Source organism: Mercenaria mercenaria, chromosome 5, assembly GCF_021730395.1.
Source record: "Mercenaria mercenaria strain notata chromosome 5, MADL_Memer_1, whole genome shotgun sequence".
NCBI classification, from domain to species: Eukaryota; Metazoa; Mollusca; class Bivalvia; order Venerida; family Veneridae; genus Mercenaria; species Mercenaria mercenaria.
Genome location: NC_069365.1, coordinates 30,993,680 through 31,111,982, shown reverse-complemented (window position 1 = coordinate 31,111,982; position 118,303 = coordinate 30,993,680). Strand labels below are relative to the sequence as shown.

General features: G+C 34.2%; 6 protein-coding genes across 6 annotated transcripts; 1 reads left to right on the top strand and 5 right to left on the bottom strand.

The window, feature by feature from the left end:
• Window positions 1–5,120: 5,120 nt before the first annotated feature.
• LOC123558288 (trichohyalin-like) lies at window positions 5,121–24,796 on the bottom strand. Its single transcript, XM_053543082.1, has 8 exons — window positions 24,544–24,796; window positions 23,091–23,283; window positions 22,405–22,865; window positions 20,869–21,067; window positions 16,581–16,661; window positions 14,803–14,901; window positions 12,690–12,794; window positions 5,121–7,047 (listed from the first exon to the last, which is right to left on the bottom strand). The coding sequence occupies exons 1-8, from the start codon at window positions 24,552–24,554 to the stop codon at window positions 6,274–6,276; spliced, it is 1,923 nt and encodes a 640-aa protein (XP_053399057.1). The 5' UTR covers window positions 24,555–24,796; the 3' UTR covers window positions 5,121–6,273.
• Window positions 24,797–29,755: 4,959 nt separating this feature from the next.
• On the bottom strand, window positions 29,756–36,681 carry LOC123558886 (uncharacterized). Its single transcript, XM_045350730.2, has 6 exons — window positions 36,163–36,681; window positions 34,976–35,071; window positions 32,212–32,419; window positions 31,606–31,683; window positions 31,325–31,411; window positions 29,756–30,977 (listed from the first exon to the last, which is right to left on the bottom strand). The coding sequence occupies exons 1-6, from the start codon at window positions 36,303–36,305 to the stop codon at window positions 30,636–30,638; spliced, it is 954 nt and encodes a 317-aa protein (XP_045206665.1). The 5' UTR covers window positions 36,306–36,681; the 3' UTR covers window positions 29,756–30,635.
• An 8,652-nt stretch (window positions 36,682–45,333) lies between these two features.
• LOC123558885 (uncharacterized) lies at window positions 45,334–50,188 on the bottom strand. The gene is made up of 5 exons (XM_045350729.2): window positions 49,305–50,188; window positions 47,089–47,902; window positions 46,592–46,666; window positions 46,108–46,182; window positions 45,334–45,923 (listed from the first exon to the last, which is right to left on the bottom strand). Exons 1-5 carry the CDS (start codon window positions 49,937–49,939, stop codon window positions 45,627–45,629), a joined length of 1,896 nt encoding a protein of 631 aa, XP_045206664.1. The 5' UTR covers window positions 49,940–50,188; the 3' UTR covers window positions 45,334–45,626.
• A 7,967-nt stretch (window positions 50,189–58,155) lies between these two features.
• LOC123530812 (uncharacterized) lies at window positions 58,156–69,555 on the bottom strand. The gene is made up of 9 exons (XM_053543081.1): window positions 69,497–69,555; window positions 68,904–69,294; window positions 67,814–67,912; window positions 64,830–64,892; window positions 64,456–64,551; window positions 63,492–63,693; window positions 62,448–62,525; window positions 62,054–62,140; window positions 58,156–61,659 (listed from the first exon to the last, which is right to left on the bottom strand). Exons 2-9 carry the CDS (start codon window positions 69,290–69,292, stop codon window positions 60,892–60,894), a joined length of 1,782 nt encoding a protein of 593 aa, XP_053399056.1. The 5' UTR covers window positions 69,293–69,294; window positions 69,497–69,555; the 3' UTR covers window positions 58,156–60,891.
• Window positions 69,556–85,310: 15,755 nt separating this feature from the next.
• On the bottom strand, window positions 85,311–88,988 carry LOC123532519 (streptavidin-V2-like). The gene is made up of 4 exons (XM_053543076.1): window positions 88,860–88,988; window positions 88,047–88,152; window positions 86,847–87,245; window positions 85,311–85,413 (listed from the first exon to the last, which is right to left on the bottom strand). The coding sequence occupies exons 2-3, from the start codon at window positions 88,141–88,143 to the stop codon at window positions 86,851–86,853; spliced, it is 492 nt and encodes a 163-aa protein (XP_053399051.1). The 5' UTR covers window positions 88,144–88,152; window positions 88,860–88,988; the 3' UTR covers window positions 85,311–85,413; window positions 86,847–86,850.
• A 3,224-nt stretch (window positions 88,989–92,212) lies between these two features.
• Window positions 92,213–95,730, top strand: LOC128556955 (streptavidin-V2-like). Its single transcript, XM_053543078.1, has 3 exons — window positions 92,213–92,253; window positions 93,174–93,285; window positions 94,273–95,730. The coding sequence occupies exons 2-3, from the start codon at window positions 93,189–93,191 to the stop codon at window positions 94,665–94,667; spliced, it is 492 nt and encodes a 163-aa protein (XP_053399053.1). The 5' UTR covers window positions 92,213–92,253; window positions 93,174–93,188; the 3' UTR covers window positions 94,668–95,730.
• Window positions 95,731–118,303: the final 22,573 nt, after the last annotated feature.

Genomic DNA, 118,303 nt, shown 5'->3' with positions numbered 1-118,303 from the left:
AATTCTGCTTAAGGTGGAATGCGCCTCAAATTATTTTGACGCTGTACAAAATTCAGGATATATGCGATTGAGCTGTGGTTTTACATTGTCACCATATTGTTCGTGATTTTGCTATTGTGTAACAAACATGGCCCCTGACGTCACTTTTCGTGCAACGCCGAGTTCCGAGTGTTTTCAGCGTTTTTCCTTTCCTGTGTTTCCTGTGCTCTGAATGTCATATAAATGAAAAATACAAAATAATGTTCATTTTGCACACAGAAAATACTACTGAATGGTATAAAATTCAGTGAAATGAAATTGACGCTTGGGACGTCAGTGAAGATTTTGTGACGTCAGAACGGAAAAAATCACATCAAGTTTTGCTAAAATAAATTCTTTAAAATCCAGATTATTAAAAATCGGCTCGATGAAAAACGTAAAATTTTAGTATGTTGTTCCGCAATATGTGTACGTCTAGTAGACACATAAACACTTAGGAGTCACCGACTTCAATTTTTCGCAATATAACATAACTTTACCCTCACCCCCATATGGTTTGAGGCTATATGACGTTAGAGTAAAAAAGAATGTGTTTCAGCTTACACAACTCACGTTCGTGTTAAAAACGAAATGTATTTATTATAAGAAACTTTCACGATATATTCGATCTCAACTTCAGATGCCATGGACTAGTGAAAAGAAACACCATTGATTTATTTATTTATTTTGTTGGATTTAACGTCACACCGACACATGATAGGTCATATGGCGACTTTCCAGCTTTAATGGTGGAAGAAGACCCCAGGTGCCCCTCCGTGCATTATTTCATCACGAGCGGGCACCTGGGTAGAACCACCGATCTTCCATAAGCCAGCTGGATGGCTTCCTCACATGAAGAATTCAACGCCACGAGTGAGGCTCGAACCCACATCGATGAGGGGCAAGTGATTTGAAGTCAGCGACCTTAACCACTCGGCCACGGAGGCCCCCGAAACACCATTGACAAAATGCATATCTTGTACAATTGTCTGTAAGTATTTGACCTGGCACTCATTAATCTTCACTAATATTTTCGGACGTTTTCGTTACTTTACGCAATATTGTATCCTGAAAAGATCTATGATTACACAAATTACCTTTATAGTTAACCGTCTGACTTCCACGCACGTTACCAAGGGTAAAAATTACCGCAGACCATTTTTTTTTAATTCAGTATAATGTAGTGTTACCGTATTTGCTTTTAATCTTACAATGTCTTTTGCAACGATTTTCACGAATTTTAATTGTTTTTTCTTGTAGTATCTATTTTCGGGAGTAATTTGTCTTTTTATCTAAGATACATTTAAAGATTTTTATTCGACACTTGCTACAAAATATCTTGAATACAAGCATATTTCTTTCAATAAATGAATCATATAACATAAATAGATAAGTGTATTAATTTTCCGTCCTTTAAAATTTGGAGATAAAATTTGAAAAAAATGATGTTAGACCGAGGACTACAATCCACAACTTCGAGATTGATGGCTAATCGTTTTTTCCCCGCAACCACTTGCATATGCGATATTTTTTTTAAATCATAAAGAATACTTACGCAGTAGTTATTTCTCTATTGAGGGCAAGGCCAATACTTATGGACAATATATCCACTTTTTACTATCCATTTGTTATTCCTATTGATGGTTTCAAAATGCAGGTTCAAAGCTTGAAAAATAGACGTCTTTTCTGTTACTTACCTTCTCAGTCTAATACATATGAAGGTTTGTCTGATTTTACCAGAAATATTTATTGACGCATGTCGGACTGTTGCTCCATTCACATGTATAATCAGTACGAAAACTGTATACCAGATCCTATATCTGATATGAAATTAATATTTTACACGAATTAATTTATTGTGAATCATGAAACAAATTCTACCAATTTAGACAGCAATCCCCACATCTCATTCGTGCGAGATTACGAGTTGAGAGAAGAGTCTGTTCTATATGCATAATGCTGAGCAACTGATATCATTTTTTATATCCTTGGTAAACGCCCAGCGATCAAAGTTCCGACCTTACGCACGAGAAAGACAAAGAGACAAAGACAGTGAGGTCATAGTAAGGCAGAGTAGCTAGTCCAGCGAACAGGTACATTCATGAGTATTCTAACCTGTGGGATATACGAAGGTGGAATACATCTTATATCAGCAAAACGTATATACAATAGTGTTGTACTTCCAAAAGCTTTGTATGGAACTGAGCTCTGGTCTTGTCTCACCAAAAATGATTTGTATAAACTAGAAATTTCTCACAGGTTCTGTATAAAATTTATACAAGGGCTTCCTAGATCAACAAACAATGATGTATCTCTATACCTATTTGGGTTTTTACCAATCGAGGCTGAGATAGATAAAAGAAAATTAACATTTTTATGTAAATTGTGTATGTTACACTCACAGTCAGTTATAAAAATTGTGTTTGTAAACCGCCTTATAGCATATTTAAACAAACCTAGCATGACTACGGGATTCATACCAGATATTTGTCGTTTGTGTAAGAAATATAATCTGATGTCAGTTTTAAATACTTTTGTTACAACGGGTATTATTCCATCGAATATATACATGGAAGAGAATGGTCAAAAGTAATATACAAATCGTTTTTGCAGCATGAAATTTTTAAGCATGTTGAGTCTAGTATTAGTCTACAAAACTTTTTAATAATTCACGACATATCTCGTCGTAACATTTGTATACAGTGGTATTTATCTGCTACTGATAGAACTCTATTGAAGTATATGCAAGTTTCTGTAAAAATAATTGGCGCACTTTTGTCCAAGCCTTACAATGCTATTTGCTACAAATGTTATAAATCGACGGACAATCTAGTGAAACATCTTTTGCTTTTTTGTTCAGTAAACAGCGCCAGCAGAGAGCAACTTTGGTCAACACTTCTAAATAAATTTGGCATAAATCTACAGATGCAGCCAGATAAACAATTGTTTCATATGTTATCTGGCATGTCTAGCTTTTTGCCCAACACAGAATCAATAGAATGTTTACTAATAGTCAGTAAAGCATTCTGGTTTATGTAATGGTTTGATCACCTCTTTAAGTTATATTAAACAAAAGTGCATCCAAGTACATTGAGAGTAACTGTCTCCAGCAGTCTGAATAATCAACATTAGTGTTATACGTGAATCTCATAAACATTGAGAATTTTCTGTCATTTCCTTTGTCATTCCCTATCAACTTGTGTTTCGTTTCGGCAAGTTGTAGGACACGTGACATCTCAATAACCCTTTGAAAACTATAATAGCTTGTTGTTGTTCTTTGTTTCTTTTTAATAATTTGTCTAATATAATAGAAATTGACGTTTGTATGTGATGTAACGTTTGCTACATACTGTGTCAATATGTGTTCTGTTTTTGTATATAATGCTATGTATATTGTATATATTTATGTGCTATACTCTCCCTATGAGGAGGCAATAAAGATATCTATCTGTCTTCTTATTACAATCAAGCACAACTGCTAGTCTTATGCAAATAATTTATTTCATAGCGGGAACCTTCTGATCAAATGCAGTTACAACCTCTCAGTAATCAATACTAGAAAATATTTCATAAAACCCTCACCAGTTGCAGCTTTCAGATTTAATAAGTACGGAAAAAGTAAAAGCCATATCTGTTTCTTCGGATGCCCCGGATATAGATGTAGAAATTGTAGTTTCGTGTTCACAGTCTGAACACACTGTGAACACGTGAATTTGAATAATTATACATTGTAAGTCATATCAAGGAATCAACACACATAATACATGTTGATTAACCAATGATCAAAAGTCTTCTTCGATAATATCCTTAGATGTGAAATATAATGTCGTTTACGTAATTTACACCCTTTATGAAATATCCCATTAAGATATTTCATATCTACAATTCTTCTTTTCGGGACCAGGTTCGTAATCACCTGAATGCTATTACTAATTTTTTTTTAAAAAATCGACTTTTTTAACACTTTCTTAGCAAATCTCACCACATGTCTCTCAATACTTTCATGTAGATTCATTTCATCAATTCATTCCGAATTTACCGTAAATACATGCAGCTTTGCATACGTTTTAGATTATTTTGTTAAGAAAATGACTATTAAACGTGTCATTTCTTAATGGGGTAGTGGTAAATTATCGTCAAATATTGAAAATTAAAAGTCGGTGACCCCTAAATAATTATGTATCTACCAGGCGTACATACACTGCGAAACAACATACAAAAATTTTACGTTTTTTTTATCGAGTCGATTTTTTTATAAAATGGATTTTAAGGCAAAATTTGTGACAAACTTGGTGTGAGTTTTTCCGTTCTGACGTCACAATATCGTCTCTGACGTCCTAAGCGTAAATCTGAATTCGCTGAATTTTATACCATTGAGTAGTATTATGTCGAAATCACCCGGAACTGGGCTTTACACGAAAAGTGACGTCAGGGGCCATGTTTGTGACACAATAGTAAAAAAACACGAACAATATGGCGACAAAGTAAAACCGAAGCTCAATCACATATATCTTGAATTTTGTATAGTATAAATTTCAGGACGAAATCCGGCAAAAATATTTGGGGCGCATTCCATCTTAATTGTGCTAGGGATGTGAGAAGTGTTGCATATTTCGTTGTCCCTCATGAACAGACTCAGTCAAACGAGTCTGCTATCAAGTTGTCTGGTTGCTTTTTATGCTTCCAAGGGATCTTTTTACATCATTTCAACAATGTTTAAGTGCCATGTGGCGTCTTTAATATGTATCCCAGTACTTGGATTCAGTGTTGTTTTTTCTTTGTTGATATAAGTTTCTAAAATTTTTTTAAAATTTGCAGGTGCTCCCCATGGGAAATGTAAATGTCTACAAAAGCATGTTTTGTCATTCGTTATGCCTTATTGTGTACATTAAGGGGTATAACAGTTTCCCACCCGTTACAAGTTGGCATTATAAATTAGGATATTTCAAATGATGACAGTACGAGCGATGCCTTATTGTGTACATTAAGGGGTATAACAGTTTCCCACACGATACAAGTTGGCATTATAAATTATGATATTTCAGATGATGACAGTACGAGCGATAGAGTATTTAGAGCTGAATTATAACATAATACATGTCGGAAATGACTAACATATATTTCTGTTTTAATGTTTGAGTTAAATAGCCAACTAATACTGGTTCATTCAGATAAATACACCAAAGAAATACAAATTGCAAATACATGTATACAGTAATCAATCTAAACCGTATGCGTTTAAATCAATCGATAATTCACAAATGTAATTTACACATGTATATGAAATACTGGTCGACAAAATTATAGAATGCTGAAACAAATGTCTCTTTAATTACTATCTAATCCCTATCATCAGAGAGTCAGTGATACTATATAGATTATTAATAAATGTAGTAACGAAATTATGATAGAGGTATACTTTCTTGTAATCATCGAGAAATATTTGTTAATAACAGTTCTAACACAACTAGCAACTACTACATGACCATATAGCAAAAAAAAATATATGATGTTTAAAATTAAATTTTACCTCTTACGATTGTAAAATAAGAGAAACAACATTTATCACATGTTTGACGTCGCGGGAGTGTAATAAAGCCATTAAATAAAAATGATAATACACTAGTGTAATAAAGCTTTGACGTCGGCGTCATTTATAGTATAGGAGACGTTGGTCAAATTGATTTGTTTATATGGAAAAAGAAAGTAGAAGTTCTGATATTTCGACAGGAAAGGCTAACATGTGATAAAAAGAATATTACATTTGTGACTTTGCACATTGATCTTATTAAACTCGTTGAATAAAATTGATAAAATGATCGGCAGAGCCTCGCATTTTATTATTTTATTCAACGAGTTTAATAAATTCAATATGGAAAGACACTCATGTAATATCCTCTATGTATTCCATTATAAGGATACGAATTATTCCAGCTCAAAACCGTAGTAAAATAATAAAGCGTAGAATCGACTTATATGCGGGCCATAATTACACTTTGCTCTTCGAAAAGAAGCGATAAAATGCAGTTTAAAGCGAAATAAACCTGTTTGCTTACTAACCTTTACAAATGTAAATACAGTTTTCATTGAAGTTTCAATTTCAGATCCGTATAACGTGTAAAGTAGGAAAACAAAATACCATTTAATTAAATGATTTGTCTTTGGCAGGAATAACAAAAGTTCATGTTTATATTCATTGTTAGTCAAATGTACAAGAGAAATGTAACTATACAGACAACGTCATTCTACTTTAAGTTAGTGCCTCCAAGCAGGCCTATTATCACAACGATGCTGGTCTGTATGTTTTTGTACGGGACGTGACTTTGCAGAGGAGGTCGTTTGATAAGAGGGAGTATAATGCTTATTATATACGTGATAATTAGATCCAAATCTTGTACTTTCTGGTCTATGATGGACAGATTTAGATCTGTATTTTGTTGATTCATGTGTGTAGTCTGGAGTACTAGAGTCGTAGTCTTGAATAACCGGTTGGTAGTTACGCGTATCTGAATGATAGGTTCTAGTGTCTAATTCGTAACCGAAATGTTTCGATCTGTTATCTCGGGTAGATTGGTCGTAAATCTGGTTTCGTAAGTCGTTCTGCAGTTTAACTGTATCGTATCCTTGAATGTCCGATTCTGTACCTCCGTAACTTGGCTTAGACTCGAAAGTGTAACTTGTCTTTGTCCCGTAATTACCATAACCTCTGACACCTGTTTCATATTTCCAGTCTTCTTTGTATTCTTGATCATTCGGTAAGTATTCATCATATTGTTTTAGGTCTCTTCCATCATCACGAAGTTCTGTTTTTCTACCAGAAGGCGGAGCAGATTTTGACCGACGAATTGAGTCTTGAAGGCCTTGAGCTACACCTTTGCATAGCACTGGACCATTTGCATGAAGCAAAAGAGCAGGCCATACAACGTATGCAACCGTATTTCCATTTTTCGTGTATGCTTTATATACATCAGTATCAAATGTATCTCCTCTATAGACATCTGGTCCAAATACAACAGGTGGGTCCTGAATCTGCAAATAATTAACATGATGGGTTTACCAAATCGCAAATTTATAGTATCAACGACATTGTGACCTGCTCAAAACACACACACACACACACACACACACACACGCGCGCGCGCGCGCACACGTACGCAAAAACATAAATATATAGATACATTATGTTAAACATTTGGATTGTATTTCACATATAAATATGACCCGGCAGAAAAAAATTCCGTATTGCACCTATTATATTTATGTTGCCGGATTACTTTCACTGAATATACATGAGATGGCATAGTTGTATAATACTGCGCACAAAACATCACTCACTTCATTTTAACATCAACAAACATTTAAGATATCGTTCGATTACAAAATTGAATAACAAAAAAGCGAATGTATATAATAAAAGTGTCATTGTAACAGTAACTACTTTCATTGAATATACATGAGCTGGCACAGTTGTATAAATACTGTGCAAAAAAGAGAAAAAACATCACTCATTTCATTTTAACATCAACAAACATTTAAGATTTCATCCGATTACAAATAACAAAAAGGCAAAGGTATATAAACAAGAGCACCGCAATGCGGAGCAATATACGCCCAAAGGCATGACCTTTGACCCCTAAGTGTGACCTTGATGTGAGCCATCCGAAACATGTACTCTGCAAGTCATTTCGTGTGGTGAACATTTGTGCCAATTTTCTTTAAAATCCTTCAAGCTGTTCAAGAGTTACAGAGCGGACACGAAACAAACTCATATGACCTTTGACCCCTAAGTGTGAACTTGACCTAGAAGCGAGCCATCCAGAACATGTGCTCTGCACATCGTCTCGGTGTGGTGAACATTTGTGTCAAGTTTTTTTTCGAAATCCTTCAAGGTGTTCAAAAGTTACAGAGCGGATACGAAATTGCTAACGGACAGACAGACGGACATCGGCGTCGTAACATAATACATCCCTTCGGGCGTATAAAGATCATGTCTCTTTGATCTGGCAAATGAAAAAAAAAACAGATTCCAATGCTGTACATGTATGCAAGTAGTTAAAGGGACATAATGACATTGTTTATAATGTGTATATATTAACCTGAACTGTATTAATTTCTTGTTATTTTCTATTTTCTGTAAATGTAAACTAAAGAGATTGGTCATATACATGTATTTGAAAATTTGGTTAATACAATTATAAATAGTTATTGTATGATAATGCGGTGAATATCCAAGTTTATGGACCTAACCAAAGTGATATTCAGACTAGCCAATAGGTGGAGGTGAATACCACCTGTCAGGTCCATATTTGGATATTCATTGATATACTGTAAAATCATTTAATTTCGTGGGCATGAAATTTCGTGGTTTTTGTCAAAACGGCAATTTCATGGGGATATGAATTCGTGGATTTCAACTTTGAACATAAAATGAATGGGAATTTTACACGTTCGTTGGGATCAAATTTCGTGGATTGACTCAAACACGAAAATGAATCCCCCACGAATATTAATGATTTCACAGTAATCATACAGTGTTTTATTTTATGACTACACTTAAAAAGTGCAGTGTGGTTAATATCTCCTTTAGATTGTTCATTAGAAAAAATGTTTACAGTCAATACACAAATTTAACGAAATGCGAAAAGGCTGCTGATTTGATCATGCATTTATGGAAACCGGATATGACTGGTTGGTGTTTGACACCAATTCTATACTTAGTATAGCGCAAGTATCAGAGTAGCTCATTCAAGCTTGTTTATAAATAAGAATATCACTTCTTGTGGTGAATATCACTTTAATGGACCACCAAACTGACAATGAGGTAAGCGGAATTTCCGAATCATAAAATAGAAAGCTTAATTGACTCAGTTTTTTTATTATCTCCCTTTATGGCCTTGACTGTTTTTGTGCAATATTGAAAGTAGTGCTCTTCTAACCATATAATTATGTATATTCCCTATTTGAACAACTGCTTTATCAGTTTTTAATATAAGATTAAAAACATTATGGAACTTAAAATTAATCTAAGAAACCACACTGCTGCTTGCTATCTCAAAGGAAACATTATCACTAGCTTGAACTTCTAATCAAATACACCATTACAATATGGCAAAGTGAAACTCTGAAATACCAAACCCTGAATACCAGTACAATGCTCATAAATATATATATACATAACTACATATCAACACAAGAGCGCCGCCAAGCGGGGCAATATACGCCCGAAGGCTTACATCATAGGATGGGAGCAAAATTTTAAGAACTTGACTGTTGTAGCCCCAAAGGACTGGAACAACAAAAGGAAAACTTCAAAAAACAAATCTAAGTCCACAGAAAAAATATTCAAAGTCTACAAAAAAATCCTTATCAGGTACAGGTATGTAAAAATATACCTTAAAATTGGAGGTACCATCCATGTTGTACCACAGAAAAGTGGTCTCGGTTTTTCCCTACGGCCAATAATAAAGAAGTTTCAAAATAAGCTATTTATAGTAACATAAAAGGGAAGTAATTAAAAAAAAATTATTGTAAGTACAAAAAAGAGATCTGCCAAATAAAAACAAGAACACTGCAATGCAGAGCAATATACACAAAGCAAAGTTCATATATGACCTTTGACCCTTAAGTGTGACCTTGACCTTGAAGCGAGTCATCCGGAACATGCGCTCTGCATATCGTTACAATGTGGTAAACATTTCTGCCAAGTTTCTTTGAAATCCTTCCAGCAGTTCAAGAGTTACAGAACGGACATGAAACAAACTGATATGACTTTTGACCCCTAAGTGTGACCTTGAAGCAAGTCATCCGGAACATGCGTTCTGCACGTCGTCTTAGTGTGGTGAACATTTTTGTCAAGTTTCTTTGAAATCCTTCAAGGGGTTCAAGAGTTACAGAGCGGACACTAAACAAACTGATATGACCTTTGACTCCTAAGTGTGACCTTGACCTTGACCTTGACCTTGAAGCGAGACATCCAAAACATGCGCTCTGCACATCGTGGTGTGTAAAGTTTCCTTGAAATCCTTCAAGGGGTTAAAGAGTTACAGAGCGGACACGAAATTGCTAACGGACAGACGGACGGACGGGCGGACAGACGGACACCAGCGTCATAACATAATACGTCCCTTCGGGCGTATAAAAAGGGTCATTACAACAGTAGCTAGACCTTGGATTTTGTATTCGGCCCTCGTGGAATTTGCGCCTCGTGAGATCCGATCTGACAATATCCACTCGAGCCGAATAAAGCATCCCAGACCAAGCTACTGTTATAATAACCCTATTATATATACCACGGTAGAGCTTAACTTTTTAGAAAAGTTTCCTATTTTCGTATATGGTCGGTAGTATCTTTCACTCAGTCGATACTGAAATTATGACGTGGTAATGCTTTTATTAAACTAAAGTGAAAGCTTGTTGCTAAATTTTTAAAACTAACCCGTACAGGTTAAAAAAATATCACAGGAAAGCTTGAAAAACATAAGACCATATTAGAAGGGGTGTGTATTTAAACATACTACGTGTCAATATATATCACTATTGGCACGTAATTGACTGAGTCTTGAACTGGAAGTGAAATATTCAGCGCTTTGGATATGTATATGTAGTTGTCTGAGTAAAATGTTTTACAATGTGGAAATAAAGCATGTTTTGATTTATTCAAGAGAATGATTTTTTTACGCAGATAATTAAGAGTTATTTCATTGTTATTTTTATAAGAAAATATGAAAGTCAATAAACATTATCGAAGTTAACATCATTATGGCTGCCGTATTGTTTCGTTTAAGTGTTTCAGGGGCGGATGAATTTTCAAATCCGTAAACTACTGAAGAATTGGATAAAAATATATTCTCAAAAGATGAATAAAGTGACTACAGAGGAAAGAATAAGATAAGTGTCACAGGTTTTTACTTATTTCATTCAGTTACTGTATGCCGTAAAAGGAGACTGATAGTGGTGCTTTTTAATCGCCAAGGGAGTGAGTGAGTTAGATTTTACGGCGAACCGACATAGAAAGGCCATATATCGCCAAAAAATCGCCAAGGGAAGCAATCGCCAAGGGAAGCATTATTTCTTCACTTTAAATAAATATATTTTATATCTTTGTAAAGAGAAAAGAATTACAAACACTTCAATAGCATAATAAATATTGTGCGTTCATTGTAATGAAAACAATATTTGTTCAGTTTTTTCCTTCTTTGATTCTATTGGAAAATTTCAACTAGATAAAAATATCGATATCGCCCAGTCAGGCGTTTTCTAGGGGGATAATTTTACCAATAAGACGGCGAACTTGCCTAATTGTTGATCATGATATGAATATATTAATTATTGCTTCAGAAACTTGTCAACATTTACGAAATAAGAGATGATGGCATATGTTGTTCTAGATATAATGAGTTTCATGATAAATAGAATAACAGACAACTGTCTTCTGATATCAATATTACCAAGCTCGGCAGATATGATCTGAAAGGGTTCCAGCCCATATCAACCTCGACACGATAACATTGATATCAAAAGACAGTAGCCTGTTATTCTCTAATTAAACAATACGGACAATTTTTAAAGGTCAATACTTAAGGTCGATAGCGTGCTGATTTCGTTTTACATCATTGTTTTATTTAGAACGTCATTACACTATGCGATACCTATACAACTCTTGTACGCTCTGTTGATTATCATGTTCTCACTGTCACCTGATGTTTGCAAGATGCTCGCTTAAGGCCGGGGATTCCGTTTTATTATAATCCGGAAAACCCTTATCAGAAATGGTAGACGAATGTTTTTGTTTTTGATTTATTTAGGAAAATAACGACTTTAGAACATCAAGTATGCAACATAAAGGTGAATATAGGTAAACTTTTAATTTTATAAATTCTCACACCACATTGTGTAGGTTAGTCGCCTTAATACCACGGGAGTATCATATTCTAGTACTGTAAAATGATTAATTTTGTGATATGGAAATTTCTGCGATTTTTGCGATTTGAAAATATTCGCAAAATTATCTTGAACAACGCATAAATTCAAGCTAAATAAAACTTCAGGTAGGATAATTGTTGTGTATATACACGTTTCTACATGCTTTCAGTTAGTACTATATGTGAGTTATATGATCTTTTTCAGTTAATCATTGTTATAGATTTTTTTTCTGCACATTAACAAATTTTAAACTGATCTTTTATTTGAGTAGATTTTCCAATCTTTAGAAAACAAATATCAGATGTGTTGACAGGTCCTTTGCTTGTATCATACAAGACAGGAACTAGTGAACTGGTGGTAAAATGCGATTAAACCGATTTTACAATAGCTACTATTAAGAAAAACTGATATCGTACCTTTTTTACAAGATATATATTTCCGCATATAAACGTTGTTTAGTAAGCATTTGCAATTTTTGTGACGCAAATTTTGCACATATACAGTATTCTTTTATTTTACTTTATTTTATTTGCTATAGATCGTTGACTTGTGAGAACTGTATTTGAGAAAGACAAGTTAACCGTTTCAGTGATTTTTATTGTTTTAATATCAATTTCATAGTCTGTTCTTGACCTTCTGAGTGTAGAATTAACTTATAATTCCAAGTGTTAAACAAGCTGGAAAAGGATAGAGACGTACATTTTGAGTGATCATCCGCTATTATGTAGAACAAATAAATAATTACTCACGGCCATCATCCAGCATACATTAAAGCATGCTTCAAGATATTCTGGAACCAATTTCGCCTGTGTAGCTGTTGATGTAAAGGAGCCTCTTAATTCCTCTCGATACTTCTGAAAATTCGAAGACGAAAAAAAGAAACGATGAAACAAAGCAATTTGCTTTACAGATGCATATTGTGCTTATTTTTTCTTTTTTAAGATTAAGCAAAGCTATTCTACTCAATACGGCGTCGGAGTCACACCTAGGTCAAGTTTTTTCTACCAGTCCACATTTTGACAAAGTCTTTTTAGGTAAAGCTTTGAAACTTTGAACACGTGTGTACTCCACCGTATCCAGTTTTAGGCAAAAAACTGAATTACTGGCCCTTTTAGCTGACAAGTCTTGATTAAGTTTTTCGTACAAGTTCATATTTTATGTAAAGTGTTTGATATAATAATATGGCTTTGAAACTTTTATCACTTCTTTATTATAACAGTCTCTATCTGTAGGCAAAAGTACATAACCATTATTTTGGCTAAATTGAGGGCCCCTTTTGGATTTGGAAATTGGTACATTTTCGTACAAGTCCACGTTTTGTCAAAACTATTTGACATGTCGCTTAAAAACTTAGGACACTTGTTTATCATCATGGTTTCCATCTGTAGGCATGAGTACACAATTATGTCAACTATTCTGGCTGAATTATGACCCTTTTTTGGATTTGGAAATTAGAACAATTTTCGTACAAGTCCACGTTTTGTCAAAACTATTTAACATGTGGCTTTGAAACTTTAAACACTTGTTTATCATCATGATTTCCATCGGTAGGCAAGAGTACATAACTCTGTCAACTATTTTGGCTAATTTATGGCCCTTTTTGCATTTGGAAATCAGTTATATTTTTCATTTCCAGTGCATATTTTGCCTAACCTGTTTATTATATGGCTTCGAAACTTTGACCAATTGTTTTTCTGTCATAATATACATATCTAGGCAAGACAACATAACTAAGACATGGACTTTAGCTCAGTTATGGCCCTTTTTGACATAGAAATTAGTTAAGTTGTGGATACGTTTTCATATTCTGTTTAACCAGTTTGATATAACTTTTATGGCTTTAACATTGAACACTTGCTTACCATCGTGGTCACACATTGCCATATAGCGCAAGACAAATACAGGTGCATTGTTTATCTTATCTATATTTTGTTCTTTTGTCTGAAAATCTCTGGTAATATTTTGACCGCATACTTCCATCAATGCTTTGAATAGTCGAGCGCGCGTTCAACAGACAGACAAGTAAATGTAGTCTGGCTCTCTGACTGCATGGTTATTTTCTCTATATATACTGCAAGGATTTTTAACGTAAATCTTAAGCATTAAAACAGCACAATTTTATTTTATAGCTAAAATCTATGTTCGGAGTTGGGGGCAATAAAGATATCAATATAGATACAACCTGATGATTCAGAGTTACTTCCACTGTTAATGAAGAACACTTATATATGAGAAATATGACAGAACAAACATAGGGACGACAGTCCGTCTACTTTTCAAGCAAAGGATTAGACGTTTTTGTTTCTGTATACACTTAGATAGGTAGTCATAACATGTGTGGAGATCTGTCTGATCAACGTGGATTTATCTATCTGATCAACGCGGACTTAAAAAAATACAAAACAATACAAACATACTTGCACAACTAAATTAAAATTATACACTGATATTTATAAGGAGAGCTCTTAGAAGCAAAGGCAAAGTGACAGTGATAGTTTGATCCAGTCTGGTTGTGTTATTTCCTTGTAATTATGGCGACCAGAACTAAAGTAGAAAGGAAGCAATGATAAAAGATTCCTACCAAAAGTGTTTAGATAATGTAAGTCAAAACATATGGTTTCCAATTTTCAACTTAATCTGTACTGATATATTTAATTCGATTTGATGAAAATTTTAGGCTTATTTGAACCCCCCCCCCCCCCCAGTCTGCTCCTTGAAAAAAAACCAGTACTGGTGTCACACGAGATGTAGTCGTGTCCCAAGAAGAGCTCGAACCAAGGACCCCGTATTGACCGTGATAGGGTTTATATATGCACCAACGTAGCGTTTATTTGATCTCCAGGGAAAAAAGACGTCAAGTACCTTGTAAAGTTGTTTCCCTGAGAATTCTGCTAAGGATTTCCTGCTGTCTTTCAATTGCTTGTTTACATGTGCTGGTATTGCACTGCTGATATTGCGCTCCTGAAAATTTAATTAACATTTAGCACTTTAAATTTAATATTTGATATGTCATTTATTTTAGGAATTTACCTCAATATTTCACAGCAACAACGAAAGAAAAACGAACAGGAAACTATTGATGTATTTCTTAAGAAGGCTTTGAAACTTATTAAAAAAATATATGAGATTTTGTTACTTGAACTAGTTTTTCCATTCAAAATTATAAAGCGTTTATAACGGAGTACCGAAGATATACTCCCAGAGTAATAAAGCTTTATATAAACGGTCGTTAACTACGAAAATTCCTCCGCGGTGTATAAATCAGGATTATAGGATTTTTTTGTTATTGCGGAGGCAAGCCGGGTTCGAATTCCGGCTAGGACATTGTGTTTTTAATTAGCACTTTTTAAAGTAGTTTAGACCAAAAAACCTCATGTATAATATGACCAAACTTTTAAGGAAGATCTTTCATAGCCAAGATCTGGAGTCTAGTACCTTTACAGAAAAAAATTGCAGTGGTATCCACAGACTAATGTGAGAAGATCTTCCCAAATGGATCATGACGATATTATTCATGGATTTCAGATAGTAATGCCTTATCTAATATTGCGCCGCCACTTTGAATTATTCAACAAAGTTTACAGTCCAACGACGTGTACAGGAAAACATCGAAATTTATAGTATATCCCAGAGTGTAAATGTTAACAAAAAAGTATGTATTAGATAACTATAAAAATTCAATCGATTCACTACAGATAAAACCAGAAATTAGCAAAAAAAACTTAGAAGAAAGAAACAACGTCCTTTTAACTCTGGAATGTTTACGAAGAAGGAAGATGCCGTTTCCCGATTGGTTAAACGGTATCACGTCATAGAAGGGACTCCCTAATTGCCTTTTACCGTAGTACATACATTAACATAATTCAGAATAGGACTCATTCGCCCAAATGTACAACAATGACATAAAAATTTATCTACCTAAAACATTTGGGGCAACTATAATAATAAGCTACAAAATATTTGTACTATCATTCTGAAGTGGTTTAAATCTTTACAATAATATTAACCGGATTCCGTGACAAGATTTCTAACAAATTGCAATTATGTGAATGTTGTTTACAAACTCGCATTGCTTCTATTTAAAGGCAGTTTTCCAGTTGTACTGTGTAAAATTATGAAAAGTTTTTTTTAAAGTATTTATGAAATCGGGGCTCAGTTATTTAAAAGTTTGAGATACACTGATTCTATCTAGCGGAACAGTTAGTTGAGGCCAAATTTGGCAGTTTTTAAATCAAACAACGATCGAATCTCTTTAATATAAGTCTGTGACCTGCTCCATCTGATCTAATTTTGTTTCACTTGTTTTTATTTTGCGTTTTGTAAAGTCTTTGTATAGAAGGTTGTTTTGTTTAGTATATATTTACATGGACTGATTTATGATTTACATCATTTCTTTATTGTTAGTGTTCGATTAACCTACCTTGTGGTCAAACTATCATGTAACGTATGAAAGTCGTTGGGAATAGGTCTGAGGGTGTGCGTACACTCAACAACTGGTGTTTATGCCACTGACTTTTCAAAGTTAGTATCCGGCTCAGTTCTGATATATGTTTGTTTTGTATTAGTTTATCTGTTCATTTCCCTTTGTCTATGTAATTTTGTTCGTAACAGATATCATTTGTTATTGAAAGAGTACGTACCGAATTCGATTCATGAAGCAGAGCGTTTTGAATGTGCTTCATCTGCTTTTCTGCCTCTCGGTCACAGAATCTTTTCGTTTCCTGAAAAATACATGTAAAAATATACAATAGAAATAGTGGAAACTCCACAGGTCGTTCAACATGACAAAAACGAAAATGTTGCAGGCTCGGTATTATTGAGCCTGTTCATGGACGTTAGTGGAAATGCATACTACCGTCCACGCCCTCTAGCTCCGGGTTGGGCAGAACTCAACATTTACACATGCTAAAAGTACAGAAAGCAATTTAGGACATCCGCAGCGCATCATACGGCACATGGAACCTTCAATGATGCACGTGTTGTGACGTGTAATTCCCTGAAAAGCGGCGTATGGTCCGCAGATAAAATAATGGGTTAGCCCCAAACGAGACAACAAAGGGCAGGACTAAACAAACTTGAATTTGAAACAGGGATCTGAGGTTATGGAGAAAAATAACATCAGACACGGTTAGACTGAGTCTGTTCATGAGAGTAATCAAATGTGCAACACCCCTCAATCCCCTAAGAACCAGCTTACGCGTAACCGTTTTATCCATACACACTGATCCCAAAGGACAAAAAAAATATAACAACACCTGGAGTCTCTTTCCAGGCATCACACATCACTTGAAGACTGCTATAACTATGACTAGTTGAAAAATGTACAAGAAACGGTTTGATCGAGTCTGTTGATAAAAGGTAATGAAATGTGCAGCAGCCCTCATGACCCTAGCACTAGCTTAAGTGGAACACTATTATTCATCAATATGAATTTACTCAATGATCCTAAAGAAAATGAAACAACACAGAGTTCATCTTAAAGCCGCAATACATCACATTAAGATTGCTGTTGCGATACAAAATGAAATATATAAGAGGATCTATAGAGGCATAGAACGAAGCTAAGCAAAAATATCATAGCAGCATATTCGGTTCATTAGAGTTGTGCTACTCCTCACGTCCCCTAGCACCTGTCTTATTCAGAAACAAGCTAAATGAAATCATGCACTTATAATTTATTTGACAAATCTGTTAAACACATAGAAGGAAGTAAAATCACTCATCAAGTGAGTATTAACAGTGTATTTATTTGCTTCTTTTAAGATGGTTATTATGTTAAGCGTGTGTTTGTGGGTGGGGTGGAGAAATTTGGGCTTTTGCGCTCTACACAGCGTCGTATCACCACCTACCTATATTTCAAAGTATTACTCTGAATAGTTTATCAACTATTTTAACACGAAATGTGTGACAGACACATTTGGGCCCAGTTTGAGACCTTAACCTTTGACCTATCAACCAGGTTTATGCCCTCTGCTTCATCTACCTATATGTCAAGTCTGAAGTCAATACTTCAAGTTATGCTCCGGAATTAAATATTATGTCAGATTGACCTAACGCCCAAGCTTTTACACACTGCAGGACATTATCTCAACACCTGTAGTTCTATCTCAGTTTCAAGTCCATTTTTTAAGCTATACTCCGGACAAGAAATATGATGCAAGATTTTACCTTGATTTGTGACTTAAATCTTTGACATACCGAACCGGTTCTTGTATTATGCATATACATGTAGTCTTAATACCGCCTACTTCTATGCAAAGATAAAAGCCGATGCTTCGAATGGTTTATCACGCACAGACACACGGACGGACGCACGCGCCACCAAGTAGTACGTTTGATTTCCGAAATTTGTATGAACATTCGAAACATGTCTGAAGTGAACAAGAAAACTGCTGTACTAACACAACTCAGATATATTTGGTAATACCATTAATCATGAAATTGCAATAACACAGTTTGATCGGACTATTCATAATATAGTGCATTACGACCTCTACGTCGAGGCTCTGACGAGTTACCGAGTGAACAATTATTTTAAAATTACGTCTCCCTAGATACGGATATTCCCATCCGCCCTTACAACCAGTGTTGCATGTCACAATTAACAGTAGATATAAAATCAAAGGAAATGACTTTCTTTATTATAGCACTATTTTCTTTGCAGTAGCACTTTTAAACATTCCATGGGATATTATTGTAAGAGAATGGGGAAGACGTTTCAAAAGCAAACAAAACAATTATTATTTTTATCCGGTTGTACGTAAAAAATACAAAAATACTTCGCGAAATCACTTTAGAAGTGTTGTTTGTAATACGTGATTTACAGCACGAGAGTCATATTACCAATAATTATTTATAAGTGGATAGAATTTTCCAACACCAGTGAAAATTTCGGAAATACTCGTCCAGTATTTTGGTTCGGTTTAACGCCAGACCGATACAGTTATTGGTCGATGGTGACTTTCTAGCTTCTCATGGGTGGAGGAAGACCCATATGCCCCAAATATTCTCGACACAGATGGTAAGATGGGTAGAACCACCGATCTTTCCGAAGGTCCGAAGGAAAAACGTCTTTTTACGAGTACAGTAATGAGTCCTATAGCAAGCGTGTGCATACGCTGAAAATAAAGTTTTAGTTTGGGCAAGCGTTTTGAAGCTCAAAAACAATGACTGAAGTAAAGGATTTATGTTCATGAGATGTCAGATACACAACTAAACAGATAGCTTTGTACAACATCGCAAAGCATATGAAAGGCAGAGGGTTTAAATGAGATAATACACGAATATTTGTGTTTTAACGTTAAAACGTCTGTAGAAGCCCACGAGAATGTTGGTGACTGAGACCGAAGGTCGAGGTCACGAACATATCCCAAGGGATTCGACAAATACACAAAACAAACGTGTATTGTGGTTATTATTGCTTATTAACACGACACGACGACTAAAGATATTGTTTTTATACGTGATGACTTTACAATTGCAGTAAGATTTTTAATTCCCATTCCAACAAGCATAACATTACCAAATATTTTGCATATTTTGGTAACCAATAAAACAATTTCAAGAATGATAACTTTACATTCGAGTTATTTTGTGTACGAACACATTTTGAGTCGGATGAGTCAGAACGTAGTGTATAGCTCTCAAGAGTTATATGAATTCTACGAGAAACTAGATAAAAAGATACCGACTTATACCAATGATCCCTGCCATTCAATACATTCACGGTTATCAACAAAAATTGAACGGAACTAATGCTTAAACAAATGGGTGGGGTAAACAAAAGGAGAAACAAGTACAATGCACTAACAGTTTTGGAGGCAGTGCGTTTTGGATTGGTAACTGATACAACAAAACATAGCAAATAATTACTAAGGATTAGATTGCATGTATAATACTACAAGAATGGTTATTATAGGTAACAGACACACATACCTTTCCGTCCCTGGAAAATATTTCAAAACTAAAAGTCGTGTATTAACAGCACGTGCATTTCCTTGTTTGCATACACCTTTTCTCCCTTAATACACTTTTTCACCCTTAATAATGGGCGGATAAAGTAAAAACGGTAGTTTTTATGCAAGAATATACTTTTTTAAGTTTCGTTAAATGTGACTTGACAGACATGCTGGACATCTAGCCAAGACATGATAGTAGTGTGCTGATAATTCCAGCAAAATTAAGGCAACTGTTTGTGAATGTTAATGTTAAAGCTCTATATAATCAAGCCGTTGTAGATGACATACAGTAGTCAAAAATTCGTAAAATGTTTCGGATTAAGTACTGACTAAAGAATTTAACGGTGATTACATTGTCTGTATGTACATTTAACTTTTTTTAACAAATATGGATCACATGTGTGTTTCCTGGCTTGTATTTCTATTACATTAACAAAATGATTATCTGTTTTGCCTGTATGGAGTAGCACCTCTTCCCGTACTTATAATGTATGATAAGTCTAAGATTTATTAACAAAGTTCGTCCTATAAGATTTTCATCAGTTTTAAAAGCGTTTCATTGTGTTACGCACGGCAAATTCCAAATGAAAGAAATAGAAATTGTGTGGTTTCTTTTGTTGTTGTTTCTTTAAATGAAATTAACTGTCACCCGTTTTTCACACAAAAAGTCACTGTTCAGTCAACGAAAGATATTTTTTACATCTGACACTGAAACAAACAAGTATTTCCCCCTTATAATATTTTGATGAAATTGCCCTATTCCCGTGCATGGTTGTACAACAAACGCATCATATAAGTGGTCTGCATGTTCATGCCATTTCGTATATATCTCTATTTCCTAGCTGATCAATAAAATGATAATTATAATCTTGATATGTATGCTAGAATGAATCGGTATTACAACCTTCTCGAATTGTAAAGTAATATTAACAGAAACTATCATATTATATTAAAACTATAGCAAACATACCATCAGAATACTGAATAACACAGATACTGTTTTTTCTTCGTCATATTTGTCCTCGGCAATAACTTCAAACGCATCTGTCCATTCGTTATCGTAGATTTCTTGAAAACGTTCCGCAAGCTTTGTTGGACGGTTTTTATCACTCAGATCAGCAATGTTAGGATTATTGTCAGTTAGTTTTGCTCCCATTGATTCGCTAAGCCTAGAATAAAAATAAATATATCTAGCTCTCTTCTCACTTGGGCAGTTAATGAAAATATCATTTATACAATACTTAATTTTATCTCGCCTCCTACAAGATTCTTGCATTTCTATTGGTTAACAGACGTCACGTGGAGACAGGATATATTCCATATCCTGCTAGTACATTACAGGTATGAATTTTGATTTAAAAAAATGACTGCCGCATCGCTAGGGTAATTAAAACAAGTCAGATTATAAGCTCAAGCTATAAATATCATTTCCGAGATAAGAAAATTTAGTGTTTTCTTGCCGCTTTTATTTTTCCTATCTAATTTAGGTTCGTGAAGCGAGTAGAAATTATATAGAAGAACAGTAACTCTGTATGGCACGGCCGCGATTGAACTTGACTGTTGACAGGCTGAAATGTTGTTTTAGTAAAATCATCGAAAAGCAAAGGAATTAACACATTTGTAAGACAGCAGTTTGTTGTAGGATCATTTAATCTACCTGCAAGATAAAGGAATTAACAGGAAACGGGACTAAAGCGGAAGTTTTAAAACATTTCTGATGGTTTTCCGAAAGGATGGAACGTAAACGTTTTTCAAAACCAGTTCATAACCTGTATAAATGAGCTTCTGTGTTTTGTGATTCTGTCAAAATACAGTTCATTTTTCATTTTACGGCTGGTGTTAATCAACTATAATCAAAGCATGAAACCAGGGAAGATTTCAGGATTCCAGTCTGCACTGTAAGTAGTTTTATAAAAATTGTGTCAATTAGTACAGCGAGGATGTAAAAGGTAGTCGGCAAGATAAAATCTTTACACTGCTTGTTGGTACTCAGTTGTTTTAGAATGTCTTCACATTGCTTAGCTATTGAAACTGGAAGGTATAGTGGTATAGCTAGGGATCAAAGAATATGTCAAAATTGTAATTTAAATGTTATAGAATCTGAGTATCATGTGTTATTGACTTGTCCTAAATATAAAAACTTACGTTCAAAATATTTGCCAAAAACATCGTGGCCAAATCTGAAAATGTTTGACAATTTCTTGTCATCTGCTAAGAAAAAAGTCCAATGGAATATATGTAAATATTTGAAGGAAATTTATTTGTTAAGGGTTTGAAATCTTGATTACAAATTATTTATACGCATGATTTGAAAGAACTGTATACTGTTCTTTAGCCAAAGGCATATATATGTCGATTATGCTAATAAATGTTGTTGTTGTTGTTGTTGTTGGTGACAGGATACGGGATATGACAGCGTATATTCCGTATCCTGTCACCAACAAGCAGTGTATTAACTAATACTATCTGTTAGACTGATAGAGGTAATATTTACTAACGTACTAACCTTGTTTTGGTATGTTCTAGTTCATCCTTGGTGTTCTTAAGCTCTTCTTTTGTTTTCTTAAGCTGTTTTTCTAGGTTATCATATTTCCCAGACGACGTGTTGGCAATGGCACGTTCTTCGTAACGTTTTAAGAGTTCCGCTTTAGCTTTTCTTTCCTCTTTTTCTAGAGTTTGTATTTCATTTTTCTGTTGATCAATGGTCTTTTGATATGCTCTAAGAGATTCAGCGTTTGTTTTCTTTTCTTCTTGATATTTCTTTTCGGCCTCCTCTCGAGCTCGTTTCTCGTCTTCAGCTTGCTTTTCAAACTCATTTATCTTCCTTTGAAGTGTTTTTATATTTGCGTCTGCTTCGTTTTGCAATTTTGTGGAAGCTTCAAATTTGAGTCTTTCATTTTCGTCCTGAAGAGCTTTGTTTCTGTTCATTAATAAGGAGATCTCATTTTCTTTTGTTTGAAAATCGCTCTGAAAGTAAAACATGTTGGTATTCATACATGGTGATTACATTTTATTTCTACTGTGAAATCAAAATACCATATATTATACATGTACTGTGATATGTTGTATTTTGTTTCGTTCCATGTGATTCTAGAAGTTTTTACTGAATTCTACTTTATCAAAATTTCTTGTAGATTTATCATAGCAAACTGAACTTTTTTCTTGAAAACATTGATTTTAAAACCGCTATACTTCTTCGTTATCCAAATCCTTCCATAAAGAAGTTGTTAATTCCTGGACATCTGTCGAAAGTAGTCCCAGCAGCTTTCTCAGGCGAATTTCTTTGTTTTTTCGAATATCGGTTCTAGATTTGGAAGAAGTCATATCAGGCAAAGACTTATATCCCTCGCTGTAGTCCGAGCTCCAGTGCTGTTCTCTTTTGTATCTTTAATAAAACAAAATGAAACTCATTTTTGTTTGTCACATTTTGTGATATCAAAAGATACCTTAGAGGTGAGAATATTTTGCATAAAATATACTACAGGGCTTGAGACAGAAGCAAAACCTTGATAAACGGAAATGAATGTGTGTAACAGCTACACCTGGCATACAACAGATTGTATATATAAAGAGATGCATTATCAAGTCTACTTTTCCAAAATACAGATAATGAGGTTTCAAGATGAAATAAAAAAGGAACTGCATTTGTATAATTTAACCTATGAGTGTCTAGGGTTATAATTCGCCCACTGACCCATTTGTTTTATATTGTGTTACATTCATTTTTATTACACATTTTAAATGATTTGTCTATTTTTTAGCCTTATCATTAAAAATATGAAGTAATTTAGATTTAAGGACATTTAACTGACGAAAGTAAAAACTTCGGTTTGATCACTAATACAGGCAAAGGAAAATATAACGTCACAGACATCTACCTATCATTTGCAGCAGCTATATAGCATACCAAAATGTTTCAAAATGTACCTGCTGTTGAATTCGCGACGGGCTATAGATTACTTGCATTGTTGTTTTAAGGGTCGTGTGCTAGATCTAGCATTCAATAAAAAACTGGCGAGTATAAACATTTTCTGTCAGTATTCACAAAATAATGTTTAAGAAAAGTAGGAGCAAAGTTCACACATTTTTTTTTTATCTCTTGATGAAGAATACTTTCAGGTGACAAAATTAACAATTCAGCCAGGAACTGGCTAATGAAATATTTCACAAAACTATTTTAGCGGAATGTAAATATACTATTGCAAAGGTCAATTATAACTGATTAGATCTGTATCCAGCCCGCCCGATTAGCACAATATGGAGAGCGGAAATCTACGGGTCGCAGGGTCGTAACTTCAATCCCCGGGCTACGTTCTCGGGATGATTTGATAAAAGAGATTGTGTCTGAAATCATTCATCCTCCACCTCTGATGCATGTGTGAAAGTTAGCAGTTACTTGCGGAGAACAGGGTTGTACTGGTACATAATCCTGGAACACAAGTTAGGTTAACTGCTAGCCGTTACATATTATTGACTAAAATACTGATGAAAAACAGTCCTAAATCCAAAACAAATAAATAAATCTCTATCCGCTCATATCATTTAATCTACAACTAACGATTATTTCTGATAAACACCAAAACATCCAAAGTATCTCTAGAAGGTTTTGACGGTTATAAGGTAGACACAGTTAATATTCACTTACCGGCCTGACATCACTTCCAATTTTCTGTAATAAAGAAATTTCGAAATTTAATCCATGTTTAACCGTTCTGGTATATACCTAAATAAGTCAGTTTAATAGTACTTTTATAACATCCTCTAATATAAGATTAACTAAATAACAGCTTCTTTTCCCGCATTAATTCAAATGAATGAAATAAACAACTTTCGGTTTAGTGTATTTTATGTTGAAAAAAACCGCGGTAACCAGGTACAAGCTTTAACATATCTTTCAGTAATCAATTGCGCGGTAGTCGTTAAACACGGTATATTCGATAATGTTCGTAGGTTTTCGTAGAAGAAAAATGACTTCCTTGTTAAGGAAAATATTGACTATTAGTGCAAACAAAGAGTTTTATAATAAAGATAATTAAAAGTTGGCTTAGTTTCATTCCATAGGTAATCGATCGATACGATTTACCACACCGTGTTTTATAAGGTATAAGCCTATAATACCGTGTTCACACTAGCAGATCGGTTTTTTTATCTGGTACTAATTGGCTATAATTGGTATTCGACATTCAAAAACCAATCAAAATATAATTTAGTTTGCGTCCGCACTAGGCAAAGAAATGTGGTTTTAATATATACATGCAATGTTGGTAGTAAACAAATATTTTGCAATAAGCAAAAACGGTTACAAAGGCTGACAGAAACAAGAACGTTCATCAATGTTTAAACTTCTGTGTTCATCCAAGAATTTCTGTTCATTCCATCTATAGTTCATTTTGAGCATCAGCATGACTCAATATCGCAATTTAACATTTTTGTTTCATCAACACTCCAATTACTTTTGCCAGCCATAGCATAAATTGTTTGATACAAAAGAGAAACACGTGGTATTCTTCCGCCAAAAGGTAAGATCTGGGGATTTGGGATTGTTAAACCAGTTTTAACTCACATTTGCGTTCACACTTGTAAAAATGATGTAGAATTACTTTTTAATATAGTATTAAAACTACCGCCTGACAGAGGTAGTTTTAATGCTATATTACAGAACCCACTTGACTTTTACCTAATTTACGTTTTACACCACATACAGTGTGGACGCAAACGAGTTTAAAAAATAAACCCAAGTTAATTAAGGATTAAAAACGTAGTCTGAACGCAGTATAAGGTATTGAATCGTTAACTTGAATAATTGAACTTTAACTGAGACGTTTACATGTCAGATAAAGTTTGACATATAATAACTCTAGCATAGTATTATCATGATTATGTCTGAAGTTTTAATTGCTTTAATTTCACTCTGTTAAAATGTTAATATCAGATGATTGTGGAAGTATTGTTAACCTTTAACGTGTTTCCCTTTTATGATTGTCATCGAATTTTGTTTGTATGGTTTTCAATTGTTTACATTCACTGTATATATAATTTTTATAGTAAGAAAAATGGCTTTATTTTCGTTTAAACAGCATTGGTTTAATGATATCAAGAACGACTCTTCCCTCGCCTCTGGCGTACTTCATAATATTCCCTTTGACGCGTAATTATTTTGGCATAGAAAGTACCATTTTTGGCTCGAGATAAAGGTACGTCTTATAAAGATATAAAGATGCAAACGAGAATTTTTCTCTTATCTTTCTCGTAACTCTCTCATAAAATTCTCGTAAATCTGACAGATGTCTTATGAAAATTATTTTACAATCTAGTTACGATATCGTAAGTTTCTACATAATTTTCTCGTATTTCTGAACTGAAAAAAGGGTTATCGTAAAATTGCGATATTGATAAGATGGCTCTGAAGTCCGTATCCCGGACGAGCCCAATCTTAAGACTTTTGGCCGTAACAAATCAAAGAGCATAGCATTTCATAACGAAAATTCACAACTGACAGTGGTGGGAAGTTGAACTCGGGTCACTAGGGTGCTAGTCCACTGCTCTATCCGCAAAGAGCCGAAGAGTCGACTCCCTGACACGGTAGTCAGAGATTGGTTTTAAACGTGCAGGCCGTAACAAAAACTTATATTTAGGTAGAGAATATAGAATTTACTTCTTAACTGGTTATTTTATGTCTGAGGCTCAGAAATATTTGACTTAGAACGAACCGTTATATCCACGAGTATGTGGACTATTTTTGCCTAGTTTGTTGCAAAATTTATAAATTTTATCTCTCGGATGAGACTTTTTGTCATCCAGTACTTCTTTTGATCGTGTACAATCTATTGAGACTTCGGTAACATGCATATGAATCAAACTGTTGTTGTGAACATTAATCTTTGGAATTATATTTTTCAATTGCAAGGGCGTGGCTCCAGTGAAAATATATGGTGTGATTAGTTGTGATAGTTGTTCATTTATCTTTTGCTTAACAGGTGCGTGATATTTAACTTTTAAGAATATGCAACTGATGATGTATACTTTACTGCATGTTGTAAGCTGAGGAAAAACCGTTGAATAACCAGAGGGCATTAACTCATTGAAAAATCACATGTGTGATTGATAAAAACATGAAAACAATGTGCCAATCTCTTCTTTGGAGTGAAGTCTCTTATGAGGTTATGACTTCCAGTCAGTGGTTGCTGAGAAATCTGGACGAGAAATGGTACTATACTGTACTGATGTTAAAAATCAGTCAGTGAAAAACTTATTAAACACGAAAATAGAGACAATATGCGCGTCTGCTGTTGGTCATAGAGCTTTCTATGAAATCGACGCTGAATTCCAACTAGTGGTTGCTGAGAAATTCTCTGTACAAGAATTAATGGACTTGCGGACAGTTGGTCAGGCGGACGGACAATAAGCAACTGTATGTTTCCCCTTCCGAGCCATATGATAGAGGAGTCATAAAATAACCATTTCTTCACATTTTTTATGCTCTTCATTGAAATACTTGAAACATACTACATTTACATAATCATACATCATTTTTATATGTCTGTGTATACTTTCGACAAATTGATATATTTGGTCGCTCAAATCCTTGTTCATTTTTTGTATAGTTTTATTCGGACCTTTCTTCAAGTGATCATCACCATTTCCATCATGTCATTTTGCCACAAAGGCTACTAATACTTCTACTCCTACTACTAATAGCTATTAAAAAGTGAGTGTACACTCCGGACTGGCTAGATCTTTTTATCAACTACTGCAGTAAGGTGAAAGTCATGAACATTTGTTTGCTTCTTGGGGTTTATATTTTCTCTCTTCTACACTACCATGTGTTCTGTACATTATACAAAATAAAATGATATTCGAGGTCCAATCACTATTATACAATTACGGCTACCGAACACACAACACAGTTTGTTTTCTTTCAAGTTACTGTTCAATGGAATCAGTGTTTGATATTCCGATATATTTTCATTAGCAGATGACTATTCTAACACGACCAGCGAATAACCTACATACATTTAGAGTAAAATGAATCTCCAGTTATTATGCAATAAACCACTCGCGTGCAATGACGTCATCCGATGCAGGTGCGTAGCACGATCGTAAAAAGTAGTTACCATATTTTTCTAACAATGTTGATACTAGTATGTCGTGTTAGAATTGAAATACGGCCTTCGTGATATATTCTTACGCATAAGTACTCAAAACACGGGTTATTCTACGATAAACCACATCAGGGAACCTATTATTTCTTAATTAATATCTATAACGAAATGCAACCAATTTTCAAAATGAAAAAAAACAACAAAAAACAAAAAAAAAAAAAAAAAAAAACAATTAGATTTCAGTAAGCGTTTGACTATAAGTTTGCCAAAACTTGGTATCTGTATTGATTTGTGTTTGATCAACAATGCAAGAATGTATAGACTTTTATGACTAAAGTAGATAAATGTCGTTAGAGCACAAAATATATGATTTTGATTTATTGAAAATCAGTTATGATGTATGCCAAGTATTATTAGTTATATACCATTGGCAGCATGCCAAAGATATTTGTTAATGTTAGTATATAGTGCAAAATGTATAAAATGTATTTCTTAAGCTTTGGATGTCCACAACACAATTTTCAATGACAGCATTTTTCTAAATTTCTGGCGAAAAGCCGTGGAATTATAATACAGGCCAAACTAAGAAAATAAGCGTCAACATAAGCACTCCTTGCAAGAAACGAGAAAGTTTTTGACGTTTTCTTCTAAGTCTATTAATGCCCTTTTTGTCTTTATATCAATCACGTCATTTGTCTTTGCTATCTAATAAAACATTCAGTATTAAATGAACGTAATATTTAGACACATTTTGATTTCAAAAGTCGTTTATAAATGATTATCAATGACATGACCGTAGTAAAAGTTCGGCTCGCAAGCTCTCTTGATCAATCAAATGTCTTGTGATAAATGAAATTTAGATCTTAAAAGTTGTATATAGTAGTATTTTCACAATTTGTAAGACAATTGTATATTGTAATGACAAAATTTAATGGGATTAAAAACACGCTATTCGACATGAAGCATATAAGACTAGATTAAACACATTCCTGATATCATCACTTACACCACTACAAAATTTACAAGCAATTTTGAGAAAGAAAATACCAAGATATGTTACATATACAGACACATGCCTTTAAACAACTATATGTATACTGATACTGTAACAAGACATTATCTGCTCAATGTTGATTATGCTTGATATGATTAGTTCATATTATATTGTCATAAATTCGAAAATAAGTCATTTGACTTCTTGATCCATATTATTTCATATGTATTGTACATCAAAGGCTTAGTAAATGTATGTAATCTTGTGTTATATATATGAACTTTTACATTTTTATTTTTCAAATATTCTAACTTTAATTATGTACAAGACAGTAAATGGTTAGTGTTGTAAATGTTACATTGCGTTTTTTTTGTGCTAAATCAAATACTGGATAGTGTTACTTCATATCTGCATTAGTAACTCTTATCCTGCAAAATTTTTGTTATAATGAACGTGTCCATCTTTCAATTTGGACAATAGTATTAACTGTTAAAAGGGGTGCATACCAAAAGTTACTGACTGAATGGCGAACAGTGCTGATTTTGTTAATGACTGAATGGCGAACTAAGCAGATCTTTGTCGGACCATACGGATGTGCAGGTTGATCATGATCTACACTGGCCAAAAAGCCAGAATCAACCGTGTTCAGTACGATAAGGGTTAAGGTAGTTCTGTACGTTTAAAATATTGTTCTTCAATGTAAAATACTATCGAACAATATATTGTATCCGAAGGAAATTTAGCCAATAACAAAGATAGGGTCGTATGCCTGATTATATTTTAGACCGATATAAAAATCTATCACTTTTCACAATGGACATCTATGGGAAGATCCCATATTTGAAGACATTTTCGTTTTCAAAACAAAAGACGACAATGTAGAGTTTGATGATATTTTCCTCATTGTTCGTTTACTTAATTTTAATTATATGGCAAAGATATGTAGGTCCATATGCTTAATTTTATATTTCGCCAAACATCAGTTTGAGTCCTTACATTTATTTGATGCTATCATTTTTAATTAATTTACATCTAAACTAGTCTATTGTCAAAAGAAAACTTATGAAGGACAGAAGTGCTGACTCTTAACACTATATAAACTCGATATAATAAATTCCTAGCTAGTACCAAACTTTCTTCATGATAGCTACATGTACCACACATTATTCTAGGTGTTTCGATCAAATGACAGTTCTCCGTCACTTCTAATCAGATGCGTAGAACTGACTTAAATGATGCAGTATTATGATGCGTTAGGATAAAATGCTGATAAAATATAAAAATATTGAATATACCGTATCTGCTTAACAAATTTTCAGAGTAGATATGTGAACATATTGTATATTGCATATTGAAACCTTACTATAAATCCCAATGTTCAAGATCGAGGGTTCAACGCAATAAGGGCGTATCTACATATAATAACTATAGGTAGATACGCCTTTATTGCGTTGAACCCTCGAGATGCGTTCTCCCTCATTTAGTTTTAATACAAGACAACTCTATAAAGTCAGCATTTGTATTTGACTCTATATTTATCCTGTTTGGATACTGATTAATATGCGTTCATATCATCTGATGGACATCATCAGTATGCACACTGGTGTACACTTTGCGAGTGGTAAATTACCTACAAAAGTTTCAAAAATGTGTAACAAAGACATCTGTTCCTGGGCTAGTATTTGCATCAGAGTCAGGATCACTCTTTTTTCCCTGTGCAATACCTTTGCACAGTATATTTCCTCTTTCATGTAGATATAATACAGGCCAAACTATGTAATCGATAGCTGTTCCAGACTGTGTATAATGTTTGTATCTATCTGTATCTAGTCCTGCATCATGCCGGTGCGTCTCGACATCTATATACACGGGAGGATCCTGAATGGCCATAAGCCAACACAATGTTATGCATTTGTCGATGTAATTTGCAATGAAACACGTATCCTTCTCTGTGATTATACTTTGTAATGAAGGTTTCACCTCCTGAAGAATATAATATGTAAGCATACTTAAACAGTGTTTTATAAAGATATTTTGCAAAGTGTAGAACAATGCAAGTTCAAGTCGAGAAAAATGAATCAATGCCTTGCATTTCCACCAACACATTGATATGTATTTTGCCATTTCTTGTTAACAAATTTACCCACTAGACATAAGATGATTCACATAGTAGTGCTTACTATATATATTTCTCAATTTATTTGTTGAAATGTTGTTAGTGTGTTAGATATGTTCTTACACATATATATCACTCTATACATGATAAAATACAGTACAATACAAAATGTAATAAGAAGTTAAATGTATGTTAAATATTAAACCATTCCTACCTCCCTAAGTTTAGTAATCGTATAGCTGTAATTCTTTTTTCTGTCATCTTTCACTGCCTTCAGAACTACTTTGGAAGGAACTTCCATCTGTAAAAGAATGTTTACATTATAGATCGCGCTACCTTTGTGCAAGTTTGTCATTGTGTCTTCTTTTCTTTATTAGGTAAAGGGGGCTAACTCATCCAAGCTTTGCTGTTATAATCATATCAGCGATTTACTCCTTTAAAATATAATTTTTATATCAGTAGGACAAGTTTATAATATTTATTTAACGAATTTACCCCGTTAAAAGATGATAGCGCTTTTGTCAATTCCTGAAGACTCTTCTTTGACCTTTCATAACATTCTGAATAGATTGTCTGTAAAGACACAATGATCATACAGTTAACAGAGCAACAATATTAAGACTATGAAATAATTAGACAAATCCAACAAACATTTGCACAATTGAACATCTCTTGTATCAACAAGTTCATCAGCATGTTTAAATTTTGCTTCTTTACAGAGAGTCCCTCAAATTTTAAATAATAAAAAAAAGCTAATGGTTTGTGTTTATATATATATCAACCATGTAAGCTGATGTTTAGATATAATGTTATGTTCACCAAATGACGCATCATATAACATCCGTCTTTTATAAAACTAAAAAAGAAAATTTCAACAAGTTTATAACCATACAGTTAGCTCACTGTTCCGTATATCTGGTATCACACATGTCCATATATAAGTATATAAACATAAATACCTGGTAGGATTATTATTCTTGCCATTGTGTGATCACTAGTACTATATCTTAACAAAAAATGCTGTAAAATTTAGCAGTTAATGTTTTATCAATAATCTCGGCAAGTCTAGCAAAAATTAAAACTAATTCTCATACCACTTACCGTCAGCACATCAAGCAGGAGCTTGCATGACTCTTCTTCATGTTTGTTTCCTTTCTCCGTTTTCGTAAGTGCATCAAATGCATCGGTCCACTCATTATCATATAACTCTGAATATTGCTCTGATAATTTTGTTGGACGGTTCATGTCGCTCAGATCTGCTATGTTTGGATTATCGTCAGTAAGTTTTGCGCTTGCTGTTGCACTTAATCTGTTTAAATAAAGATATCTAGGTTTACTTTTTATTTTTATTGCCTGATAACTATACTTATTTGGTTTTCACTTTGACATGTTTTTAACAGATAATTAGGGTGAAGATGGCTTGGAGTATCATTCTAATGTTTTATATTGTTTTTAGAGATTAAAATGCGCTTAAAATAGAAACTGTAGTTGAAAGATATAGTAGAAGGGCTGCTTTAAAACACAGGTACATTTTAATTATATGCAAGAATAGAGGTAGAATAGAGGAAGGGTGGTGGTGTAAATGGAATGAAAAAGTACAAAGATATATATTCAGAAAGAAAGTCAGGCTTTAAAAAAACGTAACCTCCATAGAGCATAAACCACAGGAGGGTAAGCTTGGTTGCACCACACAAAATACACGCACACACACGCGCGCAAATACACATATATACACACAGAAGCACACTCGAGCACGATTAGAAAAACAAACAACAGATAATTAGGACGAAACGAACAAACAAAATAAACACAATGGGAATCGCTCAGAGACGACCGGTGGCAAAAACATCAGGTGGGAGAATGTATGGTAGGTACATTACCTCAGTCGAAGTAAGGAGAAGGGATGTTGAAGGAGGTGGTGGATCGGGATAATATGGTATGTAATTCTATCAACATTCAAAACAATATAATACGAAATGACAATAAAATAAAGCAACCTGAAAAATGGTGAACCGATTTTGAACGGTCAGTAACCTATATAACAAAAAACGGCGGGGGAGACGGGGTTGGGGCAGTGGAGAGTATTGGGAAGGGGGGGGGGGGGAAGCAAACGCGTTTAGGGCAAGCCAACTTGCACTTACCCTAATGTTTACACTTTAAACAAGATTTCAAGTCAACAAATGATATTTTTGGACTCTGTTAGAAGCCAAGGAATGTCATAGCAGTATTTGATGAGTAAGATATTTGTTTATTCATGAAATAATTACCATGTATATGCAGGCTTACTTTGTCCGTTAGGTCAGTGAATTAGAAATCTATAAGCCTAAAAAACTTCCTTTTCCGGTCATCTAACCGACCCTTAAAGAGCAGTTGTCTGTTTAAGAAGAGAATTTATTTACAAAACAAAAAAAAATGTATTTTGCATGAAATGTGTGCTCCATTTACAACTTTGTACCATTAATTCGCTGTTACAGAAGTACAACGCACTATTTAAGTGTTTTTATTTTTAGCAGCATGTAAATAAACTTTCCTAAGCATATAACCTTTTATAACAAAATATGTATGACCTTCAATATCTAGTTGCAATTTTTGCGCCGAGGCTTAGTTGAAAGAAACATGATCGTGTTGTGGTGACTCCTGGTTGCATAAGTAGTAAAAGTCTTTATTTGTGAATTTCATGTTTAACTTAGATTACTACATTTTTCTAAATGTTGTTTTATATACCTAGTTTAACATTTTGTACTTTGTTTTATGATCCTTGATTTTTTTCCGATTATAATTTGTTAAATACCATTCTCGATTGCACATATTCTTATTTCATTTTGAACTAAAGGTCGCTGACTTTGAATCATTCACCTTTCATCGATGTGGGTTCGACCCTCAATCAGGGTGTCGAGTTTTTCATGTGAGGAAGCCAGCTGGCTAACGGAAGGTCGGTGGTTCTACCCAAGTGCACGCCTGTGATTAACCAATGCACAGAGGGGCACCACCATCAAAGCTTTAAGTCGCCATTTGACCTGTTATTATGTTGGTGCGACGCTAAACCCATCAAAACATTACAAATATTCTTATAACTGACAGTACCGGTAGATTCAATGATGAATGTCTGTGAAGTCATTATATTGCACATACGTTAATGACTGTACAATTCTAAATACTTTGTCTTGAGTTTCTATAATTTGGCTTCACATATAAAGTGAAGTAATTCATATAAAACTGCAGTAAAACCTATTTAGGGAACCTATTAAGGGAAACTTTCGTCTTTTGAAATACCAGAAGAAAGCCATTTTCATAAAACAGTTCATTATATATGTATATTGTGTCCTTAGATATTTTATCATGTTTATTTTCTGAAAGACTATATTTCTCTTTGTGAAAAATGTTGAATCTGAAATAACTGATATGATTTATATTCGAAGTGAAAAAATTTAACATAGCTAAGAATGAACAAATACGAAGCCCTCGGAATTAAACCCACGCAAAAATCGAAAAACAGGCAGGGAACGGAATACAATACCGCTCGTTCATCTGAAACCTGTACATATATAAACGCCTTAAAACTGTGATACCTATTACATAATAACTATACTGGCTACTAATTCGGAGCAGTTCCTTAGATCCGACGTGTTTTTTTTTCTGTGAAATATTTAACCAACACGTCCAGTTGTTTTTACTGGAAGTTGAGTTTGTTGATGCGACAACCACTGGACGAATTTAGTATGCAACACTGAATTGATTATTACTTAGTAAATAAAAAAGGAAATTGAAAATTTAACATACGAGTCACGGTAAAAAACGGTAAGAAATAATACATTTGTAAATTCAAACCAATGAAATTAGTTTAAAACAAACAAACTCTACTCACCTTGTAAGAAGCTCATTATTTTTGCCTTTAAGGCTGTCGATTTCCTCTTTAAGTTTGTTTATTTCTGAATCACGCCAGTCTATGTCTTTTTTATATCTACAATAGGAATTTGATACGAACACTACATAGCATGTAATTCAGTAATCTACAAAACTTATACACATTTTAAGAAAATGAGTGTATATTATTTGCTAAAATATGCGTTATTGAAATATAAGTGACTCAAAATAATTCTGTAGGTCCTACGGGATGTATTTTGGAAGAAATAATGTCGAAATGAGAAAAGAGGTGTCATATGTGTCGGAACGCTTTTAAAGTTTGGGTTGATAAGAGGGAGAAGGTTTACTTGCAATACTTTCAAAATGTTACAAAAAAACTAAATGTTCTTTCCGGCTGAAAGTTACTACAACAATACTACTGTAACAGTATACTACCAGACTCGATATCATCTTTAATGTACAGTCTTATTCCCCCAACAACACCCTCTCCCCCAACCCTATGACAATGAAGCTTTGGGGCACAAAACTCGGGAGGGGTGGCAATATGTATATGGTATATGAACCATTGAGCTAGAGGTCATTGCCTTCAACAGGATCATTGTCTTGTTTTGATAAATGTTTGAGAAATGACATACAAAAATCGATTTATACATTTAAAATTTATAGAACGGAAAAGAAAAATGACTCTTCTACAGGCTTGGTTCCTTCGAACAGTACATTTCTTGTTATAGTTCAAATATTTGTGTCTCTTAGTTCAAACACGGATTGTAATTGGCTGACGCTGTGTATCCTTATGGTCAACATAGTTGTCCTTATATACATATGTGTTACTAAATCTATAACGAGAAAGAAAGTACAATCAATTGATTAATACCTTCAATCTCGATTGAAGATCTTGTAACTGCTGCTGAGTTAATATATCATTCTCAGCCCTTCTAAGATCATATATTTCCCGCCTACAAATACAATACTAGTGAAACAAGGTCTCCATTAAACATATATGTGTACTTATTTATACTATATTATGATATATATGCACATATATTTGAATTTAAACAATGCTTAATTACATGAATAAACTGTTGTTAACTTAACACTTTTATTAATTATTCTTTCAAAGCATTGTGTTGCTTCAACATCTGTCAAATAAATATTGTAATAAACTAAATAGGATAAAACAAGTTTTACTCTCTGGGCTGGTTTGTTCCGTTGGTGGAATTCTGGGGCTTCGGCTGTTGGGTAACGGTTTGTTCATCTTTAATACCACTCGTAATAAACGTCTCTGTATCTTTCACAGATGAACAACAACTTTCGCAACAGTTGTTTGACATATTTCACTTAAATCAATTATGTCTGAGTTGTAATTTGTCGAATAAATTATGGTTTATCATATGTAACCTTAATTAATTTTGATTGTATACTGACGTCCATGAGTGTAGATTTGTTACATTCCGCGTTATCACATAGCTAAATAATTCGCTTAAAATAGACAGCCCACAAGGCACACACTTCGAATGTATTTCTTCATTAAATCATTAGCCTAGTTTTGCTTTATCACCAGTCGTTTACATAGATTACATCCTATATACAAATAAACATATATTTTATCCGATATTTCTAAAATTATCCACTTTAAAGCTAAACAGTACATGTCATTAAAATTCATTTCCACGAAAAACGTATTAACCAGGAAGTATTTCATTTAAATACCCGATATAAGTCTGCATTGCGTCCCTTGTAATGTAAACTGTTACTTGATCAGGTAACCGTATCTCACCTAATAAATGTAAAGGTAGCAGGGTGCATTTAGATTCGAAAATTTTGGGCACGGCCATGCTTACATGTAGCGAGTCGTTATATTGCACTTCCCTAATGAGCAGAGTCAGGGTGGCGATTTTATAGATTATGCGTATGTTTTGTGCTTTCAGTTAATGACAAGATCAGGACTCACATAGACAAGAATACAGAAAGTTATCAAAACGAACGTTTTACACCAGCCGTTAAAAATAACATGCCAAAATCATCGATTTTGCACTTTTTGAATAGCCTGCAATGATCCAGTTGCAGGAACAATGTCCAACTTTATTTTATTTTATTTTATTGCTAACTGATGAAATACTGTGTTTTATCAGTGAGATATAATCCATATCACTTACTAGATATCACTCACTGTTTTACGGATGTACTTGTACAGTAAGTATGAATTTTAAATTATTTTCTTAACCAAGGATGAAAATTGTAGCCACACTTTGTTTTTATAGTTTATTTCTCGATTCAAATTATTTTACTTAATGTGAATTTCATATCGTTATGCAGCAAGAAGTAAAATAAAATGGAACTTTATGTCGTGCGTATCTGTAACGTTACAGCATGTCTGACGTAATATTCGTTACGCACGTCTGTTTCCCGCACTACTACTATTAAAACTAGTTGCAAAGTGCATAATTAGCATAAAATAAAAAGAAAATTTGTTTGCTTTTTCGTGAATATGGAATATATCTCACCTCAAAGTGAGAAAATATTCACATTTTCACTTGCGCTCACTTCTCGGTGAGATATATTCCATATTCGAGCAAAATAAACAAGTATCCTCTATTTTTGCATTTCTCAATTTAATAGTCCCTACTGAATTACAGGATATTAATGAAATGTGGGCCCATCCATCTCGTTCATCTCGTTTTTTTTCCACAAAACAGCAAAAATGTTCCTGAGTAACAATCAACAAGCATGGCACCCTTCTATGATCTTAGTTTCCCGCGCCAAGGTGATTCATCGATTCATACAAAGCTAGCAGCAGTTAGTTTTACAACTTACATCAGAATTTTACATGTATCAGCTGTTTAAATTTTCTACAGAATTACCAGTTATCTCTCACTTTAATTTACAGACATCCAAAATCACGAAATTCTAATTGTTACAAATATTTACAGGGGCCAAAATTCGAAGTATGCCCTGCTTCCAAAATATACAGTATAAAATGTACGCACACTGGATAACCCGCTGAACAAAAAGAAAAAAAAAAAAAAACGCGGGAAAAATAACCCCGCTGAAATAGATATTTCCATTTATTTCCATTGATACGAAGCGAATTCTTGCAAATCAACTTGACAGTTTTTTATGGCATGGACATGGCTTACACTTACAAATTTTGGGTTGAAAACGATCGTTATCTTTCTAGAAATTCCCTGACAATGTCTTCAGTCTGAAAAATCGAACAAAATCCAAAGTTTTGCACAAATGTTTTTGTTCAAAACAATCTGTGAAAACTATAATCTTGTTTAACAGACATGTCCTTTCGGAGCACCTCTGTAAATCTCCGGGTTCTTTCTGAAAAAAATTATATTAGCCCTCTAAACAGGTATAGGCGAGAAAAAAAGGACTGTCGAAAACGGCCGCTTGTGCTGACGCTGAACTCGACTGTTAACATTTATAGCCTTTCCATTAACTCCGATGATTCTGAATACCTTTGTATGTAAACAAGTATTTTGGCAGTCGTTCCACGAAAACGTGATGAATTTAAAAAAATGCACTTTAATTTCAAGAGCCTTAGTGAAAAATGGTTATATTCTGTAACACCCTCCCTGAATTTTAACCTAATACACGCGTTCTTGCCATTTTTTGCCATGCTTTCTTGCTGGGCTTACAGTCATACAGTCACATCGACAAAATTCAGGACATATTGTGACTGATCCAGCTTTCGAAGGATAAGGAAAACCCATTTAGGTGACCTTCCGGGCTACTATTAAAAGTGTTTGTAAGTGCAAATGATTGCTTCTGGTTGTCAGTCCTTTAAATACTAGTATTGTTTGAAGAATTCAGCATTTAATCTATGTCTTTAGTAAATCTAGCAACATGTAGCTTTAATCAACATATTTCAGTGTATCGGAACTCTTTACTGCTTGTTTATACGATTTATACGTCACAAGAGTTCTCTCCTTATGTGCAGTGCACGTATTTGCTCTTTCTGTCAACAAGATATTGTGATGTTCAACTCTAGGTATTGTAGATCTACGTTGTTTCACATATATAATATCATCTGGTATAAAAAATATATATGTTTTACGCTTACATGGTATTATTGTATGCTACCAGAATACATAGACTGTTAGTATATTCAGGTATACTAAGATTCACGGATTCATGTGGCTCAGTTGTTAAGTGATACTAAGCTAGACTGTCAATGCGAAGGTCCGTAGTTCAAAACTTAGTAGCGGTTTCTGGGATATCTTAGATATTCCAAAGTGTCCCACAGTCAATTAGAGGCCAAGTACCGGTTCTGCACACGAAGAAAGTGTGCTTTATAGTGAGCTTAGAGAGTTTGGATATCGTACCCGAATCCCGTTCCACTAAATATGTCTCTGCAACTTATCTGCACCTGTCAGGATTTACAAGTATAATGATGATGGTTGTAAAATTGTGAGTATTAATCTTGAGACCTCTTCAAATGGTTCTGGTAATCATATGATAGCCACTGGATGGCTAGCCTTATCGTACACGCGGGTAAAATCGCTCGAGTCATGTAACATTTTTACTTGTTATTTTCTTGTTACTTGATAAATTTTAATAACATAAATTTCAAATATTTCATCAAGATTCCAGTTTATACGTTAGCTACACATATGGCCCTTGAAAAGCATTTGAGCGTATTGAATGAAAAAAGTATAAATTAAGAATATCTGACGAACGCTTTGTGGCGTGGAAAGCACCCATTTTCCTGTCATCGACGCTTGTTATTTCATTTCAATCTGTCAGGTAATAAGGAAATCAGAAGCAAAATTGTAACCTTCATCGAGTAAACACGATATCGAAAAATCCCCTGGGTTTACAACCCTGATCCGGCTATCACACTTTCCTAAGAATTCTATAAATTCTGGTCAGGGGTATTCTCAACCTCAACCTCACATCTATACATGATCCATAAACAAAGCAGTATTGAATTGATTTTGAAATTAGAATTCATGTATAACGCGAACAAGATATTAAACCCATAATATCATTGCCTAGTAACTTTTAAACAGCTATTTAATACTGATTAAGAACATGAAAAGACCATATAAAACCAAGTGAAATTCCCATGCAATACAAAGTCAGATATCAAATAAAACCTTCAAAAGGATTAGGTATGAAAATAAAGATTCTGCTATACAACACTATATCATAAACATTAATCCCAAATACAACCTTGGCCTTCCTGAGTCTTACTGTGGTAATCGTTTGAGTAAATAATAATATACATTTATTTCAATATACATGTACAATACTATGTAAAATATTACGCACCAGACACGAATCGTTGCTAAGAGGCCGGAGCCGAATGTACGAACTTCATGTTCAAGCAAGAGTGCTGGCTCTTGTATGTCCAAGATCATTTGCTAAAGTAAACGTTTGTGTAACATATTTCAAAATCTCTCAAGGAATAATGAAATAAAAAAGTGGAAAACCACAGGTCGCCAAACACAACGTAAACGAAATGAAGTCATACTCCGGACATGAAATATTGATTTATAAACCTTTGGAATAACGTGAATATACATGTAGTTGAAAACCGGTCTATGCATGTAGAAATTACCAGTCCGACACAAAATACTTATATAAAGCCATATGTAACAGATTTTGAATCCTGCATGTGATAAGCGACCTTTGTGTGTGGGACTTACATATACGTTTAATACTTGAAAGTCGATCCATGCATGTTCAGTCACAGCCCGTACAAGACACTGCAGGCAGACGAAAGGACGGACGAAACTAAGCAAACTTTTAGCCGCTAAACCAAAAAGGACAATGATAATGAAACCAACCAGAATTATTCGTCATTGCAATAAGGACCATACAAGGTTTACTGACTGCAAGTAAACACCTTTACACAAATGAGAGAAGAAAGACTTTGTAAAACACAGACAGATTAAATGGAAACAAAATATACATGGAGAAGAGACACAGTGGGGCATATAATGGTTTTTAAACTTGCATACACCTGTATTCTCGATAGCCAATAGCTGACTTCAACGACTGCCTTTTGCAAATTCTTTTTCGACAGACATACTTTTTTCACCCATACCTGTTTAACGGCTAATATAGTTTTTCACAAAGATTGTAGAACCCGGAAATTTCATGCGACACATCTGTTTAACCAGATGATAAAAGTTTTCACAGACTGTTCATGAACAAAGACATCTGCGCAACTCCGGATTTTTGTTCGATTTTTTTTTTCAAACTGAAGAAATTGTTAGGAAATTTCTTAAAACATAACAGTCGTTATCAGCCCAGAATTTGTAAATGTAAGCCATGTCCATTCCTTAACAATACTGTCAAGTTGATTTGCATAAATTGGCTTCGTATCAATAGAAATAAATGAAAATCTTTACCTACCTAATTAAAGAGGGGGTACTTTTCCAGTGCGTAATTTTTTTGTCCAGCGAGCGTGAGGATAGCCGGTTATCCATTGTGGTACGGATGTGCTTAATAACGTTTTTACGTCTGTTTACGACAAATATAAATATTTAACGTATGTTGTAAAACAACAAAAGTAAAGAAATTGAGGGCAGTATTTGTAAAAACAAAACTATGCGAAGGCTTTAGTAGTACCATCATTTAGATTAGCTTGGTTACATTCTGAAGAAACATTTATTTGTCTTTAATACTTGTAAAAGCGTTATGAGCTGCGGTAATGTACATTCAAAATATCAAACACATCTTCAGGTATGAAGCTAAGTAGGGAAATAAACGTTGTATGTTCTGATAAAGTTTCCGGAAACAATACCGGTATATGGGGCAATCTTATCAATATCGAAACTTAACGAGACCCCTGCGAGATATATTCTCGTAAATTTAGATTTACAAGAATATTTACGAATCTCGAAAAACATCTAACCAACATTCTTGAAAATCCGCATATCGCACTCATCGTAACTGGTTATACACAGTGACGCAGTCTATATTTCTTTCCATCTATTGATAAAAATGTTGCTAATTTTCAGTCATACCACTTTACGGAAGTTTTTCTCCGTCATTTTAACAAAGACAGGTAAGGTAAATGCACTTACGTGCTTGGTAATGTATACTCGATTGCACTCCATCGCGATATTTTGGCAAAACAAGTTCATTTTCACGAAATTCACCTACAAATAAAAATCTCACCTGTTTTTCTGAGAAATGTATACTACCGGAAGCACAGTATATGATTTCAAGCGGAGCCCATTTGGAAATACATATGTTGATTCCCCCTACGTGAATCCCCTAACTAAATATCTGTTTTACAATCCTGAAAGACGCATCATGTGAACTTTATTTTCATTTTCAGAAAATAATGTTTATTTTAGACAGAAATGTTAACTGAAAATGATACAAGTCAAGACATTTAAAAACTGATTGCCGAATTACGTAACGATGGAGAAGGGTCTCTGTAATGGACACGATCTATGCTTATACCATGGATGACTTTGAATAAAAAGTTATGCATGTACCATGAAAAGAATGTATAAAAGTATGTACACTTATTAAAAAGGTCTGAGACCTGGATGTTGATATAGGTCACGGCAGATCGTACACGCAGACGGAATGTTAGACCTTGAAGAAATATCCATACTTTTAACTATGTATGCATTCTTTAAACCCGCTTTGTAAGAAATAAAGAAAATATCGATCGTGTAAAAAAAGTCAAGAATATAGACCTTGAACAAAACTTGAGACAATTGTCTGTCATCTGGGGAAACCACGGGGATCAGGACAGGTCTCAGATTAACAGAACGCATAATTAGGTCACTGTCTTTAAAAACAAATTTGTAACATTTATTTGGATATTCGCATAGCTATTCAGTTTTTCTGACATTCTTCTGGAGTAAATGTTATCTTTGACAAACAATGTATATTTGACGGGTAAGTTGAATTCATGTACACTACAAATAAAAAACAGGTGCGTTATCAGATATTTTTCGAAGTATTCCGTATTGCAAGTTTTTTAACAAATGTACAAATAAACAGTTATATGTACATAAAAAAGGTTTAAAAGTAAGGATAGATTTACTGGAAGCAATGAGCATAGCAAACTCAACCAGAGCCATACGTTGCACGGCAGGCCCAAAACAAGTAAAAACGGGTTGTATTCACAGTGCCAAATGTTCGCGATTGTTTAAGAGTTTTAAATTCATGGTGTCTTAATATCGCGGAAACCTCTTTGACCGCGTATTATAAAATTTGGTTGTAAACAACAGAAAGGGTGGTCACACTTCCTAGATATACAGATAATAATGAATACGCAAGTTTTGAGGTAGATTGAAAACGAGAGTAGATACCCATAATAGATGATATCCTTTGCGAACAGCGGAATCGGTCTCACTGAACTGTCGACTTAAGAAAGTATTGTTCTAGATGTTTCCTTTCTAAAATTTAAATATTTTTATGAATGTATAGAAAGCAATTTTGAATATCTCTGAATTGATTTTTTAAAAAATACAATCAACTTCTCAATTCAAACCGAGAGATAGGGCATGAAATTGGCCCAGTTTGGTGACATACTTTGCATTTGTTATAAGAATAACACCAAGTAACAACATGTAACATTAAGTAACATATAAAGACATTTTAGTAGGGTTTAGTAGCATGCGTAACATTTTGACTACAATTAGTTGCCTCTTCTCAGTAAACTAGGTGGTGAATGTTCCCCCCCAGTCCACCCCCTCTCCCGCTCCCGCACAAACTGACACAATGCATTGCAATTTGACACAAAAAGTAAAGTAACACTAAACAAAGTCAATAATGTTGATGTTAGTAAGTTTGAATATGAGTTGTCTTCCTTATTCGCGGTAACAAAAAAACTGCGGTGTTTAGATGTCGCTCTGTCAATGTTGACCGCAAATATAGCGAAAATGTAACCTTCGCGAATATAACCCGCTTTACAGTATATGCAAGATACAAAAATGGGGATGGGGTAGTGAAAGTGGCGGGGGTCATGGGGGAGAGTAAAAAGAAAAGATGAATATTTAACTTGGAAAGGCGAACCCTAAACAAGAAATATCTTTAAAAAAGATGGTCGGCGTGATGTAACTGAAGCACAAGTTATATAAGGGCAGAAACCTGTATTTTAAATCTTTTGGCAATGTTGAAAGGGGCCTCTGTGAAGTTTTGTATAAATGAGGACAGTAGTTCTGAAGAAGACTATGTTTAGAAATTGTGGAGGGACACACGACGGACACCAAACAATCACAAAAGCTCACATTGAGCCTTTGGTGCTTAAAAGATGGTAACAGTAAGCAAACAATATTGAATCACGTTCTATACTTTATTTCTGGAATTGTTGGAAGCAACATGAACCCTTACCCTACTTCAGCTTATTATCAAATTTGTCTATCATTCAGAATATGTACAGTACAGTTTTCACCGGAAAGATTGATTTAAAATTTAGAGTCTAAAATTTAACAGTATCGGACATGTTGTTGCAGGTTAGTAATGATTTGCACTGGTTAGAAATTGTTGCTGCAATGCAGGGTAAGTGTTAATGACTGTATAAAACAAATAACAAAACTTAAGGAAAGGAAACTTAACAAAACAGAAATAACTTAACAAGAAAACTTAACAAAACAGAAATATGTCCGGATGAGCAGATGAATATTTGGTTACGCACACCTGTTCAAGTGGTACGCACACAACCCTATGGTGCTGTACTTATAAAGGTTATAGATGACGAACGCGTTGTCATTTCACTCGGTGTCACACATGACTCAGTGTAAAGCATTTTCAGCCGTTCCTCCAATCAGCGCCACTCTTACAAAATCTCTCATTATGGCTGAAAATACCGAGAATACCTTACCAAGCAATCCGATGGGTACATTATTCAGGCGGCATAAGGTCATACGAGGTCATAAAATCGTGCTTAATACGGCACGCCGAAAAAACACACTCCCCTAGACCACAAACTATAGCAGTGTAAGCATGAACGATACAGGGATAATAGGTGACAAAGTCACCAGCTGGATGTTACCGCCCTTATATGGTATGTAACTAACCTCACTCATAGTTAAAAGAAGAAGGAGGCGTGAAGGTAGGAAGCAGGGAGGTAGAGAAAGAAAAGTAACACCACCAACTTGCAACATGAAGACAATATACACAACAAAAATAGAATTTCCTCAATCTTCGGATATTGAAGGACAATCATCTATGAAACAAAAATATGCAATAAAAATCATAGTTCACCAATATGGAAAAAGAATTATCTGCATTTGAAAATGTTATTTAACCAAAAAATGCCTTTTTCAAGGGCAGATAACTCTTTCAGTACCAGTGACCTATGATTTTTATTGCATATTTTTGTTTCTTAGATGATTGTCTTTCAATATCCGAAGTTCGAAGAACCTTATTATTGGGAAAGAATTCGCCCATCTCATATACAGGGAATGCAGTGCATGTCCTTAAGGGCACGATTAAGCAAGTTGCATCTAATACCAGTTGTGATAGATGATATGATAGTTTGTTGTACATGCATACATATGTAGCAATATTATACTCCTGTTGTACAATGACCCATAACTGCTGTCTTTAGGTGGTTGTATGATAACACAACTGTTATAAATCTAACATATATACTGTAACAATGATTATACCTGAAATGATAGTTACACTTTCACACATATATCTGTCAATTTGTAGCGTATTGTAATCTAAATACAGCTGTCTTGCTTCATTACTTGTACAATTCCTTTGTTAACAATTGTGCCATTATCTTCCAAATACAAGACAGGCCAAACTATGTAGTCAATAGAGTTTCCCTGTGCCCGGTAAGCTTTGTATCGGCTTGCATCGAAATGTTCTCCATGACGATTTATGTTCGTATCGATACAGAACTGCGGTTCTTGGTTTACCATAAGAAAACATACTCCTGCACATCTAATGATAAATTGAGTAATAAGTAAACGTTCTTCTTTCGGTAGGGTTTCTTGAAAAGAATGCATGACTTCCTAAAATAACAGAAATAAAAGTTTGAGATTAATAAGAAAATAAGATATTTTCAAAAATGAAAAAAAAACTATATCTACATGTATAGTATAATAATCTTTAAAAAACCCAAAGAATTTAATGTGCTTCAAAGACACTGTTAAGGCTACGTTATACATTTCGTATTTAACTGACATGTTATTTTACCCTTGTTATTTCTTTCATAAGATAAGTAGGTTGCTTCCTCCTCTCATCTTGCAAGGTTGTAGCAATTTCCTCAGTCTAAAGTGAATATTAAACACATTTCAATCAACACTAATGACATAAAGACAAAAGATAATATTTAACTTATTTGACCATTTCAATACATGAAACATATAGTTATTATGCATAAATGTTTTTATTCAAAAGTCTTTATATATATTCCAATATTAAACCAGGAGGAAAAAGTACATGCTGTGTAAAAATACATGTAAAATGTTACACGACATGACTGCGCGTCAAACAAAACAATTTACTGCATCCATTATAACCCTGTTCTGTTATTTTAGAAACTGATTGCTTGTAGTAGAACAATATTTTAAAGACCATAGTAAACGGGTAGTGACAAACATGTTTGCTTTCTAATACGGAAGTAGATATTTTGGAGGCAACATTAAAATACAAAAGTGTTTATGTATAAATATCTTACCTTATTCTTTGAGGATATCGACGTATTCGATTTTGGATTGATCTGAACCTTTTCCTTGCACATCAAATATATAGTCTGAAAATGTTAGTGCATTGTGTTTTAGCATATTTCATTTCAAATGATAAATACATTTCAAAAGCTATGTTCGTCAAATATAATAAAATTTACCGCTATCACTATTACTAGAGCTATTTATCATACAGTTAAAGGAACTCAACATACAAAAGGCTTACGAAGCTGCATTGTTTTAATTTTATAAGTTTAATGCAACAAGGTGGGCTCAACAGCCCAATGAGCAACCAATGGAAATTATGAGAAAACGCTTAAGGTGTCGCTTATTATATGGAAGTCATTAAATATGTGAATGTATAAATCGAATAATACTGTCCGTCGTACTTTTTTCAGGTATAGACATGCTATATTAGATCAACGCATTAAATTCTTGTTTGAGAAATGATTGAAATTGAATTATTTGTTGTATGCTCTAGTAGACTCACAGTTAATACTCGTAGGAGAAGCTCACACGCTTGCTGTTCTGTTTTATTTCCTTTGTCTGCGTGAACAAGGGTATTGATACCATCTGCCCATTCCTTATTGTACAGTTCTAAAAACTGTGTTGATATTTTAATAGACCTGTTTACTGATTCATGTCGTCGATTCGATAAGAACAAATCTCCATTTCTTTTCAGCTGATATGAATGTTGTAATTTTGGTGAACGCCGTTCATGCCTCATTGCTTCGTTGGTCGCGTTTTCGGCATAGTCCGTCGCCATGTTAGATCTTTCATTTTCTTCGTTCTTAGTATGCTCTTCATTTTTTAAGGAATGTTCTGCGTACTTCCAAGTACGAGTAAGTTGTTCATTTATTTTTCCGACAACCCCGTAATGCTGAGTCGGTAATTCACATTGCCAAACATAATTTGAGTAAGTATCTTTTGCTTGCGCTTGGAATCGGCTCATTGCAGTATCGTCTCCATTCATTAGTTGGTATTGTTTATTCTGAACCTGGTTACAGCAATTGTGTACTTTTGTGTTCCATTGAGGTCCATAGGTAAACTTTCGTTCTTTATTTTGCACAGAGGGTCTATCAGAATTCCAGCTGGTCGCCTCATTGATCCAGTTGGCTGTTTTATAGTTTCTATTTGTTTCTTCAGTTGAAAAGTTCGCCATTTCGTATTGACAGTGTTGTGCTATCTCTGATTGTAAAAGAAGTGTATTCTGCGATCGGATTTCGGCTCTTGATGTATTACTTAAGACAGAGCTGTTTGAGCGTTTATTTAATTGTTTTGTGATGTCTTGGATGTCTGAAAATCTGATAAAGGAAAGAATAATGTTCAATTGTCTAACAAAATGAGTGAGCAGATGATTGCAAAGAAAATCTGTAATAAGATCCTTTGGAAGCAAAGAATGCAACCAAAAAGAATAATAGCAGACTTGGTTTGATTGAGTCTGTTCATGACAGGTAGTGAAACGTGCAACACCTCTCACGCCCCCTAGCACCGGCTTAAGCGAAACTGTATTACACGCAGTAATTGTTTTCGAACAACAGGAGTGCCGTTTATTTAATGCCCATTAAATTTCAAGTTTAAATGACACCATACATTACACTTGATCTGACAGTTTCAAAACATTCCGTGATAATTCGCCAAACTGAACCTAATGATTCAACATTTCAGCTAGTATTATTATATGACAAATGACAAACGTTTGTCCTCTATAACTATATTGCTCAACGTGTTTCGTGTGATATTCGTAATATCGCTCGCCATGGGATTCCTTTAACCCGATTTTTCCAGTATCGATTTTACTGCAAGTTTTTAAGTGAAACAAGAAGTAGATGCAATTTAAATTTTTAACACTGATTAATCTGTTCAACACAAGACATTTGTTATTAGCATTCTCAATATAAAAAAAACCCCGAAAATTATATAAAACCCCTCTACACAATATATGAAGCGAAATACCGCCCTAGTCTTTCCACTTAGCTCAATAGGCAAAGTGCAGAACTACGGAACGAGGGGTCGTGAGTTCGGATGAGGTGCATTTTCTCCAAGATGATTTTATAAAAGACCATTTGTCCTTAGCCTTTGATTCATGTGGGAAAATTGGCAGTTACTTGCGTTGAACAGGTTTGTACTGGAACTGAATCCAGGAACACTGGATAGGTTAACTGCCCGCCGTTAAATAACTGGAATACTGAGGCGTACAGAAAGTGTTTGTTTCCGGTATCCCGACCTACCCTGAATTTTTGGCCAGACCCTAAATGTTTTTATTGCCTTGGAGAATTTGTTTTTCTCAACGTTTTAACAAAACCATTTTATGCTTTAAACATGATCAGTGATGTTAGAAATCAACTTACTGATGCTCTAAAGGCATAACCCCTTTATTTGTATTTTTTTGACACAAAAAAAATTTCCGAAAAGTCTCCGTTGATAAAAAAAATTCAAAAACAAAGACTTCCGACCTACCCTATTTTTTTGAGCATGTTACCGGAAACAAAGAATTTTTTTAGGCCCGATGAAAAACGGCGTTAAACCCAAAATAAATAAATAAACAAACAAACAAAATCCGCCCTACAAAGGAAAATATGTTTTTTTACATCATTTTGGCAGATAAACTTAAATCTTCAAAGCAATTACCTCCACATCAGAATAGTTTTGCTCTAAACAACACGGAGTGTAAATGATATTATATTAGATCGTGTAACGACATACCTCTTGTCATACATCGGAGCTGACAGGGATCTTACATCATGGTCGTAATGAAATTTGTTGTGTAAATGAAGACATTTATAGCAGAAATATCTCCCAAACTTGCTGCAAGTTAAACAGATATGTGTTGCTTGTTCTGCGACGCTGTTACTAGCACACAATGCACACATATCATGTAAGCGATCACAATATTGTTCTGTACATTGCTCAGTGTTGCCTACATCAGCTGTAACTAGGATACCTTGATCCATTGAGGTATATTGAGTACCACCTTTCGTACCACTTGAAACAGTTTCACTGTCTGTCAAATGAGCACTTCTGACAGTTTCATAAATCTTACTATCATTCGTTGACAAATTGCCCTTCACACTTAACACTTTCGCGTATGACTTATCATCAGAAATAGAACTACTTATTTTGTTATTATGACTCTTCTTACTTGTTACACACCTTATTGTTTCATACAAAGTTGCATCGTTATTGGTTACAGATGTGTCTGTACTACATATCCCAGGAACTTCATCATATGTTGGTGTCTTTAACATTGAACGATCCGATTTAGATTTACTACGAGATCCATACGTTTTCGATTTGTTTATTGAAGTCGGTTTCCTTTCCTGGCAAACAAGACCTCCCATAGTTCTTGTCGTGAAAATTTACAATTGTTCTCCAAGTTGCTTAAAGCGATTATTTTCTTACATCATTAACTACATATGACTTGAAATGCATTGTTGCTTTTTGAAAAAGAAATCTAGACACTACATGTTTATTTTTTATTACTTGATAAATTCTACTGGAACATATGGCGAATTATAGAAGATCCAAAATGATTATACTTAGTTTTAATTAATGTATGTCTATATTATTGTACAAATCGCATGTTAATCTTCCAAACTACACTTATTTCAAAATGGACTTTGTCTAGAGATTTTGCTTATTTGACTTCATGCAATTATGTTATGAAATATGATCGCATTATCGGTAATTAACACAAGCACCAAATGGTAATAACTGATCTGAAAAGTTTTGAAATACAAAAATGGCGGTGAAAGACAATTGTCAAATATAAACCGCTATTCATTTCATTGAAAATGATTAACCCCAATATAATCTAAAATTTTGATATAATTGTAATATTGAATAATGTAATATGTCATGCTTGCAATTATTGAATCATATCAGAAGTAAATGATAGTACGTTTTAATCTCACGGTTAAACTACTTTGAAAAGCACTCAATAAATCATACCGCCTAGTTACATACAAAACAGCTTCTACAGCGAAAAAAAAAAAAAACAACACTAAATAAAATCCCCCTTCGTTGACCACATTGGTTTAGTATAAATAAGTATTATCGACCAATAATAATTAAATAAATTCTGGCAAAGTCGTGAAACTACGGTGGTTCGTTTAGGACATATGTATTTTTTTAAGATTAAATTATCTCGTGCGCACGACATCTTATCTTAAGCGATCAACATATTATCTTGAGTGATCAACATATTATCTTGAGCGATCAACATCTTATTTTGAGCGATCAACATCTTATCTTGAGCGATCAACATCTTATCTTGAGCGATCAACATCTTATCTCGAGCGATCAACATATCATCTCGAGCGATCAACATCTTATCTTTAGCGATCAACATCTTATATCGTGCGCACGACATCTTATATTGAGCTATCAACATCTTATCTCGTGTGCACGACATCTTATCTCGACCGATCAACATCTTATCTCGAGCGATCAACATATCATCTTGAGCGATCAACATATTATCTTGAGCGATCAACATTTTATCTCGAGCGATCAATATATTATCTCGAGCGATCAACATCTTATCTCGTGCGCACGACATCTTATCTAGAGCGATCAACATATTATCTTGAGCGATCAACATCTTATCTTGAGCGATCAACATCGTATCTTGTGCGAACGACATCTTATCTCGAGCGATCAACATATCATCTTGAGCGATCAACATATTATCTTGAGCGATCAATATCTTATTTTGAACGAACAACATATTATCTTGAGCGATCAACATATTATCTTGGGCGTTCAACATCTTATCTTGAGCGATCAACATCTTATCTTGAGCGATCAACATATTATCTTGAGCGGTCAACATTTTATGTTGAGCGTTCAACATATTATCTTGAGCGATCAACGTCTTATTTCGTGCGCCTGACATCTTATCTTGAGCGATCAACATCTTATCTTGTGCGCACGACATCTTATCATGTGCGATCAACACCTTATCTCGAGCGCACTACATCTTGTTTATATACATTAAGGCCTTTGTGTGTGTTTTTAGGTCATCAGGAAAACATACGGACAAGTTGTTAATTAGGGTCCCGCCTATTCCGATGTTAATTAAACTTCCCACAAGTACATGTACAACTTTATCACACCATTTGGAAGAGCAGTGCATATAACTGGTTATCCTATCTTCAAAATCAAATGAACATAACCAATGATGCATTCTGCATGTTTGGATAGCAACAAATTTCAGTTCGACTGATAAATTCGCGCAGAAAAGTTGCATGCATGAATTAAGGGAAAACAAGGAAATTCTTTAAATTATGGGCGAAGCCTACATACCAATTTTTTGTCAAGGTCTTAAATTTATTTCTTTGCGTCATCACTGATTTTTTGCTGCCCTTTTTTTTTTTATCAGTTTGCGTATTTAAATCTATAACCTTGCAAACATGTGAAATCGGATCAAAATCAAAACGGCGGCAGCCGTATGTTTTAACTTATGATCTTAATTCACACAGAGGTCCTTAATATATATTAATAAGATTACCGTGACGTGCGCTCGAGAAAAATTGTTGATCACTCGGGATAATATGTTGATGGATCAAGATTATATGTTGATCGCTCAAAAAAATTCGTTGATCGCTCGAGATAAAATGTTGATCTCAAGAATAGATGTCGTGCGCACGAGATAAGATGTTGATCGCTCGAAATAAGATCGCTCAAGATAAGATGTTGATCGCTCAAGATAATATGTTGATCGCTCGAGATAAAATGCTGGTCGCTCAAGAAAAGATGTCGTGAGCACGAGATAAGATGTTGATCGCTCAAGGTAAGATGTTGATCGCTCAAAGTAAGATGTTGATCGCTCAAGATAATATGTTGATCGCTCGAAATAAGATGTTGATCGCTCAAGATATTATGTTGATCGCTCAAGATAATATGTCGATCGCTCAAGTTACTATGTTGATCGCTCGAGATAATATGTTGATCGCTCAAGATAAGATGTTTATCGCTCAAGATAATATGTCGTGCGCACGAGATAAGATGTTGATCGCTCGAAAAGAAAGTCGTTATCGCTCAAGATAAGATGTTGATCCCTCAAGATAATATGTTGATCGCTCGAGATTAGATGTTGATCTCTCAAGAAAAGATGTCGTGCGCACGAGATAAGATGTTGATCGCTCGAAATAAGATCGCTCAAGGTAAGACGTTGATCGCTCAAGATAATATGTTGATTGCTCGAGATAAAATGTTGATCGCTCAAAAAAAGATGTCGTGCGCACGAGATAAGATGTTGATCGCTCAAGATAAGATGTTGATCGCTCGAAATAAGATGTTGATCGCTAAAGATAATATGTTGATCGCTCGAAATAAGATGTTGATGGCTCAAGATAATATGTTGATCGCTCAAGATACTATGTTGATCGCTCGAGATAATATGTTGATCGCTCAAGATAAGATGTTTATCGCTCAAGATAATATGTCGTGCGCACGAGATAAGATGTTGATCGCTCGAGAAAAAAGTCGCTATCGCTCAAGATAAGATGTTGATCCCTCAAGATAATATGTTGAGCGCTCGAGATAAGATGTTGATCTCTCAAGAAAAGATGTCGTGCGCACGAGATAAGATGTTGATCGCTCGAAATAAGATCGCTCAAGGTAAGACGTTGATCGCTCAAGATAATATGTTGATTGCTCGAGATAAAATGTTGATCGCTCAAAAAAAGATGTCGTGCTTACGAGATAAGATGTTGATCGCTCAAGATAAGATGTTGATCGCTCGAAATAAGATGTTGATCGCTAAAGATAATATGTTGATCGCTCGAAAAAAGATGTTGATCGCTCAAGATAATATGTTGATCGCTCAAGATACTATGTTGATCGCTCGAGATAATATGTTGATCGCTCAAGATAAGATGGCATGCGAACGAGATAAGATGTTAATCGCTCGAGATAAGATGTTGATCGCTCAAGATAATATGTTGATCGCTTGAAATAAAATGTTGATCGCTCAAGATAATATGTTGATCGCTGAAGGTAATATGATGATCGCTCGATATAAGATGTTGATCGCTCAAGATAATATGTTAATCGCTCAAGATAAGATGTTTATCGCTCAAGATAATATGTTGATCGCTCGAGATAAGCTGTTGATCGCTCAAGATAATATGTTGATCGCTCGTGATAAGATGTTGATTGCTCAAGATAATATGTTGATCGCTTAAGATAAGATGCTGATCGCTCGATATAAGATGTTGATCGCTCAAGATAATATGTTAATCGCTCAAGATAAGATGTTTATCGCTCAAGATAATATGTTGATCGCTCGAGGTAAGATGTTGATCGCTCGAGATAAGATGTCGTGCGCACGAGGTAAGATGTAGATCGCTCGAGATAATATGTTGATCGCTCGAGATAAGATGTTGATCGCTCAAGATAAGATTTCGTGCGCACGAGATAAGATGTTGATCGCTCAAGATAAGATGTCGTGCTCTCGAGATAAATTAATCATAAAAAAATAATTGTATGTAGTAAACATATTACCGTATGTAATATTTCATTTTCAATGAAACCAAGTTTGTTTAGCTGCTTTATATGCTTCCGTAGGATCTTCGCAATTATGTTTTATTAATATGTAGTATACGTTGAATAAAAGGAGTACACTTGTTTTCTTTTAAAGATGCAAAATAAAGACAAATGAATAGACATAAATTTTAAAAAAAGACTACACATTTTGAAATATATTACTATTATTAACATTACGATAGCCGTCCAATATACGCTTGAAATCAACACATGTACAGAGAAACGAATGATTGTTTTTTTATTTTCTTAGACTGACATAGGTGGTCATTTTGTCCTACTTTCGTGTTTATCGCTTTTCCGTAATCGGTCGGAAATTCTTCGGGATCACGTGATTTTAAAACGAATGTCCGTTTAAAGAGGTACAACAAAATAACTGTATTCTTTTGTATTTCCATGATGGTAATTATACACGCTTTGCATGAAGAAAATAAATGAGAAATAACAAGTATCTAATTCCAAATTGACAGTGACATACATAAGACCTAGATAATCTGTTTGATGTCTTAACATGTTATTGAATTAGTGTAGCGATATGTACATAAAACAGTGTATTTAGTTAAAATTTCAATCACATTCGGTTTCTATAGTGTAAGATAGCAATTTCTCTATATTTTTAAAACAATGCTGAAAAGAGACTGCCTAAATAAGTCTGCAGATGAAGTTTTGAAAACACGTTTATTCAGGAAGGGCCTGAATTGTTCACCTGAAAACTTGAAGTATAGCTGTATATTACCTGTATTATAAGAATGATTTTCATGAAGTTTTTGTGGTGAAAAAAGTAGGTCACTAGGTCATGATGGGTCTTTAAAGACGCGCGACAGAATAACTGTATTTCCATGTTGGTAATTCTATACGGTTAGCATGAAAAATATGAAATGTATAAAATTTTAGTTTCAAACTGACAGTGACATATACTGGGCCAAGACAATGTGTTAAATGTCTAAAATTTTAAGGAATTAATGTACCCATATGTACATAAATCAGTGAATTTAGGAAGATTTCAATCACATTTTGTTTCTACTATGTAAGATAGTTATTCGCTTATGTTCTTAAAACTATGCTGAAAAGAGATTAATGGAAAAAAATTGCAGACGAATTGATTCGGAAAGGGCCTAACTTGTTCTCCCGAAAACTTGTAGTATAGCTGTCTATTACCGTATTATAAGAATGATTTTCATGAAGGTTTTGTGAGTTACAAAAATGTTGAATTCCCTATGTTACGTTTGTAAAAATAAAGTCATCGTTTGGGCATATAATAAACTTTGCATCTATTTATAAATGATAGCCTCGTGTCGGAGGATTATTCCGAAAAAAACCGAAGTTCACGACGGGTTCGTAAGCAGTCGGAAAACATACTTCCAGTTTAAAATAGGCAAAAAATTTTGAATATTTGCATCTCTGCTACCAATATGCATACGTCAAAGTATGGGAAAATATCTTGAATTATCAGAAAATATAAAAAAAGATCACGACTGTGAGATACATGCTTATGTAAACTTGTATCACAGGTCACATTGATAGTTTACTTTTCCATTACATCAATATAACATGGACAGGATTGGGATTGACAAACGGTGTTCACTTACCAAATTTCACTCTATAAACATATTGTTTCTGTTATGTAAAAAGGGTAAGGATAAGTCTCGTTGGTCTACGGATCGCGGGGTCGTGAGTTCGATCCTCGGGCGGGGCGTATGTTCTCCGTGACTATTTGATAAACGACATTGTGTCTGAAATCATTAGTCCTCCACCTCTGATTCATGTGTCATGTGGGGAAGTTGGCAGTTACATGCGGAGAACAGGATTGTACTGGTACAGAATCCAGGAACACTGGTTAGGTTAACTGCCCGCCGTTACATGACTGAAATACTGTTAAAAAACGGCGTTAAACCCAAAACAAACAAACAAACAAACTTAAATAGCTCAGTTTCACGTTTTATTTCAAATACTGACATTTAACACTTTAAAAGTATTATTAGTTACATTGCTTGTTTGTGACAGGATACGGGATATACGCTGTCGAGGAAATCCATATCAGGCAAGAGCGAAGATTTCAAGACAGCGTATATCCCGTATGCTTTCACCAACAAGCAGTGTAACGATTTCATCTTGCCGACTATCTTTTACATCCCCGCTGTAATTGACATATTTTTATATCAATAAAGGTACTTAAAGTTACAGTACAAACTGGAATCCTGCAATCTTCTCTGGTCATCATGCTTTCTCTTTTATTATAGCTGATTAACACCAGCCATAAAATGCAAAATGAACTGTATTTTGATTGAATCACAAAACAAAGAAATTCATTTATAAAGGTTATGAACTGGTCTTTTAAACAAAAACTTTTAGGTTCCATCCTTTCGAAATATCATCACATTACACGGTGTCAGAAATGTCTTAAAAGTTCAGCTTTCGTCCCGTTTTCTGTTCATTTCTTTATCTTGCAGGTAGATTAAACGATCACATAACAAACTGTTGTTTTACAAATGTGTTATATATAATTCCTTTGCTTTACGATGATTTAACTTAAAATAAAACAACATTTCAACCTGGCAATCGCGGCCGTCCCATACAGAGTTACTGTTCTTCTATTCCGCTAACTTCACGAACCTAATTTAGATTGAAAAAAAGAACAGCAAGAATTTTTTTTTTTTATCTTGGAAACGATATCAATAGTTTGAACGTATAATCTGATCTGACTTGATTCAGTAACGCTAGTGATGCGACAGCCATTTTGTTTATAATCAAAATTCATATCTGAAATGGAATTGCAGGATATGGATTATATCCTGTTCCTCACGGGACGTCTAATGACCAATAAAAATACAAGAATCTTGTAGGAGGTAAGATAAAGTTCTGTCTCCGCAACAACCAGGAAAGCCAGTTGCCAATTCGCGCGAATAACCAACTGCCCACTTAAATGAAGTTGTTTATACATTTTGAAGGAAAATGTGAATAAGATATTAATATCCAACAATATGTACATCTTTCCCCACCGTTGTTTTGAGAGCCAGTTGGCAATTCACACGTTGTGCAGCTCGCATGAAAATGATCATTTTATAACTTTGATCTTATTATTGCTGTATATTACGTTGTGCGCGTAGGAATGAGAGCGATATTATGTACCATTGCTCTTTAAAACCATTTACGCAGTGGTTTTTGTTTCGATCTTTCGAAATAGGCGGGAGTCTTTGTTAATTTCTACATCAAACGATGCTACCTTGGTTTATAGCCTGTAAAAGCACCTCTGAAAAGACTGATTGAACGTGGGTATAGTTATTAAATAGTTTCGGTCGTGATTCTAACTTGCGATAATTAAGCGAAGATTGAAAGGGTCGCTCTGTACAATGCGGACTTTGATTGCCATGGATGAATCGCGATAGTTTAAAATGCAGTCTACGTTTAAGGCTGTTCTAGCAAATGGACTAATGGTAGTAACATAACTAGGAGCCACAGAGAGAATTAGGATCTGGTTATAAGTGATTTCATTTAGCAGTTTTGGGGTTAAGTTAAATTTATAAGACGGGCTATATCTGTTAGAGGGATGTAGCACAAAACCTGTATGTAGTTGAACCACACAAATATGTACGGCCCTACTCGTAAATTTCAAATATCTTAACTCCCGAACGGCATAATATCAACTTGGCCGGGATTGGAAAACCCTGTTTAACTAAATCACAGAACGTGCAAAGATACATGTGAATGACTAACCATATACCTTGGTACAAAGTCCCATCTAACGGGTGTCAGATGGTTTTTACAAACGCCAATATAAGACAATTATTTTCAGCAGATACTCCTGACCAATCTAGCAATGAGAACGGTTTTGTTTTATTTTCTACAGCTGTTTTATCTAATACAAGGATAAGCTTCATCAAAATAGGTATGGATTAAATCCTATAAATAGTATAGTAGACTTTATATATACAATTAGAGTCAATAGCAAAAGGACAAATGTGTCATTAGCACCCAGATCTACACTTGAAACGCAAGTCGTGACAGATAATAACAATTATAACTTTATTTGAAAAGAACAATACATGTATATATGACTATAGCCAGTCTAACATATGTAACATATCATCTAAAAATTCTATACTAAGCGTGTAACATAGGACATGAATTTGAAAAAAAATGTATTATATACAAATCCATAGTGACATAAACAGCAAGTAACACTATAAAAAGAGTTTAAAATCTAAGCAATAGCACAAGCTAAAATCATATGCTTAAAAAATAAATGTTACTTATAATCCGCGCAACAAAGCCCTAAACAATTTTAGACTAAAGAAAACATAACAAAACATCAAATAAGAATGTGAAGATGATTCCATAATATTGTTTGCACTTTAAATCTGAAACATTTAAACTTTTCAACACTTTTCAAAAGTTACGTAGGGGTATTTAAAAATTAGTCTGGCTTATTTCTTTTAACCAGATAGTCATAGCGGCAGATTTAAGGTATTGGACCCCTAATAGTAATGTTTAAAAAATGGCATTTGCTTGGTATATTCTTATAGTTGACCATCGCACTGTGTTGCATATTTTAAACAACCTTTACCGGGCCGTTCTTTTGTAAATTTTGTATAATTTATGGTATTTCCTCAAGCTCAAGTAGAGACAAATTTCAATGTGATGGCCACTATCTAAAACGTTTGCAAAGAATTCATTACAGCATTAATTCTGATAAAAGAAACATCAAACTATTGTTAAACAATTATATAACACAAAATAAAACTGTAAATATCTTTTTTTTTCTAGGGTTCCTAAAGTAAACAGATTTAATGAGACAGAATTCTAACTCCAACATTGAAAAATTAAGGTCGAATCCTGTGGGTCTGTTTTGAATTTTGCTCACTTCATTCAAAAATAACCTTGGAGCAAAAGTAAAACCTACCTGCATTTCTTCCACAAAATATAATCTAAAGAATGAAGGCAAAATAAAGAATTTTTACGGCACGTAATTCAGTATTTTTAAAGATGTCTAACCCTACCCCTCCTGATTCAGTGGTAAATTCACTTTGAACAGCAAAAAATCGCTTATAAAATGAAAATTTTTCAATTTTGTACAAAACATCCATGATAAGTCTTGAAAGAAGTATAAACTTACTAGAAAAAAAGGAAAGTATGGGAATAAAAAAGTTTTGGTCCCAGTTAGGTTTGAACCTACACCCCCTGAAAATTGCAGTCAAAGTAGGCTTATGGTAGGAAATGAATACTCTTCTAAAAGGTGGTACTCTATTACGGGTACAATACCTTATTATATAATAAGTAAAATCATTCTATATATGCACGAGGCGCTGTCTAGATACGACCAGCCCATACCAATTTTCGCGTTGAAATGGCTAGGGTTCCGTAAATGTATTAGTCTGGATCCAAATAATATACTTGACAGCAAAATTACGTCAAATTGTTATCATATATTAGTCCTATACTGAAAGTAGGGAGAAATTTTCTATCAATGGTTATTGGACGTTTCCACTAGCAAACTGATTTGAGGGCGTGACAATTATATGCATGGACCTATCGTAACTTTTGTTGTCAAGTGTGTAGATTTATGAAATAATGATTGAATTCGCAAAATGGAATGCGATTGATTTTGTATACCAGTGGACAAGTAATCAGTGTGGGCAGGAAAAAGGTGCACATATGGCACCCCAAAATAACATAGTGCATATAGTTTAAAAGAACATAACAAGTAATTTCTTGATTATCTGCTATTCATATGAACCTTTTATACGTGTTCTAGTTGTAGTAGATATAATATATAGATGATAAGCCATTTCCGTTCCGTTTTTGTTGTTGTATTTCAATTAGGTTAAATACATTGAATTAAGTACAAGTGAATAAAAATATGTTATTTATAGATCTGTGTTATAATGACAATCGTAAAATTAATAGAAGTGTATTTTCATAAAATGTATAAAAAATGGAAGTAACAGAAGAGTAACTTATTTCCGGTATGTACAAATGATAAAATATGTATACATTTTGCACAATTTACAAATATATATTGATAACAAGTAAGGTCTAGCAGGAAAGGGGCGGGGGTGAGCCGGAGCCCACCCCCCGCGAAATTATGAAAATTGCTGCCAGCATATGGATTGATCCCCCAACGTTTTACTCAAAAACGTTCTTCTCAGAAATTAAAGTAGATAAAGAAAAACAACACACGGCATTTAGATATTCAGATGTACTAATAGGGATCTGATGCTCTGATGCGACATCTATTGCCAAGAAGGGGAATAACGTTTTATGGGTTTATAGATTTTACTGTTCGTCTCCAAATGCCCGATCCAAACCCCCCCCCCCCTCCCCCAACAACTCCATCCCAACATTTTTGACTGATCTTACGCCAAATGCACGTAAATACATTGCTCAGCAAATTATGCGTATTTGTCTGTGTCACTTATTGAACAATATATATACACTGTATAAACAATTGATTTGTATCGATTTACTTGAAAATTTTGTATTTATGTTGTTAGTATAAATGTCAGCTTTGATATAACCTCGTGCCATTTTACTTAATGGTTTTAACTTAAATATGCACGGCACATTGATGTTACTATTCTAAAGAAGAAACCTTGCTAGATATTTCAGTTAGGCTAGTTATTATGATATTTTTCAATTATTTGTCTAAGAAATCTTTTTTGTTGTGATATATTAAATTTCAAATGCCACATAATTACGTCGTTAAAACTTTAATTTAATATTTTTGGCACCTTTCTCTTGTCCAGAGTCAACTGTTTTGATATTTCAGTGTCATCGTTTGGTTTCTGTTGATGTAGGTCCATTCTTTAAGAGTCGTCGTCGTCGGTTTTGTTGTAGCGGAAAGTGATACGCTAGCATATGATTTAGGTCGACTGTTTGCTTCGTAAGTGGTTGCTGGACCAGGGGTACTTGCACTTTCATGTTCTCTTGACACACTCGTTGTGTCTTTTATGCCTTCGTCTCGGGGAGATATGTTTTCCCCAGCATTTTGTGAACAATTCAAATCTTGACTTTGGTGTCTAGCCGATGATCCAAGCTTTTTTTGAGATTGCGGGACTACTGCATAATCATTTCCACTCTTATCAGGCTTTCCAACAGAAAGAATTGTGATATTTTCTTTGTTTTTTTGCATAAATGATACTGGATTCGTACTATATGGATGGTGTGGATCTTTTAAGACCTTTATTTGCTGTGTCACGATTTCAACGTTGTTATATGGTTGGCTTTTTCTACGAACTTTTTTGCCTTGGGCAACTCCTTTACTCAACATGTTACCATCTTCGAACAGATACAATGCTGGCCAGACTACAAAGTCGATGAACTTTCCCGTTGCCATGTATGGTTTAAAATGATTTGTGTCGAACTTTTCATCCATGCGTGACAAATTTGTATCTACATACAATGGAGGATCTTGAATAGCCATCAACCAACAAAGATCAATGCTTTTCTGCAAAAACTGTGAAACATGTTTTTGTTCCTCAGATGAAAGGACCTTCCCGATATCATCGCTGTAAAGCTAAAAGATAAGGTTTGTACATTTAAACAATTTGATATATTTTAGTAAAGAGACACATAAACATCGTATGATGTCATTTATGACTTGAGTGGGATTTTTGTGACCAACATTTTGAAGCATTTGATATCCGTATTTCTATTTCTACGCCCATTTGCAATATAAAAGTTGAAAATAATGCGTTTTAACAGTGTTTAAGCTGCATTTCAATATTTTACCTTTAGCGGATTAGAATTCTCATCGAAGGTCATAGCTTATATAGTATGGGACTCATCGAACTTCTGCTTGAGTGATAGATGACAGTTTTACGTAATGTGGACAAGTCTATAGAAGGGTTGTAGTATAAATAGGTCCGATAGCTATTGTATTGCGATAAAACAAGCAGGGTGATGATTACCTTCCTTATTCTATCCAGGTATCTACCAGGTTCCTTTTTCCTCCTATCTTTTGCAGCCTTTAACACTTCTGTTGGTAGTTTGTCGGCCTGAACATACAAACATATTCAGTGTTGATTTACGAACATTTAACTGTAGGTACAGAGAAAAATGCACGATACATAAAAGTTAATTGTTCGTACTAAATACAGAATTATTTTTCATCATATTCTCTTAAGTCTGTCAGATTCTTATTCATCAAATTCCATGCAGGGAAAGCAAAAATAATATTTTCATTCATAGGTATTTAAACTGAATTGTTGTGTTTTCAATAAAATGAATAATATGAACATTGTAACTTGTAGTATTACTACAATAGCAACACGTACAGATATGAACACAATGTATTCTAACAACCTTTAAAAACAATTTAATGGCATTGGTCAGTGTCTCCAAGTCTCTGTCAGCTTCTTTTCTGGTTGTTGAATATATTATCTGCAAAATATTCGTATAAATATATGCAACTTAAAGAGAGGATTTTATTTTCAAGTCGCATCATTAAAATATAACTACGTATACAATGCATGAATATTTCATTACTTAAACTATGTTTTCAATGTTAAAAGCATAAATGCAGCTGATATTGGAATGCAACATCTACCATTTTATATACAAAAAAACATGAACACGAGGATTTTCTTTTTAACACTTACGGGAATAAAGTGAATTACAATCCTATCTTTTGGACAGGAGTGAAGCAGAATGACTTTTCCAACAAGACCGCGAACCGATTTCTTATGTAAAAAGAAACCTTTAAAAGCACACAAACTCCTGCAAATAGTTAATAAGAGTGTAACGGTTTGCTCAAATTGTGAAAACATCATTTTATTTCAATCATTTTAACACTAGTAAAGTCAACGAACCGCAATTTTGCTTTATTTAGTCTAATTCTTTGCTTTTGTTTTTGAAGAATGATCATGGCTTTTTAAATCTAAAATGTTCTTCCGGCAAGTAAATCGACAACGTGTAAATTAACTGTGTTATGAGGTAATTTTACCACAACCTCCAGTACCATGTTAAATATACCTCAATTTAATCATGCAAATAGTGTCTCAGTAATTGTACATAAGAGGTATTTGAAACAAAAAAGAGTCTAGTTGAAAGAGTACACATGTATATATGCAAAAGATCCGAAATGTGTGTAATTATTTGATCTTCAGTACTGTGGTGATACAACAGGTAAAATCTGTATGTATTCATTGACAAAAAATTATAAAATGAAATTTCTTCTTTATTTTCAGTTATTTTCGTTTTCGTTGTTACGCTGATATAAGCTGTGATCATGCACTATCGGACGCACTCTAGTCCCTTTAGTGTGAAGCACAATGATACAGTTTATACCTATTTGAACTATCTAACGCTTAGGTATCAAGGAAAAAAATGTAGTAAACATGATATTACACAAAAAGCTTTCGCAAGGACATGGCAAACATCATCACTTGATCTAGTTCCATCTGCTGAAAGAACAGTAAAAGCATCAGTCCATTCATTGTCGTATAATTCTGCGTATTGTTCAGCTAACTTTGTCGGTCGGTTTTCATCGCTGAGGTCAGCAATATTAGCATTGCCGTCTGTAAGTTTGCTACCAGCCAAAGCACTGTACCTAAAACAGTATTTGATCAAATATCATTTTACGAAAATCACAACGAACTTCCTTTTTCAACTTGTCATTCAAACTTTAATAAAAATGTTCCAATAACAAAAACATCAACATCCATCTTTAGATTAAACTTCAGGGATGATTTTTAAATAATTACATACATTATCCCTGTATATAAAAGTACAGGGGGACAGGAGAGGTAATTTCAGCCACAGGTTTCCAAACTTTGATATGAAATATCACAGTAAATAACGCCATTCTGTTTAAAGTGTACTAGTAAGATGCTATTTCATGTTATGGACCGATAGCATCCCGTGTTTAACTATACGTTTTTTGAGACGCACTGGTGTATGTTATTTAAGACGTAAACGCTATTATAAAAACAGACACTGTTATAAATAAGATTTTTCAAACACTGTTGGATAACATTATGTCCTGTGCGACTATTTTGGCAGTCTTAACCATTTTTTATCACAAAAACATAATAGTAAATGGCCCTAAAATAATTGTTCAAATGTACGTAAGTAGTTATTATCATGGCAGGAAATATTTCTAATATCTTATCTACGGATATATAGTAAAAGCAAGTCTGCATTTTTACTTGTTCTAAAGCAAACCAATTTTAAAAATATCACTTCCCTTTTTAACAACAAATATATCATTACTGCCGTTTACATCAGCCAATATTCTTGTATTTCCCTTTACATATGGTGGTTAAAAATGGTCTTTGTTCGCACATTTGACATTACTACAAGAAATACAAACCTTGTCAGAAGATTGTCTCTCTCTTTCTGTATCTTCTTTAGGTCTTGCTGAAATGAGGCAATTTGTCCTTTTTTCTTTTCTAATTTCTCGCGGTACCTTTTAAAAACAGTAACTTTAATGTGTTATTAATAAAATTCATATTGGTTAGTTTGAGATCTGCTTTAGCAAAATACAACCTTTACGAAAAGAGAAACGAAAAAATCGTATTTTGCATTGAATGTACTGTACAAAAAAGACTTTTATATTATTACGTAATAACTGTTTTAAAATTCAAAACTCTTTTCTTTGTACCTTTAACAGGTAAAACAAAACAGATACTAAATACTTTTGATCAATTTCATCCATACAAAAACATTTTAACGTTTATTTATCACCTGACTGTTTTGTCTTGCAGTAATTTTAATTCGTTTTCCTTTCTCACCATAGCTTCTTTGTACGTAAAACACATAAAATGTATTGGAATATCGTGATTTTACTTTCATTCGTTTTTGGAAAGCTAGAAAGGAAGAAATATTAATGTTTAAACTCTGACTTGTCAAGCGTAAATCGATTTCACAAAAATATAAGTTGTTAGGCACATGTCTCGTTAAAGCTGATATAATATGAAATCATATAAAATATGATAAGCAATTCCGCTGACCACAATCGGATCATAAACTGTAAGTACTCGTCTCCTCCATGTCTTTTCCGATAAGTACAGTATAGAGATAATGTTTCACATCGTTGGGTGTAGAACTCTATGTTATAAATTTATAATTTCTATAGCAGATATTTTGGCAGCTTGAAGTTAAAAAAAAACAAAGAAAAAAAAACACATAAGAAACGAATTATGCAAACAACACAGGATTATGGAAATTATGTTATATTTGTCAGAGATATTGCTGTGGTACTTCAAATTTCAGTCACATTATTTTGTCCATTGATTTGAATATTTCTCGTGACGATAGAAAGTCAGATGGAGTTAGAACAATATATTAGACAACTACATGCCAGTTCGGGAGGTCTACATACAACAATTCCTCAAATTACTTAACCAAACAATCCCCTCCAGTCCGGATTTATGGTAGGTATTGTCTAATAGATCGCATGTTATTTGTGGAGTTCTCAAATTTTACAGGTCTGCTCTTAATATATTTGTATGCAGATGAGAGCGTAATACCGTTTTCGCTTGGTTATAAGTTATCTCTCAATTTAGATTGGACTTGGTGATATCTATATAGAAACTTCACTCGTTTACTTTCAGTTACCATGGCAACGATATTTTATGTCAGATCGATTTAAGATATTTGTGGTGACTATAAAACATGTTGAATTGTGACAATAATACCCTGTATTAAAAAGATCAGTTCGCTTATAGAAACTGTAGATGCTTAAGTCTACTGCCGAAAAAGTACATATGCGCCGCGCGCCATGAGAAAGGCAACATAGTGCGTCTGCGACCAGCATGGATGTAGACCAGCCTGCGCATCCGCGCAGTCTGCTCAGGATTCATGCTGTTCGCTTTCAAAGCTTATTCCAGTTAGAGAAACCTTCAGCGAACAGCATGGACCCTGACCAAACTGCGCGGATGCGCATGCTGGCCTGGATCCATGCTGGTCGCAAATGCACTATAATGATATTCTCAATTTGCTCAATTATGTTCTAATCCAATGCCATTGATATTTTACCTGTTCATTTTGTATTCCGGCTTTACAAAGAAAGGACATAGTAAATTACAGGTTTTTCGATTTCTGTTATCACTTTCATCCAGGTCCAGTGTATTTTTAATCAACTAGACACGTCTTAGACGCCAAGGGTCAATGGCAGAATCCATCAATTGAGAGTGTGCATCAATAAGTCACATTCAAGGAAGGTAGCCAGCCATACAGTTTCCAAGATAGATATAGACTGTGAGTGAATGTATGAGAAACCAAATATCCAACAGCCAAAAATTATAGAAAAAAGTTTAGTTTATACAAACTCTTATTTCCAATTAGTAAAATTGGCCAGCTTTGAATCTGAAACATTCTACTGCTTACTACTTCAATGCCATTTAACTGGAATTCATTTCCACACTTGACCAGCCATTTATAGTTTTCAAATCATACAAAATAATCTCGAAATTAGTCAACTTTGAATTTGAAACTTTGTACTACTTATTATCTCAATGTCATTTGACTAGAAATTCGTTGCCAGATAGCATTAAAGTAAGAATTAAAGTGAGAGGTCAAACAACACTTAATCAAATGTTTTCGCATTACGGATATCTGTGGTATTGTGCTATTTTTTTAACCTATCAAATGTGCATATATTACACGCTCTGTGCATTCGATATTATAATATTCGGCCCAACTTCGGTGCTATCCGTAAGTTTTACGGAAAGAAATTTTGGTTAAGTGTCCAAATTTCATTATTAGAATTGTAAGTGAAACATGGACTCGTCGTTCGTATCTGTGGTTCAGTGGTTACAGCACATGATTCAAATGCTGGAAATCGCTTGTTCGAGCCCATTACGGAGAACGTTTTTATTTTTCATTTTTTTAATTGTTGATATAATTTATATGACTCCGATGACAGCAGTACTGACACCGCGAGCGAAACTGAATGATGAATTTAGCTAGTTGTAATTCATATGTATGAAATTTGTAATGTAGTAAAATGAACTGTGAATAAAAATAGCATAAACATATATTAAAAATAAATAATAAACGAGATAAAAATATAAAAAAAATACTTGTGAAAATACAATGAAGGAAACTTTGCATAAAAATGTACATGTACAAAGTGTTTCTTGAAATTTATGGGAAAAAAACAAACAAAACAAAAAAAAAAAAACAAAAAAAAACAGACTGAATTGTTTCGACTTAAGACCTACAGGTTTCAAGCTATTGACGATGACCACTGAGCTATCGTGACTTGCGTACATCCGTATGCACGATTTAAATATAAACCATTTTAATTGCTGGTTACTTTCCGTATACTATACGGATTGTGTCGAAAACCAACCGAAGATTAAAATATTCTGTGCTCCGCCCATGTAATCAATATGCATTTGACAGTTCAATAAAATAGTACAATACTTTAGTTAAAAATTAAAACTGTTTTACATAAATCATTGTGTCCATTGTAAGAAGACACTTTGTGAGAACAGTTAATAGTTATTACACTTCTGTAATTATACTTGCGATGGTATGCTATTTTATTATTATGCTGTGTTTATGATTTTAGCTATTCACTGTATAATTCATATGACATGAAATTATCCGGATCTAATGTAGATGATGTTGTAAGATTTACTGCATTGGGTTGGTATGCTTTTTAGTTTACAATTCAATTAAGTTACATACATAACACGTATGAAATGGAATAAATTACGCACCTGTCCCTGTCTTTTGCTAATTCTAAATTTGACTTTTCAAGTCCCTTTTTTGCATCAGTTAGCTTCATATTTTCCTGTCTTAGTGTTTTCAATTCGTTCCTGTAAGAACAAATAAAAACCATTCCTACAATGAATGATAATACATACACAAATGTGGCAGCAAAATGGATGTTAATTAATAAGTACATCTTAAGACATCTACATTACAGATTTATCATAATGTCTAATCGATTTAGAAACAATAGAAAATCTCCTTTTTATGTGTGGATTAATATAACCCATATGTCAGTACTAAAATGTTTAAATGAAAATAACTTTTACTACCTATTTATAGCTTTAAAATTTAGACATGTGCACAGATAGAATTATTACAATGTAACAGTTGATTCTTTGAGACACAGTACCCATTTCCGAACTATCGACCGTTTTCTTGCTCGATTCAAATAATTGAATTCATAGTCTACTTTGCAAATGTACATTTAAGTGTAAACGGATTTATTATTCATGAAATATGATGACCAGTTGTAGACGTCTAGCGACCTTTCCTGTTCTCGAACCGCACTTAACAGGCACCAGCAAATATGTTTACCATATCATATAAGTAATTACTGAAACAGTTATAAATGGAATCAAGAAAAAGAGCAAGCTCCTTAAGACTCCCAAAATATGTATGATATTTTACTGTAAATTTTGTGATTTGTTCATTTTTCACTTTTATACTATTTTATATGAATCAGATTTGCTTACAGACAATAAGTAACTGATTCGATCCTTGTCATGTAAGTTGACAGTAGTATACGCCTTACCTGTGTAAATTTATGTAAGATCTATTAACTACATATCATTTTGTGACCAGTATAAACAGATATTTCCAGATTCTTTTTTCAAATTAAAAAAATGAAGACCGAATATTACACCTATTTGGAATCCAAATATTGTGCGTATGTATACTTGTTCGCATGTATACTTGATTTAAAAACCAGTAACCAAAGTATTAGACGAAAAGAGGTAAGAAACTGTATGAGTGAAGTAACAGCTATTTAAGCATAATTTTTACATTCATAAATAAACCGATATTTATCACCTTTACCTTTCCTCGCTGCTGTTTTCTTGAAAATATGCATGAATGTCACATGTAGATGCTTGATTTAGATCTTTCTTCTTTTCAATTTCCTTTGAATATCCGACCTGACATTCCTGCATCTGCTGATACTGACGTCCCTTAAAATGTCCAGTTTTGCTTCCTCCCGTATGCGAATACTGACCTCTTTGTTGGCCTCCCTCCAAAAGTCCATATTGGCTATTTTTCTGATGTCTGGTCTCTCCAGGCATACCTTCATTCGGTTGCCCATGGTGCCCACCTTTTATGGCAAACCCATGATGACCACTTTCTTTAGTAGGCACGGACTGACCACCTTTCTGTGGACCACCAGACTGAGATTCTCTTGAAGGCTTAGATCCAGTACAGTCGTTTCCCATTTCTATGAATACGAAAATTAATACATATTTTCAGTGAATTATCGAAATATTAGAGTGAAATATATCTGATATTTTCACATTGAAAAATATCAAATTTATTTTTTACTAGATCTAGTAAAAAACTGTAAAATAGATAAATTTATTCAAAACATGAAATAAAAATAACTCGTATTCAAAAGCGTTTTTACGAACAATCTTGATTACCTGGAAAAGATTGAAATCTGTGTTTTATTACGTCGTTCAATTTCAGTAATTTAGCTGAAGCTGAAAATATATAAATTGGAAATGAATTTCTTCGATGGTGATATTTCATATTTTTCCTATGCCCCAACAGTATATTTTATTACCTGATAACTGACACGGAACTAAATAAAAACTTAAAGGAAAAGTACTTTAGCTTTCCGGGATCATTATTTGAAACGCATTTTGATCAGGACCACTTGTCAACAGAAAAGACATTGAAACATTTACTTAATGATAATTAAAATATGGTTTACACATATAGGTTTTTATAAATAACAAATTTAAAAAACTTAATGTTCTCTTACCTTAACAGTTAACGAGGAGGAAGTAAATTGACGTATGAATTCTTAAAATTTAAAACCGGTTTGTCAAGCTTCGCTTACTATACATTCGTACATAATAATATATTATATCAAATTTAAGTAGATTGGGTATACTTGAACGGCATGAACCCGTCGTGTGCTGAGTTTAAAGACCCACTACAGAACAATTGTATTATTTTGTGTTTCCGTGATGATAATTATACAAGATTGCATCGGGAAAAAAGAGAAAAATGAAAGTATCTAGTTACACATTGACACGCATAAGGCCAAGAAAAGACGTTCTAAATACTTTATTGAATCAATGTAACAGCATGCAGTTAGTTAATGATGTACAGTGTACGATAGTTATTTTTCTATAAATGATAAAACTATACCGAAAAGAGAATGACAAGATTAGTTATCGGGTGAAGGTGTAAACACACATTAAATCAAGAAGGGCCTTTATTGTCCACCTGTCATCTTGTAGTATAGTTATATCATTAGTGTATTATAACGAATTTCATCATGAGTTTATGTGGAGGGGGATGGGGAAGGTGTTGGTGAGTAGGTCAGTAGATTGTGATGGATCTTTAAGTATTCCAAAAAGGCATAAAACATTAATAAGTCTATTTATAACTCATGCAAAATATTTATTTCGCATGGCAGACCTGGGTACTTATGATTTGCCAGTTACTGAAATAAATATATTTATTTAACTTAAATCAGTTTTCCAAGCACACGTGCACATTAACATGCGTATTCCTAGTAGTCTAAAACGTCGTAATTGGAAATTCTCTTCTTGGAAAAGAGAAATGTACACACTTACTTTTCTTTGTAACTCATAACTGAAATAAGTAAATGTATATATCAATAGTCGTTTAAGGAAGTATAAGTCAGCTTCATTTTCTCAAAATTTATCAAATGATCATTTTTGTATTACCCGAAATTACTTATCTTTTTTACTTGGTTTAAGTCATATCGGAGGGTTGGCACGGCGCTTTTTCTCACCATCATTAAAGGCCAATTTCTATTATGTCCATTTCGTATTGCTTCCCAGCTAGCATTCTATATTGGCCCGATATCAAACCGACGTCGTTGTCTATAGCGGCCCGATATCGGCTGCAAATAGGAATGATGTCGGCCCGACGTCGGCAGACGATATCGGGCGAACATCATACTGACATCGGTCCGACATTGGCAAACGATATTTGGCCAACATCAAAATGATATCTGCCCGATATTGGCAGATCATATCGTTGTCGCGAAATAATGTGACACGCAGTGCTTCATCAAAGTTTTCTTCAAAAATACACTTTATAAATTCTCAGAGCAATTTACTTGAGAACAGATGTGTCTCGCATCATGTGTATGATGGTTATTTGATTTTATTGATATAATATTTTTCACAAATATATACTACATGTTTTATACAGTTACGTAAGTTTTCTGTATAGTCTTAACACTATTAGAATTGTTCAATTAGAATTTTAAACATATTTATATTTTCATTTTTTGTAAAAATAAATATTTCTACGGCGGCATTCTACATAAAATAAAAATGCATCTTAATTATAACCTCCCTTTATTACATACAAGATTTTGATAAATACCGTCTTCAAATTTTGTTTGGAACATAATTTGATTAATTCTGGCATACATCATATTTGCTTAATAAATTAGCACACATAAACAATTAAATTACTTTTTAATGTTTATCAATAATATTTTGAAAAATATAGCTATATTAAAGAATCCAATATCGGCCCGACGTCAATCCGACTTACGAAATAGTTACACTGATTGATGTCGATTTACCGATTTCAATATTTTGCGGCAGTTCAACGGTCCGATCTCTGCAATATAATTATGATCATTTTGTGTCGATTCGCCTTAAAACCTAACTCACCAACTCACAACGGCCCGACGTCGGTCCTACATCGGCACATTTTGCCGACATTCCGACATTATACCTATATCGGGCCGATATAGTCATGCTGGCTGGGTTTGGGTGATAGTTTCCTCACGCGATACCATGCTGTGTCTAAACAACTCCACTACGGGGGATTCAGCATTGATTGTAATAGAGACAGTTAGACATCATAGCTTATATCAAGTACATTTTATATTTTCAGCACTCTGAATGTGTTGACATTAATATATGCATACCTGCAGACATTGAAAGATTATAGATATCCTGTTTCTATTTTCGCTAAACATTTTAAATTTCGGTGTACAATATAACTCTTGCGCACTATTTGAAATCAAAACCGTCTGTTTAGATTTGTACATTATCGTAGAAAAACAAGAAAAATACCTGTCAATGCTTAAGTTTGCATTTTATTTAAAAAAAAAATGATTGTGTTTACAGAATTCCTCGGAAAGGGCCAACAGTCAATACAGAATTATTGTATTATCGTAGTTTACATTTTTTATTGATGTGAAAGCGAAACATTTAAATGTTTCAGTCAAAAACCTTTAGATTAATTTATAAGACCACTTGTGTAGTAGAAGTAGATATGTTGCAATTGTGCATTGATTTTATTTGCTGATAACAGACAAAGCAATATATTTGAGATCAGTCACTGTAAGATAGTGTTTACAAAAAATCAAATCACATACGTTAGGTGTTCAGCGAATATGATTAAGTCAAAAACCAATTTGTGGTTTTGATTTTGTCCTTGGAACTGTTCAGACTGGCAACAAGATCTACTTCCCTATTCAAGTTCAAGCAACCACTGTCGTGCCTTTCGAAATTTGATATCAATGATATGTTTCTATATGACTGTAAGCTTTAAATCAAACGAAGGAAATATACTTTAGGTCTTAAAAATCTCCAAGCTTAAAAGTAGAATTGATTACACTTGGCAAATTTTAAAACGAGCATGTTTGAAAGAAATAGGCGGTGTTCAGGGAACTGCTGATACACATCTTTTGTCTATGCACATACAAATAGTCTATGGGTACTTCGTAAAATGGCAGAAATCGCGCGAGAAAGGGGCGAAAGATTCGAAAATATGTTAGAAAGCTAAGTCATATATTACATCTCAACTTTTAGCGCAACTGGTCACATTCCTTGACTGAAATACTTTACTAAAGCTTTCACAACTGTGATTCATGCATTCACCTGGACTTCATTGACATATAGAGCAAAACAACTCAAGACCATAATCCAGGAAATTAAAGAGCAATTCAAAAACAATTCCTTTATGCACAACTAGGTATCAATATTGATCATTGCTGAAAGTTTGAATAAATTATATGAATTCAGGTCGCATCCAAACCATTTCTCTATATATCATATAGAATGCTAGCTTTATTGACAAAAAGAGGCGTTCCACAAATGCGACAAGTCAATCGCATACTGATAAAAATCACCCAGTTTCCATGTGCTAAACTGCTTTCCTGTATACCTGGCCTGACCGCAGGTAATAATTCGGTCAAATCAAGGTAACAAATAACTATGTTGCTGTTCGTGCTGTAAATAGTCATGTCAAACGTCTAGTTGATTTATTCTAAAGTGAAAAAGACCAAACTAGTTTTATAACTCGAATACAACAATCTGTCAGGAGCCATCAACCAAGAACTGAATTAATCTGAAACTAGAGCTGATTTTGAGAAGAGCACATGTCTCCCACAACTGCCTAATCATCATTTGTTTATTCACTACAAATATACCTTTGGAGAGTAAAAAGGCTGATTTTTGGTAATTCAAGGGCAACAATTTTGAAGTCCCTGGTCCGATTTGGCTAGTTATCGACCTTGGCCGAGGACTTTAATATAGTCAACACATTTTGTTCAGGTTTGGTGAAGATCGGATGAGAAATGTTCGACTTAGAGCGCGGACAAGAAGTAAAAAATGCCTATTTTCGGTAATTCAAGGGCCATAATTCCGAAGTGCCATGGTCGATTTTGCTGTATATCGAATCCGGTCGAGGACTTATGGTCAAACACATTTTGTTTAAGTTTATTGAAGATTGGATGAGAAATATTTGACTTAGAGTACGGACAAGAGTAAAAAGGCCTATTTTCGGTAATTCAAGGACCATAATTCCAAAGCGCCTGGGCCGATTTGGCTGGTTAGCGAATCTGGCCGAGCACTTATAGTTCAAGTTTGGTGGAGATCGGATGAAAAATGATTGACTTAGAATGCGGACAATATTTGTGACATACAGACAGACACACGCACAGACAGACACATAGACTGGAGTAAATCAATATGTCTCCCACACCATTGTGTGGTGGGAGACAAAATTATAAAGTGCGATACTTGAGTATTATAAAGGTTTACTAATTCTAGGGCGCTTCAGCCGTAATGCAATGTATACAACTACCCTGAGCATAACACAGATAAGTGTCATAGTTCCAACGTAGCAATACACCGGAAGTTCAATTCCAACAGCGTGTAATATTTCTACGGACGTAACGTAGTCTGAACTGTTCTGGAGACATTTGCTGAAGTTTATCACACTAGTCGTGTTACAACTGAAATTGAAAAAATAGTATTTCAACTTTTACTTTTAATCTAGACTGGGTCCTCTAAAATAAATGTCTCTACCATAAAATTTTCTCAAATAACACTTTCTGAAAACACTTTACAATATCTCTTACTCCGAGGTGGGCCTAGAGAGAAAAGGGTTTCCTTAGAAATTATCAGTGTTATAATAAAGAAAGAAACAAAATGTGTTATAGATTACTTGATTTCAACATACTCAGTAAGTCTATGCCTAACTTTGTGTGTCTCCCTTTACTAGTATTACATAAAGTAATACATTTATAAGATTAAAATCATTATTCCAGTGAAAGGGTCCCGTTAAACACGTTTTATACAGATAATCAGTCCATCATATGGGGAAAACATATACATATCCTTTACATTAACGTTCAAAAGATTGCGTAATCAATGCTGCGTGTATTTTTATCAATCACATTTCAAGGCATGCATAATTAGGTTTGTTCAATAACAGCTGCTTTACCTATCGAGTAACATAGTAAATAAATCATGACCCTACTTTATGAATCTTTGAAATATGTGACGCTAAACAGTGTACTGCGTAAAAAATGATTAAATATATGTGGAAGAAATACATACGGCAGCGGTTCTGTGTTCTCATACAAGATTGTGCATAATGCACTGAGCGGGTAGTACATGTGAGAAAAATATTTTGCCCATGCCGGCCAGCTAGGGATATCTTGTATCAAAAATCCACACAGCAACATCGAAAAGTGCAACACCCCATGAAGAACTGCTTCACTCAGCTGTCTGTCCGAGAAAACGATGCTCAAAATAAATCCAACACTCTGTAATTAAAACTGTAAAACTGGAAGTGATGGAAGATATCCTGAAAACGTAGAATAAAGCCTGGATTCGGCGTGCGGAAATGAAAATCATTTCATGATTTAATCGCAACCTATGAGTAAATTTATTACAATGGCACTGTTGCTATATTGCTATATTTCTATAGTCAAAATATGGTATTAAAACATATGACACGTTAAATAATTCAAAATAATGTCTTAAAATTAGCGTGAAATATCCGGTTCACTTTAATCACGGTCAAATAGCTTAAAAATAAGCACACGGACCAATACATTTTATATCATCACACTACAGGCCATGTCTTTATTCATAACTGTTAGAAATTTCATCAAAATCTACATTGTAGAAAAAATTCTATTCGTGAAAATGTTATGAAAGTTATGATTTTCCCATTGACTCCTATTATGAAATATTGCACGAGGTCAATACTTTTCAAATCAGTCTACCGAAAAAAATCAAGCATACGACCCTATCATTTTTATTCGTATAATTTTCTAGGTATATTCTGAAGTTTTGAAAAATCAGAGTTTAATCAAAGTCTACATTGTAGAAATAAATAATATTTCGATCCAAACGTGCGGAACTACCTTAAAATAGTCTTGGTTCTGTAAATAACAAATTTGATTTGTCATTCAACAGTTGCTCTTTTAAGTTTAGTGTAAGTGTAATTAGAATTCGTTTCTATTTCAACGTTGTTTTTTGTGTGTAATATTTGACTGACCTATATCTCTTTAAAGAGGCTAAGCAAAGATATCATAATCTACCCTTCTGCTCTGTGCAAAATACATACACATCATTCTTTTCAAATGCCACAGATCTGTGTTGACTGGATCGTGGGATTTTATCAACCGACGTAACTTTTGTATGCTTTGTAATTTTTACTTGCATACTTACTGCCTGAGCAATCAAACGCTTCAATACTGCTGCTTTAACGATTATATCATACAACTTTGTACGTATGTTGTTTAATAAATAAAACCATCCCATAAACAGTAATAACCTATATCACGGCTCAGTAGACAGTAACGACCTATAGGTAACGGTCAGATTAAATTCGACAAAACACGTTCAGCTAAAGAATTGAAAGATCGAGTATTTTGTTGTTGTTTTTGTTGGGTTTAACATCGCTCTGACACAATTATAGGTCACACGGCGTTTTTCCAGCTTGGATGGTAGAGGGTAGAACCATCAACCTTCCGATAACCAGCTAGAAGAATTCAACATTCCAATTGAGGCTCAAACACACATCAGTTAAAAGCAAATGATTCGAAGTCAGCGACGTTAACCACTCGCCACGGAGGTCCCGAAACGATCGAGTGACCGGGAGGACATTATAGTATATGGAACCTTAAAAATGATGACAATTAACATCTAAGGTCCCTGTATATTGACGGTATTCAATAGAATGATTGAATACGTGATAAAAAATTGCCGCACACCATTTAGCCGAGCTATCCAATAAAGAGCTGTGCAAAATAATGTAGGTTTTGCAAAAGTCAAGGGTAATTCTCCAGCCATTTTGGAAAAGTAATAGGCAGACATCCGGTATGCACCGCTTGCACGCTCCCTTGAACCAACTTCAATTTCGGCTGGAAATGTAAAGACCGAATTTTTTTTTTTTTTTTTTTTTTTTTTTTGGTGGTGTGTAACCTAGAGAGGCATTTGTTTACATTTCTAAGAAATTCATTAATTCAACAAGGAAGTTTTCCCACTTCAAATGAAAGTTACAGGTATAAAATGGATCTGCTAAAGACGTTTTTATTGTTGTCTTTTTATCTGCTACGTTTCTTCGAAGAAGACAATTCATATAAATATGAAGTGTACCAGTATTCGGATGTCACTTGGATTTCGGACACTGTTGAAATATCACCAGTTTCTTATGGTCAACTTACATTTTATCACCATTTTATCAGTTTGCATGTCAATCACACGAAACAGACCACTCAGTCGTGCTATTCCTTAAAGAGACATGGTAGCTTTTTATCCATTTGTTTACTCCTATGTGGCGATGTTCATCCTTGCCCAGGACCTGCAGATGATAGTGATATTTTTGACAGTTACAAGGCTTTTAAAAAACGTGGCCTTCATTTCATTCATATTAATGTGCGAAGCCTTCTTCCCAAATTGGAGGAAATTCGGATTATTTCACGCCAAACAAAAGCAGCGTGCATATGTATAACAGAAACTTGGCTGGACGACACGGTGCCGGATGCAGAAATTTTTATTGATAACTATTTAGTTCAGCGAAAAGATAGAAATCGACAAGGCGGCGGTGTACTTGTCTATGTAAGAAAAGATTTTGCTTTTAACAAGCGCAGCGATTTAGACCATGAAGATCTTGAAGCAACTTGGCTGGAAGTGCTATTGCCAAAATCCAAACCTATTCTCTGTGGAGTTATTTATAGACCACCTCATCAATCAACCTTTTATAGTATTTTAGACAGTGTGTGTTCATCATCTAGTCATTTTTCTGAGTATGAAACAATTTTATTGGGAGATTTTAATACTGACGTCTGTAATTCTTCAAAATCGTGTTCTCTACTTTCAGCTTTTAGTTCTTTTATTGATATGTTTAATTTCACACAGCTGATAACTGATTGTACAAGGATAAGTAATTTAACATCTTCTATGATAGATTTGATATTAGTGTCAGACCCGAAAAAATATTTCTCAATCTGGAGTCATAGAAACCAGTTTTAGTGATCACAACATGATATTTTGTACGCGAAAGGTTTCAAAAGTGTTCATCGGATCGCATAATAACATTACAACACGTTCCATGAAAAACTATAGTAGTGAAGATTTTCAAGCAAACTTGTTAGCTGTGGATTGGAAGAGTATTATTTCTTGTGACAATGCATCTGAAGCTTGGGATCAGTTTAAGAACATTTTTATGTCCGTTGTTAACAACATTGCACCAGTTAAGCAACTGCGTATCAAACAAAGAACAGAGCCATGGATGGATGCTAATATATTAGATGCAATAAACCAGAGAGATTTAGCTTTTAAGCAATATAGAAAAGTCAGAAGTGATGAGAACTATTGTACTTTTAAATCTTTACGTAACAAAACACAGTATTTGATTGATTCGGCAAAGAGAAGCTTTTTTACCGAGAGTCTTGAAGAAAATAAAAATGATTCCAAATCACTGTGGGCTATCCTTAAAAATCTTGGCTTACCTTCTAAGAAAGGGTTATCTTCTTCAAGCTCCAACATATGTCTGAATATTGATGGTAATATTTGTTTTGATAAGGAAACTATTGCTGACTCTTTCAATACATTCTACACTTCAGTTGCCTCAAAACTTGTTGAAAAATTGCCGGCTAGGGTTAATAAGTTTGGTAAATCTTTTGTGACAAAATTTTATGCCAGTTTAGGTGTGCTTTTGAATAACTACTCTTTTTCACTAGTTTCTGAAAATCAGGTATTGAAATACTTAACTCAGCTAGGTGCTAGTAAAGCTACAGGTTTAGATGGTATACCTTCCCGTTTTGTAAAAGATGGAGCTTGCATTATTGCTGAACCTCTTGCTCATGTCATAAATTTGTCCCTCATTCAAGGTGTGGTACCAGATGATCTCAAATTAGCCAGGGTTGTTCCCATTTTTAAGAAGAATGACAAAACTTCTGTAGGTAACTATCGCCCAGTTTCAATTCTGAGTATTGTATCCAAGATTTATGAAAGGGTTGTATACGACCAAGTTGAATCATACTTCAAGGTAAACAAATTATTGTACAAATTTCAGTCTGGGTTCAGAAGTGGTTTCTCAACAGACACATGTCTAATTCATTTAACAGATTATTTAAGGATGGAGATGGATAAAGGTCATATAGTAGGTATGATTCTGTTAGATCTCCAAAAGGCTTTCGACACAGTAGACCATTCCATTCTTCTTATGAAGCTTCGTTCAGCGGGACTTGGTGATGACATTTTAAGATGGTTTCAGTCATATCTTTCAGGAAGACAACAGCTGGTGGATGTCTCTGGTACTCATTCTGCTTCTGCTCCCATTACATGTGGAGTTCCACAGGGGTCCATACTAGGCCCTCTTTTATTTTTAATTTACGTCAACGATATATCAGCTGTGGTTAAAAACAAGATTTTGTTATATGCAGATGATTCTGGTATACTTGTTTCAGGTAAATGTAAGTCATCTGTAGAAAAATCTTTGAAAGATGACCTGCATCTTGTCAGTCAATGGTTGGTAGATAATAAGTTGTCACTTCATTTAGGTAAAACTGAGTCAATCTTATTTGGATCTAAACATAGAATAAGGTCAAATCCAACTCTTGATATTACATGTAATGGTACAACTATTGAACCGACTTCTACTGTCAAATATCTTGGTGCATCCCTTGATCAGACCCTATCTTTCGATTCAATGGCTCGCTCCATATTAAAAAAGGCTAACGCAAGGTTAAAATATCTATATCGGAAGAAACGTTATCTTACTCAACACACCAAGAAACTTCTTGTCATGGCCTAATCCAATGTCATTTTGATTACGCCTGTTCTATATGGTACCATAGTCTGACTCAGTTACTTAAATCCAAGCTCCAAACCACACAGAATAAGTTAATGAGGTTTGTTCTGGACCTTGATGCTAGGTCGCACATTGGCCCAGAGCACTTTAAATCGCTCAACTGGTTACCAGTCAACAAACGTGTAGACCAGATTATCCTGTGTCATGTTTTTAAGATAAAAAAATGGGTTAGCCCCGGACTACATGGGAGACAATTTTATCCCACAGGATACTGTTCATTCATATAGGACAAGGTTAAGTCACAAAGGTGCTTTTGCTGTTCCAAAGGTCAAAGGTTTTGGGTTAAAGTCCTTTTTCTTTTCTGGTATTTCCCTATGGAATAAGTTGCCTGCTAGTATAGCACAGACTGAGAAATTACCTGTTTTTAAAACGTTAGTAAAGAATTATTTACTAGACAGTTTAGCATAATTACTTTAATGTGTTTAATAACTATTTAATGTGTTTTAATAACTATTCTTATGGCCTTCGATGTATGTACATTTTAATTTAAGCTCGCATTTTACTTTTTGATATAGTTGTGCAATTTCCATCTAGTCACATAATTCTTTATTTGATATAGCCGTGTAATTTCCATCTAGTCACATACTTCAATTTCCATATAGTCACATAATTCTGTAAACTCTGTTATGCCTCTCTATGTCATGCCACCAACACAAAGGACCACAATGGAAATAAGAGTTTTCTCTTTTTTGTGTAATCCTTGGTGACGGTGTGCCTGTCATGGCTATTTTTAATTTCATGTATGCATTATGTTATTATGTTGTAATTACTATACATGTTGTTTTTAAGTGTCCATGTATGTGCACTCCTTACCGAAATAAATCTATCTAAATCTATCTATCTATCTATATAATCAAATTCAAAGTTCATTTACGTATGGGTAAAATAAATGTAATCAAGTTCAAAGTATGATTATATAGCATTGTAAAGTGTATGTACTCTAAATATTAGTTACAATAATAATCTATCTCAATTATTCAATTATATAGCATTGTAAAGTGTATGTAATATTAATAATAATTATAATCATATATAGCTATTTTGTGGTAATTTAGCTGTATGAATGTGCTTTATTTCATTCTTGATCAATTTCTGTACAGTTACACATATTTTTGCACTGATCGTTTGTATTGTATATTTGTAGGTACTACTGAAAGCCTTAACGTAAGAAACTATTTTCAGTTTTCCTTGCAGCTTCTTCAAAAGAATGAGGGCATTTCTTTGGCAGAAACAGCAATATCAATAAAGGGGAGTTCTTCAAATCTTTTTGGTGGTTTACACAACGATTATTGAAGTAGGGTGAGATCATTTATATTTCAAAGCACCGTTTTGCACTAAGAGACATTTTCATACCTGCCGAACGAGTTTCTAATATGAAGTCTTAAATCACAGATTTCATGACATGAACGTTATTCGTTTATCTTTTCTTGCTCACCGGACTGGTGTTTCCGGTGATTTTACCAATGCCGAAAAAAAAAAACAACATCGGACACCTCCATGCCAGATGACTCTCGTGCTGGTTATATATTATGTAAAATACGAAACAATCAGATACCTTGATAGTTTCTTGTCCGTTCCTTATAGTGTATTTCTCGATTCAAAATACGTTATTTTTCGGTAAGATTAGTTTAATCATATTATATTGCTTATTACTATTTACATTTATTGTTCCTTCTCAAGAGAAGGAACACTTATGGTGAACATGTCACACTTGACTGAGCATGTAATGGATACAAGGGTATCGTCAAAGGAATCCGATTTCCCGTAGGGCGCCGCCATCTTGGACTCATGCATATTCATTACAGATAGCCTCTAGCCCAATATGTGGTTACGCATAATCAATCTTTATTCCAGTCTTTTAAGAAGACACAATAATAAAGTTTAAATCATGTAACTCCTCGATTGAATATATCATAGTAAAGAATCGAGATTAATTAAATGAATATGCATCATGTAAAAATAGACTCCCGTCAAAAAATACGTAAAAAGATTGTCCCTGGTCACGTGATTCCTTTAGCTTCTAACGTTTCAAATTTGCAAGTCATTTCTTTTGCGTACTTTTTTACTTCCTGATTTGTTTTTCGAATCGTAAACGCATGCATGTACGAAATTTATTTGTGTTAAGTGTGTGGGTACTTGCTGGTGTAGTCGCGTGATCAAAATATCCGGAAGTGAAATAGAGAGCTACAGACTGCAAGACAAATGCTTCCAATAGCATAATATGTACTGCACTTGCTTATATTAAAAAAAAAACAGCTTTGGGTTATGATAAAACTGTTAATACTTGGGTTAGTTCTTAAATAGATCTAATTAAGTTTGCACAAAAAATGACAAAACATATTTTTTTCAATGCATTATTAAACATTTGTAACATTATGCTAAAACAATATCCCTTAAAAAGAATATTTTATATGTGCTAGAAGGAACCTTTTGGTAAGCTAAATCTTGTAATAACAAACATCAAAAATGTACATGTACAACCAAGAAAAGAAGCAAATGGGTCGGGCCACAATTTTTCGGTAAGAACATACCGTTACGCTACAAATGATAAAACTAAAGTGGAATTTTGTTATTGTGCGTCATTGAAACGTCATGACCTCGCTTCTGCTTACGGATGTTAATTTCCCGTGCCATGTGTACATACTCTACTATAAGAAAGAGTGATACAAAGAAAGTATTTCTGTTGGCTTTATTTGTCCAGTTGTTTGTAAAATACGGTATGATGCAAGAAAAATAATCTGTCAGATTAAAAAGCTGATTTGTAAAGATATAAAAGAAAAAATATCGGCCCAATGCACAGCTGCCCTCGGGACTGATATTTCTATCCGATTTGTAAACACATGACAGATATTATTATTCTAAGGTTAGGCAACTACCTTAAAAGAAATCCAACATCAGTATGACCTTGTCATATCCTATCTATTTGAAGCAATCAATACAATTCTGATTTCGTTGGTTAAAGGTATGTATTTTAGGAACAAATAAAACCTAATTAGTAATCATATCATACTCCTGTGATATTGTTAGACAAAATAACTATAGTAATATTAAAACTCCAGCAAGTATAACGATATTGTAATCACAATTTGACAGTATTAGCGAACAATATATATCTGCGTGAGATATTTCAAATATAACAAAGTCAAGGGCATAGTTGCGTGCAATGTTGTTGAGAAAATATCTGAGTTGTATCCATAAAAATGATCAAAAGTAGTATTTCAATGTATTCATATCAAATTGCATAATACGTCGCGTTCTGGAGATATAATTGTAATCTAATTAACTCGCACATTTTCTAATGTCATGATAGAATATTCCACACAACATGGTACTACTTGGAGTTCACTGACAGATGATCAGTTCTGTAGTCCGCTGAATCTGGATACTATTTTAGGGAACCCCAATTGAAAGTGATATAACATAACTTGCAAAAAACTGAAATTGATGTCAGTCTAATGCCATGAATTTAATTCAACTATTTTCTTTTGCAGACGACAGAATGTACATCAAGAATTATTGTTCTAGTTATCCGATGTTCGGCTGTACTTTGTTTTCCAATGGATTGAGTAACTTATCATTCCTCCGCCTGATTTTATTTACAATCTTTGATAAGTTACCCATAGTGACAAGACACTGCTCATCAGTTCTAAACAAACTATCATCTTGCATTGAGCGTGGGACATAGAATATTTGCATGAAATTTGAAGTTGGTTATCAGACAGGCAAGTCATTTTACATTCCCGATATTTTATGTTAGGTCTTCAATAATTTCAGTACTAATTATAAAACGTCATCAGAGCATTTGAATAATTCCGAAAGGCCGAAATTATGATAATTCTACTCAATACACCACTCTAATTATCTCCCCTCGACTCCGAGTCTGTACCTAGCGCCGTAAAAAGTTATTGAACGCTTAATACGACGATAAATAGTTCAAGCCCTGCTCAGCCTCTTTTCCAACGATTTTTTTTGTAAAAATCAGTACAAGCTTTAGAATTATTTATTCTTACTTATGATTGCAATTCACAAGTGCGAGAATCTTTTGTTGCCGACTTTTTCTTGTTTAAGCTGATTTCAGTATCTTACGGGAAACTTTAAAACAATGTGGTCTCTGTTCGGATCACACTGTACTGCATTAGAGTTACTAGTATGATACCATTCCAATGTATAAGGAAATTCATCACATAACATTTTGATAGCCGAGCCAATTTCAATTGTGACATTTTATATTTGCAAGATAGCATTTCATAAGACAATTAAACAAAGGATGATTTATTTTATTGTGTTGAATTAACTTGATATGTGCGTAAATGTAAGTACATGCTGAATGCAATCAGAAATCGTGACTAGAGGTCCACTAAACCTGCAAATGGGAAACGACACTTATATGTTTCCGGTACGTGGTAATCACAATTTATTAATTCTGACGTGTAAGTCACAATAATTACTGATTGTATTCAGCATGTACTTACATTTACGCACTCTACGTAATTCAGTACAACACAATAAAATAAAAAATCCTTTGTTAATGTCTTACAAACAGTAGCTCTCACAACTGATAACGGTTCGGTTATCGAAATGTTATGTGGTGACTTTACTTGTACATCGGAATGGCATCATACTAGCAACTCTTAAACAGTACACTCAGAGCGACTCGAATAGAGATCAAATTGATTTAAAGCTCCCGATAAGATACTGAAATCGGCTTAAACAGTTCACGTTTTATGCTAGCTATAGAACAGCGTTTACACATAATTGTTTCATGTTATAACATCAGTAGAATCCATCGGGATTCTGCAAATATTATAACACAAAAATAATTGAATATCCCTATATTTACATCACAATTCGTACAATATGTTGCAGCGAGTTAAAGTAACAGTAAAACCGTTCTTGTTTTAGGACGATATAGAAAAATTACATTATTAAATATTCTTTTCAATTTCCCGTTAAATTACAATGGAACCGGAAGCCTCAATAATTTTCCATACACTGACGCCTGGATTTCATATCGGGTGCGTGATTGTTGTTGCATTAATTCTTTTATTTAGTTCAGTATTGTCATTCTTTTCAGCGTATTGAACAAATTCATAATATTTACATAAAATTTACAAGTGAAGATATGTATGTAATACAAAAATTTACTATCTTTGCATCGGGAAATATGCACTCGTTCTTTGGCTGGAGAATGTCGCGCACATTTTCCGCTGCAGAACTCGTGCATATTTCCCGATACAAAGCTGATAACCTATAAATATAATGGACAAAAATGATAAAGAATTACGACTGGTATGCTTTAAACAACAATTGTTGCAACAGAAAGCTTACCTTATAGTTTTTCAATATTATGTTTTGTTTAATTTATATTTATTGGCTTAATAGTAATCATGAATGTCCAACCTTTTACTCCGATCCCTATCCTTTAGAGTAGCAACTCATCACATCTGCACAAACATTTGTAAAATATCCATGTAAAAGTCTAGTCGGTAACATGTTTCAACATGTGGTATCTTACATAATAAAATATGATTTTCAAAAAAGGATTAAAAATTATAGAGCACACATTTTTTTCTACAATGTTATACAATTTGTCTGGCCAACTAAGAGTCTGTGTGAAATAAAACTTTTATTGTTTATTTTTACAATACAAAATCAATGCAAACTGTTTTCCTTCTATTTTCACTGATATGTTTGTAAATTTCTGGTTGTGTCTGTCCTGAAATATAAAGAAATATTGAACAGATATTAATACTCCTTTGACGAAAGCATATTCATCTTTTTCAGTTAACCTTTAGTCTGCTGCCGGCAGTTGATTTTGCCTTTGCGACCAGTGCAGTCCGGGTCTGCACTGTTCGCTATTCATTCAGTAAATTCTTCGGATAATAAATGATACTGTCCAATTAGAAATATAAACCATTTAGCAGGGTCAAGATTAACGTCTCCTAACATTGCTTTGGAGAAGAAAGTAGAGCAGAGTAAGAGTTATTTACTAACGCAAATTTGGGAGATACGTAACTCGAAATTATGACTTAGTATGTCGAAATTTAATCTGGAGTACCTCCAAGATTAGTCGCACATGTATGAATACTACGTAAATCTTAAATACATATCGATTTGTCTTTTGTCGCTTTTGATCATATATCATTGAAATCATTATCTAAATGATTTATCAATTTTACTCATTTAATACAATAGCTTACTAATAAACAAAATCATGTTTATTTTGCAAACCTAATGCATTCGTTTCAGCATAATCTTGATTTAAGCGATATATGTGTATGCGAAAACGTACGAGACAAATCTCTAGGTAGTTAAATTTTGGGACTTTTTGACCCTTGCTCAAGTCTCTAGAAGCTACAAATATTTCTAGAAGCTACACATACCATATTATATAAAGTGCAGATTTATGTTTCCACCTTACATTATTTTCTGTCTCAAATTCAATAAAATTACTTCCAAGCTCAGGTGTTAGGAGAAGACCGTAGCCAAGCCAAGCCATTAACATATTGACAGTCGTTAAAATTTTGCAAATAAAGAAGAAATTTACCTCAAGTAAGATTTTATCTAACGCAACTTGAACTATTTGGCTTCTTAGTCGAAATTTCCAATCAGGTTTCTCGAAATTTAGAGTTAGGAAGACGAGATTTCGAGTAACTATCTCAAAATATCGAATTGATAGAAAACACAAAACTGGCATTAATGCTCATCTGTTCATTTAATCAAAGAAGTATTAGCTCTTTGATTTAACATTGTTTTGTTCGATATTGTAAAACGCAGTAAGTTGGCTCTATTGACAATCAATCATCAATACTAGAATGCACAAAATGTTGAGACATATTGTGTTGTATTTACAAAGTTCGTTTAATTTTGTCTCTTATACCGAAATTGCTCATGGTATTGTTGACACTTTACCTGCAACAGGTTTGAGTTTTCTCAAAATCATCATTTGTTTTTAATTTAGAAAATGTGTTTAGTAAACAGAGGACCATTTATTACTCACAAAGCCCACTCATTAAATGAAGGTTAATTTTCTTCTAATTTTATCAGATTCATTCATAAATTGTATTTAAATTACATTGTGCGGTTGAACATACTATCTTTAGATCAACTATGTAAAGTTATTAACTAACTTTACCTTTACGTACATACCGTATTAACACAAGCTGACAAAGTCGTCATGGTTGATAGTTGTTGTCTGCCAAGAGTCTGCCAATGGATGCCAATGGGTAAGTACCCAGTGGGTCCTAATAATATGCTCATTTGCATAATGTATGCCCGACCACGCACACGTTGAGTTGGAATTTCCTAAAACCTTGTTGTTGTAGGTAACGACCCATCCCATGACACAGTCAGCACCATTTGGACCAGACATAGTATACTTTCCGGTTAAATTGTAGTAATCATCTGCTACTCCAACTGCTGTATTGTAACGACCATTGAGATGACCATCTTTACACGTGAATTCCATGACAGATTTCAACTGATTTGTCCATAATCCAGCTATACCGCAGTGGTTTTCATTCAAAGCTAGGATTTCTGCGCACCGGGCTGAAATACGTAAATGCTGAGTACAAAATGAAATGCTGTAAAATAAGCGCAAATAAATATCTTCATAACATGAATTGTTCACAGCTAATTTTGACAACTACGTGTTAGATGTAATTTTTAATTAACCTCACCTCCGATACAACAGGTGATATTGCGACTTTTCAGCTTTTGATGGTGGAGGAAGACGCCAGGTGGCGCTCTGTGCGTTATTTCAGATACGGGTATAATCGTTTACAAGGAATGATAACACCAAACAGGAAATGACTACTCAGTGTTACATGACTGTGAAGTAGTCTAAAATGAAGTTCCATGCTGTTGTTGAAATCTGGTATAATGAGTCATATGAGGGTGTGGCTTAGTTTTATTGCTTATTGTATTGAGAAAAGATCTAGACCATTTTCATTGTGAATTTACAGGTATCAGTTTTAATCTTTGAAAAATGTCTACATGCGCGTAATTACTAAACGGCTATTATCGTGGGAGCATTTTTAGAGGGTGATCTTTTTCAGAACTGAATATTTTTTTTATATTTAACATAACATGTCAATATTTTTCTATTTTTGATAAGAAGACATGCCATACTAAATGACAATATATAGTTTACATATCATTGAAATGCTCTAAAATATTGAAAATGAGGTCTCAATATTTCATTGTTTAAATGAAATAAAGAAGGAACTGAATTGGTAGCATGTAATCTACAATTAATAAAACATAGAAGTAAAATTGCAGTTTGAAATGCAAGAAATCCAGTTTTACAAAAAAATAGCTGTTTGGTATTATATGAGAAACCTGTATTACCTTCGTATCCATTTTTCACTGGATCAATCAGTCTTTTCTGGTGTTTTCCTGCGAACACAACTGTTGAAATAGTGAGGAAAATGTAGACAGCCTTCATTTTGGAACGCTGAAAATAGGTGTGTTTTTGTGAATATGAAGCTGAAAATCATTACATCAAATACGCATTCAAAAGGTAAACAATAACTGTAAATGCATATTCCAACAAAGTGCATCTAGCAGTGCTTCATTCTTCTCACCTTGAATAAATAATAAAAAATTATATATATTCTCTGTAGAAATGTATTCAAATTGAAAGGGTTTTTTGTATATTAGTTTATGTAACATTTTATAGAAAAGTTATAATATTGAAAAAAAGAATCAACAGGATATTCAGACCTTTTAATTTTGTTACACATGAATAACTGAAATATCGGCTAGCATATAAAATAAAAGTATCCATAATCGTAGCTATAGGATAACCTTATTCATGTTTATTATCAGTTGTTATAATGATATGCATGTCTATCTCATAAGGGAGTGTTTAGTGCACTGATGCCCCAGGCCAATCAAAACGTTTTGTTCGATTTTCAACAAACAGTCATCAAGTCAAACCTGCGGACACGTTTCCATAGACAGGTTTAGACCGAAGTGACTATTTACCACTTAGTCAAATATCCAAGTTGCTCTAGTTTCATTGACCTGTATCGTGTTGGGAAGTCTGATATCGTCGAATACACTGACAAAATCCAGGTCTACTGTATGGTGGAAGAAAGCCCAAAGACTTCTTTCAGCATTACTTTTTGTTCAACCTAGCCAATACCTATTCATACATACCTGCTTATCCTATAGTTTTATCCTTATTGAGAATAATTTTGTCTACTACAAAAACAGTTTTTTTTTCACAGATGTATTAAGATGGTTTAATAAGAACAGCAGTGTCAAATGGTGCGTGCCACAGATAAGATAAGGCTACAATTTCAACTTTACTGCTCTATATACACTTTTCATCATAATTAATGTCGTCCATATTTTATTCATGCGTAATAACTAAATATTTATCCTTTATGACTGAGTGTATTTTTTTGCTTTACATTTTTTTGTAAAAGATGTATACGAGTAGTACCAGTGGCTCACAAAAGGTATCGAGAAAATAATGTAAATTATCGCAATAATATTTCCAGGAAACCTTCCACTATTGAGAAAATCTTTTCAAAAAAATCTTTGCTGTATCAAGATAATTTTTAAGTATCACCTCGTGGCAGAAAGATTCCATCATACATTTAAAAATATTATCGTAAAAGAACTTTTAAACGCGACGATTTTATTGTCTTGTTAATGGTTCCATACAATGATATCACGAACATGAGTGGATGTGGGTAATCCTGAATGGGGGATAATTCCGAACACATTTTTTTATTCTTAAGAGGCACCATCTAATCCATGACGTCACATAAGTGACATCATCACAGATACTCTCAATTATACCTATCTTTTAAGCCGATAGAGGCTGTGGCCAGAAGTGAAGCTTTGCGCCGCATTGAGAGCTGTCTGACTGAAATTGTCTCGTGGATGAATTCCAACATGCTGAAGCTCAATGCTGACAAAACTGAGGTAATGCTATTGACATCAAAGCGTAACTCCAAGTACATTGATGACGTTTCTGTGAAGGTCGGTGATTCTGTGATAAAATCCACGAAATGTGTTAGGAATCTTGGAGCAGTATTTGACAGCGGTATGGATATGGAACAACAAGTCAACTCGGTGTGCCGGGCTGGATATGCACAACTTCGCAGAATAGGTCACATCAGACGGTATCTTACCAGTGATGCCACAAAAACCCTTATAAACAGCCTGGTTACTTCACGGTTAGACTACTGTAATGCCTTGTTAAGTGGTATACCAAACAGCACACTTAACAAGTTGCAACATGTCCAGAACACTGCAGCTCGCGTAATCACTAAGACGCCCCGTCGCAATCATATAACACCGGTTCTGAAGGAGCTTCACTGGTTGCCAGTGAAATACAGGGTGCAGTACAAGGTTCTGACCCACACCTTTAAGGCGTTACACAATCAGTCCCCTGCCTATATTAGGGATATGCTAGAAGTGTATAAACCGGTCAGGACCCTAAGATCGCAAGACACGCTGTCACTGGTTATGCCAAAATCTAATACCATGATGTATGGCAATCGCAGCTTTTCGTGCACTGCTCCAAAGCTTTGGAACTCTCTTCCTGTCAAGATCAGGGAAGCTGACACGCTAGCTGCTTTCAAAAGCCTGCTCAAAACCCACTTCTTTGTACAATATTTTGTTAACGGACCGATACATTTATTTTTTTTTTTATCTTGTTTTTTTTTTTTTTTAAATTATACTTGTTTTCATTCATGATTTTTGTTAATGTGGAATGCATTATCTTTGTATACGTATTTGTTTGTATTTTTGCAATTTATTCTGTAAAGCACTTTTGAACGTGTACAAGTGCATGAAAAGAGTGCTATATAAATGTGGTATAATAATAATAATAATAATCACATTCCGTACTTTTTTGCAACGAATGTGAAGTTTTGTGGCGCGTATTGTCAAAATAACAGACCATAATTTATACGACAGCTTGCAGGTAAGTCGTTCTTATCTGTTTTTGTATTTCGGTGTAAGTAATATGTAAGGGTCTAGAAGTATTGGTTTTTATCGCTGACAATGTCCCGTGAGAAGGGAGTTATAGCTGCATTTCTCCTTATGAAAAACACTGAAAGAGTAAATAGGCCGTTCGGAATTAGACAAACTTGTCAATCAATGTGTGGCTAATTCCTAACAGTCAATATCGGGAACAATTTATCGAAAATAAGTATAGAGTTATAAATATCAATCGTTTTTAAGCAAATAAATAAAGCTAGATAGAGGAGGCGACAACTAATGTGAGAAGCAATAGCATGAGCTTGTCAGGAGCTGCAAGAGAATTTGGGATACCAAAGACGACCCTGCACAACAAGGTCTATTCTATTTCAAGTATGGAGATAAGGTGGGGGCATAACCGACTTTTTTCAGAGCAGAAGAATTAAGAATTGTTGAGTGATGTGGATAATGAAGTGAAAGACCCCGACCTTTTGAAGGACCCTTCGAGATTGTATAATGCCGACTATGAAAAGTAGCCAGGTAATAGGGCCTAGGGAAGCACCAGTTGTTTATAATTTCAGTAACAGTGTTAAGAGCCAGTTCACCATTCTGGCTGCTGTCAGCGCAGTTCATCACGTACCATTAATGATCGTATACTCCGGACAAAGATTTCCATACAATCCTTTGAATTGATTTGAAGAGGATATTGCGGGTAGATCGGAATCGGGATGGATGGATTCAGAATTATTCTGCAACTGGCTTGAGAAGGTATTCGTTCCTGCCATAAATGAACGTGATGTAAAAAGACCAGTGTTTTTATTTATTGATGGCCACGGCACTCGTGAAACTTCCGAGGCTTCTGACCTTTGTGTTAATAATCAGATTGAAATGGTTTGCCTTCATGAACATGCGTCACATATTCTACAGCATTTAGACTTCTACCACAATAAAGTAAGAGCAAATCCGAGTTTCCATTCGAACTTAAAATAATACAAGGAGAGCATTTGGGCCTTTCTCCATCATTTCAGTTAGAAAGCAATCATATGACATAAATAGTGTCGGTTTTTTTAACGACGTCACACTTCCCAACACGATGCAAACGAATTTAGCTTATGAAAAGGGTATCGCCTTTGTGCAGTCAAATATGAAACGGGTGCAACTTGGATATTAAAGCGGTAATACCCCAGTCACACATACGGCGCGGATAGCTACGTCTGACAGCGGAAAGAAACGTAGTAATCCGTATTGATCCGTACCTGAGCCGTACCTTAAAGCAGTAATCCGTATCAATCCGTACCAATCCGTACGGCTCAGGGACGGATCGATACGGTTTTATTCGTTTCTATCCGTGGCTAGACGTAGCTATCCGTATGTGTGACTGGGGTATAAGTAGCTACCAGGATCTAAACCTGTCTACAGTTATAATCCGATGGACCATGCAATGCAATTAAAATATACTTTTAGAATTTAAGCAGGTGTAACTTGATTACTCTTGTTGAAAATCACACAATATGTTTTGATTGTCCTAAGGCATCAGTGCTGTAAGGCACTTTAATCTGTATAAATAAGACATTTATATCAACATAGCAAGTGATAAGGAACAACGTAGAATCAGGTAATGCGAGACTTTTTCTGTTTTATCTAATTTAAAAGTGAATTATGGATAATTTATTTTAAATGTTGACAGCTAAAGTATCAAATTTCTGTTATGTTTAACATGTGACGCAAGATTAAAGCTATTAACATCGAATTAAAATAATTACAATGTATTTTTTTCTATTACGCCTTACGTATACTGTCGTACGAAAACTTTCCATTTGTGAGGTTAAAAAAATACATCTAAAATTTCTACAGAGGGCAAACGTAAAATTTGAATTATTTTTGCAAGGTAAACAAAAAAACAAGGACATATATCAAACAGGGAATGCCATGTTCCAAAAACAAAGCCTCCGAAAAACGAAACCCACAGCACGCAGACGTGCACACTACAAACACACGTGACACACATACAACACAAACACACACGCGCACGCGCGTACACACACGTATACAAAGCAAATACACGAGGACAAAACGAACAAATAAAGGAACACAGTGGGTGCCGCCTTGGAACGGTCAGTTGTGAAAACACCACTGGGGAGCTTAAACCGGTTTATGGTTGGTATCCAACCTCACTCTTACCCCCACCATGTTCCAAAGTCACGGGACAGTGTAAATAAATGTGATCCCCGCCAGGTGAATCTTTAACACATGTAATAGAAACAAAAAGGCATGGCATGTAAAACACAAAAATGCTCTTGTATAAATATATATAAAAAAACAAACCTTTAGAACCAAAAACGTATGTACTCAATGCTTTTAAACAAGACAGAGCAACAAGAAAAACGCCCTTAAGGGACCGACAAAAGAGGCCAAAAGTCTTACATAAACGTTTACTAATGGTACTGGAAGCACTTAAGTTTGTTATTCATAATTTTACAAACTTTCAGCCTGCAAGTACATATTCACATAAGCACACCTATTTTTAATTTACAGATTTAGCATTCCAAAATGAGGGCTATTTACATTTTCCTCACTATTTCAACAATTGTGGTCGCAAATAATCATCAGAAAAGATTCATTGATCCAGTGAAAAATGGATACGAAGGTAATAAATGTTTTATATATCACATCCGACAGTTCAGTTTTTCGTAGCAAAACCTGTTTCTTGCAATTCACACTGAAATATTACTCAATGTTTTATTAAAGGCAGTCTTACCCAGAAGACCGCCCGTGCCTTGAACAATGCTGGGGCTTTCTTCACCTCGAAAAAAGCTACAAAGTTGACCTGGTACTATAATTAAGAAAAACCTGCGTTGAACTCGTAGTTTTCGAAATTAACTGTGAACAATTCGTGTTATGAACATACACTCAACAAAACATGTAACCCAACACTTTGATTAAGAGATTTATTTTTAAAGATTTTTTACTGTAGCATCTGATAACAAAAGATGGTAAGCATGATGGTACACCTAATCACACAAAATTTGCTTCCCGCGCAATTAGTGAATTTTTTGTCAGGCTCTTTCCTTCGCCGTATCTTAATTCGACAAAACGCTTGTAGGATGATTGTTGGCAGTAAGCAAATACTGTTTGGCCGGGAGATTGCGTACAGTATCTTTGAATAGATCAATCAATTGAAATTACAGTCTGACTATGCGCATGCGCTGAAAGGCCCTTATTGAAGTCTCGGGACGGATTGCTATATATAGCATTTTCGCTACCAAAACGCTCAGAAAAAAAAAAACAACGAAAAATTGTCATAAAAATTCTTACCCTTGAAAGAGTAACGGTTTCTTTCTAGTAGTATTATACAAACTCGGTTGAAATGCGGTAAATGAATGCATAGTTCTGTGTCTTTTGAAATAGATTAAGATCGTAAAATGTTTCGATGATTATTTGATTCCGCAAATTGACTTTAAACATTTGGACATGTCAGTAACAACGTACTATTTCAAACGTTTATTGTCACTCGTTGTAAAGGTAATCGCAATTGATCAAGTTTTAGCGTCATACAAACCATTTATAAAGTGTATTTATTTACGCCTGGGTATTTCATTTTTTACTTTACATTTACCTATAAAATGTTTTACAGCCCGATGTGCAGAAATCCAAGCTTTGAATGAAAACCACTGCGGTATAGCTGGTTTATGGACAAATCAGTTAAAATCTGTCATGGAATTCACGTGTAAAGATGGTCATCTCAATGGTCGTTACAATACAGCAGTTGGACAAGCAGATGATTACTACAACTTAACCGGAAAGTATACTATGTCTGGTCCAAATGGTGCTGACTGTGTTATGGGATGGGTTGTTTCCTTCAACAACAAAGTATTTGGAAACTCCAATTCAACGACTGCATGGTCTGGCATACATTACGCACATGAGCATATAATTCGGACCCACTGGGTACTTACATATTGGCACCCACTGGAAGACATCAGGCAGACAACAACTATAAACCATGACGACTTTGTTAGCCTCTGTTAAAACAGTTCATATTTCTGCATATTGTTAGAAAATAAAAAAACAACACTCAAAACTTTAAAATCACATAATTGCACAGAACCTTTTTTGCTTTCTATTTAAAATAGTTTTGAACAATATGCAGTCATTTTGAAAATAGTGAAACTATGCTTACCCAGAAATCATGAATTTATCATTTTGTGTAATGGTCTACCCAAACTGAATTGTTTTGTCTCACTCCGTGACTTGATCCACTATGTAACGGTATGGCACCTACCTCTGTTACCTCCAAATGCCAAAATAGGCAGCTATTGCAGGAAATTTAGAAATTGCCCATTTAAATTGGTTATCTGGTTTAATCACTGGAGTCGTTATCGCGCTCACACCAGTTAAATGAAACGGTCCTATTCATCCGGAAAGTTTTATTTCTGAAAACTTAACGGCGAAACTCTAAAGGAGTGTATGTCTTTAGAATATCAACACAAGACTTGAAAAATATATGAAAATCTGAAATTATTTTGATAAACTGTGTATATGTAATTGTGTTATTACAACAGCACTTTGATAAGCATTTTTTTTTCGACTCGGATATATTCGTCCAGGTCTGGTTCACATTAAGCTCTTAAGTACAATTTTGCTTCTCTCCTAAACAGGAGACTGCCAGCTATATCAGTGACAAAACACAAATCTTGATATATTCTGAAAAAAATTCATATAGCAAAAAATTATGACCAGTCGCTATAAGAATGATTGCATTTTGACGAATTTGTACAGCATAGTACACGATATATGCGCTTAATTATTTTAATGAAAATATAGTGACGTTTAACGATGATTATTTTAGATTTATATGACATCTGATGCATCGATGGAATCATATGGAATATTGTCTATAGTTGAACATATTTTATCATATGTATTTAAACCAAAAAGAAATGTTCAGATTAGATTTAGCGAATTCAATTAATTGATGAAGTAAATAGGAATCAGTCTGGAATGTACTCTTATATTGTTAGAAGAACTATTTTCAAAACATTAACATTGATAACAATTTGTCAACATTTACATTTCGCATTTGAAGGACTAATTAAACAGCTTTCAGACAAAAGACTATCAGTTGATATTCATTTGTAATATGTTTTTGATAATATTCTATGTCAATGAGTTGCAAAATAACGAAAAGTTTGAATAAATTTCTGCATTCAAAGTCATACAATGCACACGTGTTTAGAAGTAAAACAATTTAAATCTAGAAAAAGAAGGTTTAAGCATGCCATAGAATGAGCAGGAACAGCTATAGATAGGTTCAAATTTTAAGTAGAAAATAATATTTTTAGAATGGCTGCCATTGTAGCATAAAAGCTTACACCTTTTCCACGTTTGTTTCTGGAAGCAACAAGAATATTTGCATTTGTGATAAAACGAATTCCAAATAGAAATAATATTGACTGCATAATGCGCAAAAGTTTGCACTGAGGTCTTTGAGCCAGTTAAGGAATCGTGGCTGTAAGAATGATATTGGCATTCCTTTGGAATCATATTTTGTAGAAAAAGGGGCACGAAAATTTTCCTCTGTTTTCCAGGCTTCTTGTGTACGTTGGCCTGCCTTCTTATAGCGACATCTCCTGGATCCTAGCCCATTTTATCTCTTAACAACTTAAGCTTGTTTTGACGAAACACATCTCATCCATGTCCTCATGAATACAAGTCACCAGGTTACTTCGTCTTACATGCACCTCGTTGTCAATGGCTTTATATTCAAGTAACCGTAACCGGTTATGAGTGCACATTTCGATTGAAATAGCCATGTTTCAGAACGCAGCCTCCAAAAACAAAATTCTACAGCATCATGTGAAGGTACGTGTAAACCATAGTCTCATACGCGTGAAGACATAAACAACGTAAAACAAATAGACAGAATAGTCAAAGGAACACAAAGGATGGTGACATTCAAACGTAAATTAAAACTACACTATAATTATTTGATAATGTTTTAAAGTCATCAAGGGTAAATAATGCTTTATAAAGTGTTTTGATGTAGGTTAGGTGTCTATGTTGTGCCATGGCCATTTTCATGTCGCAAATCACCTCTCACCAGTGTCAGTCTAGATCCGCTTCTCTTAAAGGTATCGTTGACCTAGGTTGAATCATTATGTGCACCTATAATTTGTGTAATTGAACAAATTTATAAATACAGATTTCAGTTCTGGAAAATTTAACTAAAAATGGCATACACCGGCTTTGTACTAAAACCTCATAGGAAAGTCTCTTCTATCTAACTTTATCAAGCAATATGCAGTACAAAATAACGGTATTTCTTAGAACATCTTACAATGATGATATCAGTCAAAACAAGAATAATGGAGGAACCGTTATATATTAATTGCACGACAATTTATGTTTATATTTGCTTTAAACTATATTCAAATTTCATAAAACATAAATTTCTTTTTATAAAATACAGACAGAGGTTATGTCCTTTTGAACTTGAACATGTAATGATAAATGTCTTGATGTTTTCGAATTTGCAAAAACATATAACAAGGCCTGAAGGCCAGCGACTACCTACTTCCTGTTGTTTGCATATTAGAGGAAGATCCTGGTATATGTAAACTGATTCCAGTGCATACATACAAATTATCAGCAGTTTATGCATCAAAGCTCAAGGAATACTTAAACTGGTATCAGTGCATTCTAATACAGAAAGATTTATTTCTATCGAGGAAACATTCGAAAGTTTTAAAATTGTACTAAAACATCTGTAAAATTCAAAACAAGCACGCTGTTTTTATAAATTTATTTAACTATATGAAAGACAAAAACAGTATATAGTTTTATTAAAAGATAACACCACTAAACATGATTGATCTTCAGTTGGTACACGCACAATCAACGTTGACTTTTCAATGAAATTAAAATGACAATACCTATCTCAAAATTGTTGTGAATCCCATCATTTATATATGATAGATCCTAGGCACTAGTAATGTTAAGTCTGAATAACTACACCCTGATGCCAGCACGCTGTCATCGACATGGCAAGCTAGTACCGACATCGAGCATCTGTATACATCGCTCAAAACGGTTAAATGTTTCCTTGTATTGTAGCAATTTATAATTTGTGAAAAGAAAATACGTAAACTGACCATACCTTTTTTACGAAACGTTTTGCTTGTAAATTAGTCCCGTATCTAAAAGGAACTGCCACTATATCACGTGTATCCTTGCACAAGAAACGTGTACTTTGTGAAGTATCAAGTGCATTAATGCGCAAGAAAGTTGTAACAGGACTTTTTTATTTAAACATTTATGACGCGTGTCAAAGAATATTGTTGGTATGCAAACTCAGTCTCTTGGGGATGGAATTGCTGGTTTACATACCGAACGGGCTATTCTGAACGATGACTTCGCACAAGTCAGGTTTGATCACGATGAGCTCACGCAGTTTGAGAATATACTAAGACATTTCAAACCGCCTTGGAGATTCGGGTACATACGACGAACCAGTTGAAACTAGTTTTCTAGAAAAGCCAAAAATAATCTTAAAAGTTCTGACATTGACAACTGTCATCATAAGAGAAATACACAGTTGAATGTAAATCGAAAACTTATTATAAAATTCACGAATTCTAAAGCACGTAACTGGTATACAAGTACAGGAAGTGTCATACTGATGGCCTGTTTTTGCAAGTAAACACCTGACATCTTAACGCAAGTACCATGGTTATGAAGCCCGGAAACTGAAATCTGACAAACTTTACGATAGACTTGAATCAATGACAGGTAAATGGCGAACGCCAAATAGGATAGTTCTAGGCTGTTCAGGCCGGTGTCAATATAATGCGACTAGATGGGGTGTCACATGTCTACGGCGTGATATTTGGGCATTATGTTTACTATTACAAGTTAAAGCTGTCGTTTTTATGAATGAAAAGTTGTTTAAAAAGACGATAAACCCGATAACTCACACTCACTACAATTTGATGTACTCCATTTCTACCGGTCTTGCATCGTGCAGAGTTCTGTATCGCCTACCTATCTGCCATGGCGGGAAACGGCCTCAATGGTCAAATATCCGGTAAAAGGTTCTAAGCCAGTTTCAGGGATCATGCAAGTCTATATCACTCGTGCCAAATTATACATATCTACTACGTGTGGACATAAACGGCGGCATGTACTCAGGAATCGGTAAACTGATTTATAACTACATTTAATTACACAAAGCAATCCCATCATCTTGCTTTAGTCTGAAGAAAAATAGCTTTCACATATTATCTCTAGGGCTCGACATGTTACCTCTTATTTTGATCGCATTACATCTTATTTTGATCGCATTACATCTTATTTTGAGCGCATGACATATTGAGCGTTCGTCATCTTATCTCGACCGATCAATCACACGATATCTCATCTTGAGCGCTCGAGATAATCTAATTAAAGAATAAGTGTAGTTCCTAATTATTTCATCGTAATATTTTGAAAATTTATTTTAATATACACTTTTAAAATGCTTTCCAACATAAAGCTTATTCTATCTTAACGTTGTGTTTGGTTTCTGCTTAACGGGTAACTTTGCACTGGTTGAAAGGGCTAAAATAGTTAAAGCTTTGAAGACTAGAACTAAAGTGAGCGCACGTTGATTTGAAATAAATTACATTCAGTAAATATTGCATTTGGTGCTCACTCGGTGAAAGATATTTTGATCTTACACCGATACAATCAAATTTTCTCTATAAACCTAACATTATCTTGACCTTTAAAATAGATTTTATTCCTTATGTCAACGATATATTTTACTATTTAACCTTATTATAGTTCATACATGTACTCGTAGGACATTTTATCACCTCTCTCAACATGCAATGTTTGCAAAATATTCAGTCATCCAAAATACAAGTCTACACACACTACGCGAACGCGATGATCACGGTAATGTTGATGTCAAATATTTTCGACAAGAGAGGATTTCATTTTAGATTAGAGTGTGGTGTAATATTTTCCTGTTCTTTCGAAATTCAATGGAAGAGAAATTGTTAACATCTTTGTTACTGCGTGCGTTTGTAGAAGATACTACAAATACAATGAAATAGGTTTTTAAGATACATATCTTCTTTTTCTCTTTTTAGATACATATCAAAAAGAAAATAAACCTGTAGAGTAATAATTCATTTATCTTTAGTAAATAACAATTTTTAAGCTAAAGTATTTGCAAAATGTTACTTTTGTTTATTCTTTGCGGAATGAAATAATCGAGATTCATTAAGTTCATTTTTATATTTCCATTCTGCTTGCTTTTCGTTCTAATTATTTTATAAATTTATTTTATGAAATTAAACGAAATACAAAGCACTGACCGTATAATTCACCTTTTTGTATCAAAATCAGAAAACATTATTCATCCGTATAGGTGGTAATGGAGCATGTTCTGCAAGTTCCGGATGCTCGAAAGTAAGTAACTTGAAAGACGTCGACACTTTATTCTTAGTGATAGAGGAATTGTGAGCTTCACAATGGTAAGATTATTCTGGACTTTTTGGTCGCCTTTTCATTAGATTGGCATTTAAACCAATCCCATAATTAAAGAAATGTCAACATATTTCCTTTATGTCCGGCAAATGTCAAAATGCATTTGTGTACTTTAATATATATGCACGTTTTCATGTAAATAGATCCTAAACTTTCAAAATCCTGCAAAGCTAAGGGGCAGTCATCCATGATATTTCAGGAAGGACAGGGACGCAAAGGTACTACACACTAACCTCCAAAACAATGATATATACAGTGTCCGTGGAGCTAGGCTAGATAGCCAGATATGATATGCATATCAGCTTTTTTATTTACATTCATATACGAGGAAATAACGTTCACTTTTTTAAACATTAGTAATATTCTAAAGGGTCAGGTCGATTCTTTAAAATTTCTACATTAATTATCAAACGTCGAAATTTGATAAAGAACTACTCACGAAAAGAAGGGGAAAACTATAAGAGGTTTAGGTTTCATTCGGATACGTGTAAAGTTTTCATACATCTGTCTTTTTGGGTAACTTGACCAAAGATACAGCTTTTAGATGACACGATTTTATCGATGTTACCGATGCGCAGATTGATTGATTATTGAAATACAAGACCTAAATATTTTATCAAATATATTTTTAACGTAAATAGAATTACACTAATCTTCTTTTTTTACTCGTGCAGACAAGACTTTATATAATACTGCATATGGCCTCCACACGGTGAAAGACATTTTGATTTATATTAAATTTATACAAGGGTTCTGATTTTTAGTAGATCTATGTAGATTACACATTGACATGCAAACACATTCAGTAATTAATATAACGCCTGATTAAACAGGGCACACTAATAATACTCATTCAAACACGGTAAAATGGGAATCGAAGTTAAGTTTAACTGAAATTTACTGTACTATAACATACAATTCAAATATTAATAATTTCAGATGTAGAATTAGCTATGGCAATTACTTTGGAAAATGTTTGTAGCCGACACTAAATCAAACATATGGTTCAGATTGTTGCAATGAACAATAAATGTATGTTGATAACAGTAGTTTTAAGTGGAAGAAATATTCAGAACTGCAATGTAGATACAATAATAACTGGATGGTTATCTTATTGTATGTACTATGTTCTAACAATGGGGCACTGCGTTAAATAGACGAATGTAGTCACATTGTTCCTGATTTTAGTTTTAAGCTGAAGAAAGCGAGATAAATTAACTTAATATTTTCTTTGAAAACGAAATTTGGTTATTAGATCATTGATACTGAATTGGAACCTTATTATCATGGACACTTCAAAAGCAATTTTGCTATTGATGTGTTTCTACAATGGAGAAGAAACACAGTGTATATTAAATAAGTTTTTGTATCATATATTTCTACAAACAACACCAATTTTTTTCTAAATTGTTTGGGGTTTTCGTTTCTAGACTCTACAAATATGTAAATCAGGTCATTGTTGTTTGAGGGTGCTCTGTTGCTTATAATAAAGATGGCCTGTAAAATTGAGTTGCATCTGATACAGCTTTCTATCTGAGTACCTTAATTTTATAACAAGGTTAGCTTTTTGTCAAAGCTAATCAACAGCATGTTTATTATGCTAATGTTCAACATAACTGACACTGAAAGGTCTGCGATATATGTACTTATATACTATCGACCAAAACAACTTTTCATTTGAAACAGTTTCTTTAAGTTTATATGTTTTCAATAGCTGGTTCTCAGCTTGCCATTGCATTTTCAATTGCTCGCTTAGAAAGAAAAGTAAAACATGTAAAACAGGCCTCGCTTAGCTTAGAAAGAAAAGTAAAACATGTAAAACAGGCCTCGCTTAGAAAGAAAAGTAAAACAGGCCTCGCTTAAAAAGAAAAGTAAAACAGGCCTCGCTTAAAAAGAAAAGCAAAATAGGCCTCGCTTAAAAAGAAAAGTAAAACAGCCCTCGCTTAGAAAGAAAAGTAACACAGGCCTCGCTTAGAAAGAAAAGTAACACAGGTCTCGCTTAGAAAGAAAAGTAAAACATGCCTCGCTTAGAAAAGAAAAGCAAAACAGCCCTCGCTTAGAAAGAAAAGTAAAACATGCCTCGCTTAGAAAGAAAAGTAAAACAGGTCTCGCTTAGAAAGAAAAGTAAAACAGGTTTCGCTTAGAAAGAAAAGTAAAACAGATCGCGCTTAGAAAGAAAAGTGAAACAGGCCTCGCTTAGAAAGAAAAGTAAAACAGGTCTCCATATGAGATTCGAATGCTTCGGTCTATTTAATTGTTTTTAATTTCAAAAAAGGCCTATCGTAATACCGCCCACCCGAGACGGAGCTGAATGATTTAGCTTTCATACTTCATTCTTCATGTTGAAAGGCAATATTTAAACCGAAATATGTTGTCCTACTTGGAAAAGGTAAGCCAGTGGTAGATAATGCTACAACAACTACTTTGTTGTCAAGGCACAGTATGCATAGATTAATTGTGTTTCCCAAATTATAGGGTATTTCAAGGTCCGTGGTCTATTAATCAAACAAGAAAGCCAACATCATCTTTATTTTTCAAGTAACTTAACTCGAAGAACAACTTTGTGTTTACTACTGTTGATAATTTACAGGAATGGCATAATCGTAGAAATTAAAACAATATTCAAAAGAAATTTATATATATTGGCTGCATGACGTTTACGGCATCAAAACTTTCGATAATTTTGTAAAATTAGTTTTCCAATAATGATTAAGGGACAAAAATCAAGCAGATATAGACCTTTTTACACAGACCTATTTGCTTAGCAACGGGAAACAATTTTCGCACATGCGCGCTCTACGTAGGGCAAAAAGACATGACTGCACAATATAAATTACGTTAGAGATATATTGTATTCTGGTCTATTCGATCAATAATGAATTTGTTTTTCAGTAAATATCCGCCGAAAGACAAAGGAAAATATATGTAGATCTTTGCAAACCCACAGCTTTAACTAATTTGCATTATCATTGATGATTTTGGATTAATAGACTATTCATTCGGCAATTTTGATCTCGACAAATTTAGGTTAAGAAAAATGAATAAATAAAATGATATTTTCCATGAATTTATGAAGTAATAACAAAGATTTTGTTTTATTTTCTAACGTGACCTCCCATAACTTACCACGTGTCGCAATTAGCTTACATGATACTTGAAATATAATGAAATATAATTAAAAGTCGAAGTTGAAAATAAAATGTTCAATTAATAAAGTTCAGCCTTTGGTTTGTATCCGATTATACTCAAACGGGGATCAATTCATTCAGTATTCAGGAAATAATAATAATAATCATCATCTTAAAATTATATCAGGTACTTTTCTTCAGTGTGTATAGTAAGTTATAGTCATTGATTTGATAAATATCTTACGAATTTAGATTTTTTGTGACTACACTTTCATCGTTTTAAAAGCAAATATCCATTCACAAAACAGCTCCGCCACGTGATATATTAATCAGAGTGCGTTCTTTAATGATATTGATGACCGAAGGCATTAATGTATATCACATCAAAGCCATCTAATTTGCTTCAGTAACTTTTATGGTCCGCTCTAAGTAGGAGACACTCTCGAAATTAACTTACGGTCTTGATTACCCAGGTGACCTATGTTTTATCATGTCAGTTGCATAATAGTTACGCAATGATTTCCGGTATATCACTTTTAAACAGCAACTTCAGTGGTATGGAGCCGCGACCCCAAAGTATGTAGATGTCATTTAAGGCGGAGAAAAATATATATTTTACAACTATTTGAAGTTGTGGGAAAAATAGATATAATGAAAAATATGAAATTTTTAAATGTAAGGAACAAGTTTTATATTTGTATGATGTGTGGAATATAAACTGGAATTGCTTGTTCTTTTCTGACGAAAATAAGAATAAAGCAGTCGTTTCAGGTAAGATATGATTAATTAACATACATGTCTTTAATCAAAGTATACTGTATAATAAATTACTTGACTGAAATTATCTTTATAATGGCAAAACAATTAGTAATATAATGATAATTTTATGTAGGTTTTCTTATCGTTGAGAGTTCTTTTGCCACACGTAAAGTGCGCATGCGCGTTAAAATCAAAACATCCACGGATTAGCGTAGCAACCAATAACTTGTGTAAAAACATCTATAAAAATGTGTATTCTATGTGATAATCACATAATCACACTAAAACTATACTAAAGTTGTGCCGAAAGAAGCTACCGGTATTCAACTTTTCTTATGACACGCACCTTGTGCCTTGTGTTTACAAATGTACATATGAAATTTAACTTTATGTAATACAAATAGAACATCTAGGATATGGAATTACTTTAGTGAAGTTGGATTTTATTGTTCTAGTTGTGTTTAATTGGTGGATTACGGGATTAAACAGTAAAATTAACTATGAACAATCTCCCGAATTTTCCGACGTTCAATGTCAGGACGGACAGATCAAATGCTGGGACACGGTGGGAAAAATGGCTCGGGCGCCTTAAAAACTTGTTTGTAGGTATGAACATCACTACCGGAGGACTGAAGCGTGCTTCACTTTTGAACTACGCCGGGGAAAAAGGTTTTTGATATATATAACGTGGAAAGAAAGACACTGAAGTCACTTATGAAGCGACCAAGAAAGTGCTGAATGACTATTTTGCCCCTAAGAAAAACATTCAAATGGAAATATACGCATTCAGATCATATACTATTAGGCAGAATTAGGGACAAACTCTCGATGAATTTGTGACCGAGTTGAGAAGCCTTGCCCTTGAACTGTGAATTCACGAACATTAACGGTAAACCTCTGCAACAGTGAAGGTCAAGGCGTTTTTGCGACCGAAGCAGACAGCTGAATTTCTCAAATATGGAACGTAGACCTGCAAAAAGTCACGTAATCACGCACCAGCCAATAAATTCAGAAACTGCGGGTATGAGTATTCATACAGAAATTCACCCTGTCCAACAAAAGGGAAGACATATAATACCTGCACACGGGTAAATCATTTCAGTCGCTGTTGCCGCCAACGCAAGTAAAAGAAGTATACGATGAGGCGCTACAGTCAAGTAAAAGTAGTATACGACGAGGCGCTACAGTCAAGTAAAAGAAGTATACGACGAGGCGCTACAGTCAAGTAAAAGAAGTATACGATGAGGCGCTACAGTCAAGTAAAAGAAGTATACTATGAGGCGCTACAGTCAAGTTTAGGCCATAAGTACAACGACAATATCAAAGTGCAGAGTGTCGGGAACACCGAAAACAGAATTAAAGATTAATGACAAGAACATTCCCGCAAGAATTGATACCGGTTCAACTGTCAATATCATTGATGAAAAAGAGTATACCAACTTTGAAAAAAAAAACTCTGCTAAAAACAAAGCGCTTGTTAAAGTTACTGCCTTATGGAGGAGTACCAAAATTGCAAGATAAGGGCTGCTGTGAAATGACTGTTGAAAAGAATGGAGAGGTAACTGTCGAAAAAGTTTACCTCGTATCAAAAGTAAATATGATACTTTAGTAGGATACCAAACAGCTTGCGATCTAGGGGTTGTAAAATAACTCAAAACATTTACCAGTCTACTGATAGTATTGAAAAGGTGTACCCAGGTATATACGGGGGCATAGGGAAACTGAAAAATCAAACAGTAAAACTGCATATGAACAAGGATGTAAGAAAGTTGAAAAGGAAATTAGGAAACTCATCCAGGACGATATTATTGAAGAAAAAAGAAATGAATCAACACCGTGGATGTCATCAAAAAATGTCACACCACGAAAGAAAAACGGTGATGTACGATTATGCGTAGACATGCGCGATGCTGATAGGACTATTGAAAGAGAATTTATTTATTTATTCCATACACATAGAACACTGCCAACACAACGAAACTGTTTCTTTCCACTTGATTTGTTATTGTCGTCGTTGAAAATGTAGCCTTAGGTAACATTTGTATATATACATGTAGTATTTGTGGTAATTATGATATGAGCATAAAGCTGCAATTAGAAACACACCACCATTTGTTTTCTGAAATTAAGCTTAATATAAGTGAAATGTATGGTTTTCCGATTGAAAATTCAAACAGTAAGTAAAAAGTTGTCACGTTTATCTAATGTTCTATTGTTTTCACTGATGAATACAAAAATGCAATTAAAATTGCCTCTGCATTTAGGTAAATAGTATCTAAATGGACGGTATTTATTACAATAAAGATTTTCCATTTTCATTTTTATAATAATTATGATTATAACAAAGATTAGCAGCAAAGAAATATTTTAAGAGGCGGTCGAGTGGACAAGGAGTCAACTCTAATACTATTTACAAATCATAATATACCTTAGAAAGAGTTAAAAATCCACCGATCGCCCAGTGCGATAAAAATAAAAATGTGTTTCTTGGTAATTCACACTACTGTGACTTTTTGCTAGATCTAATCTAACAATATACGTTTTAAAAAATCACTAAAGTTTGTAATTATAAATGTAAAATAAAAACATATTGCAGATTATTTTCGTTTATTTTCTTGCTGTGTTTAACGTCACTTCTAAACAAGTATAGTCATTTTTGGGGCTGGAATCTTTCATAGCGAAGGAAACCTCTCCAGACATTATTTCAGGCACGAGCGGGGACCATAGAAGAATCCACAACTGTCCGTAAGCTAGTATGATAGAGATTACCATGTGACATACTTTTATACCTGGAGGTCTAGCGGTAAAGGTTGCTGAATTCAATTCTTGTGTTCCTCACTTTTGTGTGTCCAAGCCAAATCAAGGCGAAGATGGCAACCAGCTAACTTCCAGCTTATTGTTACTTACTCGGTCCATCTTCTATTCGACCTTAGTTTAACAATCACAAACTTAGTAAAATGCGCTTATTTGTAGGAATCATTAACGGCGCTTGTTGTCCTGACGGATGGATATCTTTTCAGGGATCTTGTTACCTATTTCAACACACTCAGACGGACTTTGTCAGGGCAGAGGTAAAACGTTTTTAATATCTTAGAGTTGTTTTACTGCCTATATATTTATTTGAGTTTGACCGATTTAAAGAGATTCAAAATTTCATTGGTCAATTATCCTAAACCTTTATTAGCATAACTGGTTGAAATGCATTCGAAAAACAATCTTTCGGAAGACCTATCCAAATTGGGACCCTAGTTGAAAATTGTATATACTTTTTTGAAACAGATTTAAATAAGGAGTGAAATTGATGTTTTAGATTATTGACATAATTATTTTTCTTTTCTCAAACACTGAAAAATATTAATAATAAATGAACATTTAGTACAGCTATTGTATTGAGATAAGAGCATTAAGTTTAAAAGGAAATTAAATTAAATAATTTGTCAGATTCCATATTTTTGGGTCATTTCTATTTATTAATTGTACATTTACGATGTGAATAATCAAATTAAAAGTTTTAACAAATTAAGAAAATACAAGTAAGTTCCTTAAAGTATGATTACTGCTCTTTTGTCTGTCTTCGTTATCTAAATATATAGGAAGTTGTCAAAATATCCAAGCGGGTGATAGATTGTTATGCAAAACAAGAAATTTTGTTGAAAAAAATACTTAGATGTGTAGAAATATTCACCTTCAACGGAAAATATTAGAAAGTTTTTTATAAGGCTTCTAATAGGAAATGCACATGTTTCCTATTTAAAGATCTCTATGATACAGTATAGAATTATGGTATGAGGGGTAGAAAATGCGTTAAATGCTGTTTAATGCGATCGCTCGTATTTGAACCTAGTGCACATTTTAAAATGCACATTGTCATTTTCCAGCTTCTATGTAAGGAGTACGACGCTGACTTGGTACATGTTGACAGCGTACTAGAAAACACTTTCCTTAAAGATCACCTGAAGGAATTAAAAGGTATGATTATTTGTAATCATCTCGTAAAAGACGATCCCGGCGAAATGATAAAAATATCAGTGAACATCTTTTTTACTTGTTATTTAGAGGATAATATAAATAAGTGACTTGTCAGTATAAAACATGTTATAATAATTTTGTATTCTTTAATGAAATAGGTATTTAAGAATTCAGTCGCAAGTCTAGATTTTGAAACAGTACTGATATGATGTACTTCAAAGGGAAATACATTCATTTTTGTCACGAAAGGAACTTTCTGTAAAGGTCCAGTATTTGGCAATTCCGATATAAAGCATAATGCTCTAAATTAATGTACCTAAATGTTATAATTGTGCAAGATTGGTAAAACTACAGAATATTTATGGTAAAAGTCTTGATACTTTTATAGATTTAAACTGTCATCAGGCTCCAAGGCACAAACAAATTTAAGGAATAGAGTGGGGCATCGCTCAGGGACAGCAAGTGTAAAAATTACCGTTTGAGTGCTCATTCAAGTGAATGATGGGTACTTAACCTCATAGTGAAGAGAAAAGGGGGAAGGTTAAGTGATGGTCGGAGAGTAGAGGGTTGTTATTTTTTTTTAATTTTTGGTGGGGGAATAAGAAAGTAACACCACCAACAAACAAAACAATAAACATAGCATATAATACGAAACGAAAACAAAGCAAGTTCAAAATTGGTGTGCCACCATTGAATGGTCAGTAATCTGTGGGTAAACGCCTTTGGCGCATGTCAATCCCATACTTACTTGATTTTCAACAAGTAAGTCCTGACAGTATAAATACATGTAGAATACTCCCAGAGAGAAAGGCTCTAACGTTAGTGACAAAATACTAGATTGGTTAAATAGGGTCAGTCTGAAGTATATGTACACCAATGTAAGTTTTATCTGGTCCGCAGTCAGTGCATTTAATGGCACGACTAAGCAAGCTGCGATGATATGTTGTAAAATAAACCACCCCATGAGATAATGTATAAATACACCATGTGAAGTAAATTAGAGTGTACTGATTTAGAAAAAGATCAAAAGTTAACGAGAAATATAAATTTTGTCCGCTAGTTCCGACGGACTATTTATATCAATGCGCGTAAATTAAAGAGAGCGCTCTGCACTATAAATATTATAATACATATTAATAAGGTGTAAATTCCTTTATTAAAATGAATATTTATTTATTGACAACTATATCGGTAATTACAAAAAAGAAACAGATGAAGTTACTTGCAGCCGATTTATCCGGTTCCGTTGCATGTTCAACGGTTCCGTCGTATTTTTATACTTCCATGTAAATTAAGCGAGGGGCACCAGAAGGGAAACTTACAAATTATTTAAGATAGCTCAACACTCTTAAGTGTTCACACTACTGGATGCACATGCCATTAAAAGGGTCATGAAATTGGCTTTAATCTTTTCAAACGTATTTAACAGAGTTTTAACAGGTCACCATTAAAATTCACCCATTACTTCTTACTATTTAATGGGATTTTCATGACCATAGTTTTAATGCCATACATTAATAATTACTTTGATGGCCATGAAAAGCTGCTTAAAATAAATCAATAAAATAAGTTAACAGGCTCCTTAAAACTCCATGAAAATTTTTAATTGGCATGAAATTAATGTGCCATTAAAAAAGTACCCCGTAATTCCACATTAATTAGTAAGAACTAATGGGGCCATTAATTTTTTAAACTCTGTTAATGGCCGTTAATTATTGAAAAATTGATTAATGGTTTCATTAAATATGTCAGATTCAATGTTAATGGGTTCATAATATTTTAATTGTATATCAAATTAAGGGCCATGAAAATTTGACTTCAGAATTAGACATCTTAAGATAATCAACTTCATATTAATATTTGCTGTATTAATTTTTTTTTGTTGGATTTAACGTCGCACCGACACATGATAGGTCATATTGGCCCCTCCGTGCATTATTTCATCACGAGCGAGCACCTGGGTAGAACCACCGACCTTCCGTAAGCCAGCTGGATGGCTTCCTCACATGAAGAATTCAACGCCCCGAGTGAGGCTCGAACCCACATCGATGAGGGGCAAGTGATTTGAAGTCAGCGACCTTAACCACTCGGCCACGGAGGCCCCTCGTATTGATTTAAACTACATATTACTACACATGTAATAGTATCTATACATATGGGTGGACGGATAGCTCAGTGGTTTGCACACTGGCCTTCCAATCCTGAGGTCGGGGTTCGATCCCCGGCAGCTACTCGGGAATTTTCAGAAACGCTTTTCAGTGTTTCCCACCCAGCTAGAGGTGTACTGGTCAGGAACCCAGGCAATCCTTGCGTGTATCAGTGCTATACACTGGGCACGTTAAAGAACCAGGCTGTCTATTCGCAACGAGCTAGGCTAAGTTAGCCGGACAAGCCTGTATCTGATTTCTGATCTCTCTGTGGGGGCTTTGTCTCACTCTGTCCCTCTGGTCAGATCGCTCTGTGTCTGTACTAGTAGAGGATGATTTCGCGCCCTGTGTGGCTGCAGTTGCTGTAAAGCGCCTTCGAACGTGTTTATCATGAAAAGGGCGCTATATAAATCTGGTATAATAATAATAATAATGTACTGTTTTGTAAAATGTTAGAAGAATATTTGTTTCTTCTTTTTTCTTCTCGTATTATTTTGTAATGTAAACACATGTAACAGCCTCGTACAAACATTTGTTATATTGTATCCTTATTCTGTCATATGTTCATATGAAATGAGAAAATAAATGAATATTGTATTGTATTGAGTTGTACTTAGAAGGGTTTACAGGTACCGGTTTAATAGGTCAAGTGACCATGTGGGTAGTTTTAACTATTCAACATTATAATACTGACAAACATTCTGACCAAGTTTTTATTGGTACAGACATAAGGCATCATGTGTATTCAAAAAGCAACTGTTGATGACAATGTCAGCGCACAATGAGCAATCACAATTTAGCTCTACTTCAGTATTTTGTGCTCACGTGCATGCACTGTACAGCTAAGAGCAAATGTTTGAGGGATTGCATCACAAGTAGCTTTTCCCATTTCCAATTAAGCGTACCACACTCTTTGATTCATTGAAACGAAGAAGCGATTGATCTGCCCATGCCCCAGATGAATTTAAATTAGACTGTAGATCTTCACAATAATGTGTACTGTTCACTTCTGTATAAACCTTAGTTTCTACTCAAGGATTTGTAAATTTGAAAATCTAAACTAGTCTGAACACATTTTATAATGTAAATTCCTTAGCCCACCCATTTTCTTATACAAATGCTGATTATTTGGACAAGAAAAACAAAGAACAGAAATAGTGGCATGCATCAGTACGTATTTACCCTTACCAAAATATTGTAGATTGATGTTATCAAATAAATTAATACGTTTTCATCCGACTTTCATTGAAATAAATCCGATTTTTGTAGGAACACAATTTGGCAAGCATTTGAAAGATATGGCGTAACTGCATCAAGGGGAAATAACTTTAATGCAACTAAATATGACATCATGATATATTATAGACGATGTGTGCGTAGTATGTATTTATTGTGATTAAAGTCCATTTTAGAACAATATGAGACTGGAATTATAAGCATTAACTAGGAGAGCAAGCCAAAAACCAAAAAGAGAATATATACGAATCACATTTTACAGAATGTAGGATTTAATGGGCATTACATTGCTGTTAAGGGCCATTAAGTTTACTCTTAAATGAAATCGTACACAACCTAAACATTTAATGGGCATTAAATCAAATTTAAGGGCCATGAATAGTCCTGTTAAATTCAAAATATACAGAATTTCACTATTTTTTTAAAGTCATTAACTATTTTAGCTACCAAACTAAATTCTTAATGGCATGATTCATGGTCAAAAATGTGTGTTTTAATGGTATTTTAACAAGCAACCCATTAATAATATAAGTGATGCAAGAATTAATGGGGTTAATTAACGGTTTTTCGTATTTTAATGGATACTTTACAGGGTTTTAAACTATGTTTAATGGTATGTGCATCCAGTAGTGTCAGAAAGTGCAAAATACAAATCAAAGTACAAAAATAACCCCATAGAAAGTCATGTTTGAGATGACAATAAAAAGCAAGATTATTAACCCAACAATGAACACTTTGTGAAAGGTAGATTTGTAATATATCTTATACAACATATATGAAGATAATGCTGTCTTGGTATGGGTGCAGCTATTGAAGGGTTCACATCAAGCATGCATGGAAGGCCAAGCTCAATAAAGACTGTCAGCTGAATTTTAAAATTTTAAACATTTAAATTACTGTTTGTCAGTTCAAATGTGAATTGATAAAAAAGGATATGATGGCTTTGTCAGTGAAAAGGTCAAATGAGTAACACCAGTCATGCCAGAGCTTTTATCCATGGTCTATATGTATGAAATGCCAATGGAAGTATGTTTATAAACCAGATACTCATTAACATGGGGCTATGAAGATGGCTTTATCTGCTGTCTTCGGAATCTGAGGATGCAATGTTTAATGTATTTCAAGAATAAAAACCACTTTTTTACATGTGTATGCCTTTATTTCTTACTTATCATTGACAGCAAAATATGTTTTAAAATTCTACCTGTGACAGTGTCATTTACTTAAAGCAAAGTTGATATAAATTATATAGCATGAATAATGTAGTATGAAACAAACCTTGGCTAGAATGTAATCACAAATGGAAATAACACAGTCTAAATAGAAAACCCTACTAGTATGGTTACATATCAAATGGAGAAATAACATGTAACAAATAATGTCATTTTTTTCTTCTTTTCAAGAATACATTGAAATACAGGTCCTTGACAATTTATATTTTCTACTGGTACTTCATCATTTAGACCTAGTCTTCTTCTCAGAAATCTCAAATCATGGCAGTCTATATCCTGGAATGCTATAGTTACAAAACTACCATCATAACATTTATTAATATATAACTAAAAAATCAATCTTGACAGCCTTCCGATGTGATTTTCTTTATCACTTTTAATACATTATTTTGTGCAGCTTTAATAATAATACTTTGTGCAGACCAGTCTCATACTACAGTTTTAGAGTGTGTGTGTGTGGTGGGGGGTGGGGGGGGGGGGGGGGGGGGGGGGCGGGTTCTGTTGCATGGACATGACATCTAAAACAAACCAAAAATATTACAAATGTGTTAAAATGCCTATAGTAGCAAATATATGTCAGGGGATATTACATTTTTAACATTTGTTAATAATGCACAGAAAGACAAACAGACAAGCTTGAAAGCAGACTGGCTCATTAGAATTTAATTCAAGAAGACAAGGTAATGTTTGTAACATAATTTTTATTCTTTCAAAGAATAATGGAATCAGCTGTTTTTGGTTCCCCCTATGGATACCTCTTCCATACGGCATTTCATCAACACATCCGTCGGAACTGGAGAAAAGGGATACATTGTAAAATACCCATGTTTAGTAACTTCTAAAGATTTGTTTTCCAAGATTATTTTCTGTGTTAAATACAGACAAAATAGAAGTACAATCTGATAAAAAATGAAATGGAATTTGTTTCTTACAAAAAATTACTGCTTCTTGCAAAATTTACTCTCAAAACGCGTTACTTGGACACCGTCAATTTACACCCATTTGGCGCAATATAATTCATATTTTGTTTAACTTTAAAACAAGTCCGGGAGATGAAATTTCTAGGAATAGTTACTCGTGTATGAAGAATAATCAAGCAATAGTTTGATCATTGATATCTTATTGTTTACTCGATATTTATTCCAAATACTTCGGAACCGGTGAAACGTCGGAACCGGCGAACTGGCTGTATTGCCGTTACTAACAGTTTGTTTAATTCACAAAATTGTCATAACTACGAATATGCTTAATTGTTAAGCGTCATTAATATACAATGTATACATTATAATTATGCCTTCAGTAATGAATAAGTTTCCAAACACCAACAAGAATTTATCGGAAATTACATTCTGATGCATTTCGGTATAAAATCATTTTGTACTACTTAGTTGTTTCAAAAACCACGTACAGTCAAGCATTCCATTTGTTTGATGTTGAGACGGTTTTTTAATTTATATTTTAACACCCGATGTTGTTCATTCCAGTAACCCATGACAGATCAGCGTCAGGCAATAGAGTACAGATTTGTGAACATTTACATTTAAAGAAAACAGTGTGTCCTACCAAAACCAATGAGTCATCCTTCGGACTTAATTATATTCAAAATGAAAAACGTATTGCACCCTTTGTCTCAGAAAACAAAACAAAATGCTATTGAAGATTCTTCTGATGCTTACGTTTTGTTGATACTCAAATATGTGGCCCTTGGTGTATTAAAACAGATAAGGTCGACCAGCGCTTCTGGTGATATTGCTTTTCACAAGCTGACAATATCGCTAATTATCCTCTTTGGCCTTGAAATTTTTCTAATCTTTACCGTACATAACATCTCTAGTACATATGATATCAATGTATCACTAAACGTTTGCGGTAGTAGAACATTATTGCTGTAGAATACATATACTTCATGTAAGCCTTATCTTTGCAATACATAATACGATATGCACATATATAAATAAACCAACCTGAAGTTCAGTTATGCAGTCACATCAAAATCTGAATATTATACATTTTTACAGTATTCTTTTCAGGTATTGAATAAACTGAATACCATTGCTAGTCTCAAGTGCCTAGATAAATGAGGTTATATATTTTGAAATAGACGATTACACCTAGGATCAATAATCCTGTTTTGTTTTATATAGAAGGTCGATACTGGATTGGTTTAACGGATGTTGAGACAGAGGGGACATTCAAATGGTATGGTACTGATGACGTGGCCTCATTCACAGACTGGAACGATGGCCAACCCGATAATTACAGTGAAGCTCAACATTGTGTTGTATTTCATGACGCAATGAATTATCGATGGGATGATATAAGATGTGAAACTCCTTTAAAATCGATATGTGAAAAGAAAGCAAACTGAAACGGATCGAAAACTATTTTCAAATATTCAACAGAAATATATGAAAAACTGTACCTACCAATTTACAACGGGGTTATTTTTCCAGGGGAAGGGGAGTATGGATGGGTGTTTTCAACTGGCGTCAGGATAGCCGGTTATCCAGTGTGCTTTTGTAATAAGAAAATATATGTAGTCTTATCGAGTAAAGAAATCAATATTAAAGCATAATCATAAAATGTTATATACATGTACTCTTTGTTAGAAATATTAGACATAGTTCAGAACATAATAAAACATTATCAAAAAACTAAATAATAACAACGCCTTTAAAACTTATTCACCCCTGTTAAAAGTATAAAATGCTTTACATTTTATAACACAAAGAAGTAGAATTTATTCCTAAGACCTGTTTTACGACATTGAAAGTAGTGAAGAAAGTAAATGACCCAAACATCCTCATCCCTTTTTCATAATTACATGTGTATTTTTATATCTTGCATATAATCAAAATTTATTTGTTGTTGGATTTTTTAATTTAAAGCAACCAGTCTGTACATTATCAAGCATTAAGCAATAAAACGTACAATAAGTGTGTCACTCCAATAACCTTAGGACGAACGGCAAGACAGGAACGAGAGCTCTGGACGTAAGTGTAAGTGCCGAAGCCGGCGTCATAACCTATTCGTCCATTCATGATGTAAATCCGTCCGCTTAGCTCAATGTGGAGTGCTCAAATCTACGGATCGCGGGGTCGTGAGTTCGAACTCCAGGCTAGGCGTATGTTCTCTGTGACGATTTGATAAAAGACATTGTATCTGAAATCATTCGTCCTTCACTTCTGATACATGTTTCATAGCCGAAACATTGTTGAAAAACGGTGTTAACCCCAAGACAAACAAACAAGTATTCATAAAGCATACACCGCTCTCTCTGGAAAATATATTAGAGGTCTGTCATTTCTATTTATAACTGTATTTTGAAAAGCCCTTTCAATGTAATATATCGTACATAATATTCCAGTAGTATATTTGCATTTAAATCTAACGATGCTCATACTCCTCGAATACCTGCTACATGGTACAAAGTGTAAACAAAGGTGGGTGCAGCTATCTTGGTTTCACCATGAATGGGATATTTCCCGTAAGTTCCGGATATATTTTGGAAAGAAATTCTCTTTGTACGAGTCTAGTAAAATCTATGAGAGCCATATAAACCATTACAGACCAAGCGACTGTTGAATTGACCCCTTTTTATATATATCTGCATGCACATAAACGTATTACTAAAACAACACAAACCGTAACGTTACAGGTGATATTTTACATTGGAACTCCTTTGTTTGAAGTCTGTCTCACAGTGTGGGCCTCCGATAATTATGTTATTTGCTTGGCAAATTACAAGTAATAGAATCATTAATACAAGAAATATTTCAAGGCATGTTTTTCTTTTTTTTAATATATAAATTTAAGTTAAAAATCAAAATGTTGTGATTATCCTCATTGACTTACGTTGTGAAATTACGTGATGTTTATTCCAAGATGGAGGCGTCAATACAAATTCACATTTTCCCACTGATTTAGTAATCATTTTCGTTGAACCTGTTCACCATTTTTTCTGAAAATGATTTTTTTCTTCACTTAGTCGAAACTAAGAAACTGTTCTAGATATAAATTAAATGCAAGTCAAATTCGTATCATTATTTTAGCCATGAAAAGAGCAGACTGTAATCTCAGTAAATGTACATACACACCATTTCGTACATTTTCATTAATGTTCCAATCAATTGGTTAAAGGATTAACGCTGCCAGTTTTTAGCTTGAAAACAGTGATAGTCCAAATAAACTTTCGAATACAGTGATTGATGCTTTTTATAAGGCCTTTGCATGCTTCATTTAGAAAAAGCTCAGAAGGAGGACAATACCTTAGGAAAGCTGTGGACATATGCCTCTAATAAGAAGAAAATGAAGACAAAGAGTGGTTTTACATTTATGTACAAAGTCAAGAAGGATGTATTGTATAGAATCTTCGAAGAAAAGAGAGGCAGTATTACCAAAGAGATAAAGCAAATTGTAGTTCCAACTTAGTTCAGAAAGAGAGTTATGTCTTTAGCTCATGAATCAATAGCTGGAGGACACCTATAAATAAGGAAGACAGTTGATAGGATACAAACAAGTTTTTACTGGCCTGGGTTAACTAGTGACGTCACAAGGTTTTGTGGGTCGTGTGATATATGTCAGAAAATGATTCCAAAAGGAAAAGTTAGAAAGGTTCCATTGGGAGATATGCCAATAATGGAAACAGAACGGGTAGCTGAGGCTCTGCTAGATATATTTTCTAGAGTAGGATTTCCATCCGAAATTTTGAGTGAAGAGGATGTCAGTTTACCTCACAGCTGATGGAAGAAGTTTATAAGCTGATCACTCTGAAACCAGTCTGAAGCAAATGTTCACAACTCCGTATAACCCAAAGTGCAATGGTTTTTGTGAGCGTATGAATGGTATTTTAAAGAGTATGTTGAAAAAGATGTGTCAAGAAAAACCAAAAGACTGGGATAGATTTTTGTCAGCCGTATTGTTTGCATATCGAGAGGTTCCACAGGCAAGTACAGGATTCTCACCATTTGAACTACTCTATGGCAGGACAGTCAGAGGACCTATGCAAGTACTAAAAGAACTTTTGACTGAAGCTGAAACACCAGAAACAAGAAACACATATGAATATGTATTAGACTTACGGAATAGGCTGGAGGAAACATGTAAGATAGCTAGAGAAAGTCTTCATTCAGCACAAGAAACGTACAAACACCATTACGACAAGAGTGCCAGAAACAGAAATTTAAAGGTCGGGGATAAAGTGCTGTTACTTTTACCAACTAACCACAATAAGTTGATGCTTCAGTGCAAAGGACCTTATGAAGTAGTTGATGTGGTCAACAAAATGATTTTTAAAGTAAAAGTCGGTGACAAGATAGGGCTTTACCATATCAATTTACTCAAAAAGTACGAAGAAAGACAAGATATTCTTGCAGGAAGTGTCGCCGTGATCGAGGCCGATATTAGCACAGAGACAGGGGTAGTTAATGACAAAAATTTGCTCGACCTTGACAGAATAGGAGGGTCAAAACCTTATGAAAATGTACAAATTAATCTCATTTGTCTGAAAGCGAAATTACTGAAATTAAGTCGCTTATAAAACAATATCAAGACATTTTAACAGAATGTCCTGGAACGACGAATCTTGTAGAACATAAGGTCGAACTCACAACCACAGAACCTGTTGGAGTCAAACAATACCCCATACCATATGCGAAACGTAA

Excerpts from the sequence above, each read along its gene's own strand:
- LOC123530812 (XM_053543081.1), bottom strand. The coding sequence starts at position 69,292 with ATGGGAAACGACTGTACTGGATCTAAGCCTTCAAGAGAATCTCAGTCT. Across the intron at positions 64,552-64,829 it reads CTGCAAGACAAAACAGTCAG|GTACCGCGAGAAATTAGAAA; the intron begins GTGATAAATAAA and ends TGTTTTTAAAAG. Across the intron at positions 63,694-64,455 it reads AGAGACAATCTTCTGACAAG|GTACAGTGCTTTGGCTGGTA; the intron begins GTTTGTATTTCT and ends ATACTGTTTTAG.
- LOC123532519 (XM_053543076.1), bottom strand. The coding sequence starts at position 88,143 with ATGAAGGCTGTCTACATTTTCCTCACTATTTCAACAGTTGTGTTCGCA. Across the intron at positions 87,246-88,046 it reads AGTGAAAAATGGATACGAAG|CCCGGTGCGCAGAAATCCTA; the intron begins GTAATACAGGTT and ends TACGTATTTCAG.
- LOC123558886 (XM_045350730.2), bottom strand. The coding sequence starts at position 36,305 with ATGTCAAACAACTGTTGCGAAAGTTGTTGTTCATCTGTGAAAGATACA. Across the intron at positions 32,420-34,975 it reads AATAATGAGCTTCTTACAAG|ATTAAGTGCAACAGCAAGCG; the intron begins GTGAGTAGAGTT and ends TTATTTAAACAG. Across the intron at positions 30,978-31,324 it reads CGATTACTAAACTTAGGGAG|GAGGTGAAACCTTCATTACA; the intron begins GTAGGAATGGTT and ends TATATTCTTCAG.
- LOC123558885 (XM_045350729.2), bottom strand. The coding sequence starts at position 49,939 with ATGGGAGGTCTTGTTTGCCAGGAAAGGAAACCGACTTCAATAAACAAA. Across the intron at positions 46,667-47,088 it reads TTCTCCTACGAGTATTAACT|ACTATATATTTGATGTGCAA; the intron begins GTGAGTCTACTA and ends TAACATTTTCAG. Across the intron at positions 46,183-46,591 it reads CGATATCCTCAAAGAATAAG|ACTGAGGAAATTGCTACAAC; the intron begins GTAAGATATTTA and ends TATTCACTTTAG.
- LOC128556955 (XM_053543078.1), top strand. The coding sequence starts at position 93,189 with ATGAGGGCTATTTACATTTTCCTCACTATTTCAACAATTGTGGTCGCA. Across the intron at positions 93,286-94,272 it reads AGTGAAAAATGGATACGAAG|CCCGATGTGCAGAAATCCAA; the intron begins GTAATAAATGTT and ends AATGTTTTACAG.
- LOC123558288 (XM_053543082.1), bottom strand. Across the intron at positions 22,866-23,090 it reads AGGATTTGGATAACGAAGAA|AGCGATTTTCAAACAAAAGA; the intron begins GTATAGCGGTTT and ends TTTTACTTTCAG. Across the intron at positions 12,795-14,802 it reads CAGGGAAACAACTTTACAAG|AAGTATCGAGAGGAATTAAG; the intron begins GTACTTGACGTC and ends TCGAATTTTCAG.